Genomic DNA, 144,179 nt, shown 5'->3' on the forward strand with positions numbered 1-144,179 from the left:
CATTGTAAGGGTAACGTTGGATGGTTTTCTCCTCACACTGGCCGGGTATTACGGCCCCAATCAGGATGATTCCTCCCATCTAAATACTATTCGAGACAATCTATTGGCCTTCCAGTACCCAGTTATTTGGATGGGTGACTTCAACATCGTCTTAGACCCAAAGCTAGATAAGTCTCCCAAATCCAGAGCCTGTGTTTTATCAAGATCTAGACAAGACCTCCTAATAGCAATGTCACAATTGGGGCTCGCAGATGTTTGGAGGGAAAAGGCTGGGGACACACTGGGGGTCTCTTTTCGGAATTTTAAATACAATCACGTGTCTAGGATAGACTATGCTTTCTTTAGTTTTAGTTTGAAAGAGCTATTGGTAGACATTTCCTACCTTCCCTCACATCTTTCCGACCATTCGGCCATCTCTTTTGTATTGAAGCTTGAGCACAAACAGTGCTATACTTCCTGGTCATTTGACCGCACTATTCTGTTAGAAAATGAGGAAGTCAACTTTTTACGATCAGAGACACTTCATTTTATGGAGGCAAATATAGGCTCAACAGATCTGCATATTATGTGGGATGCCTTAAAAGCTTTTTGGAGGGGGAGTATCACGCATAGAGCCTCCTATAGAAGGAAGAAATATAGGGAAGGTATTGACAATCTGGAGAGGGAAATGAAGAGCATTGAAAACATCCTGGACCCCCAAATTAGATCAGGGGCACTATACGAAAGACATAGAGAGCTAAAGTTGGACCTAGAAAATGTATTACAAACTAGGGTCTCTAGAAGGTGGGAGGCGAGTAAAATCTCTCATTTTGAGTTTGGTGAGGCTGCTGGAAAAATACTAGCTTGGAAAACCAAATCCGACCAAGCTCGAAACTATATCAGAGAGATTAAGGTGGAGGGGGAAGCTGTTACCCGTATTAATAAGGATGAAATAGGCGGGGCTTTCTGGGACTTCTTTCAGAAAATCTATAAGGAAGATATCCGGGAAGACAAGGCAGAGAGGGAGGCCTGGTTAGATCAAATTTCCCTGCCAAAGTTATCCCCAGAGCATAGTAAGATGTTGAAGAATGAGATCTCCGTTGAAGAAATCAGGAAGGCTTTGGGGCAGGTAAAGCGGGGAAAGGCAGCAGGCCCTGATGGGTTACCAGGGGAATTCTATAAGGCCCTCATAGACGAGATCACCCCGGTTTTGGCCTCTGTTTTTAATAACATCCTCTTGAAGGGCCGGGACCTTCCAAAATCCTGGAATGATGCCACGGTGGTCTTAATACCTAAACCAGGGAAAGACTTGAAGGATTGTGGGTCATATCGCCCGATCTCGCTTCTCAACAACGACTATAAAATCTTTGCGGCTATAATGACAACTAGGTTGGGGAAGGCGATAAGCTCTTTAGTTCATGAAGACCAAAAGGGCTTTATAAAGGGCAGACACTTAGCTGACCTCACACACGACCTGGTAGGGGCAATTGATATCGCCACCACTTTTTCTCTGCCTCTGGCTGCCTTTACGTTGGATGCGACTAAGGCCTTTGATAGAGTAAACTGGTCCTATCTGGCTGCAGTTTTGAAGAAATTCAATTTGCCCGAAAATTTCTGCCGCATGATTTCACTTATATACAAGGCCCCGACGGCAAGACTCAATGTAAACAATTCTCTAACAGAGTCTTTTGGAATTTCGAGAGGTACAAGGCAGGGCTGCCCACTTTCCCCTCTCCTTTTTAACCTCTATATTGAACCTTTTGCACAGATTCTTAGAGAGGAGGCTAGTATTCCATCATTTAGCTTTGGAGGGTGGGAAAGGCGGGTTGCCCTATATGCCGATGACATACTCATTATGACATCAAACCTCGACTTGGCTCTCCCCTCTGTGATTAGAAAAGCTGAGGAGTTTGGTAAAATCTCTGGGTACCACATAAATTCAGAGAAAACAGAAATTATGGCCTGGAATTCCCCCAACACACAGGTGGAGGTAGTGCCCTCCATGCGGTATCTTGGAATTAGAATTACCCAAGATATAAGCAAAATCACCACCTCTAATCTTGACCGAGTATATAAGCAATGTCAGAAACAACTAAAGGCATGGAATCACCTCCCTTTATCCATCTTTGGGAGGACAAACCTTATAAAAATGTCTATCCTACCCAAATATACCTTTTTGTTTAACTCTATCCCTATGGCTTTTGACATTAAACAAATATCTAAATGTCAACAAGGTATTAACTCTTTTTTTTGGATGAATCGAGCTTCGAGATTGGCCTGGAAAAATCTGAGGAGAAGGAGAGAGAAAGGAGGCCTTACGTCACCAGACATCCAATACTATGCCTGGGCGTTCCAACTATCCTACTCTAGAATGCTCCTAAAAACATCAGAGGACAACTCTAGAGGGAGGATGTTCCGAGCTATGTTGGAGGGGTCTGATCTTCCATCTGACTGCTTTCTTTTTAAGTTTGGAGACCAGAAATTCTTTAAAAAAATAAAATTAAAAACTCTACAATCTTTGGCTAGGAGTTGGTCCACAATCAGAAATAGAACAGGGTTGTGTTATTTTTCCAACTTAGCACCTATATGGGATTCACCAGGTACTCCCTTATGTCTTAAAGACAGACTGGCAGGTCCAATAAAGGAAGCCGGTTTTTTGAACTGGGGAGAGCTGATAGCTGGTGGTTCAATGCTACCTTGGGAGGCTTTGCGGGAGAAAGTCGGGCCAGGTCTATCTTACTTCAAGTATGTACAGCTGACTAGCTGGGCTCAGGCCTTGAAAAGAAAGGGAGTCTCCTTGGGAAAATACAGCATCTTAGAAAACCTATTGGTGACAAGGCCAGGGGGGGGAAAGGAGGTCGCATGTTGGTATTGGGCGATCTTGGAGGAGATAGATGACGACACAACCCTCCCTGAGGTGTTATGGGGCAGTAACATCGGCGAACAGTGCCAGCAGCTGTGGTCAAACTCATTTAGTTTACTATATAAAATCGTGAAGCCAGCCTGGTTGAGGCGAAACCATCTTTTCACTTTACATCGTGCTTATCTGTCCCCCCAAAAGTTAGCCAAATTTCAACATGGAAAAAAATGCAACAAATGTGACCTAGTTGAGGCCTCGGATGTTCATATGTTTAAAGAGTGCCCAGCCATTAGTCGTTTTTTGGGAAGAGGTGATAGAAGCACTATCTTCTATGCTAAATATCACTCTTAGTAATACTCTCCCTTTGATTTTCTTTGGGCTTGACGAAAATATCCTAGGGCCTGCCAGATCCTTTCTGTTTTTTTCAATCCTGTTGGCTAGGAGACAGATTTGCAGATTTTGGGTGGACACAGCTCCTCCAACATATATGGGATGGTTATCGTCCCTATATGAAGTTTCTAAAGTAGACCTGGCTAGACCCTGTAGCATGAAAAAAAAGAAAATTGCCTTTTGGGACTATTTGATACAGTGGAAGTAGGTCTCCTGGGGTTTTTTTTTTTTTTTCTTTCCCCGGGTCCTATGATTATGCCAGCTTCCCTGCTCCATGGACCTATAACAAGGGTCTTCATTCGTCTTTCTGGTCCAAACAGGTTGAAATATGCCTAGATGGAGTTTCTGAAGGTCGTCCTTTTTTGTGTGTTGTTTGCTCCTTCTCCCGCCAATTCGTTTCTTTTGTTTTTTGTGCAATTGTCCATAGCACACTAAAGGGTTTGGTGGGCAGGACAAGATAGCACAAAATGGTGGTTGGCGGATTTCCTTCTTCACACATAAGGGTTTGGCAAATGAGGACAAAAAAAAAAAACAAAAAAAAAAAAACACGTCATACTCTGTTTTAAGAATTTGCTGCATTCTTAAATGCACAAAGGCAAGCATAAAGTTTGAAACCATGCTCACCTCATCAATAATGAGAAGTTTCATTTTATTCAGGACGCTTGAAACTTCACAACAAGCTTCTCCAGATAGCTTGTGGTATTCCAATTTGTTCTCATGCTCTACTGGCAGCATTAGTAAACAATGTAAAGTAATTCCTTTAATGTTATGTGCTGCCAACCCAGTTGGAGCAGTGACAACACAAGGCAAATGCGACTCAGTTGTTTTTTGCATATAACTTGTAATTACTTTAATTAAGAAACTCTTTCCTGTTCCAGCTTGACCACTCACATACATTCGGATAGGTTGAAATTATGTACATGAGCACACTTTCTTTTCATGAAGTAATCCACGGTCAATCTGCTCTTTCACTTGCTGATATATTTGTTTCTGTTCAACATTTAGTTGCTCTTCCAAGTTTCCTAACTGTATTGCATCTTCTTGTGCTTGATACATTGCTGTTTCCACCTCATTCATTGCAATCGCTGCTTCATTTTCAACAATTGGTTGTCCTAGTGGATCTTGACTCAGTGCAGCAGAACTTTGACTGTCTTGAGAACTGTCTCTAGCAATCTCAGCTGCAATTATAGCTTCTTGATCAATTTCATCATTCAACATTTTGACATAATTTGCGAAAGCACTGCATTGTATGCTATCTTTACAAGCATTAAATGAATCTTCATAGCTGGGAAAATCTCCAAGTAATTCCAGTTCAGAACGCCATGGTTTGAACATTTGCAAAAGGGCTAAATAGTAAAATTCCCTTTTGTCACCAGTGTCGCAACTCAGTTTTCTGTGATTAATTAAATTTCCTTTCCTTTGTTTCACCAGACATCCTTCAGAACCAATCACTCCATATTTTCCATCGTTGATGTTCTCTGTAATATTTCGTTTAAAAGTGTAGTTTTGCAGCACTTCATAGAGACACATGTTCTCAAGATGATGACTTCTATTTGGATAGTATGTGTCCAACATATTGGTTTTCAAAATATTTGTACTTTCAGGGTCATTTTTTGCTAAATATTCAATTTCTTGAACAGATTTCAGTACCCGATTTTGCATTCCTGCAAGACCTAGACTCACCCAAATGATTCTTCTACTTTTGGAATATAGACTTGCAGTTGATAACCGATCTGAACATTCATATGCTCCAATTTCACGATGCGATAACATCTTCAAACTGAAACTGTATAATTTCTTACTTAGAGTCTTCTCGTGAGAAATCTCTTCCCACATTTCTTTCAATTCAGACTTTTCTGATTTAGTAATGTAAGACGTTACATATCGAGCAACAGCAATGGAATTTTCCGCAACATACTGAATATCCATGTTAGCGTTCCACATGGATAAAATAACTGGATTGTAGTCATTTATGTATTTTGATTCTTCGCTTCTTCTTAAGTTGTAGGTGTGTTTCTGAGACTTTATTGTGATGGTATGTCGTACAGCTGACATAAAACTGCTCACTCTTCCTTTGGATAATACAGGACGTGGAAATCCAAAACAACATTTGGTATAGAACTTATCCTTTGACTTGTACTTTCGTCGACAGTATTTTCCACACCTGTGGCTTTGAAATCCTAAGACTTGTTGTTTTAAGTTTTTCTCTTCTCTGCTATTTGGAAGAGCACATGTAGCATAATCTTCAATGAAAGACAAAACAGTTTCATCTGAATCTGTTCCAAATTTGGGGGCGTCCTTGACCCATAACAACATATGTACGTGAGGAGCACCTCTTGCTTGATACTCCTTTCTCCAAAAGAAATCCACAACTTCTCCAAGAGGAGGATTCTTTTTATTGCAGATGAAAGACATCATAGCTTCAAATCTATGATTGAAATATCTGCATACATTGACAGGATCCAAAGAGCACAATTCTCCAGGTGTCTTGTATTCAATATTTTTTATATTGGAATTTGCCTCTCGAAGAAATTCAAGTATATCATCCCAAGCATACTCAGCACAGCTTAGTGTAACGAACCATGTAGGAGTTCCCAAGTTCTGTAGCATACATTTCAGTTCTCCATGTCGATGGTACCAATATTCATTAGTCCCACGCTGACATGCCATCAGATTAATCAACTGAGATTCTAAATGATCATCTCTCTGATGCACTTTATCCATAAATCCTTTGCAGTTACATTTTGAAGATACATTCCAGTTTTTAAAATGTGATTTACTGCATATGAAAGTCCAGACAAGTCACTTTCAAACAGAAGATGAAATATATAAGGGATACATTGTCGAAATCTTGGATCTTCTGCATATAATCTTGTTGTCCGATATTCAGATGCTGGAATCTGCACAGGACGTTCATCATATCGTCCACCTTTTCCTGTTGAAAACAACTGCGGGAAACAACGAGCTTCCAAGCTCTCTTCCCATACACTCATGGGACTTCCTGTTGCTTTTTTCATTTGATACAACTCAATCGTATTCCCCATCACCTCTTTGGAATGAAGTGGATGTACACTGTAATGTTCATAGATCTCTTCACATCTGGACATGTCCACTTTTTCAATTTGTCCACTTAATGTTTCACTATCTTCTGCTAAATCTATTTCTTCTTCTCCAACAAACACATTTCTATAGTACTCATTATTTTTTAACAGATACAATGATGCCTTTTGCACTTTTCTAACATCCACTAACTCTTGCCAGATTTTCTTATTCTTAGTAGGAACACCATTAACTAGAATGACTAGTGGCTCATTTTCTGCATGATCTACACCAATAGTTTCAATATTTTTCCTTAAATCTAATGGTAAATACACAACTCTTCCTTTCAATCCTCTGTGCAACTCTGATGGAGGTAATTTACTTGTTTTGGGCTCCATACGAACAATAGCCTGAAACGGGTGAACACATTGTATCAGAATAGACTCATACGTATTTAAATCTATCAGCTCTGGAGGAATAGCAACCAACTCTAGATTATTATGAACAGCTCTAGCAGGCATTTTATTCTCATCTAATTTGTTATAACAATATTTGCAAATACGCTGCTCACATCCCAAATCAAAACAATCCTCTACCAACAAATAAGTTGCAAATTCCATCCACTTATCATTATCTTCTATTTCACTTTTTAAATACAGATTGACACCCCTAGTCTGATTTTTATAGTGACTTCGCCGACAACAAATACAAGAAACATTTGGTCTTTCACCTGAAATTACCTTAAACTTTGTGATTTCATCCTCAAATTTTTCTGTAATTACAGGTTCTACATTGTCTTCAACATTTTGTTCTACTAATGTGTCAGTTTCTTCACTCTCTTGCTGAGGCCCAAAGTAACAAAACTCAATATCCTCACAGACCTGCTTCACAACTGAAACTGACCCACGTAAAAGAGCACTGTTCAACTCACTTAACTTTAGTGTTGGACTTTTTGCATAATACAACCTTCTCACTAACTTCCGCATTTGAGTATGATGTACTGCCAGCATTCTGAAATGGTGAAAAACACTTTCACAAACTTTCCTAGAAAGACAAGCCAGAGAATGACCTTGCAAACCAGTATGTTTTCTCACTCTGCAAGGGTCTAGTCCTTGCAACAGCTTAATCTTTTGTTTTACACTTTTTTTAGTATAGGCTCGTAAAAAAGGACATAATTTTTCAATAGATTCCTGTCGTACACTACAAACACTACTGCAATCCCAAGTGTACACAGCGTTCTTAGCACGTCTCCCTAAAACTTCATCAGCTATCACTTCTTCTGCATTTCTTTCAACCATTTTCTCTTTCTCCATTGGACAACCATCACTAACCTCATAACCTCTACCACTGGTGTCAACTGCATACAATAATTTTTCACTCAGTGAATAACTCTCTTCATTAAAAAAAAGGCTCTGAACTAGAACTGTGTTTCCATTCTCCCATAAAAACATCACAAAATGTTTTTTATTAATAACTCTTTTCCTCCTACTTTTGGCCTTCATTACATATATTGGTTTATCTAGTGATCGAATTCTGTTTAACACTAAAATAAACTGTTTCCTTTTTACTTCAAAAGCCTTTTCCACAATGCTTTCAATATGCTTCTTCTTTTTATAAAATAAAGCTCTCTTTTTATATTTCTTCACATCTTTCAGCAAATTATGCACGACTCTCTTGTAAAATATTTTTTTGCGTAATTTCCATACTTTATCTCCTTTGACTGAACATTTGCTTTTTTACTTTTCCTCTTATTTTGAATTTTTTTCTTACTTGAAAAATTCTGTGAAGTTGCAGCATTATCTACATTCTGTTTGCTCCTACAAACATTTTTAATAAATTGCTTTGTGATCTTACCAGAAGATTTTTTCCTTTTAGCCACATTATCTTGTTCATTCAATACTTGTGGTTGATGTTTCTTCAAATAATCCTCCTGTCTCTGTTCTTTTCTCTTTCTTTTTTTTTCTGGCATAATTTCTCTATTTTAATGTTGAAAAACAGTATCTGCAAAAAAGAATCACAAATAAATGTATATTAATAACTTTCAAATTTACAGTATTCCATTACTGTACAAACACATTTTATATAAAAACTGACTAAGAAACTATAGCCCTGAACCACATGTGTGACGATGGTTAAAACACTACATATATAGTGCATACTACTTTGAAGCAGTTCATGCCCTAAAGCCTACCTCACTAAGGGCCTCATGTAGGTAGCCAAATACCGGTCGGTAACGGCCGATTTTCGGTAATTATACCGTTACCGACCGGTATTTTGGCTATTGGTATGTAGGGGGACAAGTTTTGGTTTCGGAATTTACCGAATCGGTAAAATTACAGATTCGGTAATAATACCGAATCGGTAATGTTACCGAATCGGTAACTTTTCCGAATCGGTAATTTTACCGATTCGGTAAATTCCGAAACCAAAATCGAGATGTAGGGGGAGTGTGTGGGTGTGTTTAAGAGTCGGTATTTACCACCAACTTATAGTTGGTGGTAAATAATTAATGTATGTGTTTAAGCATTTTTACGCGCGTAGCAGTGTGCAATGTGGCATACATACATGCCCTTAGGGCATGTATGTGTGCCACATGTGCACACATGGCCGAATCAGGGGTGCAACAGGGTGTCAATGTGACACCCTGCCACCCTTGCATGTTCTCCACAATTACCGAATCGGTATTTACCGATTCGGTAATGAGGCATACCTTCCCCTCAATGGGAAAGTATGCCTCATTACCGAATCGGTAAATACCGATTCGGTAATTACCGAATTGTAACGAATCGGTAAAAATTACCGACTCATTACCTACATACGAGTTACCACTTCTTAAATACCGATTCGGTACGGCTCGGTATTTAAGAAGTGGTAACTGGTATGCTACCTACATGAGGCCCTAAAAGACTACATGCTAACTGACTGAATGATTACAGTACTAAGAGGAGACACACTGGGTGAGTAACAGGGTGTTTGCTTAGAAGTGTATGAATACTAACTGGGGAATTGAAGGTGTGAAAGACAACTGTGTAGCTGATTAGAGGACGGAATGCATACTGGATAGGCGTTTAAAGCAGTGCATGTGCTAAGGCCTGGCTCACTGCATGAGTATTTGGGTACTGACTGAATGATTAGACTACAGCAAGGAGAGTGCCTGGGTGAATTTATAAGTGGTAGGCTTGTGGCGCAGGGAATGGATTAGTACTTGGTACTGAATGGGTCACTAGAAGAGTGCAAAGGGAGTGACAGGATGTTTGCTGGACTATATGGATACTGACTAGGGAATTGAACGTGTGAAAGACAAGTGTCTAGGTGGTTAGAAGACTGCATGCATAGTGCATAGGGGTTTGAAGCAGTCCATGTGCTAAGGCCTGGCTCAGTGCATGAAAACTTAGGCAGTGACTGAATCATTAGAGTACTGGAAAGAGAGTGTCTTGGTGAATTTATAAGTGTTTGGGTTTTGGCACAGTGAATGGATTAGTACATGGTGCTGAATGGGTCACTAGAGGACTGCAAAGGGAGTGACAGGGTGTTTCCTGGAAGTGTATGGATACTGACTAGGGAATTGAAGGTGTGAAAAACAACTGTGTAGGTGGTTAGAGAACTACATGCATACTGCATAGACATTTGAAGCAGTCTATTTGGTAATGAATGGTTCACAACATAAGTACTTAGAAACTGACTAAATCATCAGACTACTTCTAGGACAGTGCCTGGGTAAAACTTTTAAATTTTCAGTTCTGGTGCAGTGAAGACAATACTACATGGTACTGCACTTTAGTGTCAAAGCATGACTCATTTTATCAATGCATAAGCAAACACTGGCTTCTAATGCTACTAAAACTTGACAACATGACAGGTTTTAAAACACTTATCTGCCACCAAATACACAATGTTACCAAATGCTTCTCTCACAGTGGTTCCCAAATGCACACAGCCTCACAGTGTGATTCTAGACAAGCACCACTATCCCTAGGAGTTTACCAAAACTCATTCACTACAGTGGAAGTGGTAAGGGAACTGCACACAATCTACATATTTCACAACTGCACTTTACTGTCAATGCCTGACTCATTTAATGAAAGCATAAGCTATAACTGTCTTCTAATGCTACTAAAACTTGACAACATGACATGTTTTAAAACAGTTATCTGTCAGCAAATACACGATGTTACCAAACACTTCTCTCACAGTGGTTCCCAAATGCACACAGACTCACAGTGTGATTCTAGACAAGCACCACTATCCCTAGGAGTTTACCAAAACTCATTCACTACAGTGGAAGTGGTAAGGGAACTGCACACAATCTACATATTTCACGACTGCACTTTAGTGTCAATGCCTGACTCATTTAATCAACGCATAAGCAATGACTGGCTTCTAATGCTACTAAAACTTGACAACCTGACAGGTTTTAAAATAGTTATCTGTCAGCAAATACACGATGTTACCAAATGCTTCTCTCACAGTGGTTCCCAAATGCACACAGACTCACAGTGTGATTCTACACAAACACCACAATCCCTAGGAGTTTACTAAAACTCATTCACTACAGTGGAAGTGGTAAGGGAACTGCACACAATCTACATATTTCATGACTACACTTTAGTGTCAATACCTGACTCATTTAATGAAAGCATAAGCCATAACTGTCTCTAATGCTACTAAAACTTGACAACATGACATGTTTTAAAACAGTTATCTGTCAGCAAATACACGATGTTACCAAACACTTCGCTCACAGTGGTTCCCAAATGCACACAGACTCACAGTGTGATTCTAGACAAGCACCACTATCCCTAGGAGTTTACCAAAACTCATTCACTACAGTGGAAGTGGTAAGGGAACTGCACACAATCTACATATTTCACGACTGCACTTTACTGTCAATGCCTGACTCATTTAATCAACGCATAAGCAAAGACTGGCTTCTAATGCTACTAAAACTTGACAACATGACAGGTTTTAAAACAGTTATCTGTCAGCAAATACACGATGTTACCAAACGCTTCTCTCACAGTGGTTCCCAAATGCACACAGACTCACAGTGTGATTCTAGACAAGCACCACTATCCCTAGGAGTTTACCAAAACTCATTCACTGCAGTGGAAGTGGTAAGGGAACTGCACACAATCTACATATTTCACAACTGCACTTTAGTGTCAATGCCTGACTCATTTAATCAACGCATAGGCAATGACTGGCTTCTAATGCTACTAAAATTTGACAACATGACATGTTTTAAAACAGTTATCTGTCAGCAAATACACGATGTTACCAAACACTTCTCTCACAGTGGTTCCCAAATGTACACAGACTCACAGTGTGATTCTAGACAAGCACCACTATCCCTAGAAGTTTACCAAAACACATTCACTACAGTGGAAGTGGTAAGGGAACTGCACACAATCTACATATTTCACGACTGCACTTTAGTGTCAATGCCTGACTCATTTAATCAACGCATAAGCAATGACTGGCTTCTAATGCTACTAAAACTTGACAACATGACAGGTTTTAAAATAGTTATCTGTCAGCAAATACACGATGTTACCAAATGCTTCTCTCACAGTGGTTCCCAAATGCACACAGACTCACGGTGTGATTCTACACAAACACCACTATCCCTAGGAGTTTACCAAAACTCATTCACTACAGTGGAAGTGGTAAGGGAACTGCACACAATCTACATATTTCACGACTACACTTTAGTGTCAATACCTGACTCATTTAATGAAAGCATAAGCCAAAACTGTCTCTAATGCTACTAAAACTTGACAACATGACATATTTTAAAACAGTTATCTGTCAGCAAATACACAATGTTACCAAACACTTCTCTCACAGTGGTTCCCAAATGCACACAGACTGACAGTGTGATTCTAGACAAGCACCACTATCCCTAGGAGTTTACCAAAACTCATTCACTACAGTGGAAGTGGTAAGGGAACTGCACACAATCTACATATTTCACGACTGCACTTTACTGTCAATGCCTGACTCATTTAATCAATGCAGAAGCAAAGACTGGCTTCTAATGCTACTAAAACTTGACAAAATGACAGGTTTTAAAACAGTTATCTGTCAGCAAATACACGATGTTTCCAAACGCTTCTCTCACAGTGGTTCCCAAATGCACACAGACTCACAGTATGATTCTAAACAAACAACACTATCCCTAGGAGTTTACCAAAACTCATTCACTACAGTGGAAGTGGTAAGGGAACTGCACTCAATCTACATATTTCACGACTACACTTTAGTGTCAATACCTGACTCATTTAATGAAAGCATAAGCCATAACTGTCTTCTAATGCTACTAAAACTTGACAACATGACATGTTTTAAAACAGTTATCTGTCAGCAAATACACGATGTTACCAAACACTTCTCTCACATTGGTTCCCAAATGCACACAGACTCACAGTGTGATTCTAGACAAGCACCACTGTCCCTAGGAGTTTACCAAAACTCATTCACTACTATGGAAGTGGTAAGGGAACTGCACACAATGTACATATTTCAAGACTGCACTTTTGTGTCAAAACCTGACTCATTTAATCAACGCATAAGCAAAGACTGGTTTCTAATACTACTGAAACTTGACAACATGACATGTTTTAAAACAGTTATCTGTCAGCAAATACACGATGTTATCAAACACTTCTCTCACATTGGTTCCCAAATGCACACAGACTCACAGTGTGATTCTAGAGAACAACCACAATCCCTAGGAGTTTACCAAAACGTATTTACTACTATGGAAGTGGTAAGGGAACTGCACACAATGTGCATATTTCAAAAGTGCACTTTTGTGCCAAAGCCTGACTCATTTAATCAACGCATAAGCAAAGACTGGCTTCTTATGCTACTAAAACTTGACAACATGACAGGTTTTAAAAGAGTTATCTGTCAGCAAATACAAGATGTTACTAAATGCTTCTCTCACAGTGGTTCCCAAATGCACACAGGCTCTCTGTGTGATACTAGACAAACAACACTATCCCTTGCACTATACCAAAACACATTTCTTCATCTACATTTCAGTGCAGAAACATAACTCATTTCACAAATTCATAAACAATGACTGGTTTCTAACTCTACCAAAATATATAAACTGCATAGTTATCTGTCTACAAACACATGAAAAAAACAAATCCTTATCACAAAGTGGTTTCTACATGCACACACACTGACAATAAGATTGTAGAGAAAAAAAGTACTCCCTACACTTTAGCAGAAGAAATACATTAGTCTGATTAAAATAAAAATAGTCTACATACATCCCCTCACAATTAAATAACTCACCTTTCAAGATGTTTTGTAGATTAAGAAGTATATCAGTCACACACCAGATATCGGTCACGCACCAGATTTTCTTATACAGAATCTCTGCACTGTGCACTTGTCAGCAGAACCAAAGAATGGCAAAGTTTCCCTCTCATTTTCCACACATATACATGTAAACATCAAATCACATTCCTTCCCACATAAATTCAAAAGCAAACACACATTTCTATTGGTTAAACATTTCAACCCTTTCCAAATGACATAAACTTCAACCCTTCCCCTAATCTGCCTTCTGCCCGTTACCATAGAAACAGGTCATGGAACACTGTACTGAGCACACAGGTCACAAGTTCAGCACACACAATGTTGCTAATCAAGACAGCAAGTGTGCTTGACTTCTCAACATATCAGCTTATCATATATAATGTTCCTTACAATCAGTTTTTGTTAACCAATTAGAATCATGCGTTTAAAAAACAGAAATATGCACCCTACCTTTCAGTGTAGAAGGTTGTCAAACAACCAATGATTTCTTGTCTTTTTTCAAAATTGCATCTTAGCCACCATTTTAGAAACATCTTACTTTCCAAACTGCCATTTCATTTACAGATACCATCTGAGTGCATCCAGACCTCCTTACAAGATGCTTAGAGTGTGGATTGTGGGACACAGCTACATTTTCTGGAGCCAAAGGTATGCAGAAAACAAAGGCATTCACAAAGACCTAGTTTTGCCAAATGTAGACATTAAATGGATTGGACAGAGAGGGTTAAAGTGGCACCAATTGATGCCATTGGTGAAATCCTTCATGCAAATCCAACACCCTGACCTCATAATAGTGCACTGTGGTGGCAATGACCTAGGCACTTTGACTGGGGTAGGTCTGGAAATGCTTATGAAGGACACCTTTGCACAACTGATTTCACTTTTCCCTAAAACTGCCTTTGTGTATTCTAACATATGCCACAGGCAGAAATGGAACTGGTCCGATCATTTTTGTCCACAGATTGAGAAAGCTAGGAAACATGTGAATAAATCTGTTTCTGCTTTTCTCCGAGACTACAGAATGGGGTCCATTTACAATAACAATCTGCGCTTTCATATGCAAGAGATGCATAGGAGAGATGGAGTACACTTTACTGATGAAGGAAACAGAGTCTTCCTCAACAACTTTAGACTCTGTATAGGTACTTACTTATAAGTACCAAAAACTCTCAATGAACACAACGGCTCTTTTTAGAGCCACTCAAGAACAAAACACTTAAGCTTAATCTTTATCTCCCAACAATTTCATTTTTTTCCCTTGAATCCGCGAACCCACCGCGAGAGAATCCGTGCATCCAACGCAATAGGATGCGCGCACCCCCTTCCACCTCCTTCTGGGACCCCCTAAGCACCTCTAGAGGGTCAGAGTATTTCCACTCTGCCCCCTTTATATGTTTTACACACTTTTTCCCCTTGCTTCTTCAGCCTCGCTTCTACTGAGGCAGAAAATGGCTGCCAACAGTTCCTGGTTTCGAATGTAGAGAGACACTCGACAGCCAATTAGCATTCAGCGCGCGATCAGGAGGGTGCGCGCTGGGTTCGGGGAGGGTGCGTGTACGGTCTGTGGATCCTCCGCGGCCATAGATATTTATGTACTTTTAACTCTAATTTTCTCAGGAACTACTGAACGGATTCACACCATTTATGCAAAAGGCACGAGTCTGAACTGAGGACTACCACTTTGCCAAATTTGGTGTCATTCCGTTCAGCGGTTCGGGCTGTAGCTGCGACAACAGATCCTATGGGAAATTGCATGGGGAAAACGCGTTTTGGGACTCCCCTTATTTCTCGGCCCCCCCTTGACGAATCACCACAAGGAGCAGAGCAGAGCTGGCAGATTGCATCGAAGTGAGGATGATGTTGAGTGCCTTCCAATGCTTACGGGCACCTTGGAATACAAAATAATTGCGGCGGCCCCTGCCACGGGAAGTGCACTATCTTGAATAAGAAGAGGCTGCGGACTGAACTGCTCAAATTCCGCCTGGCGCATCATCTTAATGCATAAGAAGCTGTATTGACACCGCATCCTACTAAGGATTTTATGAGCGCAAAAATACAAAATTGTATCGCCCTTACCAAAGGAATCAATGAACTTGCATTTGTTGGAACCACATGTCCCAGAAGGCACTATACTTGTCGAGCCCCATTGAGGGTAAGATTCGAAATAAAAGACGCCAGTGATGTAATAAATGCGAGCCAGTGATGCCATTTTGTGAGCAAAAGCCCAGGAAGAAGAGGCGAATGCCTCGAAACGCGTCGGCTAGAAATGCTGGCGATGTCAATGCAGATTGCATCGAAGTGAGGATGATGTCGAGTGCCTTCCAATGCTTACGGGCACCTTGGAATACAAAATAATCGCGGCGGCCCCTGCCGCGGGAAGTGCACCATCTTGAATAAGAAGAGGCTGCGGACTGAACTGCTCAAATTCCGCCTGGCACATCATCTTAATGCGTAAGAAACTGTATTGACACCGCATCCTACTAAGGATTTTATGAGCGTAAAAATACAAAATTGCATTGCCCTTACCAAAGGAATCAATGAACTTGCATTTGTTGGAACAAACATGTCCCAGAAGGCACTATACTTGTCGAGCTCCATTGAGGGTAAGATTCTAAATAAAAGACGCCAGTGATGTAATAAATGCGAGCCAGTGATGCCATTTTGTGAGCAAAAGCCCAGGAAGAAGAGGCGAATGCCTCGAAACGCGTCGGCTAGAAATGCTGGCGATGTCAATGCAGATTGCATCGAAGTGAGGATGATGTCGAGTGCCTTCCAATGCTTACGGGCACCTTGGAATACATATATATATATATATATATATATATATATATATATATATATATATATATATATATATATATATATATATATATATATATTCACTGAAAAAACCATGTTTCACACACGTTATAGTTAGGAATTAGCATTTAAAAAACCTTGCAAATTCACTGAAAAAACCATAGGTTTCACACATGTTATAGTTAGCGGAAATTTTACTGATAAAAAAACCAATGAAATTCCCCCGTTATAGTTAGTGCAGGCAACTATAACTCACGCGACCGCAATCCTCTGCTGATGCTAATACTGTATTTAGACACTTATTTACCCATGTCTTCTTCCATACATTTTTAGCTATACATATATTACAAATATTTTCTTTTCATAAAGACACATATGTCATCAGCAGAAGATTGCGGTCGCGTGAGTTATAGTTGCCTGCACTAACTATAACGGGGGAATTTCATTGGTTTTTTATCAGTAAAATTTCCGCTAACTATAACATGTGTGAAACCTATGGTTTTTTCAGTGAATTTGCAAGGTTTTTTAAATGCTAATTCCTAACTATAACGTGTGTGAAACCTATGGTTTTTTCAGTGAATTTGTACGTTTTTTTAAATGCTAAGTTACTTTACGGCATTCGTGGCGTGCGCGCCCACTTAACGCAGTTTGTTCCGTGCGCGCACGGTGCGCTTCGCGCACCGTGCGCGCACAGTGAGCACGCGGTGCGCTTCGCGCACCGCGCGCCCACTTTACGCAGTTAGTGCTGTGCACGCACGGTGGGCACGCGGTGCGCTATGCGCACCGCGTGCCCACGTTACGCTAGATGGGCCATGTACGCACGATGCGCTTCGCGCACCGTGCGCTCATGGAGGACATATGATGCACTTCGTTTTTAAAGGTAATATTTTAATTTTTCGTAAGTAGTTATAAGCCATGCACAAATGGTGCCCTTCGGGCACCATTTGCACACGGGGTGGAGAGAGTGTGGATAATTTTTTTTTTTTATATATATTTTTTTAATATTTTCGTTTTTTACTTAAAGTATAAGACATGCACAATTAGTGACCTTCGGTCACCAATTGCACACGGGGTGGGGTTAGTGTGGATATTTTATTTTTTAAAATATTTTTTTACCGTACGCGTACGGTAAGCGTAATCGGCGAAATTAGCGAAAAAATAAAAATTCCGTTTTTGGCCTTGGGGGATCTTTGGGGATTCCCTGTACATGGCTATGTGTGTGGGAGCCGTCAAAACAGCCCCTTTAAATGTTTTTGTTCTTTGTTTGTTAATCATCTCTCTCAGTGCGAGAGAGAAAATGGCGGCCGCCGCTTCCTGGTTTCGGCCGATTCGAATGGTTACTAAGATCTAAGAGCCAATCATAATCGCCCTCGCGCACGCCACCGTACGCGTACGGTAAGCGTACTGTAAGCGCACCGTAAGCTGGCTCAGATATATATATTGATTTAAAGGCTATTTTCTCAGAATCTACTGAACAGATTTACACCAAACCTACAAAAGGCATTTCCTTGACCTGAGGACTACCTCTCTGCCAAATGTCTAGTAATTCTGTTCAGCCGTTCGGGCTGTAGCCCTGTCTAAAGGTCCTATGGAAAAATGCATGGGAAAAACGCGTTTTGGGACCCCCCTTTTATCTCAGCCCCCGCTTGACGAATCCCCCCGAGACTTTCAGGGTAGGAGCGGAGCGTAGCGCCCCACCTATTTTGAAAGATTCGCGAGGATTCGTCAACCGGCGCCAAAGTTATTCAAAATAGAATGTTGCGGATTTCCTATGGAAACGTGGTCCTAACTATAACTACCTACTGGCGACCGCCAGTAGGTAATATATATATATATATATATATATACATATATATATACACAAACGCCTGCACTATAAGTAGCCACTGATTCATACTTGCTGTTATGGGTGCCCACCATCTCTCTCACCGGTTCCATACCTAGCTTAGAGACAAACTTAAATTACGCTGCAATCACTCTTTGAAAGTGCGTTTTCCTCAAATTAAGCAAACGTGTGCAATTGCATGCTGAGTCCAAAGGTAGACATAGATAGAAAAACGTTTTCACCTTGGTAATTCTTACTTAAATAATGAAGTGGGCTCTGGTTTTTGTTGCCTGTGGGCCACAAATCATTTGTGTTTTCGACAGATTGTTTTTTTAGATCTAAATCGTCCATAAAGGATAACAAACCATGCAGTATTTTTTTAGCCCATTAACTGACCTAGCCTTAAGCACAGCGTCATTGGCACATAATAATACAGCAATCTGTCAGGCACCTGTCTGAGGCATTTTACACCCACTGGCCATCAAACACTTTTCTAACTCAAATATATATGGCATAAAATGGAAGGGTACCAACACACCACCCTGAAGAGCCTCATTTTCAATCTTAAAAGAATCGAACAGTCCCCATTCGGCCCAAATCTTACATTATCAGACTGAAGTTACCCCAAAAAGCATACTATCAATTCATCAACTCCCAAGGAGTGCATCATTGTCCAAAGCTTTTATCGAATGACACAATCAAATGCGCAGCTCAAGTCCATAAAAGCTACAAGCATAATAACTTACATAACCGAGGGTTATTTATTTACTATCCTATACAAATGTAAGCACTGATCAATTGTGCCCAATCCTCTATGAAAACCATATTGAATGTCTGAGATAGTAGAATTGTGCTCCCTCCAGGTCTCTAATTTATCCATCAGAATCCAGCCCATTATCTTAACAGTAAAGTCTAAAAGGAGGATTAGGTGGTTACACTTAAGATCACTCCTGTCTCCTTTTTAAAATATAAGGACTATCGTAGAAGGTGCCCACGACTGAGTTGATCCTCTCTTCATTGCACGATGTAATACATTTACCAGAACTGAAGCCTACAGTTCATTCAACGGAAACTCGTCAAGTCTTAAGGCTCCTATTGGTAGGAGAGCTCACATCAGTCATCCCTATACTCATAAAAGACATAGTAGCGAATAAGTGGCTGCCCAAAGGTTGATCTGTATGTAATGCAGACTGTGGCAGAGAATAGATATTACTCTAATGTGTTACCCATCTTCTCCGGAATCGTGGTCACCAAACCAGGAACACCATCGCCTTTAAAAAGTGAGTTTATTATGTTCCAAAAGTTTGATCAGTGGCACTAGCTATCCATAAGATTTCCCACGCTTGTTTCTTCATACTTTTTTTTTTCACTTGTTCCCGCCTTTTTATAATGTAATCTGCTGGTTTGTAACTCAGCGACATTACGTGGTTTATTTTTCAAGGCTCATTTCATTTTTGTGAGCCTGAGAACAATACTTAAATCGTTTAACTTGCTTTTCCTTTATTTAATCTGTAGGTACTGCTGTTGTGTCACACAGAGAATCAAGCGAGTCCTGTACTGCTTGAGTAGCAGCTGAAATGTCTACTCTAAGCAGCACTGAAAATCAGCTGAAATTAATACTAAGGGGCCGATTGCGATGTCATAGTTCAGATTCATTTTCGACCAACCAATGTGGATGGAGTCGGGCAGAAAGGAATCCGAACTGGATTTCGGAATGGCTTCCGACAGGTTCGGAGAGCCCGTCTGCCATTTGGAAACCCTCCAGTAATCCCAAGGGCGGCTCTTTCTGCTCGAGGGATTACAATGTTGGATTCAGACAGCCTTTCTGTGCTGGCCTTATCGACACAGAAAGGCTGTCGAAAGTCGACTTTGGGGGCCCCTAGCAAGGCCCACATGGGTGCACGGCCTCTGGTTGGATGCCGAGGGGGCACCTATTGTGCCCCCCTGTTGATCCCTGCACCCTGTGGCAGGCACTTTGAGGTGCCTGCCAATGAGTGCAGAGATGAACTGCACCGCTTCTCTTTACAATGAGAGCACGCATTCTGCTCGGAATGCATGCTCCCATTGTAAAGAATAGGAGTGCAATCGAACAGTGTTTTCTGTCACCTCCTAATTGCTGCGTTGGGACCGCTGATAGGAGGTCAGTCGGTCCCAGTACTAAATCAATGTTGGATGGACTCAGGTCTGTTTCACATCGAAAATGGGGCCTTAGTCGTGTAACAAGCGTGTTGCTGGGGCAGCTGCGCGCTATAGAAGAACGGATAACATAACATAACATAACATTGTGTTAACAGAGTCCAACTTGAGCTAGAAATACCTGTACTCTTGTTAAGTTTAACTTGTGGAGACCTAATCATAGGCATTGAGGAATGTTTGCATGCATAGACAGACACTGAGAGAGCATTGTGGTCACTAAAATAATTTTCCCACATTATAAATTTAGATGTTAAGAAACTAATATCTGTGGATAGCACATTGTAGTTAATTGTGCTAGCTGGCCTCCTCCTACCTGTAAGACAGGCAAAGAAAAGTAATCAACATATTAGCTTCAATGCAATTCTCTATTGATTTTTTAAAACTATTTTTGACTTCTGAATTGTCGTACATACAATTTTTATAACATTTTCCTACCAATACTTTCTGCTTACCATCATCCTTCATGTTGCAAAGGACAGAGTGGTTCCATCGGAGGAAGCATATGCTTAAATTTCCTTGGCTATAAGATAATGGCAAAAATTGAATTGTGAATATATAGTCAATTTTATTCACTATATAAACATTTCATTAGAATGCAAAAGTCACTTTGTATAATATTTTGGGTGCTCCAACATGACGGCTCAGTGAACGTGACTAGTGACACATGTTAAAAGATGTGTGCTGGTGCTGGAGCAGAGTTTTCTGATGAAAATCTATTGGGTTTTTAAGCTCTGGTTTGTCTATTTGTCATAATTAAAATTATTAATTATTAATTACTAATTATTTGTTTTGTGTAAATGTTTTAAACTTACCAACACGTACTAATGAGAAGAAAACCGACACGTGGGAATGCTTTCGTTTGCTTATTGATAATGTGCATGTTTTATTAAATAAACGTTGCTGAGTGCTGTTTATTTTAAAGCACGAAACGCTTTTGAATTAATGCTTTTCTGTGTTGCAAAGGCTAGATAATTACATACACATAAGGGTATTAGTGGGGTTAACACTTTTTAATCACTATGCTGTGGTAACGTTGTTTTTGTCTCTTTTAATTAAGATGGTCTATTTTGGCCTAGAATAAAATGGCCGCCGTTTGCAGCCTGGCCTCGAGTGAGAGATTTGTGATGAGAGGGCCTTGCTGAATATGGTCGAAGTCATCTGACCACAGTCTTCGCCTGGTTAAAATTTTCCGTGAGGACAGCAGCAGTGCTGGGCGAGTCTCCAAGAAACATCCGAATAGCCTTGGAGGACAAAGGAGCCATAATGAATGAACTGAATGGACTCTGAAGTCATCATGTTAGTTCCGAGGAAATGTGGATGTCAAAAGATACTTTTTAATTTTTAGTTCCTGTTCTGTCTTTTTATTTTTGTGATTTCTTCTGAGCGGAGATTTTCCAAATGTAGCGATGCTACATCCTTTCCTGCTCGCTCTGCTCAGCGGTTCAGCGGACGTTTAGAACATTTTATGTTTCTTTAATATTGTAAGTTTCCCTATAAATATTGTTAGCCTAGAGAGGGTCTAGGCCACTTTTGCCACTTCTTCCCAAACCTGCGTTGGTGAGGATCGATGCTGTGAGGACGGCGACTCGGGAGACTTCTACTGAGAGACTTGTCCTGATGACCCATTCTGACATTTAGCTAGAATAGGTAATTATGAGAAAATGATTTACTTGGATTGATTTCCTTTGACTAATTTTAGATAAAGTACCATAATTTTAAATACGGTGTTGGTGATTATTTCTTGTCAATTATTGAGTACTCTATTTGATTATTGTTGTATAGATTGTTTAGATTATGACTCAGGACAATTACAATAACTAGGTCTTATCGACCTCAGTGTAGATGTGGGGTGTTTAGGAGTTTTCTTTCCACAGGTCCAGTGCTGGTAGAGTATTTGAGCATATGTTAGTGAAATGGGCCCAGTGTATGATGAGTGTATGTGCGTGTAACTGTGAAATTACTCTATCCGTGGAAGTAGGGAGATTTTGTACACCTAAATCTGCATCAATTTCCTGGTAGCAGAGTGAGGATGGTTATTGATGATTGTCTTGATCTGATTAGATTGCTTGTACATTAGCTTATTGATTATTGATTATTGATTGATGTTGGTATATGTACTAATACTATATGTTGGAGTCGTCATGTTGAGTTATATGTAGTGCTTCTGGAACTTGGGAGCTAGTAGCAGTTCCGTAGTAGGGCAGAGGGAAGTATATGCTGCTCTCGGGAAAGACGGGATTGTAGGAAAACGTGTGAGAATTGAAGTTGCGCGTCACATTGTCTGGGTTCGGAATTAGTGACATTGTCGTATGTTACTATTAGAAATATTTCTGGTATATAAGGAGTGCGTATGGTAGTGAAGGTTATCAGTGAAACTCTGGTCTTAAGTCCCAGGGATCCATAAGGTTCACCATTAAAGCTTATCGCGGGAGGAGTAATAGGTATTCTCTGAGCTTGTTTGAGAAACTGGGCAGAGGTAAGCTGCTTGGTTAATGTGTGATATAATTCTGTAGTAGAGCAGATTGTTCGCTGTTCTCGGGAAAAGCAGGATTCTGTGTGTATGTACTATATATTTCCTTGTATGAATGTGCGTGAATGCTCATATATTTAGTTGATTGTAAGACTCTTTGGACAAGTCCTAGAGGAAACAATTAATGAATGTATGTTAGAAGGGCAGAGTAGAGGGATGTGCTACTGTGTCAACGGGATTCTTGTGAAATAGATTTTCTTTACTATTCTGTGGTTAGCGAAGCAGACAATGGAGATGTTTATATGTTGTAACTAATAGATTTTGTAGAAATTTGACACGGAGTCTACTGAGAAATTTTGTAAAGGAGGGGTAGACGAGTGACAAGAGACAGGAGACAGAAGCGACTGCAGCGACTGCTGACGTCAAACAGACCGCGCTCTGATTGGATATTAGATCAGAACAGTGCTCGCGCTGAGATTGGTGCGTTGGTGTGAGCCGCGCAAGGATTGGAAGAGCTATTCTAGTGACGTAGACGTTCCAGGATTGGTGCGTTAGTGTGAGTCGCGCTGTTATTGGTTGAAAAATCATATTGTGCAGTTGTAATACGGAAGGGATTAGAAAGTTTTGGTAAACGTTAAAATGTATTACCAAGAAGAGAAAAAGAAAAAAACATTGTTCGGAAAAATCAGAAAGTGGTTCGACAAGGATAAAGATGTTAAAACAAGAGAGGGTGAATTGTTACCTCCAGCGAAAACACCTGCATCCTTCATGGCTGCGAGATATGGGTATCATACCTGTATATGGTTGGAGAATTGGGTTAGGTATACAAAGGAAGATGGTGTTTTAGCATTTCCAGAACATGGTTCATTTAATCTGGCCGTGTTGAAAAATTTACGGGAAAAGATGTTATGTCTTGACCCAAGACCAAGGCCGACACAGTTTGAGGCTTTAGTGGAATGGGAAGAGGAAGTGCATGAGCGAGAAAAGCAGAGGTCTGGAGGACAGTATAGGTATATGTTTGGGAGGAGACATGATCGTGAAACTCATCATGATCGAATAAAAAGATGGCGAGATGCTAGCATGTCAGAGGGATTATATCCTATGAGAACAGTTGAAGAGGGAACAGAAAGGGTTCCTGAGACAGAAGTGAGGAGATATGGAGTTAATGAATATGAGGATGAGGTCTTGAATGACATGATTTACAAAAGACCACCTCCAGACGAGAGTACACCAATTGTTTCTCCGATAAGAGATACAGTGCGTATCATTGAAACAGAAAATGTGACACCAGAGCTAAGAAGTGGTAATCCTTTCAGGGAGAGAGAGAATCGATGTGGTGACGAGAATACAAGAGAATTAGCCAGGACTACAACAGAGCTGACTGAAAAGATTAGAGAGCTAACAAAGAATCTGGAAGCCGTTACGGTGCCTGTAACCATAGGTCCGGTTATGCCTGTGTTTGATAAGCAGAGGACAGGTGAAAATGGTTTGGTGATTCCATATGTTGGGAATAAGATAACAAGTTTAGCTGGTCCCTCAGGAGATTCAGGAAGAAGGACAGAAAGTAGTGATCTGAGGCAATCCAGACATGACACATGTAGTGAAGGATTAGAGGTACAGTCTAATTCAAGACTGGATGCTAGTGAAGCTAGTTGTTCAGGGATGCCGATTTTAGAACCGCAGAAGAAAGTGGTTCCAGTGAGAAAAACTACTGAAATAACAGCTGAAGATTTGAATGATTGGATGAAAGTTCTTCAAAAGAGGGATAAAGATTCACAAGCAAGTGATGTGGCTAGGTTACGTGTAGAATTAGAAGAGCTTGTTGTAGGGACAGTTCCTACAGAAATTCTTTAAAATCATCATGATGGTGAACTGTTGTTTATGTGTAAAAATATCACCTGGAGAGCGAGAAATACACATGAGAGGTTAAGAGTAATAGCGAATGAGCAGGGAGTTGACTTTGATAAGGTGAAAGCTCTGCAAAAATCTTACAGGATGGATTTCACAGACAAAGATATTGAAAATTTGAATGGTACTGGTAGAACAGGACAGATTAAAGGAATGGTCGCATTATTGCGAAGATGGGGTGATGTTGAGAAGTGGAAGGATAGGTGGTACAAGAAGAGAGAAGAATCGGGGATAGGACTTATTCAGCATTTCCTGTGAGAGAAAAAGAGAAACCAGTGGATACTTATCCTATGAGAGAAATACCTGGAGGAGGATATGTACATGTTCCATGGACCAGACAGGATATTTTATCATTTACGAATGATTTCCCTCGATTGAGAGAAAAGCCCGTCGAGTGGTATAGGCAGGTAGACAGGTTTGTGAAATTGTCAAAAGTGCTGTGGATTGACCTGAATAGTCTGTTTGATATAATCGTTCCAGCAGACTTGTGGGCTGAGTATAAAATAGTTGTGAGTTGGCCTACTGAGGAATATCCAAGAGATCAGAGAACAGGAGCACCAGATCCAGAAGTAATGAGAAAGTATGAGCAGGTGATCGTATACCTGAAAAATAAAGTACCTGCAAAAGAGACAGACTGGGTTAAAATAGATCGAACACAACAGGAAGCAAAAGAATCAGTTCATGCTTTTTACGAGAGGCTGATACTGGCGTTTAAACAATTCAGTGGAGATGAACACCTGGGTGACAAGGATTTGAGTCACTTTGTATACAGATTTGTATATGGCCTGAGACCTGAGATTAGTGAAAGAATTCGTGAGCATACTGTGGATTGGCAGAGTAAGAAAATAGATGAGATTCTGAGACATGCAAAATACTTCAGTGATGAAATTGAAGCAAAACAGAGAAAGCTGAAAGAAAAAGCAATGTGGGCACAAGTGAAAGTTGCGGAAAGACAGGAAGCACAGTTGGTGGAACAGGCGAATAATGCAGGAAATAATACAGGGAATAGACCCAGGTATGCAGGGAAAGGAAAGGGGAATCTTGAGGAAGCCAAAAAAAAGTTCCCATGTCACAACTGTGGCCAACTGGGACATTGGAGATCTGAGTGTACCAATCCACCATTAGTGAATAATGAGGGAAAATCCTTAAATCAACAGGTGCAGAACGAAGGGAATAATCAACAGCAGCAACAACAGAAAGTTGTGAAACAGCAGAGTCAAGAGCCAAAACCGCCCTTGCCGCAGAATAGAGGATCACAAAAGTATAATCCGGATTCGGGATTCTACAATGATGAGCAGGTAAACAAACCAAGGCGTTCTAACCAGGTACAACAGTACTTGTTAAAGAATGAAGGGAGTGAGTCTGAGGGTGATTATTGACGGTGCCGAAGAGAGGAGGAAGAGTGCATACTTGGTGCAACTCTAGAAATAGACCAGGCAGGACCATTTGTAGATGGAAAAATAAATGAAGAAGGTGTTACTTTTTTAGTAGACACAGGTGCAACAAGATCAACTGTCAGGTCAACAGATATTAGAAATCTTCCTCTCTCGGATGAAGCAATCCAAGTAGTTGGTGTAGCCAATACACAAATTAGGACACGTCTTACTGAACCAGTAAGAGTACAAATAGGGAAATTTTCAGACATGCACAGATTTATCGTCTGTGACACAAGTCCAGTGAACCTGTTAGGTAGGGATTTGTTATGTAAAATGAATTGTACAATTTTTTGTACACCGGATGGAATAGCTTTTGAAACACCAGATGAGGATGTTTTGTACCGAATGACTCTAGAAAATAGAGAGAGTGAGTTAATTGGTGCATATGCTGTGTTTGATCCGGAGGATTTGCCTCAAGAGCTGAGAGACACAGTGAAAAGGACAGTTTGGGATTTTACTGGAGAGGATGTGGGATTGATGAATAATGTAGATCCTGTGAAAATTTCAGTGAAAGAGGGAATTACTTATCCTAACATTCCTCAGTACAAAATGACACCAGAAATAATTGAGGGAATAACTCCTATAATTGAGAAAATGATTCAGCAGGGAGTTCTGAGAGAACTATTGAGTAGTCCGTGTAATTCACCGATAATGGGGCTAAAGAAGCCTAATGGGAAGTTCAGGTTTGTACAAGATTTGAGAAAAGTTAACCAAATTGTGGTGGCATGTTGTCCTATTGTGCCAAATCCATCAGTGATTTTGTATCAGATTCCACATGATGCTGAGTGGTATACAGTGATTGATTTGTGTCATGCTTTCTTTTCAATTCCATTGCATCATGACAGCCAGCCGATTTTTGCATTTAGGTTTGGCCAGCGTATTTTAGCATGGTGTCGTATCCCACAGGGGTATACAGAGAGTCCTTCGATGTTCAATCAGTTATTGAAAAAGTCATTAGAGAGTTTGATCATGCCTGAAAACTCAGTACTAGTACAATATATTGATGACCTACTAGTGGCATCAAAGACACGTGAAGCTTGTGAAGTAGATACTATAGCTTTACTGAATCATCTGGCAGATGGAGGGTTAAAAGTATCTCCAGCCAAATTGCAATTTTGCAAGAAAGAGGTGCATTATCTTGGACACAATATTGAAAAAGGTCTGAGAAAAGTGACTGATGACAGGATCAAAATCATCAGGGGAATGAAAGCCCCAAAGACCCAGAGGGAAGTGAGAATGTTCCTGGGAATGGTGGGTTATTGTCGTCAGTGGATAATTAATTTTTCGCTGATAGCAAAGCCACTGATTAAGCTGACAAAAAGTGAGATGACAGACCCATTGGAACTAGATGGAGAACAAATGGCAGCATTTGAAGAGTTGAAAATCAGAATGTGTGAAGCTCCTGCTTTGGGTATGCCAGACTATGAAAAGGAGTTTGAATTGTACTGCAGTGAAAGGAATGGATGTGCACTTTCAGTGTTAATTCAGAAGCATGGATTACTGAGAAGGCCTATTGCGTACTTCTCATCGACACTTGACCCTGTAGCTGTAGGTTTACCAGGATGTCTGAAATCTGTGGCTGCAACATGCAGAAGCCTGGAACAGAGTGAGGGAATCATAATGGGATATCCTGTAAGGGTATTCGTACCTCATAATGTGGCAATTCTTTTGACAAGAAGCAGAACTCAATACATGTCACATAGTCGGTTGACTAAATATGAGAAAGTCATTCTGGGAGCATCAAATGTGACTTTGGAGAGATGTGTGAATGTGAATCCAGCGACATTGTTGCCGGATATTGAAAATGTGGGTGTGAAAACAGAAGATGATCACAATTGTTTGGATGTGCTTGATTACTGTACAAAACCGAGACCAGACATAAGGGATCTTCCCTTGCATGAGAGTGATCATGTGTTGTTTGTGGATGGATCATGCCTGAGGAATGATGAGGGTGTGCTATGTGCAGCATATGCAGTGTGCAAGGTTTCAGAGGTTATGGAAGCATCACCATTGAAAGGAGTGAAATCTGCACAAGTTGCTGAATTAGTGGCATTGACAAAAGCTTGTGAAATTGGGAAAGATTTGAGAACGACTGTGATGACTGATAGTCAGTATGGATTTGGAGTTGTGCATGACTTTGGCCAACTTTGGCTACAAAGAGGTTTCTTGACGTCGAGTGGGACTCCAATAAAGAATGCTGAAGTGATTGGAAAATTACTTGAGGCGATACAGCTGCCTAAAGAATTAGCAGTTGTGAAATGTGCTGCTCATGGACAAGGAGATGATTTTGTGACAGTTGGCAATCGATACGCAAATGACATTGCTCAATATTGCGCTAAAAATAACCAGTCAATTAATCGGGAACGAGAAGGTGAAATGTCTTTTTGTTCTGTGATGTTTACTAATGTCTTAGAGACGTGGGATGAAGTGAAACAGTTACAGGATGAGGCAGGGGAGGAAGAAAAGAAAGATTGGATCAAGGCAGGTTGTGCCCCAAGAGAAACAGACCATGTTTGGGTCTATAGAGATGGCAGACCAGTAATGCCGAATTCCATGCTGTCAGCAATGGCAAGAATGTATCATGGCCAGGGACATTTGGGAAGGGATGCGATGATCAGGTCTTTTAAGCAAACCTGGTACAATGCAAAGTTCAGGACAATTGCAGAAAGTATCTGTCAAAGATGTTTGATTTGCCAGCAATTTAACACTGGGAAAAAGACAGTGGTGAGTCTGGGAACAATAGGCAGAGAAGGAGGTCCTTTTACAAGAATGCAGATTGATTTCATTGAAATGCCCCATGTGAACAGACTAATGTATGTACTAGTGGTAGTCTGTTTGTTTTCAAGATGGGTTGAGGCCTATCCGACTAGGAGAAATTATGGAGTAACAGTGGCAAAGTTACTGTTAAGAGAGTTGATTCCTAGGTACGGATTTCCGGTAACGATTGAGTCTGATAGAGGTGGACACGTCTATAATGAACTCATGAGTTTGATTTGTGAAGCATTAAGCATACAGCAGAAGCTACATTGTGCATACAGACCAGAGGCTTCTGGTGTTGTTGAGCAGATAAACGGCACAATCAAGAACAGGATTGGTAAGATGTGTTTAGCCACTGGTATGAAATGGCCCGATGTCTTGCCTCTAGTGCTAATGACTATTAGATCTACTCCAGATAGAACTACTGGTTTAAGTCCGCACGAAATCATAATGGGACGTGCAATGCGACATGCATATGTACCTGTCAATAAGTTGATGACAATAACTGATGACATGATTTTGGATTACTGTAAAGGCCTGGCTGACGCAGTTCATTCTGCGTTTCACCAGATTGGAGAAGAAGCTACCACACTTGAGAAGAAGCAAGCTCATGATCTGAGTCCAGGAGACTGGGTGAGGATTAAAGTACACAGAAGAAGAAATTGCTTGGTTCCAAGGTGGGGAAGACCAAGACAAGTTATTTTGACTACGACAACTGCAGTGAAGTGTGCTGGTGTGAAAAACTGGGTACATGTGAGTCATACTCTGAGAGTTCCAAACCCAAAAGATGGGACTGGCAAGGAGTATTTTGAAGAGTCAGATTCAAGTGATGATGAAGACCCAGAACCAGTGAGAAAAAATCAAAGTTCAGAAAAAGAAGCAGAAAAGACTTCAAGAGAACCATTGAGAATCTCAGAAAAGAGATCAGATTCTGTAAGAGAGCCTGAAGTTCCAAAAAGCAGTGGAGGAAAAAGAAAAGAAAAGAGCAGTTCCACAGAAATTACTCCTGAATCAGAAGAGGAGGAGATTGAAGAACCACTTGAGATTGTACCTGAAGAAGTAGGGTCAGAAGAAGATAGAGAGGGACAGATTGCGGAAGACCCCCGAGGAGGTGTAGGGAACATTCTTGACAAGCTAGGTGAAGGGACAAGTAGACAGCAAGAAGATTGCGTGTCGGAGACCCGAGGAGGGACAGAAGTAGGGAAGTCTCAAATACTGGTGAAAAAGACTGTGGAGCGAAAGAAAACTGCTGAAGAACAAGAGGCATTTGAAACAGAATCGGATGAAAGTGAGAATGAAAAATCAGAAGGTCGAATTCTGAGAAAGAGAACTTGGATTGGAGAGAGAAATAATACAGAAACGAGACCGAAAAAGGTCGTAAGAGGAGATTTTTGGCCTAACAACAGAGTAAAGAGGCTGAGATACAGACTGATAAGAGGGAATACATCGAAAGCTGAACAAGTGAATGAGGTGTCGAGTCAAAACGAAGTAAAAAGGAAGGAGCAAAAGGAGTCAAGAGAACCTGAGGAAATATAGAGAATTAGAAGACCCAACCAAAAGTACAGATCACTGGAATGGTCTTATGTGGCACTGTCTGAAGAAGGAGAAGAAGAAACAGTGAATCGAGACAATCCGGAGGGGATCTTGAGAAAAGTGGTTGAGGAAAAGGAAAAATCTGTTGGAATCTTAAAAGTTATCCTGACTGACATTGGAGAAGAGTCGGATGCACAGGATGTTGTTGATGATCTGATACAATTTGATGTTGCTGAAGAAGAAGGAGTGAAAAGTGATGAATATCCAAATTGAGTGAACTAAAGAAATCACTTGGAGAAAAGTGAAAAGGAGAAAGTCTGAAATTCAGCTGTCTGAAGTAATCCAAAGTTCGAGAAATTTCAGTAGTGGAGTAGTAGAGGCTAAGTCAAAAGACAAGGTCAAAGTAGTAAAATGGCTAACATAGAGAATAACCAAAGTAGATGTGCCTTCTTAAGAAGATGGTGTAGAATGTGCTGCTGCTGTACTGGATTATTAATGCTACTATGGGGTGTTTTAGCTTTATTAGTTACATTTAGAGTTACAATAGGTACATTTGAGATACATACAGAGAATGTGACAAATACAGAGAAGAGTTCGCAAAAAGTAGTTCCAACTAGAATTAGTAATACTTACATGCATAAAGATAGGTCAATTAATGATTTTTCTAGTAATGTTTTTTCAAAGTTGTTATACGAATATGTGAAAACAATGGAAGTTAGGGATTGCTACGTTTGTATGCAATTACCTGCATCCGTTTCAGAGGGTGTTACTTATCACCATTTACCAGCTACGTATGGAATTTCTTGTAGTGTATTAAGTAGTGTTTTTTATTTGCTAGGGAAAATAGATTATAAGATGTCTAACAAAGATAGTATTTTTGGGCAATTGCCTATGAACAAAAAGCTGAATCCAGCTAAAGAAGCTAACATTTTTGGTGAGATTTTTATTGAGAAAGAAGAATTAACATTAGATTACATTTTTAAGAATAATTTAACTTGCAGTTTGAAAGAAGAGGAGAAAGCTTTCCTAAACATGGTGGAAGAAAGGAGATTGAGTATGCATGAAAAAGCAGGGAAATATAAAGTGAGTGAGACAATTTGGGACATAGAGATGGGAAAAGAATTAAGAAATGGGGTTAGTCCAACTTTAGCTTTGATGCACCACAGAAGGGTAAGCTGTGCATTACAAGAGGGAAATCCCAATATGATACATATTTTGTTGGGACTAGTGAATGTCATGATACATACTTCATTGCAACAGGATGGGGTTTCAGAGGTGGAGAAGATACAATTTTTCCAGGAGTGTATTATGTTTGTGGGAACAAGGCTTATTACAAGTTGCCTGACCATTGGTATGGCACGTGTTATGTGGGCCTGGTCTTTCCAAAGATCTTTCATATAGATAGAATAGAAGATGTAGAACATATTAATTTACTAATGCGCTTCAAGAGGGAAACTTGGTCTGAAATAGTGGGTGACATTTTTGGAGCTTTAATTCCAGCAGTGGGAATTTCTTTGAATGCTTATGGGATTCGGAAACTGTCAACAGTGGTGGATCGCTTATCGACAAATACCGCTGGAGGGTTTCTTTTGGTGAATACGGAACTAATTGCCGTACGTGCCATGTCTATGCAAAATAGACTTGCCCTTGATATTCTATTAGCTAAGGAGGGTGGAGTTTGTGGAATGCTGAAAGTTCAACATTGTTGCACTTACATTCCAGATGAAAGCAAAGACCTGAAGGTCTATATAAAAAATATTACTGATTTGCATGAAGAATTAGTACCACTTGAAGCTGAAAGTATTTGGACTAAAATAGCTAATAAAATAGTTGCTGTTAAGAGTTTTATTGCAAAAATAGGTAGTACTATTATAGGTAAGATATTGTTTCCTTTGACTTGTATAATTGTTGCTTTATTGATACTGAGATTGGTGTGTTTGTGTTGTAAAAACAGGGGAGGGAAAAAGAAATTAATTAAAAGAAACAATGAAAAGAGAAATAAAAGGTTGAAAAGAGAACCACAAGAAATTGAATTAGAAGAATTGAGGGAGAGTGTCTACTTAGAAACAAAGAGGGATGATGAAAGGGAGTCTGGTGTCTAGTGTTGTGTATAAGAAAAAGACATTTCCAGTTTCTCCTAAAATTGGGACTAAAATTTTACTAATTTTTTTTTTGGGTTGTTTATTTGGTGATAATATCACCAAAGGGGGGATTGCTGGAGCAGAGTTTTCTGATGAAAATCTATTGGGTTTTTAAGCTCTGGTTTGTCTATTTGTCATAATTAAAATTATTAATTATTAATTACTAATTATTTGTTTTGTGTAAATGTTTTAAACTTACCAACACGTACTAATGAGAAGAAAACCGACACGTGGGAATGCTTTCGTTTGCTTATTGATAATGTGCATGTTTTATTAAATAAACGTTGCTGAGTGCTGTTTATTTTAAAGCACGAAACGCTTTTGAATTAATGCTTTTCTGTGTTGCAAAGGCTAGATAATTACATACACATAAGGGTATTAGTGGGGTTAACACTGTTTAATCACTATGCTGTGGTAACGTTGTTTTTGTCTCTTTTAATTAAGATGGTCTATTTTGGCCTAGAATAAAATGGCCGCCGTTTGCAGCCTGGCCTCGAGTGAGAGATTTGTGATGAGAGGGCCTTGCTGAATATGGTCGAAGTCATCTGACCACAGTCTTCGCCTGGTTAAAATTTTCCGTGAGGACAGCAGCAGTGCTGGGCGAGTCTCCAAGAAACATCCGAATAGCCTTGGAGGACAAAGGAGCCATAATGAATGAACTGAATGGACTCTGAAGTCATCATGTTAGTTCCGAGGAAATGTGGATGTCAAAAGATACTTTTTAATTTTTAGTTCCTGTTCTGTCTTTTTATTTTTGTGATTTCTTCTGAGCGGAGATTTTCCAAATGTAGCGATGCTACATCCTTTCCTGCTCGCTCTGCTCAGCGGTTCAGCGGACGTTTAGAACATTTTATGTTTCTTTAATATTGTAAGTTTCCCTATAAATATTGTTAGCCTAGAGAGGGTCTAGGCCACTTTTGCCACTTCTTCCCAAACCTGCGTTGGTGAGGATCGATGCTGTGAGGACGGCGACTCGGGAGACTTCTACTGAGAGACTTGTCCTGATGACCCATTCTGACATTTAGCTAGAATAGGTAATTATGAGAAAATGATTTACTCTGATTGATTTCCTTTGACTAATTTTAGATAAAGTACCATAATTTTAAATACGGTGTTGGTGATTATTTCTTGTCAATTATTGAGTACTCTATTTGATTATTGTTGTATAGATTGTTTAGATTATGACTCAGGACAATTACAATAACTAGGTCTTATCGACCTCAGTGTAGATGTGGGGTGTTTAGGAGTTTTCTTTCCACAGGTCCAGTGCTGGTAGAGTATTTGAGCGTATGTTAGTGAAATGGGCCCAGTGTATGATGAGTGTATGTGCGTGTAACTGTGAAATTACTCTATCCGTGGAAGTAGGGAGATTTTGTACACCTAAATCTGCATCACTGGTGCTATATGCAAAGGATATGTACGATACTAGTGACTGATGCAAATGTTGATTTTCACAGCACGACTTAGATTAGGAGTACATTGTGTATATTATTATAATTATTATCAGTCCACTAGCTCAATTGTCGACGTTTTGACCCTACAAAAATTATTTTAACCCAGGGTCATCATCAGGACAAACACGTAGTAGCAACCAGTATTGGACGATGAATCATAGTTGAATATGATTTTATTATAGGTTCCTGTTGAGTCAGGACACTATAAGGTAGTATTCACCGGATAAAAATAAGATACTCCCAGGGGTTGGTTGGTATCAAGCACAGATTGGTGTTAAGCAGCCTGCACTAATTGAGGGCCGCCCAGCAGACGTTGGCTGAGTGAAATGTGTATGTGTAGTAAAAGGGTAATTTTGGTAGAAAGATGTCGGCCTTCTTAATAGATAATCTTAGCAGAAACATGACGACCTCTGCGAGTGAATAGAATTAACCCCCAGGTAACTTTTAACTCTATCCCTGGGAGACATAATACAACACAACACATCCACCCAGAGGGCCGTTTTACACATACAAAGTCTCCTATCTGCTCTTTCCACTTACACCCAAAGCCACTTTTTGCTAGGTGAGCATACATTCATGTCTCATTAAATGGAAAATACACCCACCTTATGCTCCCCACCATCAAAGTGGGTAGTAGCTTGCACCTAGACCTAGACCTTTTGGGCTTGAGCTAGGAGGGGTATGAGGATGAAGCTTCGTTCCTAAACAGTGAAGTACTTCTCACTACAATCGTATCTTGGCTTCAGAGCAGTCTGTCTATGTGCTTACTCTTATGAACATGCCAGACCCTAATGCAGGGGTCTTCAAACTGGGGGGAAAGTGGCGTAGCTTTGGGGGGGCAGACCGCCCCAGGCAGCACGAGTTTTGGGGCCAGCGGTTGGCCCCGCTCTTACCTACGGCTGCCGCGGCAGCATGAATCACCATCACCCCCCTCCCCGCTCTTCGATCCGGCCACCGCTGGCAGCAAACGCAGGGGCCGCCACGGGTGCCCTAAATCCTAGCTACGCCACTGTGGGGGCGGGCGGCGGGCCTACCTAGCGGTGGCCTTAACTGCATACATGCCAACATTTCAGAAGAGCAAAGTGGGAGATTAAAAAAAATAATCGGGAGAATGGGGCCTTGAATCGGGTTACTGTCATGTAGGGGCTTTGGAAGTGTGCTGCTGCAGGATTGGACATTTGAAACGCAAATGCACGTTGTTTTCTTACCTTTCAGAAGCATGGAGCGCAATGACAGGCAGAGAGAGGATGATGCAAGAGTTGTGCACTGGCCTTGCAGGTTGCTGGCAGTGCATACCACCCCCCCCTTTGAGGCAGCCCGGGCTGAAACTGCCTACACACAGCCGCCCCGAGCTCTTCACAGGTCTTTAAAAGACCATACGCTTGTTAATGGGGCTTTGTTGGTTTTTCACCCCTTCTAGAGCCCCTGCATCGCCACTCAGACCATTGCTGGAAGAATTAGCACGTTACACAATACCAAGCCCTGTCACCTGAAACCCCGAGGAGTCGGGTTTTTGCTTGCAGGAATGGGGAGGCGGGAGACTAGCCTTGAAATCGGTAGTCTCCCGCCTGAATCGGGAGTGTTGGCATGTCTGTAACTGATCCCAGGGGGATGTCAGGCTCTGGGTAAAAGAAGAATCATGCTCATAACACTGCTTTGTTTTAAGCTGAAAAAAACATGAGTGGAAGTAAGCCACTCTGTAATGGGCTGCCACTAACATATTTTATCATTTATATCTGGCTGGGAGTATTATCAAAAGGGAAGGGACTCCAAATATTCTTCAAACCTACCCATGCCCATTTCTGATAATCACGCTGTGAATACGTTTACACGTTAGTAAGGCCTAGCTAACCAGAATAGTATGTTTGACAGTCATGTATTTGATTGTATTTTTAAAAGGGGTAACAGAACTTAAATGCAATGTTTAAATAAGTCTAGACTTATTTAAACATTGCCAATTTATTAGAACAATTGTAAAAATTCGGAGGGGGGCCCATTGATTTTTGGGGGTTTTTTTGCACTGGGGTGCAGCATTAACAAGTTTGAAGACCACTGCCCTAATGTGTTATGATGATGCAATTTAACCATTTTGAAAATTCTCCTATAGATAAGTCTTAAGTATTTCCTTCTCAGTTAAACAATAAGTGTGTCCAATTTGAAGAGTACGCAAGGTTCGGTTTGTATGGCACAATCATATTCATTGTGAGCGGCAAACCGTAATGTCTCAGTGCTGATCAATGGACATTCCACAGACGCCAGAATCCAACAATGCAGAAGTACTAACAGGCTTTGCTTTTTCTGTTCTCACAACAATCGGGAGAAAGAATAAATGATTGTCAGTATTATTAATAAAATTAACCCAACACACTCCTGTTTTCTTCTCTGGAAATGATTGAGGTCTTTCAGCGTTCCTCTGAGGCCGTTTAGCACAGACCTGTATCATCTGACTAGCATCATCATTATATGGACAAGGCCCAGTATTTCTCCGGCACTGATTTTCATTTTTGGTCAAAAGACCATATAGAGCTCATACTTTCATATGTTATTCTTGAGGCAACAAGTAATGTAAAACCTTTTATAAACCAGAAGAAGAAACTCAAAAAAAATTTAGCATATGTTCCTCAGGACTCCCGTCTTTCCTTTTGTCTCTTGTAATCTGTGTTCAATCAACAGCAATAAATAAGCAAGAAAATTAAGTAGTAATTTCAAACAAAGCAATTAGGGCCATGCGTGCTAATGTTTGTCTATAGAATACTATTTGCAAACTGCGCTCAGTATTTTCGTGACAAGTAAAGATTTTTAAGAACCGACTTATGTACTAATACATCGGTTCCTAAAAATCAGAATTGTAGTGGGTAGACGCTCGACAAACAGATATATTCTTGTACCTGTGACTCCAGGAGTTTGGATGGATTTTTGTCAACCTTTATTGATAGGTCATTTACTTTGAGCTGCTGTATGTGAGCACAGATATACTACTCTTCTCGGTACAACTGAAGCCCTGATGAAGTTCCTTCATAGGAACGAAACGCGTTGGCTGATGTCCATTATTTACTATGCACAATAATAAAGAACATTTTTGGATTAACTTGGAGGAAATTGACTCTACTCTTGGTGCACCTTCCCTCTCCTACAAAAGCTGTTTATCTGGTTTTCAGTAGAGTTTAACTGCGGCAAGCTCTGGAAGTGATTGCACAGGACTCTTACTATTTACAAATTGGGATTGATGTGCTGAACCTTGGGTCAGCCGCTGATCGGAGTGTTTTTTTGTTTCTACTTGAATAACTTGTGTAGGATGAAAGGCAAAATGCATAGTAAGATAATACAAAAAACAAAGTGCCCTAGAAAAGTGTGGGGCACTTAAAAAGACCACTGGGTATCTGTAGACATAACACCAAGGTTTCCTTAGTTTTAGTGCTGACTTCTAAAGAAGCAATTACTGTAACTCTTGTGCTAGGCCCCGGAATGGGTCCTTAGTGTGAGCAAATTTTAGGAGTTGTTGGCAATGTAATCTGTCAAGGATTGGATGCTGAGAAGGCCTGTTAAATCCAATTCTTGTTTATTTTATTTTTTTAATTTGTTATTAGCCATACATATAATATAATACATTACAGGCAAGCACTTAAGTAAGTAACATTTAACCAAATCCATAAAAGAACACAAAATTACAGAGGAGAGAGCTTACATTATACAATTGAAAATGGATGTTAGAATACCTTGGTAAGTATAATTAAATAGCAATAACTAATACAAACAAATTTCATGCATAACACAAATTCTTGTCCCACTGAACACTGGACCACACCCATTAAAATTTTTGCCGGGAGCGTGGGCCACTAACTTTAAAAAGCGCCAGCTCCATTTGATAGATTTCTCTAAAGAGGACACAAAATTCTTTAATACTTGGACTTGTCTTCTGGATCCAAGCTCGAGCAATACAAAGACTGGCACATACAATTGCAATAGAGACAAATAATCTCGTAAGACAACCCTGATCTTGTATTGCCCCCAAGACTATATCCTTCTCCGTCATTCGAATGTCATATCCAGCCAGCACTGACAGGGCAAGATTTACATCAGACCAAAATAAGCTCAGCCTTCGACACAAAATAAGCATGTGTCTTAAATCGGCAGCGTACTCTTGACATTTTGGACAATATGATCTAGATGAGGACGGTTGATTCACAGCCCATTTAGAAATGAGCTCAGGGGTATAGTACAGCATAAATATGACCCTGTGCTGCTGAAGTTTAAGGTTCACAGATGCTACCGCTGAGTCTATGGTTTCCAAAGATCCCTATAAATCTTCTTTCGTTCTAACTGTATTAAAAGTTCGTCTTAATTTTATTTTAATCTGTATGCCATCATCACTAACAGCAGCTAAGAATTGCTGATATACTTTACCTATTAGCCCTCGACCTGAACTCTAGTAAAATACAGATAGCACCACTGATGGACTTGGCATCTGTAGTAAACCCAAACCACAAGTACAATAGTCCCTAATTTGCAAATATTTAAAGAATGAGTTCTGCAGCAACCCGTACTCTTCTTTTAAAGCAGTAAATGACCGGAACCCTTGTCCATCATACAGCTGGCCAAGCTGTACTATCCCCTTACTTAGCCACCCTCTCCCTACAGAATTGTGAAATATGTAAGGTAATGTGGGGTTTCCCCATAATGTAGTATATGCATGTACTTTTGGAAGAGCATATGCCTTACAAATATTGTGCCTTATCCTTACAATGTCTCTAACTACCTTAAATTAAACCCTCTTGTAATAATTTGGATCAGCAGTTTTGTATAGCAAAAACCCCGTATTGGGGCCACCGGCTAGTTGGTATGAAAACCAGACTGTTCCAGTATCGGGCCCCTTAAGCAGGCTCTGAATTCAACCAGCAAATGTAGCCCAGAAGTATGATTTAAAATCTGGAAGCTTAAAGCTGCCTTGATTATATGGCAACTTAATATACCGAAGGGCTCTCCAGGCCTGCCGATAACTCCATATAAACCTACCTATTGCACTGTTGAGGCGCTTAAAAAACGCCAGCGGTACCCTTAGTGGAGTTGTACGATATAGGTCCAAATACTTCGGAAGGACATTAGTTTTTACAATATTACACCTCCCATCTATACTAAGAGTGAGCCGGTACAAGCTACGAAAGTTTGCCACTACCCTCTTAGGCAAAGGTTCATAGTTCAGTTTAATCACCTCCTCTATTTTACTACTAATACAGACTCATAAGTACGTTGCGGTTTGTGTAATCCCCAATACAGCCGGAGCCGTGTCAAATTGATAATTTAATATTGTCTGCGTCTTATCTAAATTAAGTTTGTACCCGGAAAAAGACCCAAAGCACTGAGCTTCGATTGTGGTTTCAGTTATAGCATCTTCCGGTCTAGTGCAAAAAAAAGTTATATCGTCTGCGTATGCAGATAATTTAAGTTCTAGGCCATTGAGACGTACTGGGAGGATCCTAACATTATACAACAAATGTTTTTAATAGGGCTCAATGTATAGAGCAAACAGTAGCGGGCACAAAGGGCATCCCTGTCGCGTACCCCTTTGAACAGAAAAATAAGATGAGGAGAGACCGTTAAGCTTAACAGATGCCGTCGGGTTAGTGTACAGTTTCTGGACTGCCGATATAAACCTACGACCGAGACCAAGTGCAATCATTTTTGACCATAAAGATCCGCAAACCACCTGGCCGAAGGCCTTCTCGGCGTCCAGCATCAGCATCCCAACGTGCTGATTAAGTTGGCCAGAAACATCAAATGCGGCAATAGCTGTATTTATGTGGGCCGCCGTGTCTCTCCCAGGGACAAAACCATGCTGTTGCTCAGAAACTAAAACATGAATAACTGAAGCCAAGCGGGAGGCAAGAATTTGAGAATATTTTAGCATTAGCATTAATCAATGATTTTGGCCGATATGAACTAATTTCCTCTACTGACTTTCCCTTTTTTTGGAAACACTATAATATTCGTAATATTCCAGGAGAGTGGAGCATCATCCCCCTGCATAATTTTATTACAAAGTACGTGGAAGACCGGCGCTAACAATTCTTTAAAGTTCTTATAAAATTCCAATGGAATTGTATCTTCTCCAACAGCTTTGCCAATAGGAAAAGCATTAATAGCCTCCTCAATTTCCCCAATATCAACGTCTCTTTGAAGAGGCTCAGAAAGAAATGTATTCAGAACAGGCATTGCCCTTTCTTGAATGTAATCAATAGCAGCTTGCTGATTAAAAAGGAGTTATATTGCCATACAGATCAGCATAATATAGCTTAAATTGATCCACTATATCTTCAGATCTGGTAAACGCTAAACCACCTGCCTCTTTAATTAATTTAACACTTGATCTAACCCTTAGATCAGCAATCTGGTGAGCCAACAGTTGCCCAACCCTTTCCCCATACTCATACTTTTTTGATTTAAACTTGTGACAATTATTGGCTACCTTGTCCCATAGCCTTCTCTTAAGTTTGGCTCTTACTTCAATGACCTGCTGATAGACCTGATGTTCACAGGGGTCCTTTGTAACAATAGCTCTAGTGTGCATTTGCTCCAAATCTAAGTAAAGCTTATGTTCCTGTTCCATCAAATGTACCCCCTGCCGGTTCTGTTTAACAATATTTTGTAGTGTGGCCCCTCTGACAAAAGCCTTCAAACAATCCCAAACAATTGCAATAGAGGCCGTGCCCCTATTTTTCTCAATATACTCCCCAAAGTTCCTTGCATAAATTTCACATAATCTGGGTTGCTAAGAAGATGTCTAGGAAAAGAAAATCGCCTCCCTGACCGCTTGTCCCCCGGCTGAAACCGTACTGTCAGCATCACAGGATTGTGATCGTAGGTAATTTTAGGACATACCTTAATAGATGCATTCTCTAAAATCGCATTATGGATGAAAATCATACTAGGATTTAGTTTTCTCCAAGCATCCTCCAATTGATGTATGTGGAGAAATTCCACAATAGCTGCCCTGGTCCTGCCCACTCTGGCACGAGTTGAGGTATTAGTAGTATCTATCTTGCTATCTAGAATACAATTAAAGTATCCAATGACAATCAGCTCCCCTGCCCATTCCAATAGTTCAGAGCACAGAAATAAAAAAACATCTGGACAATCAATATTGGGACCATATACCATACAAACCGTAACCTTGCAACAGTAAATCAATAACTGAGCAATTGCCCATCTCCCTTTAGAGTCAGCCAGTGTACGGAGCACGGTAACCTGGCAATTCTTAGGTTACAAAATAGCCAGCCCTCAAATAGAAATTGATTCGGTGGTGCTAACAAGCGTTTCGTATCTAAGCTGCTTTAAGTATGCTCTATCTTTAAAAGCCAAATGTGTTTCAGAGAGCCCAAGTATATGAGGTTTGAAAGCCTGAAGTTCCTCCATTACAAGGCGGCGCTTTCCATTATTATTGAGCCCGGCTACATTCCAACACATACACTTAAGGTCCAGCATTTTGTCCACATTTGTACAGCCAGTCCATTAACTCTCCCCTCATTACGTCTCTTTCCCTTTTGCTTTACCAGTGCTGCTTTAACTAAACTATGGCTACTTAAACCCCCCTCCCCAACTGCCGCTCAAAAAGTTTGACCATTGACGGCCAACTCCTGTCATCTTTTCCACCCCCACTCATCTAACCAACCCCCCGTGCCCGTGGAAAGGAATCACCCTCTTCTCTGCTGTCCCAGAATGACAGCATAAAGAAAATGCAACCTCCACTCCACCCACAGACCCTGGGGCTCTGCCCTGCCCCACCCGCTCCTCCCAAAGTGCACATACAATACCAACCAAAAAAATCAAAAAGCCATGAAAAGGTTGCAAAGCAAATTTCATAAGCAATAATAAATTATTCCTCTCAGTTAGGCTATATCCCAGTCTGCCTGGTCAGGAAAGGCTTTCTGAAGGAGACTCACAATAAAGGCCCGAGGTCTGAGCCTTCCTTCCCTTCCAGGATACCTAAAACCCTTAGATTCTGACGGCGTTGCCGATTTTCAAGATCCTCGATCTTTGCTTGTATAACACCTATTAGAGAGTCTTGTAATTTTGCCATGTTAACTGTATAAGTATTAGTCTCCTCCACCGCTGCAATTCGCGCCTGTAGATCCAAGACCTCAGAGGAGAGCTGAGTGACCTTAGACGTAACATCTAGCAGAGCTTGCTTTATCTCCTTACTATCAGCTTTGGCCTGCTGATAGTACCCTTGGGCCTCTGCTCTCTGAGTTGCTAATGCTTGCATTTTTCTGAGCAATGATGGCTCCTTACCTGTTGACAGCTGCTGGCCCTTGGGAGAGGTTTCTTTCTCCAATGCTGCCATTGATGAAGATGCTAAACCAGGAGCCAAAAGTGGGAGTGTTGAAAGACTGGGAAGCACGAGGGGCACAGTCTCCACCCTCTGTGCTACGGGTTCAATTAGAAGTGCTGGAGAGCCTAAAAGGCTATTATTTAGTTCATTGGGTAACAGGCCCTGGTTATCAGAATCATCCTGAATAGTTACTGTAGTCCCGAGCGTAGCTCAATACCAGCCTCGACTCCTGCTCCAACACCTGTCCCTGATACGACCGCTGCCATGTTGCCAGAGTTGGATAGCCTTGAAACAATGTCCTTAACTTCGCCCTTTGTAGCAACCCATTTGCGCATAAGACTAATACCAGGCCCTGCCTTTGCAGTACAAACCGCTGCCTCCTTAAGCCGTCCCACTGAAGTAGCTACTTGAGGCATTATTCCACCACCTCCTTTACAAACCCTGGTGACTTTAGGGCCTTTTGCTTTAGCATTTTTCGCCCCCTCTAAGATATTAGCTTTAGGCTGCATGTGGCCCCTACATCATGAGTACGACTTCTCAAGGTATAGTTCAGGGAATACTGCTGTTTCAGAGGTTCTATCGGGGGGCTGAGCTGCCCTTGCCCCACATCCTGAATGAGGTTAGATAGCAACACATCTACAGCCCGGTCGCCACTTATTGCTTCAGCAGGATCTGTACCTGAGGAGAACTACAGGTTGAGTACCCATTCTTGACTACCCACTGAAAGGATGACTCCTCCCAGTAGCCACAGTACCACCCGACACATAACAGTAGAGGTAAAAGGTGTCATATAGCTCCTTAAGGAAAACCGCAAAGGGTAAAACAAGCACAATTGACAATCTTGTAGATCTTACTTGATAATGAAGTTTAATACTGGAGTGATCTGTAAGGCACCAAACTCTCCCTGAGGGATGAGAAAAGAGCCAAGCAAGAATGTTCAGAAGCAGGATTCAGTAGATGTTTGTGGGAGGGATGGGCGGAAACAGAATCTCGGAGGCTTGATATGTTTCTCAATTATTAGATGGGTTGGAAACACATGGGGAACTGCGTGTTCTAGAATCCTGGTTTTCTATGATTGATCATGTCTTTTCTTTTCTTCTTTCTTTCAGGACGGTCTTCTCCAGGCGGGGGTCTCCAGGAGGCTCAAAAAGAGGAGAAAATAGCAGTGAGTTTCTTTTGGGTTTTTACTTTTAGCGAGATGGAGCTGGGACAGTATCCTTCACCACACCCAGTGTGAATAGAAAAAGGAAGGGTTCACACACTCTTTGGTTTCAAGAATAGGTGAGGGGTGAACGAATAATGGTAGGGGTAAATCCTCTCTTTCCCCTTTTCATACACACTCTTCCTTCTCCTCAAGAGAACTGAGGAAAAAACTGAGGCCAACACTAGGCCAACAAGAAAATACGCATCTGAGAAGAGTGTTCTATGTATATTAGGCTTCAAAGTGTATCTCAAGGATTAGTACGAGATGGCTTTATTTGTAATGCTGTTCTATTCGATTATCACTGATCCTCAGCGCTGTTTAGGCTCAACTCATATCCCCGTGTCCATGTACAAATGTACCAAACAGTAAATACAAAAGAAAAAATAAGTTTAACACAAATGGTATTAAACCCCTCCGGTCGTGACCCTGCACAACCACAATCAGGAAAATCAATGAAGCATGATAAACAACTCTCAGTGCCTCTTTACCCCACTCCCCACAGGGTTCTGACCCTTCGCCGTTTAAAATTCCCATCCGTCTTTTGCCCTGTTTGTATTACTGCCAGTGTCGCAACTCTCCTGAGTTGGGGCGGCAATTGCGCCTATCCTGGGGGTGTCCACCACTCCTCGCTCCAGTTCTCTGGCGTCTCCTCTCCATCCGCGGTGTTTCCTTTGGTTTCCAGTTTCCTTCGGTTGGCGTTCCTCTCTGGCTTTCTTCTGCGGCGTCCTCCGGTTCTCTCCAGCTCTGCCCTTCAATTTCAGGTCTTCTGGGTGTGACGTCCTTTTTTCCTCCATGCTGGGCGACTGATTGGTTCCTCTGTTGGGTGAATACACCTTCTTCCTGTACGAGAGAGTCCAGGAGGAATGGCTTAACCCTTTTCTCTTCTTTCTTTTTCGAGCCCAGAGACCATTTCGACGTTTCCTCGCAGGAGAACGGGGTCACAAAAGGTAAGTAGTTGGATTCCGGGGTATCTGTGTTGGACTCTTCCTCACAGTGTTCCAACTGCTAGAAGAAAAAATCAAGGACAAAATAGTGGCAATGGGGCAAAGAACGTGATGAAAAATAATGAAACAAATGTGTTGTTAAGCATCTTTTACTTTGAAATGCCTACTGATGAATGATTTAAACAGGAGCTGATATCACAAGAAGAGACTTCACTTCATCTCTGATTGGCAACCTCGGATAGCATCTTACGGACAGACCATAGTTCTTGATACTAAATTGACTAACCAAGGTATGTTGACGTTCTATTCAGAGTTATCATAATTAACTCATAGTGAACGAGTACACTAAAGCATTGAATTATTCACAGAAGGACTGGATGGTTGTGTTCTCCTGTCCTCATGATTTCACCATATTGTGAGTCCACTCCCCACAGGAAGTGGTCATATAGGGGGCGTAGTGACCCAGGGGTAAGTAGCAGATTGGCTAATACCTTATGCTCCCCTAACGACCCTGAATTCAGTTTTTAGAGGGAGTCCCTGGCACCAGAAGAGCAGATCCTGATGACCTACAAAGAAGGAGAACACTGAAGTGCTGCTTTTCCCCATCAAACCGGTGTCAAAGACATCTCATCCTGCAGCTTTCGTGCCTTCCAAGCCTGGGAGGACTGCCTGCCTTCAATAAAGATTCAAGAACTCCTCTGGAGCAGCGGAACTGCTCCCCTGCATCCTGCAGGCACCCCAAGAAGAACCATGAAGACTCTGGAACCGCCAAAACCTGACGCTGCCAAGCACCACTGCACCTGAGCCCCCCACCCCAAGTCAAAGTGGGCCAATGGTGTCAGCGTGGTCCTCAAGCCCTCAAGAGACAGAGTTCATTTTGGTTTACTCCCTCGTGAACTTCTCGAAGTCGCCTGCAGCCTCTGTTTTCAGGCCCCCTCAAACGCGAGTGCTCCCGGACAAAAAAGCCTGAATACCTCAATGACCCTCTGCACCCGGCGGCCCCGGCCTGAGGAGAAGAGGACCAATGATGTCCCCTAGCTTCACAAGACTTGAGCCCTTCACATGGTTCAACCTGACTGACCTCCCAGTTGAAACCTGCAGCCTCTTTTCATGAAGACCGATCCCCATTTGACTAACATTGGGCACCCGGCGCTGTATTGCACCCTTGCACCTGCCTAGCCTAGTGCAACTGGGGGTGACCTATGGGTGCTGCCTTTGTCTTTGCCTGATACTCTCTTGTAAAACGTACTTACCTGATTATATTGATTCTGCTCCCTAAACATACATAAAGATACGTTTTAAAAAAAATAAATTGATGTGGATCTGCTTATTAAGTTGTGTGCATCATTTATTGACTATTGTGTTTATTTGTGGATGTCTGACACTCCTCTCTGATAAGCCTAAGGCAGCTCAACCACATTACTTCCTAGAAGAGCACCTTGGGATTGCTAGCGCAAGCCCCTGTCAATTCATAAGGGATCCCCCTGGACTCTTTGCAGGATATACCTCGTTTTGGGTGTATCATATAAAGAGTCAGCTTCCTACAGAAAATTTGTCTTAAGGCCAGATTCTCAAAACAAAGTTGTACTTCTCAAGACAAATCCTGAGCAGGATCCACAATAGGAAGTCTTTTGCATCACAGTCTGCCAAAGACTGAGCAAAATGAGGGACTACTTTCCTTCTTGATTCCCTGAAGAAAAGAGCGACCCCTCCTAGTAGTCATGGCGCCACTCTGTGCTCTAATATACTTATGAATGGTGTCAAATGCCTCCTTAAGAGGATCCCAGTTAAGAGAAAAAAACTCACAAGGTAAGAGAAAATCATACTTGGCAGCATTAGCAATTCTTGAAAAAAATGTTTTTATTAAACTTCCATCAGTTGCAGTTTACAGTGTCACATGTACATGAGCATTGGTGATACACAGACATTTTTTCATTTTAGATTTGCATTTTGATATTACATCGTTTACTCTGGACTTTGTCCCAATTAAACGTCTTTGTGGTTTGTATCGGCTTTGTTTCACATAATAGTTTCCTGTTTATCCTCCCTCTCTCTTCCTCACCACCTGTTCCATCAAATTCTCCTATATTCCACCCATCTGCTCCATATTTGCCCCCATTTTTGGGGGCAGCCTCTACTTCCATAGACTATCTTTTCTGCTGCGCTGCACCAGTCTAGGTCGGGCTTCCATTGCTCTACTCTCGGGGGTGACTCGCTCCCCCCAGGCCCTGGCGATGTTTCTCTTGGCCACCATTGCCTCCACCATTAACCACAGTTTCTGATAATTGTGCCATGTCTGCTCACCCGTCACGCACAAGATGTGCCATACAGCCTCCAGGGGGATTTCCTGTCCTAGGACATCGGACATGATTCGTACCACCCTTTCCCAATATTTCTGCATGCCCGGGCATCCCCACATGATATGAAAAAAGAAACCCTTTTCTCTGCAACCCCTTGCACACAGGTCTGAGGGACTACGTCCCAACTTGTGCATCAGTACCCTGGTAGCGTAGGACCTATGTAGGATCCTTAACTCGACCAGTCAAAACCTCGCTCTAACCGCAACTTCCCTTGGGCTCTGTATTGCTTCAGTCCAGCTGTCGTCCTCCAACAGTCCGATATCTGCTTCCTATGCTTCCCATAGGGCCCTCAGTGGGTCGGGTGAATTATAGATTATTTTCTTATAAATTAAGGATGTAGCCTTGTCGCAGATCTGATCCATTGCTAACCAATCCCCCAGGGGGCTGTATTTTTGTAGTTGCTCTCCTTCTCTGAGATGTCTCCGGAGTGCGTGCCCTAGTTGCATATATCTATATATTTCTCTGTCTGCTAGCTGATATTCCTTTTGCAGATCTTCAAATGAGATTATGGCTTGAACATGTCGCTATCCCGAAGTGGGGTTAGTTCCTTCAACCTATTTGCCCACCTTAGGAATTTGGTGACCCTTTCCCATGCGCTTATCACTGCTTGTGTGTGTGGGGACATTTGTTTTCCGATATTTTTCTGGTATAGTGCCCCTGGGTAGCCCCTCTGCCCCATCTCCAGGTGATCTACCCTGTACGTCGGCTTGTCTCTGTCTACGAAGTGCCAGTCGTTGATTGTTACATCTGTGATGGCCAGTAATATTTTTTAATGTCTGGAATTGCAAGACCTCCTTCGTATACACCTCTTTGGAGTTCGGTCAGCGCTATACTTGAGCCACCCCCAACCCAGAGGAGCTTCCTCAATTCGCTGTCCACTTCTCCAAAGAACCTGTCTGGTATCTTGTATGGAGTATTTTGCAGGACATATAACATGCGCGGCAGTGTCATCATTTTAAAGAGCACTGCTCTCCCCATCAAGGAGATCGGGATGGTCCTCCAAAGTGCCACATCTCTTTTCAGGTGTTCCATTTGGGACGTCAAGTTTACTTCCAGAAAGTCTGTTTATGTCTTTGTGATAGTAATGCCTAAGTATTTAAATGTATCTTTGGTTTGGAGTTTGATCTCCCTAGTCGGTGGGGGCAGAGCTCTGTCCGTAAGTCTGAAAAGGAGAGACTTGTCCCAGTTAATTTGGTAGCCTGAATAGCTGCCAAATAGTTAGAATATCTGCAGCAGTCTGTCTATTGTAAAGTGGGGCCTAGTGGCATAGAGTAAGACGTCATCTGCATATAGGGATATATGTTTCTTCCAGTTCCCGTCTTCCACTATCCCCTTCATTAGAGGATCAGCTCACACCCAGGCCGCTAGCGGCTCTAACGCAAATAACATGAGGGATAGTGGGCATCCCTGCCTCGTCTCTTTATGCAAGGCAAAGGAGCCAGAAATCAAGACCATTCACCTGCACCCGAGCCAATGGATCAGTGTAAAGTAGTCTGATCCATGACTGGTATCAGAGACCGAATCCGAGCCTCTCTAGGACTGCAAATAAATAGTGCAATTCAATACTATCAAATGCCATACGTGCATCTAATGAAAGCAACACTGCTTCTTCTTCTGGGTGGGACTTGGTCAAGTGCAGTACCCCATACAAGCACCTAAGGTTTAGTCTGGACAACCTCAACAACATCGGACTCAAACAACTCGTCACCACACCGACCCACAGAGCAGGACACACCCTCGACCCCATCTTCGCTGCAGGAAACAGCATTCACTTCAGCCACACAACACAACCGCCATGGACCAACCACCACTGCTTACACTTCACCGTCGACAAACCCAAGGCACCCAAACCGGCCCCATGCCCACCACGAAGGAACTGGAGCAAGGTCACCGACGAGCAACTTAACTTCACCCTCACCCGAAACAACCACACCTGGGCATCAGACGCAAACTTCGCAGCCAGAGGACTCCAGACTTGGGTCTCCAACTGCGCCGACGAGCTCGCCCCGCTATGCAATTCCGAGAAACAATGCCTCAGGAAAGCCGCCTGGTTCACCACCAACCTCCAAGAAGCTAGGCGCACCTGCAGACACCTGGAGAAACACCAAGACAACCAAAATCACTCCACCTGCAAGGACGCCATGACGGACTACCACAACCAAATCAGAGCCACCAAGAGGAACTTCATCCACCACAAATTCCTCGCCAACTCCACCAACTCCAAGGAACTCTTCAGTGTCATTCAGGAATTCACCGTCATCTCCAGCTGCTTCAACACCCACCGCATCCTCCGTAAGACCTTCAAATGGATCCCCCCTGAGTCAAGGAAGACAGTCACCCACGCACTTATCACCAGCCGACTGGACTATGGAAACGCACTCTACGCCGGCATCAACAAGTCCCTACTCCGAAAACTCCAGACAAGACAGAACACCGCCGCCAGACTCATCCTCGGCATCCCCTGGGACAAACACATCACCCAACACCTACGTAGCCACCACTGGCTCCCTGTGGAGAAAAGAGTCACCTTCAGAAACCTCACTCACGCCTACAAATGCCTACATAACATCGGACCCAAATACCTCGACGACAGAGTCAACTTCCACGTACCCAAAAGAAACCTCTGATCGTCCAACCTCGCACTGGCCGAAACCCAGCGCATCCACAGAGCCAGAGCAGGCAGAAGATCCTTCTCTCACATTGCAGCCAAGACCTGGAACGAGCTACTGGCAGACATCAGACGCGCACCCTCCCTGAACACCTTCAGGAAGACCGTCAAGACCTTGCTCTTCAGCTAACACCCCCATTGCCTTCCGACCCTCACAGGTGAGTAGTGCGCTTACAATTCTCCTAATTGATTGATTGATTGATTGGTACTCCGATGCAGCATGAGTCGATTCGCCAGGACATTGGCCAAAATTTAAACCTCTGTATTTAACAAAAGAGATAGGCCTAAAGGAACTGCATTCTTCCGGAGGTTTGCCCATCTTGGGGATCACCACTATGGTGGCTGTTCGTTGATCTATCGGTAGGTGTCTCCTATCACTCGCTTCTGCAAACATCTTCAACAGGTGCGGCACCACCACACTCGCTGTACCTCTATACAGTTCCGCCGGCAGGCCATTCGGTCCAGCGGTTTTACCCACCTTTAAGTCCCTTATTGCCCCTGTAATCTCTTCAACTGTGATGCCTTTTTCCATATCATCTCTGTCCTCATCAGTCAGTGTTGGGAGCATTACATCTCTTGCTCTCGACAGTCCCTTTCGATCCTAGCGGGTTTGGCGGTATATATTCCCTCATAGTAATCGGTAAAGACCTTGGCTATTGTTGTGTAGTTCCTAGGAATCCCCCGGACTTGCGCGTTTTGGATGACCTAAACTGAGGGCTTGGTGTCCCAACTGGTTCCGGACACCACCACAGGATATGTTAGCCATTAGACTAGCTAGCTTTACAGTGCCACTACCACCCCCCTGTATCTTACAGTGGTGTAGGTAGTTTCTGGCAATCACTGAACATGACAAGCCTGATTCCTCAGGGATCGTGTGAAACAGTACAGTACTCTTCGCTCAGTCACTCCTGCTTGCTTATTCTCAGAAAATACACAAGAGGGTGATTAGGACATTTCAATAAGTATTTATTGGTCCAGCGTCAGTCTAGTGTAAAACATATTTGCTGCGACAATCAGGAGACAGAAGCATACGAAAGAGATTGCTAGTACCAATATAGTAAATAGTAGATACATTTCTACCATAGTGCTAATAAGATGAACATAAGCAGTTCAGATAAAAACAGTAGCACTTGAATATTCCTAAAATGCGCGTCCTAAGTAATTTGCCTAAATGTACCTAGCCTATATCTGTATGTGTAGCATGTATATGTATGTATGTAGCCAAGAAACCCCTAGGGAAGAACCAGCCCCTTCACCTTATGGTTGAGAATGAAGGACCCCTTCACTGCTTCGAGGATGACACCCCGCAAGAGATGTCAGACTGCTTTGTGTCGAAGATTCAGCATGTAGGACCCCGTGTCAGCTTGGAAGGAATTCTCCTCTAATATGCAAGGGGGAATAAGGGTCTTAAATACTAGAGTCGTAAATCCAGGGTTTATTTTAGAATCAATATGTTTTGAAAACTGTCACAAATGTTTTGAAAACAATCATGAATGTTTTTCCAAACAAATGCGACAAGCACAGCTGGCTGTTGGCCAAGAATGAAAAAAGTTGTGACCTTATACAGAATAATTATACCGTGCCTGAGGACATGTTTATGTACGTGAGGTACAGGGATTATGATAGAATACCGAGAGCCTGATGTCGAAGAGACAGGAGCAAGCTACTATGTAAAAGGTCACCTGTTTCGAATCGTTATTGTCGTGTGGATGGGACAATGTGTGTAAAATGGGGTATACATGACAGGACTATCCTAAAGGACATGATACCCACTCCTCATCAAAAGGTCAACAGGGTCAGCTAGAAAATGATGAAGCTAACGCTAGTAAAAGGCATAAAAATAATTTATAATAAAACATACTAAAAGGGCTTTAAAAGCCTGAAAAAATGTCCATAAATGAAAAGTCATTTTTCCCTAAAAGCGTGCAGAAAGATCACCTAAGCTTGTATACGTGGTTGTTATTCCACTGAGCACCTTGAAAGCCAGTACTCTCAGTTGGAGCAGAGAAAGAGAAAAAATAAAACAAAGTCAGTTACGACCTTCAATTTTGTAAATGTTTAAAAATGCTAAATAGTTCCCAACACAGGAAAGGCCAGATAGTTTATGAATCCTGTGTCTCAACATCGCTGAATATCGTATCTGCAGGTGACAATCCTTCCAGAACTTCCAGTTTCATAACGAGGGAGCAAAGATGGCCATCTCTAGTTCCAACAGCAGCCGCTGGGGAAGAATTAGATGCCTGCATGCCTAGAACAGATGCCTGTACCTCTGGAGCAAATCCGATTTCCCTTCTAACAGGAGCGGAAGAATCCCTTGGTGGCTTCAGAAATGCTGTCATCAACATGGGAATACGCTATGGACAACTGTACACGTGGGCCTGCAGGGGCTCTAGGAGCAATTCTATGTCCGGCAGCGCAACCAATGCAAGTGTCAGACACAGGTCCAACATGCATCCAAATCCGCAGAAGAGGCAACGGAACACAGGCAGGACATAGTCTAGCCAGACCGGTTTAAAAGACGGGAACCAATGCTCACTCAGCTCTCAAAGCTGAGGCGTAGTCCGGTAGAACACCATACGCTCACAACAGCGTCGTTCTAGCAGTGTTCTCTACATGTCTTGAGGGATTATGACGTCCATTGCGAAGCAATAGGATTACAATCAGGATGCCCGCTATTGATAGCAGGACCAAAGGAAGCCCTCCAAAACCGTTTGCAAGTATGGAGTGTATGAAAGCTGGAATTACTCCGAAAATGGTCTGTAAGTTGGTTAGGAGACCTGATCCAAGGCGCTTAAATAAGTGTACGATCCCACTCCCATCAGACATGTTAAAGATACGACGAACCATTTCTTCAAAATGGATTGGGAAGTTCATACAGACAAGGGCCTGTATCTCTGTTGAAGACCATGCAACCTTGGGATCAGAAGTCTCTTGGGCTGAAGTTAAGGCCACATTTTGTTGAAACAACATGGCTTTCAGTCTGCGCAGCGAATCAAACCATATACTGGAAACATTCAATGAAGGCCACAGTGGTGCCTCCCTAACTGTTCAAGCCGGGGGAAACAATACTTGCTTATAGCAAACAACCCTAAGGCTTACTGTAACTAGATATGCGATGCCTGGCACCATCCTTCAACAGCCTTGATTATTCAGCATTAAATAACTCCCATTTGAAAGTAACTCGAAAACTGGATGAATCACTGCAGCTAGGGAGCCTTACAAGTAGCAAGATAAGTTTGCCTTCGAAGCATTACACGCTGCATGTACAATTGTTTGGATGCTATCATGTCACCCTGAACTGAACGTAGTATATCTGTGGGTTGTTGTGTCCACTAATGGTCTGTGAAATCAGGTCTGATTAAGTCGTAGAAAGCTTTTACTCTTTCTGCGTAATCTAGAATGTATGTTCTGCTAAAATTTAGAATTCCTAAAATGGATTGCAAACCTTTGAGAGTCTTTGGAGGCTGGAGCAGCGCGCCCTTTTCTAAAAAGTTGGCTGCCAAGCTCTTGCCTTCACTTGAGAGCTCATAACCCAAAAATAGGACATTGGGATGGGCAATTTTAGATTTCTTGAAATTAAATTTATAACCCAAATTGGCGAATCCCACAATTATGTTGTTCACCCTGCACAAGCGTTCAAGTAATTCATCACCTGTCAGATAGATATCATCTACATAGGTCACTGCCTCCTCGTCGCATATTTGTAATAATTCTGACACTCTTGGGAAGAATAGCCCTGGGCTGTTCTTATACCCCTGGTGGCAAACAATGGAAGTGACACTGAGTGCTGAGGGCAGAAAATGCTGTCAAGTATCTGCTTTCTGGAGCTATATTTTGGCAGAAGAATCCATTTGAGATATCTAATGTCATTTTGTATTTCTTCCGCACAATGTTATTCATTAATGCAGAACTATGTGCATTTTGAACTGCAAATGTTCATGTGCATGTGTTTAAATGTCGGTAATCTAAAACTAGACGATATGTGTTGTCAGGTTTCATTACTGGAAACGAAGGATTATTCATCGGGGAGGTGCAAGTCTCAATCACACCTTGGTATTCAAGTTGGTCTAAGATTTCTTTGACCTGTCTTTTTGCATCGTTTTGTTATAGTGTACTGTCTCTGTGGATTTGGAGTCGATTTTAATGGTATTTCGTGGTGAGTAGACGCTACATCCCACCCTACATGGTTGCGGTATAATGCCAGAGCTAGCGCTAGTGCCCACTCCTGCGCTTATGAATGTTTTAAAAATTCTGGAACAAGGTCGGAGAAAGCAGGCAAAATGACGCTTTCCCCTCTATTACAATCCATCACAAACTAAGGCGGGCAATCTGTTTCTGCTAGCAGTATGTTATATCCATATGTTAAGTTGTCCCAAAAGAGACCTTTCACCATTCTTGAGATGCCCACCTCTATTTGGAGTGTAATTTCATATAATAGATGTGGGACACTAACTTTTGTATCAGGTGTTTCCACCGTGATATGTTCATTCAATACTGCTGTCACCAGAAAATCCTTCAGGTTCTGGCGAGCTATTGTTACTGCTGCCGCGCTGTCTAGCATCGGCAAAGCCCATTCCCCGCTGAGTCCTCAGTAACCTGGACATATCTAATGTTTGAGCCAGCTACTTTCTTCTTTTTGAATTGAGGGTTTGCTTTAGGATGCTCTTCCTATTTGATAATATAATCTGAAGTGCAATGTGTTTCCCTTTTTGTCTTAAGTTGATCTTCTTGCTTTTGTTCTGATTGCCCGTCCCTCTCTGAGGTTTTTGATGAACCCTGAAAGAAACAAAATGAATGTGTATCAGTTTCCTGATACCTGTCAGGTTTCCTAATGTTATCATGATTCCTAAGGTTATACCTGTTTTCAGAGGACTCCGGTTGGGGATACACACCCCTTGATTGTGAATTCTTTTCTGTATTGTTAGTTTTTGATTGTTTATTCTGTCATTTCTTTTTAGAAGAAGCGGGTGCTTGCTTTGAGTTGTCCTTGTCAGGACTACCCGCCATTTGTGGCTTCCCTGCTTTGGTTCCCCAATTTTCTCTCCCTAATGCAGCATAGGTTTCTTCAATAGTTGTTGGTAATTCTTGCTCCTTATTTATTGGTGCTATTTCCCTTAGGCGGCTGTGTATCGCCACTGCTGCTGCCTCCCCCTTCATGTTGCTCAGCATGGTTGCAGAGACTTGGGCAAAGTTACCCGTCAGTTTCATTCACAAGTCCAGGGTAAGTCCTGCCCCGTTCCCCTTCTGTATTTGTTTCAATACCTCTGGAACGACTGCTATGGAAGGGGTACCGTGTATTCTGATGTATACGGCAGCAAAGATTGTTCCCAATGTGGTACAATCTTCAATTGAGGGAACCATCCCCATTGGCAAGAAAATTGTTAGCATTCGATGTTTTTTCTGCGGACCTGACTAGCTTTGCCTTTCAGATAATACAGAGTCTCCCACACGGTGGCTCAAAATACACGGCAAAGCAGGAGACATAAACACAGCAACACCTTTAGAAAAGGGTATTGTTTTACAAAATGCACAGACTCTCTTTTTTGAATAAGGCTTGGGATTTTATTTTACACAATGCTCTCTAACAGAAGGGTTTTCCCAGATGCCAAAATAACAACATTCAAATACACACACACACACACACACACACACACACACACACACACATATATATATATATATATATATATATATATATATATATATATATATATATATATATATATATATATATATATATATTTATATATAAATTGCCGGAATCGGGTACTTGTAACTCACTGGAGAGCTTAATTTGTGCAATATTGGTGTTCAGAACGGTGGAATCCATCCGAGGATTTTAATTACAGTGTGGTGAAAACTACGAGTCCCAGAAACTCTTCTTATTGATCACGCCCACTAGGGGGCTGTACCTACTAAAGGACTGTTAATGGAGGGCTCATTTCCCATACCAATCTGCCTTTGCACATTGCCGGGAGCCCGTGAGCAAGGAGCAGGAGCTCCGAAACGCGTAGGGCCATGTATTTAAATGAGCACCTGTGATGTCCGGTTTTCAAAGAATAAAGGAATGCTGCTTGAAGATGCAGAATCCGCTGGTTCTTTCAAGGTCGTCCTCAAAGGTGGGATACCTTTTGTTGGATATGTAACGGCCAGTCCTGGTCGTGAGGACGACCTACCACGAACAATGTGGGCTGCTGCACACAGACTGTCTGTGTTTGCTCGTGCAGGTTTGAACTGGTATCAGTAAATTGCCGGAATCGGGTACTTGTAGCTCACTGGAGAGCTTAATTTGTGCAATATTGGTGTTCAGAACGGTGGAATCCATCTGAGGATTTTAATTACAGTGTGGTGAAAACTACGAGTCCCAGAAACTCTTCTTATTGATCACGCCCACTAGGGGGCTGTACCTACTAAAGGACTGTTAATGGAGGGCTCATTTCCCATGCCAATCTGCCTTTGAACATTGCCGGGAGCCCGTGAGCAAGGAGCAGGAGCTCCGAAACGCATAGGGCCATGTATTTAAATGAGCACCTGTGATGTCCGGCTTTCAAAGAATAAAGGAATGCTGCTTGAAGATGCAGAATCCGCTGGTTCTTTCAAGGTCGTCCTCAAAGGTGGGATACCTTTTGTTGGATATGTAACGGCCAGTCCCGGTCGTGAGGACGAACTACCACGAACAATGTGGGCTGCTGCACACAGACTGTCTGTGTTTGCTCGTGCACGTTTGAACTGGTATCAGTAAATTGCCGGAATCGGGTACTTGTAGCTCACTGGAGAGCTTCATTTGTGCAATATTGGTGTTCAGAACGGTGGAATCCATCCGAGGATTTTAATTACAGTGTGGTGAAAACTACGAGTCCCAGAAACTCTTCTTATTGATCACGCCCACTAGGGAGCTGTACCTACTAAAGGACTGTTAATGGAGGGCTCATTTCCCATGCCAATCTGCCTTTGAACATTGCCGTGAGCCCGTGAGCAAGGAGCAGGAGCTCCGAAACGCGTAGGGCCATGTATTTAAATGAGCACCTGTGATGTCCGTTTTTCAAAGAATAAAGGAATGCTGCTTGAAGATGCAGAATCCGCTGGTTCTTTCAAGGTCGTCCTCAAAGGTGGGATACCTTTTGTTGGATATATATATATATATATATATATATATATATATATATATATATATATATATATATATATATATATATATATATATATATATATATATATATGCAAGAATAACACACTTGGTAAATGCAACAGTTAAATGCATGAATAATACCATGAATAAACAAGCAGCAAATTTGTTGCAACGTAACAAGGGTACCCCTAATTTAGCTTCCTATCTCAGGGTTTTAAAGTAAATATTTGTGAAAAATATATAGGAAACAATGATTAAAAGAAGTGTGGTAATGTACAAATCATTCAACAACCTTGATAAAACATGACTACCCAGAAAAAGGAATTGATTGAAAATACTTTCTTTAATATTTATTATAGTAAGTTTTTGTTTTGAAAAATTATATCATTTTTTACTTTTTTTCCTTATTTTTCCTTTCCTTTCTTTTCCCTTTTCCTCTCAAAACATTATTTATACAAAAAGACTATTATAGTGTCCTAACATATTTCTTCTAAACCTTCCTTTATCAACATATGGTTTGCCGAACACTAGATAGTTGCATATTCAATCAAACAGTTACAATACAAATTTTATCAACAAAAAGTGAATAATGAACATGGCTTAATTCAGTCTACGCGCGTTTCGGCGTTCAGCCTTCCTCAGGCGGCCATGATATTCAAAACTCCTAAGACATAATAAAGAAAAAGAAAAAGAATAGTCTATGACAATTTGTACATACCAACTGAGTCAAGTGCACATAACAATTAAAAGGCCCTACATTGACCCTATACATATATACATATATACATTTATATACAATTCATTTATACAACACCAGCTGTAAGTTAAATATTGAACAAAAGCCATCTCTAGTTAGAATCATAGGACTCAAAAGCAAAATAAGATTTTTATCCATTGTGATGACTAATACATTTGATACTTCACATCGCTTTATTGTTTCTCATCCTATTTTACCTAGTTTCCCATGTATGTAAACATCGTTCTCTTGTACTTAATAATGGGTCAAGGGATATTCCAATGCCTCTCTATGGCCACATGCCCCATTCACCGTAATTTAGAAACAAAGAAACTTAGTCAGCATGAACAATATAACTAACTTCTTATATTTACTAATGGGTCAGGGAATCCCCTGCTACATTCACGGTTACAGTATCAAGCTGTTAATGTTACCTTGTCTATTCTCACGTCCCCGACTTCAGAAAAAGTCTACGTCCACGGTTCCCTCTGTTTAGTAGGTGTTCTATCCCGTTATATCTTATCTGATCGGGGTGTTTTTGTTGGCGAATTAAACACCAGCCTATCCATCAAGCAGTCACCGTGTTAGTGACCATGGATGTACTAAAGTAACACCAAATGAAACAAAACAATGTATTAAAATTTCGATCATAATGCGAACTTCTATAGCTATTTCTAACTGTTGTGGTGCCAATTGCACTTACTAGAGAAGCGGCAATCCCGTACTTGTCCTGTAGCTCTTCTCGGATATCTGGGAAAAACCGTGCTTTAAGGGGACCGCGTGTGTTCCTTCAGTGTTTTACCATGAGCTCTAAATTGAAACGCATAAAGTTAATTGGTCCTATTGCGGTGCACAGGTGAGCCTAAGCATAGTATTAGTATAAATCAATTCATTGGGGATCCATCAAACTCACCCGGTCACACTTGTGCATTCCGACTACCCGTCGTCTCGATTTTATCCAACCGCTTTACAGGCGTGTTTTGGAATATTTTAAATATGCAGCCGTATCGTCTGGACCTAAGAGCATATAATTAGTTAAATAATGCTGCTGGGTAATAACGTGTGCCAAAAACTACAATCAGAACTCCGGTTCGTTAAAGAATCACGGAGCTCTTTTGCCGGTGCGATCCCATAGAACTCACCTCGTAGTATAAGTCCTCTCTCCCTTTTGCAGCACGTCACCGAGGTAGAAACGGGACTAGGCGTAGGAACGCTCTATTTATACCCAGGACTCCTCGGTGATTGGTCAGATCCTGTTAGCGTTGCTTTTCAGCTTCAAATGGCGCTAGTTATTCCCCTAAAGTGATAAAGATTATTCCAAGGGGGATCCTAGCAATATGAGGGGCAACCATGATCATAAGGAGAAATAGCAAGCTGCTGATAGACCCATACACCCAACTTGCTTGCGAGGTGTTAATACTGAAAAATTCAACCCTATAGATGCAACGATATGTTGTTCCTTGTTGCTCATCAAGCTATATTTTAAGCTAAAATCTCTGATTATTAGCTTTGAAGTGTGACTTTAATTATTATACCGGATAGCTTGACTCCATGGAATTTCACTATTTAATCCCCTCTTATAAGTGTCCAGAGAGAATATCCAATAGACTTCTCTCCTTTTTCGAATTTCAGTTCCTTGTATTCCACTAACATTAATTTTCTCTAGGATCAGCCATCGAATATCTTCAATGGTGTGGCTGCACTCAATGAAATGTTGGACTAATGGTGCTTGTAGCTTCTTAGTCCTGATCGCTGACCTATGTTCCGTTAAGCGGGTTGCCATTGATCTCGATGTCTCCCCTACATAGGTTCTATTGCAGGGACATAAAATGGCATATATGATGTTAGTGGATTTACAATTAGTCAGTCATTGTAGGTCTATTTTAACTCCATTGATGGAGTATTGTCTCACTTCTAGTGCAGAATTGCAAGCCAGGCATGACATACATTTGTAATTCCCTTTTAGGGTAGGTAAACCTCCAATAGTGGTCTGTATGGATGTAGATGTATTCTTTGGCATCCGTGATCTTGTCACTAAATCTTTGAGGTTCTTGTTCTTACGATACGCAAACATAGGCTTAGCTAGATGGTCTGGTTCTGCTCTTGTTGCATTCAGAATGTGCCAGTTAGCATTAATAATCTGGCAGATGGTACCATTCATTGTTGTGTGTCGCGTTATCATCACAAGCCGATCTTGCTGTTTTGGTTTTTTTTTATCCAATAAACATTGGCGATCGTAGTATCGTGCTCTCTTGTATGAGTCACGTACCAATCTTTTAGGATACCATCTGGCTACGAATTTCGCTCTCATAACCTCCGACTGCTGATCATAATCCAAAATATTGGTACAGTTCCTCCGAAGACGGAGGAACTGTCCAAAAGGAATAGTTGTTTTCTGCATTCTTGGGTGGTAACTGGAAAAGTGTAACAATGTGTTACGGGCTGTGGGTTTCGTAAACAAATCCACAGACAACTGGTGCCCTTCAGATTTAATTGTGACATCCAGAAATTCGATATTATGTTTGTCACTCTTAGCTACAAACCGAATGTTCGTATCACAAAGGTTCAGCCATGATACGAATTGCGCTATATCTTCCTCCGTGCCATTCCAGATGTAAAAGACATCATCAATGAATCTGGACCAACTAGTGGTCGATTCACTGAATGGGGCCACCTCGTTATAGATAAACCTGTGTTCATAGTGCGCCATGAAGATGTTAGCCACCGTTGGCGCACATGAAGCCCCCATACTTACTCCTTGGGTCTGCTGGAATAACGACCCATTGAATTCAAAAGTATTTTCTCGGAGCACAATGCCCAGACATTCCATTATGAATTGGGCCGGGCATTCTATGTCATAGGTCTCAATGAACCACCTCACGGCTTCCAATGCTGCCGCCTGAGGGATGTTACTGTACAAGGCCTCAATATCCATCGTAACCAAAAATTGTGTGACCTGGTTGAAGTGAATTTGTTCAACTTTGTTGATAATGTCCGTCGTGTCCCTTATATAAGATCTTATTTTAGGGACATGTGGGCGCAACAGAGCATCAACATATTTAGATAATGCTTCTCTTGCCGACCCAATAGTGGTCACAATAGGCCTATAAGGCGGGTCCGTGGTGCTTTTATATATTTTAGGTATTCCATATATTGAGGCCATCTTGGGTTTAGCCACATTCAAAAAAGTAAACTCTTTTTCGCAAATGACCCCATCTTCCAGAGCATGATTTGTTAGATCTTTGATCATTTTGGATACCCTTTTAGTAGGATCATTCCGCACAGGTGTATAATGATCTTTGTTGGATAGCATAGCGGTCATGTTTGTTACATATTGGTCAGTGTCCATTAACACTATGCCTCCACCTTTATCACAACCCTTAATAGTTACATCCTTATTGTTCTTAAGGGTGGACAGGGCTTGATATTCCTCCTGGGAGAGGTTGTATTTAGGCGCCGGGATGAATTTGGTAGCTGCCATCAATTTATTGAACACCACGTGCTCAAAGATGGCAATCTCAGGTCCTACCTGGTCTAGTGTCGGGACAAAAGTGGACGGGGGGGCCAAGCCTGATTTATTTGGCATGAGGGGTTCTTGATGGTCCCGTCCTTCAAAGAAGGCACGTAATCTGATCTTCCGGAAAAAAGAGATTAGATCCTGAAACAATTCAAATCTGTTAGCTTTTGCATGTGGGACAAAGGAAAGACCTTTCGTCAGCAGAGACTCTGTCTGGTGATCAATCTCATAAGTGCTGAGATTAAAGATGGGTATCTGATTCACTCGCGCCAATAATGGGCATGCCTCGTTGTTAGGACCTGGGGATCGTCCTGATAAACATTCTGCCCTTGTGGGTAATTGTATGCTTGCTGGTAACTGCCCCGTTGACGCCGTTGGTATCTGGGCCGCCACCTGGATCTTTGTGCCCCTCGCCTGGCTAAAAAACCAGGACGTTCACCTCTGCTGTTACCTGCGATTTGGCGGCCTGAATTGCCAGCTTGGTATTGATTATAGCTTTCCCCTTCAGAGTCCGTCGTGTCCGAAAAGGTGACTACTTTTTTGGTGAATCTATCAGCTCAGGGTTGGAATTGGTCTTCGTCTATTGGTTGTTGCTGGTAAAAGTTGTCCGCCAAATATGGGTACATTCTCTCCTGGCTGGTATATCTCACATCTTTTTTAAGCTTTTCTGTCTTTCGTTTCATCAGGTAGTCATGATAAGATGACATTTCAATTTCCACCTCCTCTAACTTCTTTTTAGCCTCTTCAATTGCTTGATTACTCTTAATTTTATTCTCCAATTCTTGGATTTCCTCCATTAATGTTTGAATCATCTCCTTTGATGTCTCAACTATAAGGATCATGAGATCCCGGGAGCACCTATTGGCTATGTGTGACCAACGTTCAAGAAATTTCCTAATTTTGACAAATAGACCTGGAATGTTTTTTACTCCTAAACCTTGTGGGATAATTCCTGCTTTGAGATATTCTAACATAAAATGACCATGCATTTCAATTCGTTTGGCTTTCTTCTTTAGCGAGGTTAATTTATTAAAGTCGTCATTGCCTAGGGAGCTGGTTGTATGTACTGTTTGGCCACCTAAGGCGAAATCCCCTAGTAATGAAGCTAGATCTTCATCTGTAAACCCAAATGTTTGAAGCTTATCCATTTTATACAGAGTGACAATGTGGAGCAAAACCAAATACAACAACTGGATTTGCCTAGAGGGGCAAAAATAAGGTTATATCTGCCTAAGTCAAAATAAACCCCAATGGAAAAAATGATCGTTTTTTTCTCAATATGTTTGAGATGGCTGTGTCATATGTATCAATAAAATGCACTTATAAACGACTAAACAACAACACTAACACTACCCCACATGGACCGGCCATGGAGAAATATGTTGCAACGTAACAAGGGTACCCCTAATTTAGCTTCCTATCTCAGGGTTTTAAAGTAAATATTTGTGAAAAATATATAGGAAACAATGATTAAAAGAAGTGTGGTAATGTACAAATCATTCAACAACCTTGATAAAACATGACTACCCAGAAAAAGGAATTGATTGAAAATACTTTCTTTAATATTTATTATAGTAAGTTTTTGTTTTGAAAAATTATATCATTTTTTACTTTTTTTCCTTATTTTTCCTTTCCTTTCTTTTCCCTTTTCCTCTCAAAACATTATTTATACAAAAAGACTATTATAGTGTCCTAACATATTTCTTCTAAACCTTCCTTTATCAACATATGGTTTGCCGAACACTAGATAGTTGCATATTCAATCAAACAGTTACAATACAAATTTTATCAACAAAAAGTGAATAATGAACATGGCTTAATTCAGTCTACGCGCGTTTCGGCGTTCAGCCTTCCTCAGGCGGCCATGATATTCAAAACTCCTAAGACATAATAAAGAAAAAGAAAAAGAATAGTCTATGACAATTTGTACATACCAACTGAGTCAAGTGCACATAACAATTAAAAGGCCCTACATTGACCCTATACATATATACATATATACATTTATATACAATTCATTTATACAACACCAGCTGTAAGTTAAATATTGAACAAAAGCCATCTCTAGTTAGAATCATAGGACTCAAAAGCAAAATAAGATTTTTATCCATTGTGATGACTAATACATTTGATACTTCACATCGCTTTATTGTTTCTCATCCTATTTCACCTAGTTTCCCATGTATGTAAACATCGTTCTCTTGTACTTAATAATGGGTCAAGGGATATTCCAATGCCTCTCTATGGCCACATGCCCCATTCACGGTAATTTAGAAACAAAGAAACTTAGTCAGCATGAACAATATAACTAACTTCTTATATTTACTAATGGGTCAGGGAATCCCCTGCTACATTCACGGTTACAGTATCAAGCTGTTAATGTTACCTTGTCTATTCTCACGTCCCCGACTTCAGAAAAAGTCTACGTCCACGGTTCCCTCTGTTTAGTAGGTGTTCTATCCCGTTATATCTTATCTGATCGGGGTGTTTTTGTTGGCGAATTAAACACCAGCCTATCCATCAAGCAGTCACCGTGTTAGTGACCATGGATGTACTAAAGTAACACCAAATGAAACAAAACAATGTATTAAAATTTCGATCATAATGCGAACTTCTATAGCTATTTCTAACTGTTGTGGTGCCAATTGCACTTACTAGAGAAGCGGCAATCCCGTACTTGTCCTGTAGCTCTTCTCGGATATCTGGGAAAAACCGTGCTTTAAGGGGACCGCGTGTGTTCCTTCAGTGTTTTACCATGAGCTCTAAATTGAAACGCATAAAGTTAATTGGTCCTATTGCGGTGCACAGGTGAGCCTAAGCATAGTATTAGTATAAATCAATTCATTGGGGATCCATCAAACTCACCCGGTCACACTTGTGCATTCCGACTACCCGTCGTCTCGATTTTATCCAACCGCTTTACAGGCGTGTTTTGGAATATTTTAAATATGCAGCCGTATCGTCTGGACCTAAGAGCATATAATTAGTTAAATAATGCTGCTGGGTAATAACGTGTGCCAAAAACTACAATCAGAACTCCGGTTCGTTAAAGAATCACGGAGCTCTTTTGCCGGTGCGATCCCATAGAACTCACTTCGTAGTATAAGTCCTCTCTCCCTTTTGCAGCACGTCACCGAGGTAGAAACGGGACTAGGCGTAGGAACGCTCTATTTATACCCAGGACTCCTCGGTGATTGGTCAGATCCTGTTAGCGTTGCTTTTCAGCTTCAAATGGCGCTAGTTATTCCACTAAAGTGATAAAGATTATTCCAAGGGGGATCCTAGCAATATGAGGGGCAACCATGATCATAAGGAGAAATAGCAAGCTGCTGATAGACCCATACACCCAACTTGCTTGCGAGGTGTTAATACTGAAAAATTCAACCCTATAGATGCAACGATATGTTGTTCCTTGTTGCTCATCAAGCTATATTTTAAGCTAAAATCTCTGATTATTAGCTTTGAAGTGTGACTTTAATTATTATACCGGATAGCTTGACTCCATGGAATTTCACTATTTAATCCCCTCTTATAAGTGTCCAGAGAGAATATCCAATAGACTTCTGTCCTTTTTCGAATTTCAGTTCCTTGTATTCCACTAACATTAATTTTCTCTAGGATCAGCCATCGAATATCTTCAATGGTGTGGCTGCACTCAATGAAATGTTGGACTAATGGTGCTTGTAGCTTCTTAGTCCTGATCGCTGACCTATGTTCTGTTAAGCGGGTTGCCATTGATCTCGATGTCTCCCCTACATAGGTTCTATTGCAGGGACATAAAATGGCATATATGATGTTAGTGGATTTACAATTAGTCAGGCATTGTAGGTCTATTTTAACTCCATTGATGGAGTATTGTCTCACTTCTAGTGCAGAATTGCAAGCCAGGCATGACATACATTTGTAATTCCCTTTTAGGGTAGGTAAACCTCCAATAGTGGTCTGTATGGATGTAGATGTATTCTTTGGCATCCGTGATCTTGTCACTAAATCTTTGAGGTTCTTGTTCTTACGATACGCAAACATAGGCTTAGCTAGATGGTCTGGTTCTGCTCTTGTTGCATTCAGAATGTGCCAGTTAGCATTAATAATCTGGCAGATGGTACCATTCATTGTTGTGTGTCGCGTTATCATCACAGTACCATTCATTGTTGTGTGTCGCGTTATCATCACAAGCCGATCTTGCTGTTTTGGTGTTTTTTTGTCCAATAAACATTGGCGATCGTAGTATCGTGCTCTCTTGTATGAGTCACGTACCAATCTTTTAGGATACCCTCTGGCTACGAATTTTGCTCTCATAACCTCCGACTGCTGATCATAATCCAAAATATTGGTACAGTTCCTCCGAAGACGGAGGAACTGTCCAAAAGGAATAGTTGTTTTCTGCATTCTTGGGTGGTAACTGGAAAAGTGTAACAATGTGTTACGGGCTGTGGGTTTCGTAAACAAATCCACAGACAACTGGTGCCCTTCAGATTTAATTGTGACATCCAGAAATTCGATATTATGTTTGTCACTCTTAGCTACAAACCGAATGTTCGTATCACAAAGGTTCAGCCATGATACGAATTGCGCTAGATCTTCCTCCGTGCCATTCCAGATGTAAAAGACATCATCAATGAATCTAGACCAACTAGTGGTCGATTCACTGAATGGGGCCACCTCGTTATAGATAAACCTGTGTTCATAGTGCGCCATGAAGATGTTAGCCACCGTTGGCGCACATGAAGCCCCCATACTTACTCCTTGGGTCTGCTGGAATAACGACCCATTGAATTCAAACGTATTTTCTCGGAGCACAATGCCCAGACATTCCAGTATGAATTGGGCCGGGCATTCTATGTCATAGGTCTCAATGAACCACCTCACGGCTTCCAATGCTGCCGCCTGAGGGATGTTACTGTACAAGGCCTCAATATCCATCGTAACCAAAAATTGTGTGACCTGGTTGAAGTGAATTTGTTCAACTTTGTTGATAATGTCCGTCGTGTCCCTTATATAAGATCTTATTTTAGGGACATGTGGGCGCAACAGAGCATCAACATATTTAGATAATGCTTCTGTTGCCGACCCAATAGTGGTCACAATAGGCCTATAAGGCGGGTCCGTGGTGCTTTTATGTATTTTAGGTATTCCATATATTGAGGCCATCTTGGGTTTAGCCACATTCAAAAAAGTAAACTCTTTTTCGCAAATGACCCCATCTTCCAGATCATGATTTGTTAGATCTTTGATCATTTTGGATACCCTTTTAGTAGGATCATTCCGCACAGGTGTATAATGATCTTTGTTGGATAGCATAGCGGTCATGTTTGTTACATATTGGTCAGTGTCCATTAACACTATGCCTCCACCTTTATCACAACCCTTAATAGTTACATCCTTATTGTTCTTAAGGGTGGACAGGGCTTGATATTCCTCCTGGGAGAGGTTGTATTTAGGCGCCGGGATGAATTTGGTAGCTGCCATCAATTTATTGAACACCACGTGCTCAAAGATGGCAATCTCAGGTCCTACCTGGTCTAGTGTCGAGACAAAAGTGGACGGGGGGGCCAAGCCTGATTTATTTGGCATGAGGGGTTCTTGATGGTCCCGTCCTTCAAAGAAGGCACGTAATCCGATCTTCCGGAAAAAAGAGATTAGATCCTGAAACAATTCAAATCTGTTAGCTTTTGCATGTGGGACAAAGGAAAGACCTTTCGTCAGCAGAGACTCTGTCTGGTGATCAATCTCATAAGTGCTGAGATTAAAGATGGGTATCTGATTCACTCGCGCCAATAATGGGCATGCCTCGTTGTTAGGACCTGGGGATCGTCCTGATAAACATTCTGCCCTTGTGGGTAATTGTATGCTTGCTGGTAACTGCCCCGTTGACGCCGTTGGTATCTGGGCCGCCACCTGGATCTTTGTGCCCCTCGCCTCGCTAAAAAACCAGGACGTTCACCTCTGCTGTTACCTGCGATTTGGCGGCCTGAATTGCCAGCTTGGTATTGATTATAGCTTTCCCCTTCAGAGTCCGTCGTGTCCGAAAAGGTGACTACTTTTTTGGTGAATCTATCAGCTGAGGGTTGGAATTGGTCTTCGTCTATTGGTTGTTGCTGGTAAAAGTTGTCCGCCAAATATGGGTACATTCTCTCCTGGCTCGTATATCTCACATCTTTTTTAAGCTTTTCTGTCTTTCGTTTCATCAGGTAGTCATGATAAGATGACATTTCAATTTCCACCTCCTCTAACTTCTTTTTAGCCTCTTCAATTGCTTGATTACTCTTAATTTTATTCTCCAATTCTTGGATTTCCTCCATTAATGTTTGAATCATCTCCTTTGATGTCTCAACTATAAGGATCATGAGATCCCGGGAGCACCTATTGGCTATGTGTGACCAACGTTCAAGAAATTTCCTAATTTTGACAAATAGACCTGGAATGTTTTTTACTCTTAAACCTTGTGGGATAATTCCTGCTTTGAGATATTCTAACATAAAATGACCATGCATTTCAATTCGTTTGGCTTTCTTCTTTAGCGAGGTTAATTTATTAAAGTCTTCATTGCCTAGGGAGCTGGTTGTATGTACTGTTTGGCCACCTAAGGCGAAATCCCCTAGTAATGAAGCTAGATCTTCATCTGTAAACCCAAATGTTTGAAGCTTATCCATTTTATACAGAGTGACAATGTGGAGCAAAACCAAATACAACAACTTGATTTGCCTAGAGGGGCAAAAATAAGGTTATATCTGCCTAAGTCAAAATAAACCCCAATGGAAAAAATGATCGTTTTTTTCTCAATATGTTTGAGATGGCTGTGTCATATGTATCAATAAAATGCACTTATAAACGACTAAACAACAACACTAACACTACCCCACATGGACCGGCCATGGAGAAATATGTTGCAACGTAACAAGGGTACCCCTAATTTAGCTTCCTATCTCAGGGTTTTAAAGTAAATATTTGTGAAAAATATATAGGAAACAATGATTAAAAGAAGTGTGGTAATGTACAAATCATTCAACAACCTTGATAAAACACGACTACCCAGAAAAAGGAATTGATTGAAAATACTTTCTTTAATATTTATTATAGTAAGTTTTTGTTTTGAAAAATTATATCATTTTTTACTTTTTTTCCTTATTTTTCCTTTCCTTTCTTTTCCCTTTTCCTCTCAAAACATTATTTATACAAAAAGACTATTATAGTGTCCTAACATATTTCTTCTAAACCTTCCTTTATCAACATATGGTTTGCCGAACACTAGATAGTTGCATGTTCAATCAAACAGTTACAATACAAATTTTATCAACAAAAAGTGAATAATGAACATGGCTTAATTCAGTCTACGCGCGTTTCGGCGTTCAGCCTTCCTCAGGCGGCCATGATATTCAAAACTCCTAAGACATAATAAAGAAAAAGAAAAAGAATAGTCTATGACAATTTGTACATACCAACTGAGTCAAGTGCACATAACAATTAAAAGGCCCTACATTGACCCTATACATATATACATATATACATTTATATACAATTCATTTATACAACACCAGCTGTAAGTTAAATATTGAACAAAAGCCATCTCTAGTTAGAATCATAGGACTCAAAAGCAAAATAAGATTTTTATCCATTGTGATGACTAATACATTTGATACTTCACATCGCTTTATTGTTTCTCATCCTATTTCACCTAGTTTCCCATGTATGTAAACATCGTTCTCTTGTACTTAATAATGGGTCAAGGGATATTCCAATGCCTCTCTATGGCCACATGCCCCATTCACCGTAATTTAGAAACAAAGAAACTTAGTCAGCATGAACAATATAACTAACTTCTTATATTTACTAATGGGTCAGGGAATCCCCTGCTACATTCACGGTTACAGTATCAAGCTGTTAATGTTACCTTGTCTATTCTCACGTCCCCGACTTCAGAAAAAGTCTACGTCCACGGTTCCCTCTGTTTAGTAGGTGTTCTATCCCGTTATATCTTATCTGATCGGGGTGTTTTTGTTGGCGAATTAAACACCAGCCTATCCATCAAGCAGTCACCGTGTTAGTGACCATGGATGTACTAAAGTAACACCAAATGAAACAAAACAATGTATTAAAATTTCGATCATAATGCGAACTTCTATAGCTATTTCTAACTGTTGTGGTGCCAATTGCACTTACTAGAGAAGCGGCAATCCCGTACTTGTCCTGTAGCTCTTCTCGGATATCTGGGAAAAACCGTGCTTTAAGGGGACCGCGTGTGTTCCTTCAGTGTTTTACCATGAGCTCTAAATTGAAATGCATAAAGTTAATTGGTCCTATTGCGGTGCACAGGTGAGCCTAAGCATAGTATTAGTATAAATCAATTCATTGGGGATCCATCAAACTCACCCGGTCACACTTGTGCATTCCGACTACCCGTCGTCTCGATTTTATCCAACCGCTTTACAGGCGTGTTTTGGAATATTTTAAATATGCAGCCGTATCGTCTGGACCTAAGAGCATATAATTAGTTAAATAATGCTGCTGGGTAATAACGTGTGCCAAAAACTACAATCAGAACTCCGGTTCGTTAAAGAATCACGGAGCTCTTTTGCCGGTGCGATCCCATAGAACTCACCCCGTAGTATAAGTCCTCTCTCCCTTTTGCAGCACGTCACCGAGGTAGAAACGGGACTAGGCGTAGGAACGCTCTACTTATACCCAGGACTCCTCGGTGATTGGTCAGATCCTGTTAGCGTTGCTTTTCAGCTTCAAATGGCGCTAGTTATTCCACTAAAGTGATAAAGATTATTCCAAGGGGGATCCTAGCAATATGAGGGGCAACCATGATCATAAGGAGAAATAGCAAGCTGCTGATAGACCCATACACCCAACTTGCTTGCGAGGTGTTATCAAGGTTGTTGAATGATTTGTACATTACCACACTTCTTTTAATCATTGTTTCCTATATATTTTTCACAAATATAAACAAGCAGCAAATAACATGAGATGACACTCAAGAAAATATATTATGGGACGTCCTGCAAGATATATATATATATATATATATATATATATATATATATATATATATATCACTGAAAAAACCATAGGTTTCACACATGTTATAGTTAGCGGAAATTTTACTGATAAAAAACCAATGAAATTCCCCCGTTATAGTTAGTGCAGGCAACTATAACTCACGCGACCGCAATCCTCTGCTGATGCTAATACTGTATTTAGACACTTATTTGCCCATGTCTTCTTCCATAAATTTTTAGCTATACATACATTACAAATATTTTTTTTTCATAAAGACACATATGTCATCAGCAGAAGATTGCGGTCGCGTGAGTTATAGTTGCCTGCACTAACTATAACGGGGGAATTTCATTGTTTTTTTATCAGTAAAATTTCCGCTAACTATAACATGTGTGAAACCTATGGTTTTTTCAGTGAATTTGCAAGGTTTTTTAAATGCTAATTCCTAACTATAACGTGTGTGAAACCTATGGTTTTTTCAGTGAATTTGTACGTTTTTTTAAATGCTAAGTTACTTTACGCCATTCGTGGCGTGCGCGCCCACTTAACGCAATTCGTTCCGTGCGCGCACGGTGCGCGCACAGTGAACACGCGGTGCGCTTCGCGCACCGCGTGCCCACTTTACGCAGTTAGTGCCGTGCACGCATGGTGGGCACGTGGTGCGCTACGCGCACCGCGTGCCCACGTTACGCTAGATGGGCCACGTACGCACGATGCGCTTCGCGCACCGTGCGCACATGGAGGACATATGATGCGCTTCGTTGTGAAAGGTAATATTTTAATTTTTCACATCTGTAATATGCCATGCACAAATGGTGCCCTTCGGGCACCATTTGCACATGGGGTAGGGAGAGTATGGATAATTTTGTTTCAAACATTTTTTTTACCATACGCGTACGGTAAGCGTAATCGGCGAATTTATCGAAAAAATTAAAATTCCGTTTTTGGCCTTGGGGGATCTTTGGGGACTCCCCCAACATGGCTAGGTGCTTAGGAGCTGTCTAAACAGCCCCTTTACATGTTTTTGTCCTTTGTGTTTTAATCCCCACTGAGAGTGCGAGAGAGAAAATGGCGGCCGCCGCTTCCTGGTTTCGACCGATTCGAATGTTTACTAAGATCTATCAGCCAATCAGAATCACGCTCGTGCACGTCACCGTACGCGTACGGTAAGCGCACCGTAAGCGCACCGTAAGCTGGCTCAGATATATATATTGATTTAAAGGCTATTTTCTCAGAATCTACTGAACAGATTTACACCAAACCTACAAAAGGCACTTCCTTGACCTGAGGACTACCTCTCTGCCAAATTTCAAGGAACTCTGTTCAGCCGTTCGGGCTGTAGCTGTGTCTAAAGGTCCTATGGAAAAATGCATGGGAAAAACCTGTTTTGGGACCCCCCTTTTATCTCAGCCCCCGCTTGACGAATCCCCCCGAGACTTTCAGGGTAGGAGCGCAGCGCAGCGCCCCACCTATTTTGAAAATTTGGCGAGGATTCGTCGACCGGCGCCAAAGTTATTCAAAATAGAATGTTGCGGATTTTCTATGGTAAGAGGGTCCTAACTATAACTACCTACTGGCGACCGCCAGTAGGTAATATATATATGTATATATATATATATATATATATATATATATATATATATATATATATATATATATATATATATATATATATATATATATATATACACACTGAATCACAAAGAAAGCACCTCAAATGATCTAAGCCACTGGCCACACATCACAATGGCAATAATGAAAACTCAAACACCTCAAATGACCACAGCCACTGGAACCAAGCATCACAATGGCACTCATCAGAAACAAGTCACCTCATCCGATCGTTCACTCGACATCCTTGCCAATTCTCTCTGGGTGGGGCCCGTTCACAGCTGGCTTGGAATCTCGATCGGGACTCAAGTTCCGTTTGTCTTACAGCAGTATGTCTACTCTGTAAGTGAGCTGTCAACAAACCTCAGCTTTATAGTCTCGAAACACACACTAGAAGGTTCGAGAGTTTTCCTCCCCACCCCAAAGGAATCTTACTGGGACTGGCCAGCTTCCAAGCAAGCATTCCATGGCCAGAAAGGAGTTCCCATGTCCCCTCTACATTCTGTCATGTTCCAACCTTATATCTTGACGAAGGTCACCAAAGACTTCCAGGGTACATTAAACAATCTCTCACAAAACAGTCCTTGAACGTGATTAACCAAAACAACTTGCAAGCATGTCTGTGCGCGCAGATAAAACTCAGGCCAGGCAGAGTCAGAAATCAGGATGGCATGAGGCCATGTCAAAGCCAATAGTAAGACATTAATAATACTACCAATGTACAACACAATGCACATTTGTGCACCACTGCTAATAGCAGCACACACTTCATCTCTCAATGTACAACACAGTGCGCATTTGTGCACCACTGCTCATAACACAGCACTTTGAGACCAAAAAGTACATTCTACACCTCTCTCTCTCTCTCTCTCTCTCTCTCTCTCTCTCTCTCTCTCTCTCTCTCTCTCTCTCATGCTTTCAAATGCACATCCCACACTTTCTGTTTTTGGGAAGGCTGTCCTATTCCGTGACAGCTCCCACTGAAAGACTTGAAGATTATATGAAAGAAACCTTTAAGAGAAATAAGGCATATGCAGGACGTCGTACATTCAGGCCTAGTTTAAAATAACACACCAAAGTCGATTAAAATAATGGTAGTCAAAGGTCTTCACAGGATGTCAGACCACAAGAGTGCCTCTAGCACTACAGGACCCGTATGAGGAAATACTGATTCCAGCTGTGCAATTTTTTGTGCAATCCAGAACGGAATTTGCTCCCGTTTGGAAGGAATTGTCCCTATTACTGATTTCAGTGGGTTCATTGTAGGTGTGGTCTGATGTGTACCAGCTGGAGCATTTCTCACAGGTTGGACTGTCAATGTTTGCATGACAAACTGGACAATGTGTCTGTACAGCCTTACTATGTCTTTGTATAGTGTACGAACTTCATCCACTGGTAGTGTATCTATCTTGGGATGTGAAGTGTTTGTTGCTAAGACTGGCCAGGTATCTCCTTCTCTGCTAAGTGTACTGAGTCTCACGTCAGACCAGTTTCTGCTGGTAAGTTAACGGGATTTCAATGTCTTCGTATAGAATGTATTTTTCCGGTGGTTCAACTACAATGTATGTGTGAAACAATTTAGTCACTGGATCTGCAGGTGGGAACTGAACCCAAGAACAGAATACCTCTAATCCGAACACCTCGTGTGCCTCAATCACGAAGGTAACACAGCCATCTGTTGCTGGTACGCCGTGTTCTAACAATCTCATAGTTACAGCATGTCTGAAGTTCTCTGTAATGTTGAGAGCATTTGCAAATTCTTCTTCCCCCGAGCTACTCGCGAGGTCAGTCATTTTTAAGAGAGAAGAAAAAAAGTTAAGAGGTAGGGTTTTGCACAGTGTGGGAACCTTTTATCCTTACAAGCTTGCTAAACCTCCAGCCAATAGACAGAGTATATCTCCTCAGCTGAGGCGGATTTCCCTTCCCACTTCAGACGTCTCTGAAAAGTGTGAGTAGGGGTTTCTGAAAAAGCATGACTTAACTCAGATTTTAACTTTTTAGTATAAGAACCAAACCAACGTTGGCAGCACCATGTTGTGTAGTTCCTAGGAAACCCCAGGACCTGTGCATTTTGGATGACCTAAACTGAGGGCTTGGTGTCCCAACCGCTTCCGGACACTCCCAGAGGATATGTCAGCTGTTGGACCAGCTAGCTCTACAGTGCCACTACCACCCTCCTGTATCTTACAGTGGTGTAGGTAGTTTCTGGCAACCACTGAACATGGCAACCCTGATTCCTCAGGGATCGTGGAACATAGTACAGTACTTTTCGCTCAGTCACTTGTGCTTGCTTATTCTCAGAAAATACACAGGAGGGTGATTATGACATTTCAATAAGTATTTATTGGTTCAGCGTCAGTCTTGCGTAAAACAAATTTGCGGCGACAATCGGGAGACAGAGGCATACGAAAGATTGCTAGTACCAATATAGTAAATAGTAGATACATTTCTACCATCGTGCTAATAAGATGAACATAAGCAGTTCAGATAAAAATAGTAGCACTTGCTTATTCCTAAAATGCGTGCCCTAAGTAATTTGCCTAAGTGTACTTAGCTTAGATCTGTATGTGAAGCATGCATATGAGTATATGTATGTATGTAGCCAAGAAAACCCCTAGGGAAGAACCAGCCCTGCTTCGAGGATGACACCCCACAAGGTATGTCAGACCGCTGCATGTCGAAGATTCAGCATGCAGGACCCCGTGATAGCTTGAAAGGAAGTCTCCTGTAATATGCAGGGGATAATAAGGGTCTTATATATTAGAGTGGTCACTCCAGGGTTCCTTCTAGAATCGATATGTTTTGAAACCAATCATGAATGTGTTTCTAAATAAATGTGATCATGCACAGCTGGCTGTTGGCTTAGGATGAAAAACGTTGTGACCCTTATACAAAAAAATTATACCCTGCCTGAGGACATGTTTATGTACGTCAGGTACAGGGATTATGATAAAATACAGAGAGCCTGGTGTCGAAGAGACAGGAGCAAGCTACTAGGTAAAAGGTAATCTGTTTAGAATCCTTATTGTCGTATGGATGGGACAATGCGTGTACAATGGGGTATATATAACAGGACTATCCTAAAGGACATGGCACTATCTCTTCTCCGGTTACCTGTATGTTTCCCCATGAATCTCGTATTTCTGCCATACAGCTTCTCTCCCTGTCCCTCTTTCCAGCCATGCTATCATTTTATTGGCTTTATCACCCAAGTCATAATGCCTCCTTTGTGTTGCTGACGCAAGGACCTTGCTGCGTTGTCTGCTAGGTCTCTCATTTCTTGCTGCTTAAGACAATGCAATGTCTGATTAAGGGATAAGAGTCTTCCCCTGCTAGCGCTTTTGCTTGCAACCTAACTAGTTCTCCCTCCAGGGTGTCCCACTGGATTTCCTTCTCTTTCCTACGGCCCCGAGTAATGCTTGTACATATCCTCATATTACAGTTTTAAATACTTCCCAGAGGGTGCATGCTGAGTCCACCGACCCATCATTGTCTAAGAAGTAAAGTTACACCCTTTCCTTAATCTGGTCTGCCGGTTCTTTGTTCTTAAAGACTCAGGGCTCTAGTCTAGGTGGTAGTACTGTTGTTCTCAATGGGCCCTGAAGGACCCCTTCCACTGGTGAGTGATCTGATATGCCTCGTGCTTTAGGTGTCGTATTTCAGAACTGCCCAGCGCTTTCAGTGTGTGCCAGAATATGGTCTAGACGGCAGTAACTGCCATGTACTGCGGAATAGTACATGTATTGTCTTTCCCAGGGGTTATGTAAATGCCAACGGTCTGTCAGCCCCATGGGCTCTACGAATTCCTTCAGCAGCTCCATCCCATTTCCCCTATTTGCTTTGGATCCCCTATCTCTCTCTGGCTCCATGGTTGAATTCATGCCCCCCCCTAAAATTAGCGTCCCCCGTGGAAGGTCGACCCATAGTGCACCCAATGCCGGAGGTGTGTCTGCATGCAGGGTTGGTGGTATATATAATGAGGCTATATTCAGAGCCCACCCTTCCCACGACCTGGACAAAGCCATGTAACTTCCGAGTGGGTCATGCCAAATTGTCCTCACTTCCAACGGAAGAGCGATCTTAACTAGTATCCCCACCCCTCTCGACCCCGTCGTGTATCCTGCGTGTGCTATAAGTTTATATCCATGTCTATCCAGTGCCTTATATCTCTTGCCTTTCAGGTGAGTAACACTAAGTCAGTGGTGTGTCTATGCAGATATTGCAGCACAATTGTGCCCTTTATTCGGTTACCCAATCCATTCACGTTCCAAGACAGGATTTTCAGACTATTGATTTCCTTACCTCCTTGGCTCTGAGTGCTTAGGTTGAGAACTTCTGTCTGAAAGTCGAAGTTTCTCTTTTTAGCTAGTTGACTGTCATAATTACCACCTCATGCACTGGACACATCAGTTGTTCTGCAATTTAATGTTTCTGTAACAACCTATACACAGTCCTGGTATATCGGGAAGAGTGGTGTTTCCCCCAACTGTGTAACATCCCCCTCCCTGCTACCCTGCTAGGTGGGTTAACAAACCACCCACCTCCCTAACTTGCAGAGGGCCTATCCCCCCTTTAACCTTAGTAACTAAAACGGGGTAGACAGGTGCCTCGTAGTGTATAGAATCATCCTTGTACACCTGAACAATCCGCAAATGTATCTTTCACAGTACTGAGCGGACAACATTCAGACTTGTTGAGTAAGTATTCTGCCTTGGGCACGCTTTAACCACCAGTCGCTTGTCCCCCCTCCCCCCTACTGTTCATTAAAGGATATAGACTGGGTTTTGGCAACCTTGCCCAGGAGCGCCGGTGATCACATTATTTATTGGTAGTAGGCTCATTTATATACAGTTCCTTTACGTCTGAATCCCCTAATCCAGTTGTGTCTTAGTCAGCGTTGTGTCTTGTTCCTTCCGTATTTTCTTCTTGTTGGCCCTTCTGTATTCCCCGTCTTCCATCTCGTTGGGGATTTAGTCCGATGTGCTGAAGTGCCAGGTTTTCCCTTCTGCCACAACTTTCAGTTTTGCTGGGAATAACATCATGTATTTGATATCTGTGCTGCGTAGTTCCCTCTTGACTGCCTCGAAGGTTCTTCTCTGCCATTGGACCTGTAGTGTAAAGTTCTGAAAGAACTGAATTACTGTGTTATCATATTTAAGGTCCCGGTTCATACGTGCTGCCTGTAGTGTAGCATCCCTATCCCGGAAATTCAGGATCTGTGCTATAATCGTTCTCGGTGGTACTCCCGGTTTTGGCTTAGGAAGTGAGTCTCTGTGTGCGTGTTCTATTGTGAAGTAATTGGAAAGTCGTTTCGGTCTAAGGTGATTAAGAATCACATCCTCTAGGAATAGAACAACACCCGGTCCTTCCACTCCTTACGGAACTCCCACCACTCTGATATTGTTTCATCATGCTCTCTCTTCCTGATCTTCCAGTCTTGCCTCCATGGCTTCCTGTTGTTGAGAGGTTCTGTACCTGCTCCTCTAAGCGTCTCAGATTAGTTTTCAGCTGTGCCACATCGGTTTAAGCCGTGGCAACTTTGTCAGAGATTTTGTGGAAGTTTGCTCACAGAAGGTTCACATCCAGGGTCACTGCATCAAGTTTAGGTTCTATTGTCCCTTTTAGATCCGCAATCGCTGCCATGATAGCGCTTAGGGAGGGTTCCGCCTATTCCTCTGGCTGTTGTTCCGGGGCTCCCAATGCCTGTCTAAGGACCGCGTACTTGTCCATTTTATTAGTCTGTGCCCCTGATTGTCCTTTGGGCCTCATCGGCGAATGATCCGCTTTAGTATTTCCTTGAAATCCTGTGTGTCCTTGTCCTGGGATCAGGTGGTGCCCCCTCTGTCTCAGCTGCCTGCTCCAGCCTTCTCTGTATTAACTGGTATGGTGGGGCGAGTCCCAACTATTTGTTCACTGTCTCTCCTTCTTCATCCTTCTCTGGGACCGTTACGGCAGCCTCGTTTTTGTCGGGCACTGCTTGCCCTTTAAGGGTCAGGGAATCACGACAATCATCCGTTAATACGTCTAGGATATTCAGGTATAGGCCAGTCCTCTTTCACAAGCCTGCAGCCTTCCCTCTATATTGGAACTTGTATTTCACGTTCACCGCACCCATGCCAGGACCTTCCCTCCTCTCAGGACCCAGTTGCTGTGTCAAGCAGACCCGGATTATGGTCGATCTTGTGTGCATTGGATTTTTAATCTCTGTTCTTCCTCTTTTGGCCTTTTAGTGCTACATTTCATGCATCCGTGCTTCTCGCTGCGGCCAGTTCGCTAGCTCATTCAGATAGGCCGCCTCGTTCCTGCATAGGCCGAGGATCAGTGCCCCGCATCACGGCATCTGCGACTGCTTACCGTGCCATCACTCCCCCCTGCTCAGCCCCTCACCGTCCCAGTGTCACCCCTGCTCCTCTCTCACTCCGAGCTGTCTTACTCCACCCCCAGGAGAATCTTCTTTGATTCCCGGGGAGTGGCCCTCTCACTGCCAACCTCCATAGGCCTTCTCCGGATCTCTTGGTGGATAGCCTCACTCCCACAGGTTTGCGTTGGGGGGGAGGACACAGGGGGTGGGGGGGCTCCGCAACCGACACTTCGCAGACCGCTTACCCCTACCGTCGCGTGACAGGTGATGGTTGATTCAGTCTTGGGTTGCTGCTGTTGTTCTCTGCCCCGCTTCTCAGTCTCTGTGCCCATTCCTGTACGCTGCACTTTCACTCCCCCTGCTCAGCTCTTCACACTTCAGGTGTCAGGAGGTGAGGGGTTCTGCAGCCGGCACTCCTCAGTCTGCTTTACCGCTGCCTACCGGCGATGGGGGCTTGTTGGTTCTGTCTCGGATTGCCGCTGCGAGCTGCAATAGCCAGCGCGGCGCGTCTTCCCCCACACAGCTTCCTCACGCCTTTTTCCTATCCATATTTGAAGGTTTGTTGTTGTTCCACGAGTCTTCTTTGCATATCTACGACAGTAGAAAGGTCAGCATGAACAGATATTTATGCAGATGGCGGGATATCTCGGCGAACGGAGCTCCGCCAGTGAGCTGCCATCTTGGTCGGCTCCTAAGCCACTCCCCCAGCATTAGCAATTCTTGATTGTATATAGTAGTTGAGGTAGAAGTTGAAAAGCAAGGCATCAAAACCACCCAGAAAGAGATCAGAAAAATGTCTTCCAGAAGAAAGAATCCTAAAAATATCCTGTCATTGAAAAAGGAACCAAAAATCAGGGCAAAACGTAACTGAGTGGGTGATGAGCACAAGGCAAAAGCGGGGAAACAAATGCACTACAGCACATCCTTCTGTAGCCCAAGCCCCCCTATATATAATTAAGGCAGGTAATGATATCATTGAAAAAAGGCTGACACACCATTGGCAACAAACACTGGACAGGAGACAAAATGTATAGGCATAGATGTAAGGCTAGTCACACTCACTCTTCCAGGAGAATGGTGTTTACCCATAATGGCAGGTGAAGGAAGAAGAACCCTGTGTTAGAAATCCCCCACAGCATTGCACTCTGTGATCTGTCTTCTGCACCCAGGGCTCCGCCTCACCTATGGAACACCTCTCCTAATGGCTATGACTACAGAAAGGCCAACCAAATGGAGCAAGGATAAATATCTTACCACTCACCAGTTCCCAAATCAAATACATACTACTTTCTCCTTGCATGATGTGAGGCAAATACTACCAGTGGTAAGTCCTGCGCCCAGATGTAATGTAAAGGAACTGTAGAAGCTGCTAATCTTCTTCTGGTGACTTTGGGTTATTGACTAAAATTGTTCAGTGAAAAAGAAACAAAACTAAAGAATTTTGTTATAAATCTACATCAATTGAATGCATTTTCCCTTTATCACTATTTTAAAATAGAGATTATATTTCATCTCGGGGACTTCCTGAATCATACGTCAATTAATTTTAGAACACTGGAATGTTGAGCGCTCGATTGAAAACAACGTAGTGCTGCAGGCTTCTAATGGCCGGTAGAACCCTGGAGCATCAACATTCCAATGTTTAACAAAGGCCTCACAGAGCCCGAGAGGATTTCAACCTTGTCTGGCTCCTTGAGGCCTTCGTTTTACAAATTAGATCTTTCTGCCCTCTAGGTGAAGAATGTTCTAATAGCCTTATAGCCCTCAGTAGCGGGCTCCACCGGCCATTAAAGGCCCGCTCCCTTGTTCCGAACGCTGGAGCGGGCCCTTATTGGCCATAGCTGGCTCTAAGGCAATAGTAATTTGCAGACTCCTGAGGGGAACATGGCTAAGTATTTCATGGATTCTGAAATAGAGTACTTTATGGGATGTCAAGCTTGTGCTTCAGTTATTTAGTTCCTGGAAATTATAATTCTATGTTTACTCTTAAGGCTTTGTCCGCTAATATTATTGTTATTATGCTTTGACTTTTACGTATGAAGTAACTAATGTCCGAGACTTGGATCTGAAGATAAAGCACAATAGTGACATTGCTTCAGTCATTTTTCAGGCTTTATATAGTGTTACCCGAGAGGGGGGTTCATCATACAGGACTTACTCGTCTAATTATCTCTATACAGCTGCGATAAGTACCACCTTCTCAGGAAGCAGCGGTATGCTAGAATGGAATCTTTGCCACTCTTGGGGCTGGATCATAAAACAATTTTGATGGGCACTAATAAATGTGTTTGATAATAAGTAAGGCTTTGCTTTGTGCAAACACCTTTTATCACAGTATTAAGAAATCAGCTTTGAGAAGGTGGCAATGTGTGACTACAATGTTTGCATAATTGTTATAATGTTGCATTCTGGTGGTATATCATGCTGTTAGGTTTTTGTGCTGCACTATTGTATTGTACTGTGCTGTACAATTTTTGTATTGCATTTCGTGTTGACTGCGTTGTTGTGACTTGTGCCCTCTTATGGTTTTGTTGTGTTTTATTTTTCTTTGTTATGTCGTGGTGATATGTTCTGTTGTGTGCTGCTACAATTCTAGTCAAACGTAGCACATTCCTTTAAAGTACACTGGAAAAGAACAATTTACCATTGTCTAAAGTGATAATTTACTGCTGTTCGAGCTGGGTAATTAAAAGACCAGTCAGCCCAAAACTGTGGAAAACATGTTTTGAATGAGCACTTCATGCTATAAGCCCCAAGGTGTTCTGACTGGGTTCCACACAGATCAATGACACAACAGGTGAGGTTCCTTAATTCCTGATGGCTCTCAACTCTGATAACTCCGGGAATCCACATCTGGCATTTGTCCATAGCTGTGAGTGTGCCCTCTTTCACAGTACTCATTTACATAGAGAACTATGCTGAAGCTCCCGCAGAGTTGCCAGAATCAAAGTCTCATTCCAAGAATAAATTCTTCCAGTGCAGGCCTCAGCAACCCCCTGTAGCATCGCGCTACAAGTAATCACACACACTATTGGTGGTTGTAACTGGAGCTTTATTCTGTGCCTCCATCCTCAGCCCTGTCCCTACTCTAACTGCCCTCATCCTGTCCTGACCCCTCCTCTTCCCCTCAACCCAACTCGCTCCGCCCCCAACTACTAGACTGCTAACTTCATTACATCTCCCCTTTTCTTAATAAACAAACAAACAGTGCTTCAGTCCATCTCTACAATGAGTCTCTTTGGTGGCTGGATATCACGACATGGCCGCAATGACATGTTCCCAATGGACACACTCGGCATGGGATCACTCTGCTGACCTCTGCCTTCTGTATCACCAGGGTCAGGTTCTTCAAGTGCGGGAGTGCCAGTCGGGCTCATCCCAGGTCCTTTTATGTCTCGCAGACACCTCTTGAAGTAGGAGACGTTCCGGGTGATTCTGCGTTGTTCAGATTCCGCCGTCAGCATGATGCCCTTCTGGTGGGTAACTAACAGTGGCTCGTCACGGAAGCGGGAATCAGACAGGCTGCGGCTGGCATAGGCAACGATCCGCCTCTGGTCAGAGTCATCATCATATTGAGCCAAGATGGCCCCCAATCCAACGGGGCGGCGTCAACGGTGATCTCAGTCTTCCGTTGAGGGTTGAAGTATGAGAGGCTGTCGTCCTTGAATGCCCTCTCGCACTCAGGGGTCCAGTCAAATGGTTGACCAAGCTTGGTAAGAATCCGAAGGGGGTGACTGATCGTCGCATAGTCACGGATGTAGCGGGCACAATAGCTGGCCATCCCTAAGAAGGACCTCACGTCATTGACATCCTGCGGGCTCTCGGTATTGTTCAAGGTCGCGATCTTGTCCGGGTCAGGCTTCATGCCCTCGTCGGAGAAAATGTGGCCAAAGAATTTCAAAGTGGCTGGTGAAATTCACATTTCTCCTTGTTCAGCGTCACATTCGCATCCAACAGGGCACGGCAAACGCGGTCAAGAGCGATGTCATGCTCACGAACATCAGACCCATAGACCAGGATGTCGTCGCTGTAGTTTAAGGTGTTGGGGATGTGCTGAATGATTTGACGGATGGCCTCCTGAAAGATTTCCGCGGCAGACGAGACACCAAAGCTCAGCCGCTTGTACCTAAAAAGTCCTAGGTGAGTTGCAAATGTGGTAATGTAGCGAGATTTGGTGTCCAGTTCCAGCTGGTGATAACCTTTGTTCAGGTCAAGCTTCGAGAAGACCCTTGCGCCATTCAGCGCAGCAATCATATCGCTCAGATGCGGTCCAGGGTGTCGCTCCCTCTCGATTGCGGTGTTGGGTAGGTGCATGTCAACGCACAGTCTCACCTTGTTGGGAGTCCCTTTTTTAGGTACGATGACCACCTGCGCAACGGGTTTGATCTGTTCGTTAATGTGCAGCCGAACTTGACAACCTTTCAGCTTGCCTAAGCCTTGAAATAATTTGGGAAATTTGCTGACACAGTTCTGATTGTCGTTGACTTTGAATAAGACTTCCACCAGATGAAGACGCTCTGCAGTGGGGAGGCTAAGTAGGCAGTCGGCTTCAGGCCCTTTGATGACATGTATGACCGCTTGTACGGTGATGTCGTCATGGGTGAGAGTTGTGTGGAATTTGCCCAGACAGGGGAGTGGTTTTCTGGACATCCACGTGAAGACGCGGACCGGTGCAAAAGTTAGTGGGGGTTTCGGAACCATTTTCTCGTGTTCCGTAACTGGAAGTTAGTTCAGCGAGGCTCCGCTATCCAATACAAATTTGGTGTCGTGAGTCCCCACTCTAATGTCTAGGCGTGGATACTTTTTCAGTTGATCAGGGTCCGCAATCATGTTCAAGTATTCCACCGTGTAGGTCGAGTCTTTGGAGGAAGATGATCTCGAGTCCCGAGATGGGGATCTGCGTTCCCATCGTGACCTGCGTGATTCTCGGCTGGAATCGGATGAGCCTGGGGACCGCATGGACTCTCCTTGAACAGCTCGTATGTGATGTTTCCTTGTGTCTGAGCAGGACAATCTCGTTGTTTCACTTCGCCTTTCCTTGTGATAGTCCCCGCACATTACTTCGAAGTGGTTGGATCGCCCACATTTCCTGCATCGCTGACCCATGGCCGGACAGGTGTCTATATGAGGATAATCATATCCATAGCGATAGCATCGTTTAGTCCTTTCTGGCTTTCTGTCCCTTCGCCCTGGTTCTCTTCTCCTGTGCTCCGGGCGTCGTTGGCGAGATGACAGCCTAGGTCTCCATTTGTTCTCCTGCGAATATTTCCTTCTGCTACGATGTTGTTCTTGAACGCGGTGTGCTTGCTCATGGCTGACGTTGTGTCCTGTTTCAATGGTGGCAGCGTGTTCCTCCGCTTGGTCATATATACGAGTCATTTCTTCAATCTCTTCCAATTCGTGGGGTTTCCTCAGTAGCCGTGTCCTAAGCGTTTCTGAGTGACAGCCGGCTATGATCTGCGATTTGATGGCAGCATCAGGTGAGAAGGTTTCAAACTCACAGTGTCTCGACAGCCGCCGTAACCGGGTGATAAATGCACTCATTGCTTCCTCTTTTCCTTGACGCGCTTGGTGAAACTCGTGGCGCTCATAGTCTACGTTTCTTTTATGTAGGAACTTCTTGTTTAGTGCCTCACGCACTCTGTCATAGGTTCCAGTCTCTGCAGGCGAAAGATCCTTGACTATTTTACTTATTTCCTGGCCTGCTAGGTTGCGGAGGGCAATTAACTTCTCTCTGTCTGCCGTCACTTTGGATCCCTCGATATAATCTTCGAAGTCTTCTAACCATTCTTGCCACGTGGGGCCCATACTCCCTCCCGTGGTCACGGTCAGAGGTTCTGGAGCTCGCAGGTGTGATCCTCCCGCAACAAGGGGCTTCCGCTGTGGTGAGGTGGTGGGGGTCGCCATTGTGTCGTTGTTTTCTTTTCACCCCTTTGTTGGTGCCTGTTTCTTTATTTATTCTCACCAATACTTGTTTATTTACTCTTGACGATGCTTGTTTACTTCTTTTCGCCAATGCTTGTTTATTTGCTCTTGTCAATGCTTGCTTATTTCTTCGCGCCAATGCTTGTTTATTTGCTCTTGTCAGTGCTTGTTTATTTCTTCTCGCCAATACTTGTTTATTTCTTTTCGCCAATGCTTGTTTATTTGCTCTTGTCAATGCTTGTTTATTTCTTCTCGCCAATGCTTGTTTATTTGCTCTTATCAATGCTTGTTTATTTCTTCTCGCCAATGCTTGTTTATTTGCGCTTATCAATGCTTGTTTCTGTTGCTGTATGCCTGACTTCAAAATGGCCGCTCAACAACAATCAAGGGGTCTGTCTTGAAAAATGCCTGACTCCAAGATGGCCACTGTCACTGCCTTCACACGAGGCTTTATCTCATGGCTCACTCGGTCCTCTTTCACTCTGGACTCACCGGCGGGCAACTTCAAAGGGTGGCACACATCAGGACCTGCTTCTCCCCTACGGCGGCTACTACCAGGTGAGGTTGGGGTGGGCTCCCGCCTTATTCTGCAGACTCCTGTGTTTCTTCGGGCAACAACGTGCCAAGACTCACTCATCTGGTGTGAGATCTTCCGACGTCGACGGGCACTCAAGCCCGGACTTCAATGCGCTTGGCGGCGCTCGCCAGCGGGCCTTCAGGGACAGCGTCCTCTACACTGGGCACTTCTCTTTCGCTCTCGGGGTGCAAGGCAGGGTCGGGGTGGGCTCCCGACTTCTGCGCTTACCAGCCTCACTCAAGGCACACGCTTCTGGCGTGAGTCGCGCTTCGGCGCGATCGCAGCGTTCTCCTCGACGTTGCCTGGGACAGGGTGTCTTCATGGGGTTCTATGAGCGGTGAGGCACGGTCATCCCACCTTCGTCGCCAGTTGTAGCATCGCGCTACAAGTAATCACACACACTATTGGTGGTTGTAACTGGAGCTTTATTCTGTGCCTCCATCCTCAGCCCTGTCCCTACTCTAACTGCCCTCATCCTGTCCTGACCCCTCCTCTTCCCCTCAACCCAACTCGCTCCGCCCCCAACTACTAGACTGCTAACTTCATTACACCCCCTTTGGTTGTATTATGCACCTATGTACAGTAAGCAGCTTCACTATGCTGCTTACATCTCTGAAGAGTATACTTCGTCAACAGCAGCGTCATTTTACAGCACCAATGGTGCCGAACTCATTCGTGTGTCACAGTCACCTTCTGGATCTCAGACCTCCTATCTCCCATAGGAAAGACACAGCCCTACATGGGCACTGGGTCTTGATATGCTCACTTGTATAAGGTGTTGTTCCCGAAAGTAGCCTAAAAAATGTTAGAAAAACCAGGCAGTATTTTGAAGAGTGAAAAGGGAAATCTAGAGTGAGTTCGAACAGGGTGTTTCGAATCTCATGCTAACTAAACCGCTCTAAGTTAATTGCTCCCTATTATTATGCAATGTTAAATTATTTGGTAACTGATGAAATCAAGAATGTAAATAATAATCTTGTAACGTGCAAATAGAATACATTATTTTAGGTTATTTAATTGGTGTTACTGGTCGTTGAATTATTAATGCAACGCTGTTTTTTTGTAATGCATTCTCCGAGTAAACATAATTCTTTAAAAATCTGTTCTTTCAGTCAAATGCTGAGCATTCTGTCTTCATTTGAAACTGCAAACCTGAGTACTTCTTATGTTACATCACCCTAAAAGAGTGGAGCATTATGCACTTCAGATGCGTTTGTTTGTGTATCTGTTGAATACCCACGTCACTAGTTTGCGCTGTGCACATCTACTGTACATTCACATTAAACATTATAAATATTTACAGCCAGGGCTCTTAGAGGGGCGGGTACTGCCAAGCCGAGTTTAAAACGGGTCCCTATCTGGCTCTATATTAATGTCCTTAACTTTACTGGCAATACACTGATCAATTTCTCAAAAATTGCGCTAAAAACCATTAAATTAATCCACGTCAGGGATGTCATCCCTGCTTACATTTCACTTGTTTTACCTCAACTTGGAGTTCCTGAGTATTTGCTTTTCTCAAGAGTGGTGTTTCTGTAGTTTCTTTCGTCTAATATATGACTCTTCTATGGTGCATACTTTGAGTGTTTAAAATGGCGCACGATTGAGAGTTTTGAGGTTGAGGCTGTAGGTGGGGCAAGATTCACACACTGCCTTTCAGTGGGTTATAAATGTGTGCAAACAACATGCACACCCAATCCTAGGTCGACCGCACCAATGGTCGCATCTTGTAATCGCAGGAACATGTGTGCTGGAAGTACACAGCTGTTGAAATATGGACAGTGCCAAAGGAAATGAAAATGCAGAGATTACTGAAGAGGGGTAGGCTTGATGGGGGGGGGAGTGAAGTGGAGGAGATGAAATGAAGTATGTGCAGGAGGAGAGAATGAAAAGACAGTTATCAAGAGGAAAGAAATGATGTATGAGATATGGAGATGGAAGGCATCAGAAAGATGTGGGGAGAGAAGGGGCATAAGTGCCTGAGTGGGAAACTTAAGAGCACAGTGGCGTGACGCGGAGAACAAGAGTGATTGAGATACTCAGTAGACCGCCAGACGAGGACTGGCGACACCAGGCACTGGGCATTTTCCTGGTGGGCTGGCAGTGTAGGAGCTGGCTTTATGGCTGGTGGGGGTTGGTTTTGTTGCTGGGGACGAGGCAACCCCATTTTCTTCGGCTGCGTTCCTGCACTAAAAAACATAAACGATGCAAAAGAAGTGGTTTTAAGGCATGCTCCAAAATCATTTTATTCTGCATTTGGGTTATTTTTATGTCTTACAGGATAGAGACAGGCAGCACTGATGTTCAGGACTTTTTAGTGGGGGGGGGGGGGCGGTTGAGGGATCTGCTGTTGCATTGTTCAGAGAGTCCATCCATTAAATATACGATAAAGACTCTTCAGATTTCAAAATGGTGAATTTCTTTATAATGTGATATTTGCAACACATTTCAGATTTCTATATTAAATTATACCATTCCATTCTGTACTAGTTATTAGAAGTGACAAATTCTAATCTCTAACTTAGAAAACGTCAATGCCTTCCCCCACCACCCTGATGATGATGATGCTGTTAGTGAACCAAGGTCTTTTTTCTCCTATACATGGCCTAGTGTGTTACTATAAATGGAGTGAAATTATAGTATTTTGCTTTTGTGCAGCGCACACCCAAACTAATGTATTTCTAGGTGCTCTCGTATGATGATAAAGGAAAAGGAGGCACTGTGAAAAAGTCATTATCTGGGATCATACAATGAGGTTTTTGTGCGATTCAGCCACTACATGGTTATCTCATTTTATCTCCCATTGTATATGAAAGCTTAATGTTTTGTGTTTAATTCTTTGAGGTGCTAAATCAGTGCCCTGTGTTAAATACATCCGGGTTATGCATGTCCCACAAAGATTGATGGTGGTAGGGTTTGGGGAGGATGATATTTTAATACGGAAGCTAAAATGAAAACAAGAGCAGCCTCTCTTGGCAATTGCATTAAGACCATTTGCTACACATAACTAAATATCTTTATTCGTTGTTATCCATTATTGAATTCATTCATCAACCAACTCCTCACCATCCAATTATTCATTCATTGAGCCATGCAGCCCTGTCTCTAATCTGTTCAATAATTGGACACGTTTGATAATGAGAGAACACCCCCAAGCCTCTCTTGCAGTGGTCAGGCTTGTTCGTTCACTACATTCAGTATGGGAGTTGCTCTTACAAAAACTTCCAAGGCTGCTTTGTAGTTCCCTGCCTGGCCCTATAGACCACCATCCCTTTTTCAAACCTAAGTAGTATTTAACTCAGTCCTATATTTTCAGAATTGAAATATTTACATTCTAATGACAAATCATTTGCGTCATTCATTTATCTGATACAGCTAACAAACATTGACAAAGGCAGTAGGGCTGACTTTATTTAGGTATATGTTCTGGTTGTTGTGTGATGTCTGGATGCAATAATGAAAAACCCACAGAAAAATACCCAAATAATGGTTAGACGGCATGCTTTATACAGTATTTTATGTTTCGAGCCATGCCTTTATTCAGTAGGCCATGCCTCTTGGAAAGGATTGCAACTTTTGTTTCTTTGGCCACTCCCCTTTTAGAGCCTCCCACTTTTTCATCCTAATTAAAGCAGTCTATAGTGTGATTCTGAAAAAGGTACCTTGTGAGATATAATGTTATTCAATCGTTGGTCTCTGAATTACAATCTGATGCGTCGCTCGCAAAGTTTCAGAGGCAAGACGAGACCTTTTTGGACCTGCAAATCGTTTTTCTTTATTTTTGGACGGCTGAGCAAGTTTGGGGAATTTCGTGGAATCTTAACCTCATTTTTAAAAAATAGACGTGTGACTAACCCCACTAATGGTGAGTAAATCTCTGCTAATGTTCCATGCACAGTAGGTGTAATGCCTTTTCTCCGGTAGTTACTGTGTGATCACTATGTCATATCTGTTTGACTAAAAATCAAGAAATTGTATGGATGCCTGCTGCATTTGAACATACGTGGCAGTGTAATCACCTGCGGGTTAGTGGGGTGTGAATGTGACTTGCTAAACCACTGTAAACACTGCTGCCTTGTAAATTGTATCCATCTTTGCTGCTGCCTGTCAAGTAGTTTTTTTCTGAGAGTTATTTATGGGCTCATTCTGCACAAGCTTTCTGTGTTACTTAAGTTTATTCTTATGATGTATGGAAAACGTATGACTCATACAGGTGTGAACTCACTATTTCGGTTTGCATTGCTTTAAGAATGCGTGTCTGTATGCATATGTTGTGCCTGCATACAAGTAAATATTGCCTGCCTGTATGTGTGTGTTTGCAATGGTTGTGACTGCATACACGTGTACACTGTATTTGTGTGTAAGTATGCTGAGACTGCCTACAAATGTTACAGTGACTGCATGCAAAAGTACACACATTTATACCTGTCTATACGGGAATGTACTTATGTTGTGACTGCATGTAAATGTGTGGTGCCTCGTTTGTGGGTATATGTTGTGTTTTTGTATATGCTTTTGAGTCGATGTGCATTTTTTGTGGCTGCATCTGTTAACTGCTTGTGATTGTGTAAGTTGTAACTACCTAAACACGTACTTTGCCTACATTAGTTTTGTTATGTGTGCATTTTCATACGTCATGGCTGCTTCAAGTGTATACAGTGATGAAACAGTGATTGAATGTTTGCTTGCACGAGTCTGAATTCATCCATGAGTGAACATGAGCCCTAGCAGGTGGATTTATACAGTGTCCACTAATGTATGGTCAGAACAAAAACAAAATGATTACTCAGTTAACCCATAGGAGTCTGACGTTATCACTCAAACACACAACACATACGGCCAAGGGTATTGCATTATGTATTAGCCTCATGTTATTAAGGCCTCACACATTTATGTCAATAGTTACTTACTAACCCTCATTCAGCACCGATGAAAGAATGAGCAAAATAATAAGTGAAAGGACTGGCTCATTTTGTACAAAAATATCCCAATACATTTATGTACATATTTTAAATTGTGTCAGTGCAAACAGAGTAGCATCACACACACCCTACAAAAAACACATCTGACATATACATGTACATTAGAATCACAAAACAGATCCATAGTGTCAACTAAGATGCCTGCAATCAGTTTCATGTTTAAAAGAATTATTGATTTTTTGTTTGTAATTTGTTTGTGGTGGCTGTGTTTTAATAAGCCGATTTGTTTCTTTATATAAATGAGATATCACTGAACTGAGTAAGCACAGACATCCTGGTAAATGGTCTGTGGATAGGACTGTAAGGACTGAAACACTGACAATGTGGACTGATTAGGCAAATATTGTTAGAACCCAGTTCAGAGGGTCATGGGGCAGGCAGGGTTTACTGGACAAAACCTGCCCCCATTTTTAGGTCTCGCCTAGCGTTGCAGCGCAAAGCGCTGCTCGCACGGTGAGAGATATTGTGGATGAGGGGTTTTCAGAGGGAAACAACCTTTACAACGCAGTCATTACATTGCACTACATTTACAACGCAGTCATTACATCGCAACATCCTTTACAACGCATGTCATTACAACGTATCCATTACATTGCATGTCACTACAACGCATGACACTACATTGCCTGTGACTACAACGCAGGCATTACATCGCATGTCATTACAACGCATAGTACCCCTACACTATCCAAAACTTACCAGACTGTTGCACCCCCTGAAGTTAGAATAGTAATTGTTACCCCTACATTATTCAACACTTACCCTACTGTTGCACCCCCTGGAGTTAGAATAGTAATTTTTACCCCTACACTATCCAACACTTACCCTACTGTTGCACCCCCTGGAGTTAGAATAGTAATTTTTATCCCTACACTATCCAACACTTACCTTAAATGCAATTTTGAAACAACACTCCCTTTACAACCTAATTGTGTCCTAATCTCGCCAACCATGCATCCCCGTTTCCAGTATAATCCACGGACCTACCAGCCTCCACAGTCAAACCATGCCTTAATCTATCACCAATCTAGCCCTTAACCTAATTTTTCCAAACAGGCTTTACTCGAAAAATCAACAGTGCGCCTTGATCAATCAAGCCACTGACAGGCGCCCTGTCTGCCTTACATAACTAAACCAGACCCCAAGCTCCCCACCAGCCCTCCTGCTCTCACTATAAATGATTACCCACCACTGCTTTGTGCTGCTCAGTATCCCAGCCCCAGTTAACACCCAGTGCCTCCCTCCGCTTCTTCTCCCTCCTTCCCGGCAGCCCCTGTTCACTCCCCGCACATTCCCTTCTTTTATCTTCCACTGGGACTGGCCATTATCCTCTATTTATCTCCCTCTTCTCCTTGGAAGCCGTGCCCACTGGAAGGAAAAAACAAGCATTTGCAATTTAATACGTCATACATATTAGTGACAGTTTGAGCTATTGGTGTTGCAAATCAAAATGTTTGTTACATTTATTTACTTTTTAAAATATTTCAGCAGTAGCATAGGTAATAAAATTAATGTCACGAAGCGAGGCAATGGTGCAGTACCTTATGTGCCTAATAAAAGTCCCTGTACAACTCCACAGGGTCACTTGGTAACAGCCTGTGGTACTGCACCCTTTCCTTGCTTCATGGAATTTCTTTTCTTACTTATGCTACTGCTGGTTGAACAAAAAATAAATCTAACAAACATTATCATTTGCAACACCAATAGCTCAAACCTAACCTAATGCGAGACCTATTGCATTGCAAATGCTTGTTACACCTGATGTCTGGTGGCCCAACTTACTACGGATCCTGAGCAACTGAGCCAAGTACACCTTCAACACTTGACTGTCAGTGGGAATATATCTCTTTACAACGAATGCGCTACAACACATTCCATTACAACACGGTTGTTACAACGCAATCGCAATTCGTTACAACGACTTGCTGTAGGAGGCGCGCTGGACTTAGGAATAGTATAATTTACTATTCCTACTCCAGTTTGTGCAACAAAAGGGAAGGTGTTGGATTGTAAATCCAACACCAGTCGCCCCGCTACAGCAAGTCATTAAAACGACTTGCGATGTAATGGTTTGCGTTGTAATGGAATGCGTTGTTGCACATTCGATGTACACGATGTCTCCCGTCAGTCGTAGCGCCGTTAGAGCAGTCCAAGGCTTCTTGGGTGGGGATGGGGAAAGGTAGACACAAGGGGCTGAACACTAGTTCACAACTCAAAATACACTCAGTAGCAACAATAAATTATTTTCCAGTCAAATACTCGCTTTTATGAAAAAAAGGAGTATGTAGATACAAACACAAAGAAAACTACAGCATTCACAAACAACACACACAGTCCTCAATCTGTACACAGGTTACTGCCCAATCAGCAAAGCAGCAAGGTTCACAGCTGCACCACCTGGCTTACGTGTTGGCTAACTTCGCTCCATACATGCGCAATAGCCCGATTAGCACAGCAGCAATTTTACCAGCAGCCCACCTGGCATACGGGGTCGCCGAATTCGCTCTGCACAGGGACTATGGCCCAATTGGCAAATCACAATCGCCCCACCTGCCATTCGAGGTTGCTGACTCCACTTTGCACATGGGTGACAGCCTGATTTGCATGGCAGAAATCTTCTCAGAGGTCACACATGGCATATGGGATCAATGACTTCACTCTGCACATGTGCTATGGCCAGATTGGCACAGCAGCACAGGGTTGCTAATTTTAAACCTGCTCATGGGCAATGACCTTATTGGTGCAGCAACGTTCACGGCTAACTTCACAGCGACCCTCCTCTGGAATACAGGATCATCAACGTTTCCCTGCACATGGGCAATTACCTGATTGGTGCATCAGCTGTCTCCTCACACCTCACTACGGGTATCCAATAATCAGGATTCCCCACTGGGTCTCGCTTGATCCAACATTCTCCTCTTTTTCATAGGGCACACTGGTCTTAGCAAGCATGCAGGCACTGGTGCTTCTGGCTTAAGGGGCAGGTGGTTTTGGATTCCCTGGGTGAGGTCTCCTCATCTAGCTGGGAGACTGGCAGGCCTTGGCCCCCAGTCGTGGTCACATGCAGAAGTCTTGCAGAGCTTCTCCTCCTAGCACAGCCTGGTTGCCTGCTTGACAGTGACAATTTTAGGGGCCTCAAGCTCCCCTACTTACAGTCTATTTTCTGACACTAAATATGATTTACAGTCTGAGTCCTTGAAGTTTATGTTTGTGGTCTGCTTTCTTTTGAAGTGCCCTCTCCTCTGCCCTGCCTTTCCTCCAGAAGGTCTGTCACAGCAAGAGCGATATCAAATCTGATAGCCCTACAGTACAGACCATAAGAGTGACTAGAGGTTCACAACTGGATATCAGCTATAGTAATATGGTTATCAAAGAGTTACCCCAGGGCCTCAGTCCTACTATTTTTGATTCTCTTATCAGACCCATCTCCTTCCTGAGATGTGCCCAGTCTTTTCCCAGTGACTTCTCTCTGTATCAAGGAGCACTCCTTAAAGAGTACTGAAGATCCCGGCTCTCCCTTCCTCCAGTGTGTCCCACCCAGCTCACGGGAATGCAGAAAACCACACAAATCTGTGTGTGTGGGGGAGGGGTCCTCTACCTGCTCATGTTGCTCCAGTTAGCGCTGAATCTCCCAAAATGGAACCCAGAATCTTCCATGTATTGTACCATTCACAGGCGCACATGCAGATAACATACACAGACTTAATGGGACTGCACACTCCCTGTTTTGTACCATTCACAGGCATACATACATCCAGCACATGTGTAACACTTCAGCTGGGGCACTAATTGGAGAGGTGCACGTCCATCACCATGCGAGCGACTTTTCCATCCCTACAATATATTAACTTTTTCTAGTATCTTTGTGCAGTGAGTTACTTAGGATTGCCCAGCATTTTACACTGAGGATTTGTCTATTGTTTTTGAAGTATGCACTTGTGATATATATCCTTTCATGGGGTGTGTTTACTCATTTGTTGACTTACTGCTGAATTAAAGTTATAGGTAACTGTTACCTAATTGTATGCAGCCTTTGACTGATAGATAAAGTGACACCCTTTGGGATATTTGTTGAGTAGTTAAGTCACTAATCTATAATGGCATGTGTGATTGGATAGGCAAAAACATAAGCCTTTGGTGCAGTATATGTGCTTTAGAAACATGCTCCAACAGAGCGTTTAGGCGCAAGTTAGTTTACGTGAGTCTGTGAAAGCTTGCATAGCTTTCTTCTTCCTGACACATCCTAATAGAGTCTTTCTTTGAAAATGTTGACTATTGCCCATCTCCGCTCTGGCAAGTGTTAGGGCCCATATCTGCATTCGAAAGTTGATGTTTGACATATAGTTCATAACCAGTTCAGGAAGTTTACTGTGTATTCTCTTTGCTTGATACCTGAGGGCCTTTACTGCTACTATGGCTGTATTCATGATATAACCTTATATGAGATTATCACTAATGCTGTCTGGGACCTGAGTATGTAAGATTGGTGTAACCGTTGTAACTTCAGTACTGTAAGTTCTATGTAATTGAGCAGTAGCATTACTGTATGAGCATGAATAATTTGTTTAGGGCTACTCTCTATGGCATGCCATTTTGAGAGTTTTATAAATAATTTTTATCTGCTCTGTTCCTTCCATGTAGATTCTCAGAATCTACATGGAAGGGGGCAGAGTGGAAAAATGAAACTAAGAAAGTTGCTATATACATTTTGATAAATGATAGGCCATTGGAACTTGAATGATCAGATTGTTTTAACTGCATGCAATAAATATAGCCATTTAACTACAATTTAGGAAAATTGTGCTAGAAAATCAATTGTTTTACTACCATGTTTTTTCAATATATCTTGCGAAGGGTAAGCCCTACTAACCCCTATAGGTAAGGTTTGCTTGGCACACCACAAAATCTGTGGAATATTTCATTAGTGACCCTTCATAACCTCTAGTTTTGTTTGTTTTTCTATATGAAAATTATGCTGGAAAATTCAACATTTCACACTCTCTCTTATACCTTTCAACCTGCCCACAATTTGAGGGTGTCACACTCTTTGCAATGATTTTCACCCTCTTAAAAAGTAATATGCCTCTTTAGACTTTTTAGGGTCACCGTCTTTACACACAAGCAAGACCCTCCCAAACTGCTTTATTATTCATTTACTCTAGCAGCACCACCCTCTTAATTATCGGACGTCACCCTCAGCCAACATGTTGATGTATTTGCCTCTCTCAAGGCCAGAAGCACCATGATTTACATTGTGTGCCTTGATCTTGCTGATTTGTGCTGGTCTACTGTGCTTCTTTTTGGGTTGCACTGGGTGTAGTGCATCGGAGCTGTAACATCATAACTGAGTATCCAGGACTATGATGGTGAAGAGCATTTTGTATAATGCACAGTATTTTGAACTTTGCACTCTCATGGACCAGAAGCCAAGGTAGGGATCGTATGATAGGGATCATGTGATGTTCAGATGCTATTTGTTATAGACCCAGTCTTCAATGTGTACTTTGAGGCATGTTTCCTTATTATACAGACGGTCAGCCATAAGTTCTTTTTTGACACTTTGGAGAGAGAGAAAGACCTTTTACTTAAGCTGGACCGATAAAGTCCCTCTTGAATAAGACTTTTATTTAGGCATTCAGCGTAAAGCATGTTTAAGTGTTGGATTTATCTGTGAAACTGCTGCTGCCATCTACTAAAATATATACCTGTAGACTCTTCTAATTTACTGAAGGCCCCAACATGTACATACAACCCCAACACATAATTGTTACCTAGCCCTAATACCCATATAACATATGTATGTATGTATATGGTAATTCTGCAGGACAAGCCTAGTCAAAAGGCAGCAGAATAAAGTACATTGTCAAAAGCAAGCATAAGGCAGTGGGTAATAAGAGAGCCAGCTGGGTTGTGAACAGTTAATGCACTGTGATGTAGTATTCTTAAAAGAGGTGAGTCTTCAACTCTTTCCTAAACTGAAGCAGGGTTGGGGCGGTCCTGATGGATATGGGGAATGTTGCTCCACATCATGGGTGCATAGATGGAAAAGGCCTACTGTATTGTGCTTTCCATTTTACACATCTTAGTCTGCAGTCCGATGGTGTCCTGGCTGTGGGTGCATCGAGGACCCCTAGAGTTGGTGAGCTTGTCTGCACGATAATTGGGGGTGCGGTTCGTTAATGTTTTGTAAATGATGCAATTGTATATGAAGATGGTGCGGGCCAGAAAGGGGAGCCAATGGAGTTACATTAGGATGGGGGTTATGCAAACATATTTCTTCAGGCCCTGGATGAGACATGCTGTGGTGTATAGGATACCTCTAGGAGATGCCAGTGTGGAGTCTAGGAGGCCATGGAATGGGGCATAACCACCATCCAGATGTGAGAGCTTGAACAGCAGTTATGATGTTGCTTTCAAAAAGAAAGATTTTGACTTTCTTTATAAGAGAGAACTGGTATCAGGTTGTCTGTTTTTTTGGCATTGTGTTCCTTGGAGAAGAGGTTGGTGTTCAAGATGATTCCCAGTGTCTTGGCATTCGGTGAAAGTTGGGTGTCGAAGTCATCAAGGTTCATAAGATTGAGCCAGGTTTGTACTGTACCTTGTTTGTTCTTGGCAAATAACAGTGATTCTGTCTGTCTAAAGTAACATGGTTATCAACTGCTAGGGTATAAAACACTGATGCTTGTCTCCATTTCAAAAATTCATAATTTGTTCGGTTTAAATCTCCTTGCTTTGTTTACAATGTTAGACTTGTACATGCATTCCCCATATGTTTGCACAAAACTACCTTGCATCATTTTTATTTTTGGCTTGACAGCACATCTGACCTATTGCTACCAAGACTTTAAAATGTACACACAGAGAATTTTGGCTCTGCCCGAGAGATTTAATGTCTTGCACATTATGCTATTTGCTGTTTTATGTGTCATTTCACCTCCTTTGGAGTGCTTTCATTGTGCTGCATGAGGGTCTATTTTACATCTCAAAAGTACTGTGAATCATCGTACATTAAATTCTTTATATCACAGATGCGTCGTATTCAGAAAGCAACCATTCTTTTTACTGCAGCAGGCTTTTTGTAATGTTTTAGTCGTGACTCAGAATGCAAGCCAGACATATTTGTCTTGCCCAAGCTGGTTTCTTTTGCCAGTAGGTTATCGTTCCTAAGTCAAGCCTTTGAAAGTGCATGCCATTTAGTGATAGGAGAGTAGATTGTGCTATTTGCTGATGCATATACACAAATAGAGACAGAGGAAACAGACCAGGTCATGTCCTCCACATCTAAACATAAACACTCAAAGAATGGCCAGCTCACTGAAATCTGCTATATGGGGGTTGGGCTCCATCTACGTCAAAACAGATTTTGGAGAAATAGCCATACCCACAACTTCTCGTCGCATGCTTCTTCATCAGTAATTTTCCACACCATGGTAGGTGAATATCACCATGGTGCTTGCAACCAGTGCTGGGAGTTCCTAAATAAATCAGATATTAGATAGTTGTGTCATGTAGTTCCTACAAATCTGTAGAATCTGCGAATTGTTTGGACAACATAAACTAAGGGCTTGGTGCCTAGACTGATTCCGGATACCCCCGCAGGATATGTTGGTCTATAGACCAGCTAGCTCACAGTGCCACTGCAAGCCCCCCTATCTTACCAAGGAGCGAACTGTTTCTGGCAACCACTGAACATGACAACCCGGATTCCTCAGGAATCATGGAAACAGTACACAACCTTTCGCTCAGTCACTCATGGTCTCTTGTTCTCAGAAAATATACGAGAATACACAGTGGAACGTTTTCAATAATATTTATTGAACCAACATTATTTTTGCATAAAATACATTCTGCAATGATTAGGAGACAGAAGCAAATGAAAGAGATTACAAGCACCAAACGAGTAAACAGTAGACACATTTCTACCATTGTGCTGAAGCAATGAATATATGCAGGCATATATGTAGTATTGTAATCTCACGTACTCCTACGATGTGAACCCTACTCTAAGTGTACCTAGAGTGTGTGTAGGTGTAGAGCCAAGAATTCCCCTCTAGGGATGATCCAACTCCATTACCTGATGGAAGAGAGTGAAGGACCCTGTCTTGGTCTTGAGTTGGACACCCCTCACAGAATGTCAGACCGGTGCGTGGTGATTTCTCAGCAGACGTGGACCTTCGGTGTTAGCAGAAGTGCCTCCTCTACCAATCTATCGGGATGCCTATTATTGAGCAGCCTTCACAATGTGCACGCTAGATCAGTGATGTTATGGATATGTGGATAGCGCTGTCGCCCCGTGGATGAAGATAGGACGACTTTTGTACCTAGTGCATAGAGAGGCCTAGTACATGATGTTCAGGGCATCGTGACAACGTTGTGTGAAACTGGGTGTATAAACAAAGTAGTTTTAGAGAAACTAATCCAACATTGTCATGCATGTAAATGTGTGCAAAAGGGCACCACTGAAACGTTATTTTCTAGGACAATGTAAGGAATAAGCTGCCTTGCTACTTGGGCCTAACTCAGGAATATAGTTGCAGGGATCCAAATACAAATAAAAATATATTGAGGTATACCCAGAGTATTTCCTTTATTATGAGTACCTTTCATATGATTAAAATCAAATCTTGGGTGTAAGGTGAGAAATAATGCTTCACCAACCCACGAGGATATGCCAACATGTTTTGGCCGTTCTTAAAAGCCCATTAGGTTCTCCGGCCTTTGTCAGGGCTACTCTAACCCCTGCCTAGCTACTCAAAGATCAAATGAGGCCCCGTATAGCAGATTTAAGCGACCTGGCCATTCTTTGTGTGTTTCTATCTACTGATGTTCGAGGCTGAGTCTTGTTTTTCTAAAAGACAAAATGTAATTATTAACTATATACAATAGCGAGTAATACTGAAGTTAAAAAATTGAAACTGATGTTGCATGTATGTGTTGAAAGACTATGTATGCCCTCTAGAAACAAGATAGTGTACAGCATCTTTTTTTGTAAATATCCGACTCTCTGCAAAACATTAAATGAAAACAAGAACATAAAAGCCTCATTGCCTTATAGGGCTGCTACACCATATTTCATTTTAAGTAGATAAATTCAATTGAAAGCATGTCTCATGCCATGCTGGCACTACATATATTCCTGTTTCATAGTGAGTCAGGAGGAGGCAAATCAAAGAACACAATGTTGATTTAGTTTAAAAAATGGGGGAGCACATAGATCCTTGGCGACTTCGAGATCCGACACTTAGCGATAAGCTCCGTGAGGGCTCAGAGGTGTATTTTGAAGAAAATAAAGGGACAGTAGAGTCACACATTACGATGTGGGAGGGGGCAGGGGCAGGCGCTGATTGGAGCACAGAAAAAAGAGGAGACTTTGCAGATTAGACAAATAGAACAAGAAATAAGCCAAATGGAGAGTGAAGCTGGGACCGCCTCATGCGCAGAATCGCACCATAGGTTGGCGTTGAAACAACAGGACCTTCGGGCTCTGGCGGAATGCGAGGCAAGGGCATACACGCTAGACACACAACATCGCATACACAATGTTGGGGATAAGGCTCTTAAACTCCTTGCGTGGCTAGACAGATGCAACAGAGATAGGTCTTGGGTGATAGGGGTCCGCGATGGGGAAGGGGTGCTTAAGTCCACCAGTAATGAAATAGCAGAAGCCTTTGCAGTGCACTTCGAGTGAGTATACACACCTGTGTGCACAAGGTCAGAAGAGGATTGTGCAGAGTTCCTTAAGGACTTCAACTTACCAATGGTGCCCTGGAGGCACGCGAACAATTGGAAGCAGACATCACGGTGGAGGAGCTGGGTAAAGCATTGGGCTCCCTTAAATCATGGAAGGCATCGGGTCCCAATGGGCTCCCGGTTGAGATATACAAGAAACAGGCTGCGATCATACTCCCTCCGCTCCGAGAAATGTTGCTGGAGGTGTGTGACTTGAGACACCTGCCAGCAGACCAAAGGGCAGCAACGATAGTAGTGATTCATAAAGACGGAAAGCCAGCTGATCAGTGCAGTTCATACCGTCCTATTTCTCTTATTAACGTGGAGGCCAAGGTCCTGGCAAAGACCTTGGCGGACAGGTTGGTATCCGTGATTGCGGACGTGGTGCACGTGGACCAATCGGGGTTCATGCCCAGTAGACGTACCCGGCACAACCTATGGAGACTGTATGGGGTGCTGCACATGACTAGTGGCAACGAGACTCAACAGACCGCATTGATGGCGCTGGATGCCTCAATGGCTTTTGACAGCATCGAATGGCCATACCTATTTATGGTCCTTCAGAGGCTGGTTTTTGGGGTTTTGGCCCCACTTTCTGCGGCTGGGTCAGACTCCTGTACAAGAGGCCTACGGCATGGGTGCGAGTCAACGGGGCCATGTCTAGATCCTTTCAGCTGCGGAGAGGTACGAGGCAGGGGTGCCCTCTGTCCCCGCTCCTGTTTGCTCTTGCGCTGGAACCACTGGCACACTGGGTCAGGAGAGATCCTATGATCTGGGGAATACGGGTGCCGGGGGGATGGGAGGAGCGTATCTCCCTGTATGCTGATGATATAGTTCTGTACCTGGCACGACACTACTACCCTATAGCGCGAGTGCTTCATATTTTCGAGCTCTTTCGTAGCTATTCTGGATACAATATCAACTGGTCAAAGTTGGTGAACTTTCCACTATCGGGCCCCCCCAGAGTTCCACCGCGGTACTCGGCTCCAGTGGTGTTAGAGGGCTTTAAATACTTGGGGGTGCACGTCACAAGGGATCAAAAAGAATTCCTGGATAGGAATCTTGGGCCCCAAATGAGTCGTTTGACTGCAGACGTCAGTCACTGGCGCACGCTCCCGCTCTCTCTTATGGGAAGGGCGGCTCTTTTTAAAATGATGATGCTACCATGGCTCCTTTATATTCTACAGAATACCCCCTTTCAGGTCCCTCCGACTATCTTTACGCGTGTATCGCAGGAAGTGCTGACACTGCTGTGGGAGGGAGGCTCGCCGAGAATCGCATCACATAAGTTGCATAGAGGAGTCTACGATGGGGGTATAGCTGTTCCGGACGTCAGGCTGTACTATTGGGCCTCCCAGTTGCAGGTCATCAATGACTGGGTATGCGTAGGGGGGGAGGATCTGGCTTATAGAGCGGATAAAGCAGTCATGCTAGGGGGAAATTGTGAACCCCTCCTGTACTCCCGATTGTCGCAACGGGAATGGCCGGTACACACCAAAGTGGTAATCCAGTGTTGGAGGGAGGCCAATAAACTACTGGGCTGGGCTGGGCCGGGAAACTGACAGGCAAAACCCTGTTGTGGGCGGGTGATCTCTTAAGTGAAGTAGCTGTGCTTTCTGATGGATACATCTGCCAGTGGATTCCTCACCTTGTGAATATCCCCTGTGCCAGCATTCCACTGAACATTTTTCCCCAGCTCTCTACGCCGACGTGGACGACGTCATAATGCATCGGCTCCGCTCGCGACTCCGTATGACGTCACCGGAGCTATAAGTGAGCAACGTCGGCGTGATGACGTCAGTTCCCTTTTTTCCGCGCCGTCGACGTGCAACGGTTTTCCAGCACTCTCCTGCTACTTTGTAGTCGTGTAGTGAGTTACGGTTGAAAAATTTGCCATGTCTTCGACTAGGAAGTCGGGTTTCAAACCTTGTAGGGAATGTGGGGGCCACATGTCGATGACAGACCCCCATGAAGATTGTTTGTGGTGCCTTTCTTCTGACCACGACGTGGAGGATTGTTCCAGCTGCAGAAGGATGAATCCCAAGGCCTTGAAGGAGAGAGAGGCAAAGCTCTTCATGGCCAAGGCTAAGAAGGAGAAGAGAGGTAGGAAGAAGGAGAGATCGAGACCGGAGTCATCGACTTCGCATTCTTCGAAGTCGAAGAAACACCATAAGAAAAGGAAGCATTCCTCTCAGCGCCGGTCTTCGAAGAGCAAGGCGTCGAGATCGACTTCGCCTCGACGTCGAAGTAAGGATGTGTCTCCTTCTCCATCTAAGTCTCCAGAGAGATCTCCTTCGCTGAAGCGGACTCCGGCGCGGTCCCCGGCGCGGTCCCCGGCGCAGTCCCCGGCGCAGTCACCGGCGCAGTCACCGGCGCAGTCACTGGTTCCAGTGGAGTCTTCTGCTTCTGAGGCCGAGCAAGAACAGGAAAAAGAGCCTTCTCCAGAGCCGGATGATCCTGCGGCGCCTGTTGAGGATACTACGGCTCCGGTTCCAGGTACTCCTCAGCCGGATCCGGGATCAATCCCTTATCCGCAGTTCCCGACTCCGGGTGCGGATTCGACGCATTTTCTAAATGCTATGTATGGGATTTTCCAACGGGCTGCCTTCCCATCCAGCGCACCTACTGGTCCCGTGGGTCCTATGGCATACACCCTGGGAGTGCCGCAGCATTATGCTCAGGCCCCGTTTATGCCCTTCTGCCGATGGCGCCTTCGTGGCAGTTTCCGGCGCCGTCTGGGGATCCATCTCGACTTCGATTGGATCGACCTTCTTAGGAGCCTTCCTCGACACCGTTGCCGACTCCCTCGGCTCCGCGTCCGGCGCCGTCGACTCGGACTCCGGCGCCGCCGACTCCAACACCTCCCGCTCCACGTTCAGTTCCACCGACTCCGCGTACGGCGACGCCGGCGCCGGTTCCTCGGATCCGCTCAAGGAGAGAGGCCCTGAGAGTCTTGGAAGAGGAGCGTTATAGGGAGGAGGTGGAAGAAGGTGAGGTGGATACTTCTTCTGACGACTTTGAGGGGATTCAAGAGGCTAGCGGTCTCGATACAACTCCGGAGTGGGAGCAGTCTTCCACTAGATCCTCTCCACCGCAGGAACTGGCTCCTTATCATCTTGTATTAAAGAAGGCCGCAGAGTTGCTGGACTTGCAGTTGCCCTCTGCTGAGTATAAACCTAACCTTCTGACGGAGGCTTTGTTGCCTTTTAATGAGGCTATTTTGGAGCCAGTTATGGACGTCTGGCATAAGCCACTTTCTTCGCCGGCAGTCTCCAGACAAGTGGCAAGAAGATATAGGGTGGCTCCTGGGGATCCAGGTTTTCTTTCTTCCCACCCTTCTCCAGAAAGTCTGGTGGTACAGGCGTCATGCTCGAAGCATGCTTCAGGAGTTTTTCCTCAGACTCCTGTGGATAGGGAGTCTAAGAAGGCGGATCAGGCGGCTAAAAAGACCTTTTCTTCAGGGAGTATGGCGCTTAAATCCACTAATGCCACCTGCTTACTAGGGTGCTACGTTCATGCTCTTATGGACTCAATGAAATCTTTAGCCCCTAAGTTGCCAGAAGGTGATAAGGCGTCTTTTATGGAAGTAGGCAATGACACTCAGGCTGCTGCAAGGCAGGTAATTCAGTCGGGGCTTGATACGGCTGATTCTGTGGCAAGGATAATGGGGTCATCTATAGCCACTAGGAGGCAAGCGTGGCTTCGTTCAATCGGCTTCTCTACGGATGTTCAGGCCACCTTGGTGGATTTGCCCTTTGACGGACAGAAACTTTTTGGTGAAAAGGCTGATTCCGCTTTGCAGAGATTTAAAGAGAGCAGGGCGACGGCAAAATCTTTAGGTTTGCAAGCTCCTGCTAAAGGATTTGGTCTTAGGAAGTTCAGAGGCTTTGGGAGATCTTCATTTCGCTCCTTCCGGCAGCCTCAGCAGCAGCAGCAACAGCAGCAGCAGAATCCCCTCTATAGGTCCTATAGAGGAAGACAAAGAGGACGGAGAGGTTCTGGCCGCAACCCATCTTCATCTTCTGCCTCCTCTGCTCCCAATGAAGCTTCAGGGAAGCAGTCCTAGGTCCCCTATCCTAGATCATTTAAGACCTGTGGGGGGTCGGGTGTCCCACTTTCTGCGAGGTTGGAAATCTGTTACAACCGACCTTTGGGTTTTAAACCTCGTGGAGACTGGGTACGCCCTTCCCTTTCGGGAGTTTCCTCCCCCTTGCCAGGGTTACTGCTCAGAAGACCATCTACTTCTTCTGCAGAAGGAGGTGCTAGCTTTGCTTCAAAAGGGTGCGATAGAGGTGGTTCCAGAGCAGGAAAGGGGTCAGGGATGCTACTCCTGGTTTTTCCTGATTCCCAAGGACGGCAGATTGCGTCCGATACTGGACCTCAGAGTCTTGAACTTTTACCTGAAACAGGAGAAATTCAAGATGCTGACCCTTGCGCAGGTTCTTCACGCGTTGCAGCAAGGAGACTGGATGGTGTCGATCGACTTGCAGGACGCGTACTTCCATGTCCCAATCCTGAAGTCGCACAGGAAGTATCTCCGTTTTACGGTTGGGTCGCAACATTACCAGTTTGCGGTCCTCCCGTTTGGTCTTACTACCGCACCTCAAGTCTTCACGAAGGTGATGGCGGTGGTGGCTGCTCATCTCAGGAGGTCGGGGATTCCGGTTTTCCCCTACCTGGACGACTGGCTTCTGAAGGCAGAGTCCCCAGAGATGGTGCAGCATCATCTGCAGGTAACATCTCAGCTGTTATTCGACTTGGGTTTTTCGATCAATGTGCCCAAATCTCACCTGGTGCCCTCTCAACGCAACCTGTTCATAGGGGCGGTACTGGACACTACTGTGTGTCGAGCATTTCCTCCACCTCAAAGAATTCTCGACATTTAGGAGATGGTCCCTTTATTCCACAATGGAGCGGTTGTTCCAGTTCTGAAGGTCCTTCGTCTGCTCGGTCTGTTCGCTTCCTGCATTCTGTTGGTCAGCCATGCATGCTGGCACATGAGGGCGCTCCAGTGGTGCCTCCGCAGGCAGTGGTATCAGCACAATGGAGATCTCAGGGAGTCGATCAGGATCTCCAGAGAAGCTGCAGTGGATCTATCTTGGTGGAGCGTGGGGGGCAATCTGTCTCAAGGAAAGCCCTTCCATCTGCCTCCATCGGTGGCCACAGTGATAACGGATGCCTCCACCTTAGGGTGGGGTGCTCATCTGGGGGATCTGGAGATCAAGGGTCTTTGGTCTCCAGAGGAAAGGTTGCTTCACATCAACCTTCTGGAATTGCGGGCGATTCGTTTGGCACTCAAGGCCTTCCTCCCTTCCCTTCGCGGTCAGTCTGTTCAAGTCCTGATGAAGAACACTACCGGGATGTGGTATGTCAACAAGCAGGGGGGAGTGGGGTCGCGTTGTATCTGCAGAGAGGCTCTGCGTCTCTGGTCCTGGGCTCAGGATCATCAGATTTGTCTAATGGTAAATCATTTGGCTGGGGTGCTGAACATACGTGCGGACAGTCTCAGTCGGCAGTTCTCCGCCGACCACGAGTGGAGGCTCCATCCGGAGATGGTTCGTCACGTCTTTCGGACGTGGGGGACACCTCGGGTGGACCTATTCGCCACCCGCGAGAACGCGCACTGCCCGTCACTTTGCAGTCTCCAGTATCCGATGCAGGGAGCGTTTGGGGACGCGTTTCAGTTGAGTTGGGGCTCGCAACTCCTTTACGCGTTTCCTCCCATACCCTTGATTCCTCGGGTTCTGAGGAAGATTCGCCAAGACCGGGCCCAAGTTATATTGGTCGCCCCAGATTGGCCAAGAAGGGTGTGGTACACAGATCTTCTCCACCTCTCCTCGTGCCCTCCGCTCCGTCTCCCTCTGAGGGCAGACCTCCTCTCGCAGTCGGAGGGGCAGGTTCTACACCCCCACCTCCAGAGCTTACACCTTCATGCCTGGAGATTGAACGGGGCAACCTGAGTTCTTTCTCTCTCCCACCTGATGTGGTGGACGTTATTTTATCGGCCAGGCGACACTCCACCAAGTCCGTTTATTCATATAGGTGGTCTAAGTTTGTTAAATGGTGTGGAGAGAGATCCATTGACCCTTTAAAAGCCCACCTATCTGATGTGCTTCAGTTTGCTCTTTCCTTGGCTCAGCAGGGCTGTGCTGTGGCCACGGTCAAGGGCTATCTATCGGCCTTATCGGCTTTTCTATGTCTTCCTGATCAACCGTCATTATTTAAATCTCCTATTGTACTGAGGTTTATCAAAGGCCTTACAAACAAGTTTCCTCCTACTCCTTTTGTAATGCCACAGTGGGACCTTAATCTTGTCTTAACTTTTCTGATGGGGTCTCCATTTGAGCCTCTTCATAGTTGTCATTTGAGGCTGTTGTCCTTTAAGACGGTCTTTCTTGTAGCCATAACCTCGGCAAGGAGGGTGAGTGAGCTTCAAGCTCTTAGTTCTAAACCCCCTTTTCTAACATTACATGCTGAAAGGATGGTTCTTAGGACCAGGGCTGCTTTCTTGCCTAAAGTAGTTACTCCATTTCATTTGGGGCAGTCTATTACTCTCCCTGTTTTTTATCCACCTCCTCATCCCTCCAAAGAGGAGGAAAGACTTCATCGCCTGGACCCAAAGAGAGCTGTGAGCTTTTACTTGGACAGAACGAAAGACTTTCGTCTGGACGATCAGCTCTTCATGGGTTATGTTGGTCATTCTAAAGGAAGAGCGGTGCACAAGCGCACTTTATCGAGCTGGATCATCCTTGCCATCAAGATCTGCTATGCCCTGGCTGGTAAGGTTCCTCCTGAGGGTATTAGGGCTCATTCAACTAGAGCTAAATCATCTACATCTGCTTTGGCCAGGGGTGTTCCTGTGGCAGATATTTGTAAAGCCGCGACTTGGGCCTCCCTCCATACTTTAGCAAAGCATTATTGCTTGGACTCTGAGATGAGGAGGGAGGGCCACTTTGCGCGCTCTGTCTTGCAAGACTTTCTGGTATAGGAAGGTGGACACCCTCCTCCGGGAGTGGGGACTGCTGTGGGAATCTATTCACAAGGTGAGGAATCCACTGGCAGATGTATCCATCAGAAGAACAAGTTACGGTAATGCTTTTTCTGGTGGATACAGTATCTGCCTGTGGATTCCTCACTGGCCCACCCGCCTCCCCGTTGTCCACCTTTGTATACCTTAAAAGTTGTCTTGTTTGAGATGTTGTTATGCTTTCTGGTACATTGGTAGGAAATGCTTGTTTTATTTAGCTTTCTTTTTGTATATGTTCTATGTATATTTGATGGTATATTGTATACTGTGTATACTTTGAATCTGTCGTTGGTCCACCTGTGCGCCTCGGGGGCACGGAAAAAATGGGTGGAACTGACGTCATCACGCCAACGTGGCTCTCTTATGGCTCTGGTGACGCCATACGGAGTCGCGAGCGGAGCCGATGCATTATGACGTCGTCCACGTCGGCGTAGAGAGCTGGGGAAAAAAGTTCTGTGGCATGCTGGCGCAGGGGATATTCACAAGGTGAGGAATCCACAGGCAGATACTGTATCCACCAGAAAAAGCGTTACCGAAGGTAAGTAACTTGTTCGTCAGGATTTAAAGGATGGAATTAATAGGAATAGAATATCTGGGGGATGTATGGAAGGGGGATTCCCCCCTTACGTTCGAAGATCTCCAAAAAGAGTACGACTTTAACCAATCGCAGAGTTACCCACATGTGAGACTCTTGCACGCTCTGCGCACAAATATACACAGTGGAGTTTCCATTCCAGACTACTCCCCGTTAGAAGATAGGATACTACTGGATCCTATTAAGAAAAACCAACCTCCACAATTTATCGTAAATTGATGAACAACATACCAGACTCCCTGATTGCTCTTAGAGAAGCTTGGGTAAAGGATTTAGGGACCATAGACGACGAGGACTGGCAAGAGGCGATTCAGAGCCCTAGAGAGGTTGCCATACGCTCCAGATTTCGTCTAGTACAGCTTAAGATCCTTCATCGCACATACTATCCTCGCACTCACTTATACTTCTGGGGTAAGGCACTGACAGCGCTGTGCGTACGCGGATGCGATGAGAAGGGGACCTTTATGCACATTCTGTAGGATTGTCCCGAGATGTCCCGATTCTGGCAGGGAGTCACGGACATTATGACAGAGTTGGTGGGAGAGCCTGATCCATTAGAGCCAAAATGGCTTTTATTAATGATTTGAGGTGATGCGGACTGGTCCAGATACGTGGGAATATGGCTGGCTCTGTCAGCGGGTATAGCAAAGCGCAATATTGCCAGGAGCTGGGGGGCACCTTTACCACCGCAGGTGGAGGAGTGGAAACGAGATTTGATTGGTGCCAGGGGGCCGAAGAAACAGTGTATAAAAGTAGGGCATGTGTCAAAAATGGGAAAAAGTGTGGATGCCGTGGCGAAGGTATAGAGGGCTGGGAGCAGGGGACTAGAGATGTGCAAGAAGGTAGCAAACCTGCCCGCTTTACTCATGAACATAATGTCATCGATTCTCTGTGTTCGATACCTGTTGTACTTGTGGAAATGCTTCTGTATGGTATGGTCTCTCGAGCTTTGTTAATAACAAGAGTTTTAAGAAAAAATGGGGGAGCACATTCACACCTCAGAAGTGATAATTAGATCGCTAAGAACACACATGCAAAGTGCATTATCTCATCCATTTGTTGCGCACATGGCCGATGCAAGTTGTTATGTTAAATACATTTATATAGCGCACGTTCACCCAGAGATTTCTTGGCGCTTAAGCAAATAACATCATAGAGGAACAATTGATGGAACAAAGACCACGCTTAATACAAAGCAGCCTATTTAAAAAACCAAGGGCTAGATGTACAAAAGTTCCAATTTGCGATTTCCAAATTGGGATTTTTTGTGAATCACAATTGGGAAATCGCAAATCAGTATGTACGTACGATTTACCTTCACAATTTGCGACTCGCAAAGTAGTAGCTTCTTCATTTTGGTAATCGCAATCAGCGATTACCAAAATTGCAACCCAGGTCCCAATTTGCAAACACAAGCGCAAACACAGAAAAGCACTTTCTGGTTCTCGGTAATAACCTCAAAACCAGGAAGTGCTTCTCATTTCAAGCCTCGAAAGCCACCAGAGTGGAGGTACTGAACCGCTGCCTGTGCAAATTGCGACTTGGACCACCAAGCCACATCCTTCTACCCCAGCAATCGCCAGCCAAGACCCAGAGAAGGAGGCAGGAGGAAGAAAAAGGAAACTCACGTTTTCAGAAAAAGAACTTCAGATTCTGACTGAGGAGTTCTGTAACAAATTTTGACCTCCTGTTTGGAAGGTCATCCATGTACTCCCAGATTCACAGAAAATAAATTCTGGCAGGAGATGCAGCAGAAAATCAATGTTGCAGGGGAAATCCCAGCGCTCCATCGACGAAATTAGGAAGAAGTGGCATGAGCTTAGGTCACACACCAAGGAGAAGGTTGTAACGTGGCTGAGTGAGTCCTGTGCAACAGGAGTTGGTTCCTCTACTGCTCACTTCCCCACCTACTACACTGGGATCGATGGTGAAGACTACTTTGGAGCCAGAGGCAGTTGTGGTATTTGCAAGTATTGATTTAGCAGTACTTGCAACACCTCAAAGTAAGTGTAAAACATTTTGTATTTTAACATCTGTTAACCTAAAATGATCTTCTACATGCATCAATCAAGTAACATAATACAGAGCTTTTAGTAAGGTGTCCTAAAAGGACAATCAAATTGCATTATGGGACTCGTAGTCAAAAATTCACTCACTGTAGTCAGTGTTAGAAATTTCTTAAACAAATGAGTGCAAAATATAAGAAGTGCTTTTCCCTCATGCCAAAATTTATTGTAAATCCATTTTAAACAGATGAACCGAAGGAAGACAATGGTGGCACAAATGTGGAGAGACAGGATAACACACAAGATGGTGGAAGATCCCATAGAAATAGACAGTCAGTCAATCACATCTCATGGCCAATTTAGCAGTGATTCATACTCCTCACAGGTACCATCAGTGAATGAGGATGATGGGCAACAGCCTCATAGTCAAATCCTGCAGCCGGTTGTGAAGCCACGACAGCAGCCTGTCCGAATGCGTGCTTGCAGGCGGCGCCAAAAGACGTCTTATGGCAACTAAGCATCATTGTCAGAAGTTACAGCAGAAAATCCCCGGTTGTTTGTTGGCTTTGAGGGTTCCATGTTGAAAGTTCAGCGTTTGCAACATAGGCAGATGAAAACAGTCAACAAAAAAGCTACAGAAAGTGCAGCAATGCATTTCGTTTGTCTTCAATAATATAGCCAATCAATTGGCAAAAAAACAAGCAAAGATGAACAGTAAAATGGACAGCCTCGCCAATGCGCCTTAAAATTCTGCCAACGAATGGTGGAGGATAAAACCAATCAAAGACGTAGAGTGAGCACAAATGGAGGGTTTAACACGTTCATTTGGGAGACTGGTACATGCCACTTCAACCTTATCCACGCGGACAGTAACTCTCAAGGTGGAAATACGCCATGTTAGTGGGGATGTCTCAAGGGACTAAGTGCAGGTTACCTCTGCAGTCGAGGCATTACAAACTGCCCAAATAGCTAGTGGGGTAGCTGCTAAACCTCAAGATAGTGAGGAAATCTCCAGCATCAACAGCATCTCTTCCACATATCCCCGCACTCTGTGGCACAGCAGCAGCCGAACTCCTGCTGCTCAACATGTGGACAGAACCCATGTGGGGCGCAGCCACAAGAAGCAGTGACGGGCACAGTACAGGAAGCACCCATAGAGCTGTATATTCGTGTTTTCAGTGATGTAATCAACATTGGATGTGGACATTATGTACCATTTCTATGTGACAGTTAAAAATTGGTTTCCAAAATGTAAAAAAAAACGACAATAAAGGTTGCTGTACTTTGAAGCATCAAACAAGGATTGTATATTTTATTTTTCTTGTACCTCCACATATGACTTACTTTGAACAGTAATTGTTGGCATTGTGTTCTGTCTCCGTCTTCCCTCCACTGCTCTACTCTTCTCTGTAGGCTGCTGAACAGGTGGTTCAGGATCTTCATCCTCTGACTCTGAGTCTGACACAGTGATTTGTAAGCCCGTCTAAATCATTGCCTTGGTGCGACAATGTGCTGTGTTGTATCTTCTTTCATTTTTAGCTGTGGGGGATAGGTATTGTGTAAAAATCCAGGGATGTACACCATACACACTGTCACCTGTAACAAACAAATACCTATGAGCTTTCTTTCATTTTTAATTTGATTAGCAGAAAGATATGTCATTATATTTAAAATCATTACCTAATAAATAATCATCAAACTCCCTTCTTTCCAGCAGTCTGTATATTCAACTGTGCCTAAACATGAAGGAGTCATGGGTGCTTCCTGAGTGTTGTGACACAGTATCAGTTATTACATTGTTTGCGTCACACACCACTTGAATATTGAGGGAATATGTGTTTTTCCTGTTTCTAAACAAATATTCAAAATGAGATGGATGGCAAATAGGAACTTGTGCTTCATTTATAAACCCTATAACATGGGGAAATTTAGGAACACTGTAAGATTTTAATTTTTTGCTTTAAATTTCCTTTGCATTTCTGGGTAGGTATATGAAGAGGAGGTGGCCTAACGGCTAGAGCAGTTGACCTTGAAGCTAGGAAACCGGGTTTGAGTCTCGGCAATGACACTCAGCCTCCTGTGATTCTGGGCAAATCACTTAATCTCCCCATGCCTAACAAAATTAATGTGTTAGTCTGTAACGCAACTGGTGCTCATGTAAAGCACTCTAATACCTTCGAGTCGAGTTTGCTCTATATAAAACTCCCCCCAAAAAATTATATAAAAAGAAACATGGCACCTAGAAATCTGCTGAAAATACTCACTTTGAGAAACCCCACCAGCAACAGCAATCACAACTTGGTAACTGCCAGAGGCCAAAAGGTGTAAAAGCACAATACCTGTACAGGGGTGGGGATGGAACTGCTTAGCAGAGTATTGCTTTCTAGATGTGACTTTAAAAGGGCAATAATTACCAATATTACAGTGCTACTTAGACTGTATTTATCAAAAATAGCTTCCTCAGTTGGTTGGAAAAGGGTCAACCTCACTCTAAAAATCCTCACATGTTTCCGCCTCCTCCTCTGCTGAGCTGCCAATATTCTCATCCTCCACGCAGTCACATACAATACAGCCATTGTGGAAACCCCTGATGCATTCTCAGCCAGCTTTTATAGTTTACACACAGTTACCACTTGAAATGAAGGTAAATTGCATGTACACATAGGCCTTTTTGTGACTAGGCACTAATTGCCGTGAACATATTGTTTGCATATCACAATTATGGATTCTATAATTACGATTTGCAAACCTGGGTCGCAAAAAATAGAGATTCGCATAACGGTCGCATCGCAAAAAAAATCAGTGCAAATGGCTTTTGTACATCGCAAATAGCCCCTTTTTCAGTCACAAAGCTATTTATTACTGATTTACGAACTGCAAATTCTTCATACTTCCAGTATAGTTGCCAACATTTGAAAAAAAATTCCAGGGACACTTTGCAGCACAGGGCTGCTGCAGATAGAAAGTTCTTGTTTGCGTACCTGTGTGTAATAAAGAGGAACAGCTTCTGCAACAATATTGCCCAGCCAGGCTAGGCTCCAACTTGACGGGACTATCCCTGCAAAAACGGGGCAAATGGCAACTATGATCTAGCTCCAAGTCTTAAGCTTTCTGTGGAAAAACTTGAGATCAGATTCGTGGACCAATATTGTCAGCGAAAGAGTTCCAAAAGGAAGGAGCTTTCATTGCAAAGCTGCATCCATCAGATCTGCCCTTCCTTTGTACGCAGTTGGTTTTGGACTGGTTCAGTTGGGGGTTACTCATTGATAATGAGCAAGGGACTTTATGTACAGAGTTTTGCTATTCTTTGTGTTATGTTTAGTATCATTTGTTCCTTTTAGAATGTTGTATAAATTCAAAGTAGTAGGAGCCTTCAATCAGCTCGATGGTCCCGTACCTGCACCTCAAGCTTGAAGACCACCGGTGGTATCAAAACATAGCATTTAACTTAAATGCCAGCGAGAGCATTTCATGACTATACATTAAAACAAGATTTTTGGTGCTGCAAAACAACCGTGAACACCGCACAAATTAGTGGACTAAGACAGAACACCCTTACATTAAATAACATTGTACTAAATATCACACTGATGTAAATTAGTACAACCTAGACCTTCAAAGGAGTCCTTCACAATCAGCTGACCGCCACTGACACAAACTCCTGTCTCGGTAACAAATATGCACAAAGACTACCAAAATATTAAAAATGCGCGAATAACCTCTAAGGTTAGGTGTAATGTGCTTCTGTTTTTATTGTGGTTTGTGATAGAAGGCAGTATTTAGAACAGGCACTTTGTTATAAAACTGCCTCGAAGCTCAGCACTGAGAAATGCTATATACAACCAATAAACACTTTGGGGCATATGTATTAAAGAATCGTTTTACGAGTCCTTAATAGCGAATTTTAGCGAATCGCTATTAAGTACTTGCAGAATCAAATGTATGTAGATTTCGCAATATTAATTGCGATTCCTACGTATTCCTTAATTGCAAATCTCAAGAGGCCCATAGGAATGAATGGGAAGACATTCGCAATTAGCAAGTACCCATTAGGTACTCGCAAATTGCGAATACAATTTCAAGGGTGCAAGGGTGTCAAAAGGACACCCTGTTGCACCCCTGAAAAGAGCATGGGTGCACATGTGGCGCACATACATGCCCCTAGGGCATGTATGTGCGCCACATGGCACTTTGAAAAATGCAAAAAAGTGCATTTTTCTAGGAAATTGCAAATTACTACCAACTTGAAGTTGGAGGTAATTTGCGCTTTCTTAAGGCAAATTCGCACAACTTGGGTGCTTCCAAAATTGCATTTAAGGAATTGCAATTTGCTATTCCTTAAATGCATTCACAAAATATGGAATCGCAAACTTTGCGATTCCCTATTTTGCGATGGCCTTTTGGGATGATACATCATCCCAAAAGGCTTTTTCCCGTTCGCAAATGGGAAAAAGGCTTGATACATATGCCCCTTTTGTCCCAACTTTATTAATCACATATCATTTCAAGGTAATGGCAATATAAATAATACATTGAATGTATGGATACATTCAATAAATTGGGGAGGCTTTTACTACGAGATATTCTGTTTTCATTTTGCAGTAAAGTGTGCTTTTCCATCTTGAGTTAGTGCTGTTAGGTTGCTGTAATTTCTCAATGACGATCCACTTTACGTCATTCTCATTGTAGCCTTCTTCCTGGAAAGGGTGGTTGAGTTTGTGGTTGCTCATCTGCATCGAATTTTACTATGCTGTCCTGTGATGTGTGTTCTAATATTTCTGGTATACGTCTTCTGACGGGGGCATTGTTTCGTGTATTGTACTCTCCTGCCCAGTTAATATGCTTCCTCAGCTCCGAGGGAGTAACGTTTGATGCAGCCCAATTTTTCCCTTCCTTCTCACGTCACAAATTTGTTACATTTTCATAACTTAAACATGATATGAACGTGCACTTAGCACATGTTTCTTGTGTGGTCTAACAATAAAAAATAAATGTTGCACTTAACATTATTTCTAAAGTGCATTTACTACAAGATTAGTGAACTTACTCATATTGTGTGCCTTAACCATACCAATTGATATATTCTTTGCAGTCTTTCTGAAGAAAGCTTCCTTACTTAGTAGACATGTACTCACTATCGAAACGAATTTGACTTACATGATGTGTGCCTTCATACATTAAATTAGATACTGTGGCCAGGTGTAGAGGTGACCTGGAATCAAGTGTGCACCTGCTTTATGTGTTATACTTCAATGGTATCAACCATATATGTCGAACTAGTGAATCTTCAAATCACTGTATTTATTTGGACAAGTTATTCTTGGTTGTTTTTCACACAACATATAAACAACGAATTGCGTTGATCAATAAAGTAAATGAACAGTTAAACAATCACTGCCAATATTAACAATCACTCCATCACGGTTATTCACACCCAATTGCATTTCAGGAAGGGCAGTCTCTTCCTCAGGGGAAAACCTGTTAATACAAACAAAAATAGGCAAATCATGCACTTCAATGGTTCAACATACAGCTGCGAAGATGAAGTTGTATCCAAATTCTAAAAGTACACCAGTTTAGTGAATACATGCAAAAGTGAAAACTGTGCTGTTTTCAAACTCGGCACAACAACATAGGGGTTTATTAGGATGGCGGGCGGATCGCCACCGCCCGTATGGTGGTGGCAATCCGTCCGCCATTTCCCTCCGCCCGCCTAACATTTCCCCCCACCATATTACGATGGCGGTGGGGACCCAGGCAACGACCGTCCGCCAGTTTTCCGCCGGTAGGCAATCCGCCCGATTGCCTACCGGGCTGAAAAGACCTGCAATATGGTGGCGGTGCCTCCATATTACGATGATGGCGGTCTCATGCCTTTCCATGGCAGAGACTCCGCCATGGAAAGGCATGCGGAGAATGCCTTTGGGGGCCTGTTGCGGGCCCCCAGGGGGTTGGGGGGTGGGCGGCTGCACTTGGGGGGTACCCCAGACATTTGCATGCACAAGGTGGCAGGCACCACGCAGTGCCTGTCACGTTGTGCATGCAAATACACAACATGCCCTTTTAACATTGTGGCGGGTGCTGAATACAGCACCGCCCGCCACAATGTTAAATATACAGGATGTGACTGACATGGTGGCGGTCGCAACCTAATTGGCACAGCGGGACCGCCGCACCACTGGCGGCCGGTCCCAGCACCACTAGTGTGGCGGGCGGACCGGAGTCCGCTCGCCATCCTAATAGACCCCATAGTGTTCAATGTTAATACCAGAAATGGGATCAAAGGTGCTGCCACCACCTCAAAAGACCATCACACAAAGACATCATAATATACCAGCACATGGGGGAAAGGACGCACACTTAAACATGCCAGACTTACACATGGAGTCCACCGAATGATAATCCTTGTGGGCCTGCGTAACACGCCAATATCTGAAAACAATGTGATTGACAATCGGTAAAGTAAGGACTTCATTATACTCAATATATGCCACTCAGTTCATGCGTGAACTGTTCCTCCCTGCTGCCAGTACTCAAGAGGCTTCCTGGTAATCAACGCAAGTCAAACAAAGCTTCAAACCATGGTTGCGTGTCAATCTGTCGAAAGAAGCCTCCGTTATACAGTTACACACGTATGCCAGAATATAAACATCCCCACCCCTGCAATCTGCTAAATCGTGGAGCAGTAAAATCATGTGAAAATAGGAGAAACCTAAAACCCTCAACCTATGTGAATGAACATACACATGCAGCGGTGATCAGAGTAGTGCAAAAAGAGTAATGTCACAAGATTTGTAGAATTATGCACAAAATACTGGCTGGAGAGCAGACATGCCTGAAGTTAACACCATAAGCATCACAATTTCAGATAAGATGTTCAATACATACAACATAAGATAACGTTTGAATTATAGTAAAACAGTACACATCAAATATGCTTAGGTGACAATTTATGTATAGTAACATGCTAAATTTCTAGCGCCCCTATGTATTAACATGTATCTAAGGTGCAACCATGAGGATGTAATGTCACCTACTGACTAGAGGAAGCATGCCATTTCGAATTTATCATTGAGGCCTGATGGCATAAGGGTATTTAATTTCTTGATCCAAAATGCTTCTCTCTGCCGTAATCTCTTGGAGTTGTCCGTTCCCTCATGCTTCGGTACTTGTTTGATGATTTGGAATTTTAATTGGGCGATGGTATGGCGACATTGCTCCCAGTGTGTTGCTATGCTCGAGTTAAGATTCTTTTTGCTGATCTTACTTTTGTGTTCTGTCAAGCATGTCTTGATCTTCCTTTCTGTTTTCCCCACATAGCGTAGACTGCAGGGACATTTAAGCGTGTAAACCATGTTCGTGGAATTGCAGTCAGTGGATTGACTCAATTTGATCCGTTCACCTGTTCTGGGGTGTAATAAGGCGTCTCTTAAAATAACAATATTGCAATTAATGCAATTCCAGCATTTCATAGTTCCTCCTCTTCCAGTGTGAGTTACACTCTTCTTCTTGGTCAGGATTTCCTCAAGATTCCTCGCCCTCGTGAAGGCGAATAGTGGTTTCTCTTTGAACAAATCATGGAAAGGTGGCTCTTCTTCTAGAAGTTCCCATCTTTTGCAAAGTATGTTTTTAACCATGCTAGAAACTGTTGAGTATTTTCAAACAATCAATCATTTGTAGAGCGCACTACATACCCACGAGGGTCTCAAGGCGCTGTTTTGACACAAACACTGCCCTACTGGGCTCCTTCTTAGGTTATTTTTCAAGTAGATGCTCTCTAGTGTGAGATATGGCTCGTACTTTGTGTTTCTCCAATAGTGCAATAGGGTACCCTCTTTCCAGGTAGTTCTTCTCTTGTGTTGCCATGGTTTCTTCACATGTCTCAATTTCTGAAGTTATACGTTGTGTTCTTAAAAACTAGGGGTATGGTAAATTTCTAACCAGTGTAGGAGGGTAGAAACTTTGGAAGAGTAGTGAGTTGTTCCTGTCGGTGGGTTTTTTAAACATGCGTGTGCTGATTTTATTCGAGACCACTTCTATCCAGCCATCTAAATATGCCAAACCACTCTTCTGTATGCAGTGAGTGAACTGGATCCTCGGATCTTGAGCATTAAATGTTCTGATGTTCTCAATCAAGGTGTCTTCTGTGTTATTCCAAACCAGGGAAATGTCATCTATAAAGCGCCGAAAAAAGATCAATCCAGCCTTCCAAGCTGGGTTAGTAAGGATGTGATCATGCTCAAACTTGGCCATAAACATGTTGGCGTATGCAGGTGCTCCGGGAACGCCCATGGATGTTCCATTTAATTGTAAGAAGTCATTTTTATTCCATTTGAAATAACTGTGATTTACACAGAACTCCAGTAATCCTATGACAAAGTGCTTCGAGGTGTTTGTGTCTGGTTGTCTAAGTAGAGCCCATTCAACTGCCTCCAGGCCTTGTGCATGGGGAATGGACGTGTACAGTGATACCACGTCTAAGGTGCATAAAAGCCAGTTCTCATTTCCTGATTTTGACAAGGATGTAACCTTCCTCTAGAAATCTGTGGTACCCTCTATATATGTCTCCCAGCTTTTAACAATGGGTTGAAGTTGAGTGTCTATATAGCGTCCAGGTGTTTCAAACAGCAACCCGCAACCTGATACAATGGGTCTACACAGGGTATCTGTCAAGTTTTTATGTATCTTCGGTAGCATATATATTTTGGGTCGTCTAGGAAAACGAGTGGTCAAAAACTGCTTGGTAGTCTCATCAATCCAACTGTATTCAACAGCTTTATTCAAAATGTTATCTAAATCATTGGCAATTTCTGTTGTTGTATCCGTCTCCAATCTGCTGTAAATGGCCGTGTCATTGACATGTTCATTAACTTTGGATTCATAAAAGCTTCAGTCCATCATCACGAGGCCACCTCCCTTGTCAGCTTTTTGAAAAATTATCTCATTGTTCTTGGCCAAACTATGTAATGTGCTGTATTCAGCACGACTGAGATTACTCCGAAGTTTCCCGAGGTCTTTCTTCACAAGTGTTTCAAATGTGTCCAAGGTTTTGTGGGATATTGGAGCCATAAACTTGCTTTTGGGTTTGAATGGAGTGCCTTCAGATTCCTTTGTTGTGGGTATTATTCTTGTAAAAAAAGTTCGGAGTCTTAATATTCTCATAAATTTGAAAAATGAGACCTCGTTTTCCAGAGCCCTGCTGTTGTACGCGGGTACAAAAGAAGTCCCTTTGTTCAAGATGTTTTCTTGTGCCTGAGTTAAATGTCTTGATTAAATATTTATTATGAGACTTTGTTTTGACTCCTTAATCCTTTCTTCAACTTTTTGTTTTTCTTTTTCCTCTCCGACTTTTTTTAAAGCCAGGGTTTGTCGCTCTTGAGGTGTGTCCGGAGGTTGTCCTGGGTCCCTGACCAGATCTAAAAAAGACAATGATGTTGAGGAACTTCCATGTGCTATTTCACTACTTTCAATGCTGATGGGTCCTGCTTGTGCCCTTGGAATTGTTTTCAAAGGTTCCCTGGCCGTGTCTATATCTTTCTCAAATGCCACACTCTCTTCAGAAGATGCATTGTAATTCCTTCTGGTAAATCGTTTCTGGACGTAAACTTCAGCCTATGTGTACGCCTCGTTTAACTTATAATCTATAGAATCTCGCTTGAACTTCCTCAATTTTGTTTCCTGTAACTCTTTGCCATATTTATCCAATTTTATGTTTAATTCTTCAAGGAACTGTTTCCATGGACCTTCATCCATTCTTTGGGATAAATCACTTTTGGTGTTATTAATTTCTTCTTCAAGATCATATATCGTCTTGGATAGTTCTTCAATCAAAAGCAAAATGAGATCCAGAGAGCACTTATTTAAAATCGCGTACACACTTTTCCATAAATAAGTGGTTGTGTTTGAGTCTAAACAACATTGGTTTTATCGCAAGCCGTAAACCACGAGGAATCCGCTTCACTTTGCGGTACTGGATTAAGGTTGCGGCGTGAAGTCGTTGATTGAGTTCAGGCCGAGTTAAAAATTCTAAGTGTTTAAGTTGCTGTGCAATTGAACCACTTTGGCCATTAAATGCCTTCGTTTCTTGAATGAGATTGTAATTTCCTTTGCCTGTTCAGTTGTATACGCCTTAGTTAAGGCACGATTTTCTGTGATGTTGGCTATGGATTTAAAAGACATCTTTATCTTGGGTGCTCCAATCTCAGGAGAGGCTAAATGAAAACTAAGAAGGTAGGTGGAGATTGTGCACTCCGCTTACATTTTAGAGTGAACTTGCTTACTCCTACTAAGGATAATCAGCGTGCTACTCTTGTCAATGGCCAGCCTAGCATGAGTCTGAATTAGATACTGTGGCCAGGTGTAGAGGTGACCTGAACTCAAGCGTGCGCTGCTTGTGTTATACTTCAATGGTATCAAACATATATTTCAAACTAGTGAATCTTCAAATCACTGTATTTATTTTTACAAGGTATTCTTGGATGTTTTTCACACAACATATAAACAACAAATTGTGTTGATCAATAAAGTAAATAAAAAGTTAAACAATCACTGTCAATATTAACAATCACTCCTGTTTAGATGTTCGAGTAGAAACCATCCTCACGTTATGAAATCTCATTTTTATTATAACAAATCAGGTTTAGGTAATGTGTGTATTAATGGTTCATATATTGCATTAAAAATGTAGTTCCTAGACATACTTACATGTATACATTTGAGATTTTACTGTATGCCACATGTAGAGCTACCTGATAGCTATAGAGGAGATGGGCTGTGGACTTCCCCCTCGGCTGTCACCTACCCAGCCGGACTTTGGGCAGACTCTCCTTCGTCTCTCCACCCATCCTATCTCCATCCTTTCTCTCTCCTATACCTTTACCCCACCTACTTACCCTTCTAAGCTCCATTTATTTAGTCTTCCGACGCTCTTGAAATGTTTTCTCGTAACTGATGCAACTTGTAACTGATGTAATATTGTAATCTTGTGGATCCATATGTAAAGCGCTCTGATACCTTCGGGTTTAGCCAGCGCTATATAAAACTCAAATAAAATTTAAAATTAAAATATTAATCTGATGTACTGCAAACATATTCGTTGGTGTTTAAATGTGCACATGCATATAAATGTGCACCACTGAGTTAATATTTTAAGCTGTCTTTAATAGGCTTGCTTGTCATGCTGCTTAAAATATTGTTTTTCGATTTCTGCTAACATGACATTTCTAGCAGGTATTCACATACAGTGCTAGTTTGATAATAGATACATTAATGTACTAGTGATAGAAGGTGAGAGCCTGAGACGAAGACCTTGACGAAAGAACATGGAGAGCCAGAGCGTTAACTGAGAGGCTTAATAAGCAATGTTGCAACATAGCCTGTGTGTGAGAATACAATGTCATTCCCATGTCGATACTTTGCGAATATTACAGTCTGCAACAAAGTGAGAATGGAAGAGGACAATGGACCCATGATAGGGGTGTTGCTCCCATGATTCTGATAGAAATAGCTGTTGTTCACACCGTCAGAGTTTAGACTTCTTTCCTTTGGACTCTGAGAGGTTTCGACCTCTATGCATCCTTTTTATTCTTTGCTGAGTGTGGCTTAGGCTAACACTTATCCCCACAACCTAGAAGACTATTGACCGAGCTTGTGAGATGCTTAAACCTATATAACCACTAGAGACCTCAGGTAAAGGCCTGAGGAAGGAACCAGAGGCAGTAGGGCACTAGAAGACGGCCAGCCTCCAAACTAAATTGTATAACACAGTGAAGACCGCTTCTAGAGTATGACCGAGTATATGTGAAGTGAAAAGTGCTAAAGTGGGCACATTACAAAAAGTAACGGACTGGCATCACACACCACCTGGTGTCATGCTTCATCATCTGCCAGTCCTCGCCCTCCAAAAACCACGTTTGGTGGAGGGCGGGCATACACCTAAAGATAGGGATGCACTTCTAAACTAAGTGGGGGCCCAGAGGGTAATGTGAGTTTAAAAGGCCATAATAGTGCACCTGACAACTTTTTATTCTAATGTGGTGACTAGATGGAAATAAAAAGGTAAGTGCGGTGAATAGGGACCTTAATTATCCCATCGCCGCTGTGTTAGAGGTCGACATGTTTCTGCCAGTTGTCCAAAAAGGTACGTGGCATTCATCAGGACCAAATCAATAACAATAAATAATAACATAATAATTAATTAACTATATCTTGGCACCGCCACTCGTGACACAGGAAACTGCATGTCATCACGCAGCGCCACCTCACCTGAGCATGAGTAGGTTGATTGCTGGGTCACGCCCACTGCCTAGACACTATTTCAACTCCTCTTTCCCAGTGCTAAACCATCGCCGGGGAGGATGGACGTATAATCTACAGGTGATTCCGTGGAGAGCGCACCTTAACAAAGTAAGTGTGTGAGTGTATGAAGAAAGAAGGTCTTTCCAGGACATCTTCCTGAGATGGCCCACAGTGTTTTCTGCTAGCATGCCTCTGATTAGTCACTCTCTTGTATTCCCTAGAGTTTGACTACAGGGGCTCTCCTCATTCCAACTCCCATGGGGAAAGTAGGTTGAAAGAGCAGGGTAAGACCTTATGTCTTATTATGCTATTTTTGTCAGAATGAACACAGATGTCTGACACTGTATAGCTCACCTTATAGCCACACACTACAGTTTTAAGTATGCGTATGGCTCATGATTGTTTTGACCGAGTTTATGTTTTTTGTAAAATCTACACATTTTCATTATTGTTTGTTTGTGTGTTTTCTCTCTTCACAGGTTAATGTACCCTCTTAGTGTTGAGTGACCATTGGTCACCACACGCAGTGGATAGTCGTTGATCAGACTAGGAGCCCTCCCTTTTTCTATTTGGTCCTGATGAATGCCACGTACCTTTTTGGACAACTGGCAGAAACATGTCGACCTCTAACACAGCGGCGATGGGATAATTAAGGTCCCTATTCACCGCACTTACGTTTTTATTTCCATCTAGTCACCACATTAGAATAAAAAGTTGTCAGGTGCACTATTATGGCTTTTTAAACTCACATTACCCTCTGGGCCCCCACTTAGTTTAGAAGTGCATCCCTATCTTTAGGTGTATGCCCGCCCTCCACCAAACGTGGTTTTTAGAGGGCGAGGACTGGCAGATGATGAAGCATGACACCAGGTGGTGTGTGATGCCAGTCCGTCACTTTTTGTAATGAGCCCACTTTAGCACTTTTCACTTCACATATACTCGGTCATACTCTAGAAGCGGTCTTCACTGTGTTATACAAATGCTTAAACCTCCCTACTTAATTTTCCTTGCCTTGTTCCAAATTCCTTTATGGGATATTCCCGATTTTTTTAGATTCTTTAGGTTCCAAATCCATCCTCTTAGCTTGGACTCTGAGATTAGAAAACCTGAGACTCTTCTCTGAGCATCTAATTCTTGTGTTGCTCTTTTGTATTGCTGCTACTGAACTTCTTGTTTGCCTGATATTCATCCGCCTCAATTTCTTCCGAATTATGGGCCTCCTGGTTGTTACTCTTTATCTTCATACTTCATGGCATGGTGCGTAGTCAAAATATCAACTTTTTAATATCGACCTACACTAATATGAGTTTTTAATATCGTAAGGACAGAATATCGAAGTCAAGAATATCGTTGACCAGAATATCAACTTTACAAGTAAGTAATATCTATTTTTTAATATCGAAGTAAGTAATATCGAAGTAAATAATATCGTTAGCAAAACTATAGTAGTTTTGTGTTATGTATTTTAGTATGTATTTTATATGTATGTTTAACATTTTTCTTAAAGTTTTTAAATTATTTTTAAATATATGTATTTAATGTTTAGAAAATAGTATTTATTTTTTTAAGTAAATTTTGCGTTTTAGTATCAGAGCGGGTTGTGGGTTTATAGAGGAAAAGGGTGGGAAGTAATTTGATTATAGTTAATTAATTATTATGTTATTATTTATTGTTATTGATTGTTAATTGATTAATAATTGGTGATTAATTTATATTAATTGGTTAATTTATCATTATATTAATTATAATTATTTTATTTATTTATTTTCTATTTATGGTTATTGTTAATTTATCGTAAATTAATTATTAATTGGTAATGAATTGTAATTAATTGATTAATTGGTAATTAAATTAATTATGTTATTTTTAATGTGTAGTGGGTTGTGGGTTTATAGGGGAATAGGGTGGGAAGTAATTTAAATATAATTAATTAGTTAATATGTGTTTATTTATTGTTATTGATTATTAATGTATTGTTAATTATTAATTGGTAATGTATTTTAATTAATTAGTTAATTTAGAATTATATTAATTATAATTAATAAATTATGTTTTATGTATTGTTAATGTTAATTAAATTATTGTTAATTAATTATTAATTATTTTTATTATTATATTATTTTTTACAAATTGATTAATTGATAAGTAAATTAATTGTGTTATTTTTTCTGTGTAGCGCATTGTGAGTTTATAGGGGATTACGGTGGGAAGTAATTTAATAGTATTTAAGTAAATATTTATTTATTTTAATAGGTTTTTATTCATAATTATTTTGTTAAATAATTATTAATATGTTTTAAGTATGTTAATTTAACCCCTATGCTATCCTACATTTTTCCTATTGTTGCACTCACTGGAGTTAGAATAGTACTTTTTATCCCTCCGCTATCCAACACTTTCCCTACTGTTGCACTCACTGGAGTAGGAATAGTAATTTTTACCCCTCCGCTATCCAACACTTTCCCTACTGTTGCACTCTTTGGAGTGGGAATAGTAATTTTTACCCCTATGCTATCCAACACTTTCCCTACTGTTGCACTCACTGGAGTGGGAATAGAGATTTTTACCCCTATGCTATCCAACACTTTCCCTACTGTTGCACTCACTGGAGTGGGGATAGTAATTTTTACCCCTACGCTATCCAACACTTTGCCTACTGTTGCACTCACTGAAGTGGGAATAGTAATTTTTACCCCTACACTATCCAACACTTTGCCTACTGTTGCACTCACTGGAGTGGGAATAGTAATTTTTACCCTACACTATCCAACACTTTCCCTACTGTTGCAGTTACTGGAGTGGGAATAGTAAGTTTTACCCCTACGCTATCCAACACTTTCCCTACTGTTGCACTCACTGGAGTGGGAATAGTAATTTTTACCCCTACGCTATCCAACACTTTTCCTACTGTTGCAGTAACTGGATTTGGAATAGTAATTTTATTTCCAGTGCTATCTAATATTTTTTGTATTATTTTAGCTAATGTACTGTATAATTAATTTTAAAACGATTAAAAATAATGTAATTTTTTTTAATTTGTTACATATATTTATTTAATTTTTATTTATATTATTGTTTTATGTGTATAGATGTATTTATAATTTATTTGAAAAAAAAAATCATAAGTTAGTAAAATAAATATTAAAACATATTAGTAAGTATATATAGTATATATTATGAGGTCCATTAGGATGGCAGGCGGAAAAGCAACCCGACCGCCATGAAAGCGGAAAACAACCGCCTGCAGGCACCATGGCAAAACCAGCGGCCAAATTAGGATCAACCGCCCCAAAAATCTGACCGTGGCAAAACGAAGCCAAGAAAAAATGCCCGTTGCGGGCGGAGATGGCCAGAATCCGTCCGCGGCGGTCGGAATCGCGGCGGAAAAACACCAACCCGCCGCAAGTATAGCGGAGACACCGCCCTGGAAATTTGGATATCCCCGACGGTCCCGTGGTACGTACCGCCGTTTCTGACTGCCGCGGTCGTACAATGGGATGAGCGGGAGAGCCAGCAGAAGAGCTGAAGTCCAGCCACCGCAGCGGACGAACCGTAAAAAATATGGCGGACGAAGCCAAAACCCCACAAGAAGGCCAAAAAGTGCACACAGAAAACTAGCCATGCCCCCCAAATACACAAAACACACACCAATGACACAACCACATGGCAAAACGAAAAATACAAATCCCAGGACAACACACCTGTCAGCAACACCCCAATTGGACACACCCACATAGCTGAGTATAAAACCAGCCCCTTCCCTGACCACAATCCCGTGCAAAACTCCAGGAGGGAAGGGACACATACCACAGCTGACAGGAGAGGCAAAGGACACAACATCACTAGCCACACCACACACAGCACCACCACCTCCACCAACACCTCCACATCAGCACAACTAACCCCCTGCACAACACACACCATACACAACACAACCACCACTCACACTCCTGCACCCACAATCACTTTGCACACCACACACCATGGGCACACAGAAAATGCCCAAATTCACTGAGAGTGAGTTGAAGGTCATGGTAGATGAGATAGTCATAGTGGAACCACAGCTTTTTGGTAGCCTGGTCCAACAGACACCATTAGCCACAAGGAGACAGATGTGGGGGGGGCGCTAGGTGGCGCTGGACTGACACGCTCTAGTGAGGCTCTAGCTGGTCAGGCGAATTTAAACCCTGCAGTACCATCCTCCTTGCCAGATACGGATGGTCCAACGATACCGGCGAGTAGCGCAGCACACTGGGACTGCTCGGTGAAATTCTGACGCAAATCAGTGGCCCAGCTGCCGGGAGGCGCATGGTGCGCGAGGCGGATCGGCGGAGCGGGGCCCTTGCCACTCTACACCGGGGATTTGTGAGGCCTGTCGGGTCGCGGCCGGAGCGTCGGCCCTGGGCCATTGCCGCCGTCGCCCCTGAATATTTGCTGGTGGGCGCCCCCCCCCCTCCCGGGGGTCTTGCCTGGTGCTGCTGAGGGTGATACTTGCTCTGGAGATGGGCGTTGGGGGCCTGGTCTCGGGCCTTTGCTGTGCCGGGGGGCCTGCGCACCATTTATCGGGGCTGGCGGTGAACCCGGGCCATATCAGCTTACCTTCTCTGCCTACCCTGGGACGCGGTGCGATTTACGTGTCCAGGCGACACCCGTGCGACATCGGCGGGGACACCTGGGTTCCGCACAGTGCAGTTGCTGGCAGTGACACTTCCGTCTAGCCCCCTCACTGGCGGGAGGCGCTGGGGCCGCATCGGAGAACGGATCTTCGCCCGTCTACTTGGCTTGGAACTCGGATACTCTCAGACCTGCTGCAGCGCGGAGAGCGAGAGGGGCGCCGCGGATCCTGCTGACCTTTGGATAACGTCGGGCCCCTGGTTGGTCATCTGGGCAGACTACTTTTGGAACCCACGGCATCTGGTATCTTGGATTATCTTTCCGGGGCCGGAGGTTGGAAGTGCGGAGTGCGGAGTGACACGGAAGTGTACGGGGCCCGCGGTTGGGCTTCAGGACCGGAATGTACCGCGCCGTCCGGGGGCCATAATCCATACATTTACTGGACTTTGTGATCTGGGCTAGCGCATGCTGATAGCATGGGCAAAACAGACGCAAAACAAACTACACTGCATTTTAATGCCCCTAAGAAGAAAACGCGTGCGCAATCCGCAGATGGAGCGGAGCCGGACCCTAGTGATGAAACTGATATCGACTGGAAGGCCCTCCTCGTGGGCATGCAGAGGAGCTTAACCTCCATAGATGCCAAGATCGACGGTATGAACACTCGTCTGGATGCGGTGGTGCACCGGCTGGATCAGCACGGAGAGCCCCTGAAGGAGGCGGAGGGACGGATATCAGAACTGGAGGACGGGGCCCGGACCGGCGCGACTAAACTTTCTCAGATGGACCGGCTGCTTAGGGTCATTGCGAAGAAGAGCGAGGATTTGGAGGCGCGCTCCCGAAGGAATAATGTCCGCTTGATTGGCCTTGCAGATTCCAGTGGTGGTGGCCGCATGGAGGAGTTCATAGAGCGTCTGCTGATCGACAAATTCGGGCGGGATTCTTTCTCCCACAGCTGGTGGTGGAACGTGCCCACCGCTCATTGGGGCCCCGGCCGGTCCCTGGAGCTCCACCGCGCCCTGTCATCATCAAGTTCCTAAACTACAGAGATCGCGACACCCTGCTGCGCCTGGCCCGGGAGAAACAACCGATTTTGCATGAAAATACCACTATTTCGTTCTACCCAGATTTCACCCAGATGGTACAGGAGGCCCGTCGCAAGTTCACGGGAGTGAAGAAGAAGCTACTACAGCGAGATATTCCATACTCTATGCTGTATCCTGCAAAGCTTAAGATCACGCACCATGGCAAGGCCCTCTTCTTCGGCAACCCTCAGCAGGTGGAGGACTTCCTAAAAGAACAGCAATCTCCTGCCTCTCAACGACGGAGCCCCGGGGCGGGGTCCGGATCCCGATCTCCGACATCTGCTCCGGACTGATGAGTACTAATGTCATGTTGTTTTTATTTTTTCACTCTCCTCTTTGCTCTAGCCTTATCTCAGTTGCACCTGTGGGACTGGTACAAGGAGACTTGGGCCCTATTTGTAATTCCATCTATTCCACGTTGGTATATTGGCAAGGTTGTAGACGCCACTATTCGCCATGGCACTCCCCCCCACCCCACTTATGACCCTCGCCAAGCATGGTGACGGCGCAGTGGGTGAAATATCGGGATAGGGGAGGGTAGGTCCAGCCCACTGGTGTCCCCCAGAGAGGGAATACCCCACAGCATTGGTTATGTGTTTTATGGTTGATGGGAGGGATATGGCTCCCGGCAGGTTTGGGCTGTCGTGGTGGGAGGGGGTGGGGCGAGATAGGGACTCGTTGACAGGGGAAATGTTCTTGGGGAGGGTCTCCTCCGACGAGTTGGGGCAGTCGGATGGAGGGGGAGTGGGAGGGAAATGTAAATGCAGACACGCACTTGGACATTGGAACACACACACTTACGCGCTTGGCTCCGATGCATGGCGGTCTCTGTGCTGGGCTTCGGGAGGGGAGTTGCGGCACACTAATCATGCGGATGGGAGCGGGTCGCGGGGAGTGAGGGTCTGTCATGAGACATGTCCGTGGTCACTATTCGGCGCAATTACGTGTAATGGCACAAGGGGGTGAGATTCCGCAATGCGATCCACATAGCAGGGTCAATGTTTTAACATGGAACATACGGGGGCTGGGTGATCCGCGTAAGCTCTGACAGGTCTTGGGTTACCTCGATCGTCATCAGATACACATTGCATTGCTGCAAGAAACTCATACCGACCCCCGCCGATTGCCGACATTTGCATCTAGGTGGGCGGCTTATTCCCTTTTTTCTTCATACTCGACATACTCCAGGGGAACAGCCATATTAGTTAAAAAGCATACTCCATTTGTTCCTTTGGGGGAAAAAACGGATGTGGGGGGGAGGTTTTGTGTTGTGTGGGGGCGGATGGGAGCGGCTACCATTACCATTGCATCATCCTATGGACCCAACATATATGAGCCCACACACTTGGCTAGGACTGGACTGGTCGGAGCCCCGCTCCCATGGCGCATGCAGCCTAATATCCTTTTAGATGAGCTTTTCAAGGCTGAGATGTCTCATGAGATCACAGAATTTCTGGATCGGAATAGGGTATCGGTGGACTGCGTAGCGACGGTGTGGGAGGCCTTTAAGGCCACCATGCGAGGAGTTTGCATTTCCAAGGGATCGGGGGTCTTGCGCTCGTTCCGCACCACGCTGAGCTCCCTGGAACGTGAGTTGCATGTATTAGAGACTGCCCCTCATTTTTTGAATGACCCCAAGGCACAATTAGAATACCGGACCAAACTCACTGAGTTCAAGGCTACTGCAGATAGGGAAGTTCACTTTCGCGGTAAGTACTTCATTGCACGAGCGTATAGGGAGGGCGAGTGACCTGGTAGATTTCTGGCGGGAGTGGTCCGTCCCCCGCGCTGCGCTAACCACATACTGGGGGTCAAAGCCCCTGATGGTACGCTGTTCCGTGACACACACTCCATACTTTCTACTTTCGTATCTCATTATTCCACCCTATATACGTCCAAGCGAGAGTCGCCGCTAGAGATGTCTGAATACCTGTCGGACCTCACGCTCAGATGGATTTCTGATGCTCAGCGAGAATTCCTCGCGGCTCCCATAGGACTAGCCGAAATCAAAGACGCCATAATGCAAACGACATCGGGCAAGGCGCCGGGCTTGGATGGCTTCCCTGTCGAGTACTACAACACCTTCATAGATCCAGTAGCGGCAGTTCTAAAAGAAGTGTTCGATGAGGCGAATGAGACTGGTTCCTTGCCACCCAGTATGTCTGAGACCCTAATTGTGTCGCTTCTCAAGCCTGGAAAGCCCCCGGACTGCTACGATTCCTACAGGCCCCTCTCCCTAGTCAATTGCGATGTAAAGATCCTCGCCAAAGTCTTGGCAAAACGCATTCATCTCTTGATCGGAGACTTTATTCTGCCGGACCAGGCGGGGTTTATCCCGGGCAGATCTATGTCCCATAATTTGCGGACACTTTTCTCCATCCTACAGAACGCTGATCCCTCCCTCGCCCTGGTGGCGGTGTTCCTGGATGCTACAAAGGCATTTGACTCGGTCGAGTGGGATTACCTCCACTTGATTTTGAAGAACATGGGCATGCCGTTGGCATTCTCCAGATGGATCCACATTCCTTATCGTCGCCCCATGGCACGAGTCCTCATTAACGGTCGGGTGTCTGATCCTTTTTTGGTCACCAGGGGCACCAGACAGGGGTGCCCACTGTCGCCACTCCTCTTCGCCTTGGCGATAGAACCATTGGCGTCCCGTCTCAGGCAGAATTATCTGGCGGCGTCCTTGAGGTGTCAATGGCGGCAAATTTTGCTGTCACTGTACGTGGACGATCTCACACTATACATCAAACATCCCCTGGACAATCTAAACCCCATACTTAGGGAATTTGTGAGATTTGCATTGTACTCTGGAATACACATAAATTGGGGCAAGTCCGCTGTCTTCCCTCTGACGGATGGTATCGACAGAGTCCCTCTTGACTTTCCACTGGAGTGGCGTGAGACTGACGTGAAGTACCTGGGCGTGTGGGTGTCCAGAGATCGGCAGGAGGTAATGCGCATGAATTATGGCAAGGCCCTCGAAACTATACGGTCGACTGTGACCAGGTGGTTGACCCTACCGTTGACCATGGCTGGCCAGACTTCACTTATAAAGATGACTATACTCCCCAAACTGCTCTATTTCTTCCTAAATATACCATTTCATCCGGGTGGCTATTTTTTTCGGACATTACGATCTGAACTCATCCGTTTGGTGTGGGGGGGAAAAAGGCCGAGGCTAAAATGGAGTGTGCTTACGCGCCCGTACATACAAGGCGGATTTGATATTCCTGACTTCGAGCTCTACTATAACTGCGCACAGGCACATTTTGCGTACTATTGGTACAGGCCTTCCCCTTTCATGCCGCAGATTGCGGTTGAACACTGGTTGGCAGACCCGATCCCGCTGGAGGGAGTGGTCCTGGCTGGGGTACCCTCGTCCCGAGCGGAACACAACCCCGTCCATACTACAACACAGGCCTGGATTTACATAGCTAGTCACATGGGTACAAAATTACTTTACTCCCCACTGATGCCTCTGGTGTATCACCCGACCCTCCCACTCTTAGGAGAAGGGTTGTTTCAGAAAATAAAACTAAAAATGGGGATTACTAGTTGGGGTGACCTATTTCATGAGGGTAGATTTCGCGACCTCCCGCTACTCTACGGAGACACTGTCCCCACCCCCCTGGAGGTCTTCGCATTTGTACGGCTCCGCAGTGGGTTACAAAAAATACTGCCGGCATATCCGCAGGAACCTACTGTTCTGGGCCCTTTCCACTACATGCTTGACTCCCCCTCCCCATCGCACATTGTTTCCTCTCTTTATCGGCAACTATACAATCATATCGAGGGAGGGGTGGTGGGGTCCCGGGCCTGCTGGGAGGCTGAGATCGGTATTGCCCTCACGGACGACCAGTGGCAGTATTGTTGTTTACAAACTGAAATGATTTCCTCTAGCAGTAGGTTTCGAGTTATCCATTATAAGTTTCTGCATCGCCTATACTGTACCCCGGTACGGATGCGCAGGTTCAATCTCCGTGATGATGATCGCTGTGACAGGTGCCGCTCCCCCTGGTCGGACTTCCTACATCTGGCCTGGACGTGCCCGAGCATAGATGAGTATTGGAGCCAAGTCTACACGGCCCTGGGGGAAATGCTGGGATCCCCACTACAACCTTCTCCTTTACAGGCACTATTGGGCTACACTCTCGACATACCTAGGCCAGATCGCCGATTTGTCACTTGTGCACTATTGCTTGCCAAGCACCGTATAGCGTGTAGGTGGGGAAGGGGGAGAAGTCCCAAATTTAAGGAATGGCTGCGAGATATGCTCACTTGTCAGGAAAATGTTCTTCTGTACTCGGAGCTGCTCCCGTCCGCCTCCCGACCCTCTGACATATGGGGGCCCCTGACGCGGTACCTCGCCGCACACGGCGATCAGATATCCCCCCTGCCGTCACTGAGGGGTAGTTCCCCATGGGCCGGGCCGCTGGGGGAGGGTATCCCATGGGCACCCTTCACGGATAGTATGACGTACTGGTTGCTCAACCTTGCAATGCTTCTCCTGGGACAGATCCTGTCATTTGGGGTCCTCTGCCGCGGCCTGCGATGTCCCCCTTTCTGCCCCATTTCCCTTGCACTAACATAAAACTGTAGCTTTGTCGCTCTTGGGGAGGGTTGGATTGTGACCTCCCTTGAGGGGATGATGCCGGGGGGAGGGCAAGGAGGGGGGATGGATTCGATCAACAATGGACTTTGGAGAACTGTGCTACTAAACATGGCCGGAGACCCTCTGCCACCTGATTGGGGCATCAAGGGGGACTGATTGATCGGATGGCACTCTCAGATCACTTGACTGCCGCTCTGGGGGCCTAGCGCGGGGACGGGCTAATATGACTGTGTTGTTGTACCTGATGTAAGATGTCACGGATAATGGTGATATTAAGTCTGATTTGCATATGATCAAGTGTGTGATTGTACTGGTTTTTGTCGAATAAAGAATAAATAAAGAGTTAAAAAAAAAAAAAAAAAGGACACAGATGTGGGCAAGGATAGTCCAAAGGGTCAATGCAGTAGGGACCACCCCAAGATCAAACAAGCATTAGCATAGCCAATAGGTCTCGCCTTTGGGACCTTATAAGTGTTTAGCCATGCAACAGTTAATGTTACTGCACCAAGGATATTGTGCTGGATAACTAAACACTTAAACGGCCTCAAAGGCAAGACCTATTGGCTATGCCAATGCTTGTTAGCATTTGAGTGTGATTATAGAGGTATGGGCGAAACCGTTTAGGGCCATTCCGTCCAGAATTTGATGGCCTATGGTGTTGAAAGCACTGCTAGATAACAAGGGTATAAGAAGTCGGGAATGGGCACAAGTGAAGGGTATGACATGAAATTCCAAATGTCAAAATCATAAAATGTGTGATTTAAGATATGGATGTCGTTTAAGAACAAATGTGTTATTTTCTTGAAAGTTAAAAACAACCAATAACTGCATTGTAAATAGAGACACGAGTTTTCCATCTTTACTGTAAATGCTTCCCTCTCTTTATTTTAAAAATCACAAAGAAGTAGAGGTTAAGGGTCTGATTTGCAAAGGGACTTACGTGTAGTAAAGGTACAAGTGTGGAGTCTCTGCACTCTGGGCAGCCTCTCTGTCCAGCGCACTGCAGTGAGTGCAGTGCGGAGATTCTGCCATGAGTGAAGAGACACGTAACTTTATTGCATATTAGTCCCTTTGTGATTTGAGCCCTAAGCCTTCATTTAAGGGTCTCACCATATGTTCAATCATGTCTGTTAGATCAAACGTTATGCATATAATCAGAAGCCCTAGTATTAAAACATGCCATCTTGTAATGTGCCATACATTGTCATTACCTTTTCTGTTTGCGAAAGGCACCAGTTATCGAAAGTAGTAAAATAAACTTTTACTAAACTCACCTTGGTGAAACTGCAACGATTGCTGCTGCTTATTGAGGAGCATAAGGGCTGGTACCCAGCTAATGCCCCGTGCGCTCATTGAGAAAAGTGTGGGGTGACCAGCAATATCAAAGGAGAGGCAGAACGATCTAAGAGTATGAGCATAGACAAGAACAGAGGAGAGGATAGGATAGTGGAATGAAGGGTCCCGAACACAGGAGAGGGTTGAGTAGTCGGTTACAGGACAGGCAGTCAGTGCGAAGGGAAACGCAGGGGAAACTGTTGGATGAAAGAGGCAAAGATTTGATGAAGGGAGGACGAAATGGTTACAGGGGGGGGCACAGGGTGGATTAGCTACTTTCATAAGAGGAAACATTTGTTAGGAGGATGTTGTGTTAAATCGTAATAATGTAACTGCGCAGGGTTGAGGCGAGTGAGGACTTGAGCACTGTGGACTAATTATAGTGTTAATCTTGGAGCAGATGTAGCAGGGTGAAGTCATGAGCAGGTAAGGATGAACAATAGAATACTGATAATTGAAGATGATGGAGAGAGTAAAGAGCTGAAGGTTTGCACAGAGCGCTTCTGGATGGTGAGGTAATGAGGTCCTGGAAATAGATAGATTTGACACCTCCTAGATCATTATGCAGTGTATGAAGGGCTTGCTTATTAACCAAGAAGTTAGCAGTGAATATGTGCTTTCGCCATTTATGTACTGCTGCCCTCATTTACTGTTATGCGCTCTTATTTCAAGTGTAATTCATGGCTGAGGCCTATCTTTGGTACAAGGTGGATAATGAAGCAGTTGTATGAGCTGTAGTGCAAGACTGAAGTGAGGTCTTTATGAAGATCACGTGGAAAGCAGTGAGAGCAGTGGGGTCCTGTTTTCTACAGCAGATGGGTACATGAGAGAGCGCTCTACAAGGAGGCGAACTGATTTGCATGTGAAATGTGTGATGTCAGATGGAGCGATGATGGGTTTAGATTTGGATAAAGTGTTTGAAATTAGCATAAAATTGAGTGGCTTACCTTGCTTGTGGGTGGGATTAAGGAAGGTGTCATTTGAGGAGTGATCAGACAGAAGTAGAGACACTGCCGAAAGCATCAGTAAAATATTTTGGCAAGTTATGGTCACACCAGTGAAAGCAGAATCGTTTGGTGAAGGCAATAAATAGGTGTGTAGCATAATTTCCGCCAGCTGTAACTGAAAGCCATTACTATATAGTTACAGAGACGAATGCGTTTCCAGATGTTTGGAATGAAAGAGGCTTATGGTGCGAGTCCTAATGAGAAAACATCTTGTCGTCCATAATAAAACACTGACCAAGGAGAGTAAGATCACATAGGTATGCTTTACTAAGGTAATACCTAAAACAAAACAAATGTTAGATTGGTTTTGAAATAACAGTAAAATCATGAGTCTGAGTCTTAGGACCTGGAAGGCCAGTGCAATCAGGAGTGAAATACGGACAGTATTGGAGCATGCTAGTATAAACTATGTTCATGATCCTTTGAGACACCTTTAAAAATACATTTTAATACAAGTAAAAGGGATAGCTCCTTTCCGCTCCTAAAGCGTCTTTTTTTTAACGCAGAAAATAATGCTGTATGGTGCTCTGTAAAACACGTTAGCGCCACCTGGTGTATTTCATGCAATACGGCCCCAGAAATGTTCTGCCAAATGCAATGGATCTCCGTCACATAAACAAAGGCAATAAAAATCAAACATCAAAGCGGCGAAAGTGAAAGTAATCGAGCAGAGCATCAAAGGGCTGGGTGAGAAGGGAGGGGGGAGTGGGAGCAGCTATGCACGTGCATGTGATCGTGCACTCAAGGTTTAGGCCAGCCAAAAGACTGTGGGTAGCACTTTGAAAATCCCACATACAAAATTTCTCTTCGAGCCTTTGGCTCAGCGAGACCTAAAAAGGAGATCATGAAGTGGTGGCATGATCTGAAGAGGGTGGTCAAGGAGAGGAGGAGCAAGAACCATGAGCTGGCTCAGAGGACTGGCGGTGGCCCTCCTATTCCACAAAAACCATTCACACCATGGGAGGAGAAGGGGCTTGCCATACTGCATCCAGAGAGTCTAACAGGAGTAGTCGGGGGAGTGGAGGCTGGTAAGTACAAACAAATGACTACCGCCACTCTGCTATGTACTTGCTTGCACAACTACAAAGCTACACCACCTAGGACACATACCATCCATCTGCACCACACACTCAGAAAAACATGGCTCACAGATCCAACATTCACCCACTCCCATTCACCCCAAACGTAGCTACCAACATTACCATGGGGGCATGTGTACAGACAGACAGCACTACAACTCCCACCAGGCCCCCTGGCACACAGCATCAGCAAGATGGATCCCTCCCCCCACCCCATCCAGAAGTATGTGTCAGCGATTACACAACCCACATCAAACTTACAGGTAGGTAGCCCTCTTTACACTGAGGCTGTTTGTGGGATAGAGGCCTGCACCACAACTCCCACCATGCCCCCTGTCCCACACCTGAGCAGGATGGAGCCCCCCCCCACCCAGGAGCATTTAGAAGCCATTGCAGTACACCAAACAAACTTACAGGTATGTAGCCATCTTCACAATGAGGGTGTCTGGGGGTGGGGGGCCTGCACCACTACTCCCAGCATCCCCTCTGTCCCACACCCGAGCAGGATGGAGCCCTCCCCCACCCAGGAGCATCTGGAAGCCATTGCAGTACACCCAACAAACTTACAGGTAGGTAGCCATCTTCACAATGAGGGTGTCTGGGGGCCTGCACCACTACTCCCACCATCCCCTCTGTCCCACACCTGAGCAGGATGGAGCCCTCTCCCACCCAGGAGCATTTGGAAGCCATTGCAGTACACCAAACAAACTTACAGGTAGGTAGCCATCTTTACAATGAGGGTGTCTGGGGGTGGGGGGCCTGCGCCACTACTCCCAACATACCCCCTGTCCCACAGCCTACCATGATTGATCCCTCCCCCCCGAAGCATGTGTCAGCCATTACACAACCCACATCAAACTCGCCGGTAGGTAGCCATCTTTTCTGGGAGGGTGTCTGGGGGTGGGAGGCCTGCACCACATCCCCTCTGTCCCACACCTGATCAGGATGGAGCCCTCCCCCACCCAGGAGCATTTGGAAGCCATTGCAGTACACCAAACAAACTTACAGGTAGGTAGCCATCTTCGCAATGAGGGTGTCTGGGGGTGGGGGGCCTGCACCACTACTCCCAACATCCCCTCTGTCCCACACCTGAGCAGGATGGAGCCCTCCCCCACCCAGGAGCATTTGGAAGCCATTGCAGTACACCAAACAAACGTACATGTAGGCAGCCATCTTCGCAATGAGGGTGTCTGGGGGTGGGGGGCCTGCACCACTACTCCCAACATCCCCTCTGTCCCACACCTGAGCAGGATGGAGCACTCCCCCACCCAGGAGCATTTGGAAACCATTGCAGTACACCAAACAAACTTACAGGTAGGTAGACATCTTCACAATGAGGGTGTCTGGGGGTGGGGGGCCTGCACCACTACTCCCAACATACCCCCTGTCCCGCAGCCTACCATGATGGATCCCCCCGAAGCATGTGTGAGCCATTACACAACCCACATCAAACTCACAGGTAGGTAGCCATCTTCTCTGGGAGGGTGTCTGGGGGTGGGGGGCATGCACCACTACTCTGTCCCACACCTGAGCAGGATGCAGCACTCCCCCATCCAGGAGCGTTTGGAAGCCATTGCATTACACCAAACAAACTTACAGGTAGGTAGCTAGTACGTGCACCCACCCATTTTAAAATAATCAAATGGTGCCATATGACAACACCAGCCCTCTTATTGCACAAAGAGGCATACCTACCCCATTGCCAAGCACAGTGTGCATACAGGTAAGCTAGGGAAACTAGCACAGCTACCAAAGTGTGACACACTAATGCACAACTAGAAGAAAGTCAGGGCACAATCATGCACAGCACCTATTGACAGGTGCATCGCCATGAGGCCAGAGCACCATGGATCATTAGAAAAATAAGACTGCATGTGTGGTGGTAGGAATCAAGATATGTACATGACAGGACAAAGGTATGCAGGAGATGACAGTGGCCAGTCCATGGCCAGATGTGACGTGTGCCAGGTCAGACAAATAAACAATGAGTCCTCAATTAAACACATGTTGTGCCAGGCCCTAGATGGCAACAAGTCCCTGTAAACCTCAATTGTGCACGGGTCGCATGGTATGCCTTGACGCCTCACACCATAGACAAGTAATGCCTGTACCACTGCATCATGTCAGGAAGCACAGTCCTGCACATAGTCAACAATGTGATGATATGTCAAGTGTGCAGTGTACAAAAAGTGAATGACACACAGCTAATACAAAGCTTGCCGGATGCACTGCAATGACCATTTCACATCTGACCCACAGGTGACCAAGAACTCACTGCAGAGGACAACACCAGCAACCTGCAGAGCCAGTCTCCACCCCCGGTACAAGGACTCTCGGATGTTGACTCCCAGGATTCCATGGACGATGAGCTAGAGGCCGGCCCATCTAGTGTGCCAGGGAGCAACAGGCCCCAGGACCCCATCGTCTCTCCCACCACATCTGCGCCAACAACAACTCCACAGCAGACCCCTGCTGTCACGGCCTGTGCGGCCACCGCCACCACCACCTGCGCTGCCTGCAACACCCTCCCAGTTTCAGAGGAGGACCACCACACACCACCAACGGAGGAGGGCAGGGAGAGGATGCGGGTGCCCACAGTGGTGAGGCAACAAGTCCGTGGCAGCAGGGCAGGTGGAAGGGGCAGGGTCACCCAAGGACACCAGGAGGCTGGGACCCACTCCCTGGAACACATCACCAGAGTCCTGGGTGCATACAAACAGGCCCAGGGACAAACAGGCCGGTCGGACCAACTGTTGCACGAGCTCATCCTGCTGATGAGGTCAATTGACACCCGCATGGGACAAATCGTGGACCTCTTGGGCCAGCAAGTGGCGGTACTGAGGGACAGGCATGCGCCACAGACAACACCTTCACCTCCCTCTGGTGGGCTGCACAATGACAGTTCACCATCCTCCCCTGCGCCCACTGAGAGGGGTGAGTCCTCAGACCCCACTGGCCCTGCAGCAGGGCCCCCCCTGCCAAACGACGAAGGGGCCGTCCTAAGAAGACCCTGGGAGTATCTGGAGGCAAGCACCTGCCAGACGCCAGTCACGGAGCCAGCCATGATGACAACCCTCTCCACCATTGCATTGACTTTTTGGACTGTCCTTCCCCACACTGCCTTGTGAATGGCATCTGTCTGTTGGACTGGGTCACCACAGCAATGTGGTGACTACTCGACTATCTCATCTACCATAACTGTCAACTCACTGCTCCACCCCACCCCCCAATGGAAATGTACACCCCTCTTGCATCTCACCATTGTAAATAAAATATCCTCACACACATGTTGGCGTGTCTGCTCCGTCTTTATTGCAGGATGTACAGTCTACAACATGATCACAATGTACCAGGAGCATGGGCTGTATGTAGGCAAGGATAAGTCGAAGGCACCTAGGGAAACACAACAGAACAACTGTCACTGGTCTGGGTGTGGCATCACAGACATCACACAACACCTACCATCAGGATAACCCAACATGCACATGTCACAATGGCCAACAAGTTTCAACATACACGTCCTGTAGATGTCCCCGAATGACATGTCCCAGAAACATTTCCAACCACCACTGAGTCTACAACTGGCTGATGCTACAATTCTCACATGCCCCTTCATGACAACAGCAATATAATCGGACAATGGTTATGTTGCACATTGATACCCACCGTCAAGTGAAGTAGCGGGTGATGAGCTGTTCACGCAGGTCAACACCTTCCTCCTCTCCACTGTCCTCATCACTGGACACGGCTTGGTTTGCAGGCTGGGGCCTTGGGTCCTCACCATCATCCAGGAGCAGAGGAATCTCCTTGCGAATGGCTAGGTTGTGGAGCATGCAGCATGCCACAACAATCTGACACACCTTCCCGGGCGAGTATGCCAGTGCACCTCCGGTCTTGTCCAGGCAGCGGAAACGTGACTTGAGCAGACCAAAAGTACGCTCCACCACACGACGTGTCCTCCCATGGGCCTCATTGTATCGAACTTCAGCCGGGGACCTGGGATTCCGCAGTGGGCTCAGCAACCAGGGACGGTTGGGATATGCAGAGTCACCTAGGTATGACAAACACAAATAGACATTGCAACCTTGCTGAGGCTGAGGGCAGCAGGTCACACACACAGCACACCACACGACTAGGCATACTCACCCACAATCCATGCACGTTTGGGAAGATGATTAGCCATCAGCTGTGGCACTATGCTGTTCCGCAGGATGTAGGAGTCATGGGCCGAGCCTGAGAATTTGGCACACACCTGCGAGATGGTCATATCTGCCAGGCACACCACCTGCACATTGATGGAGTGGTAATGCTTGCGATTGCGGTATATGTGCTCACTTGCCTGTGGTGGCACAAGACCAACATGGGTGCAATCAATGGCCCCAACAACATTGGGGATGTGTCCAAGGGGATAGAAGTCTTCCTTCACAGCTGGCAATTCAGCACCCCTGGAGAAATGGATGTATCTGTCCTTGTATAGCATCATGGCGGACAGTACATCATGCAGCACCATGCTGAACATCGGTTGTGACATCCCACCAGCGCTGGCCACAGTCTCCTGGAACGATCCAGATGCAAAAAAATGCAGGGCTGCCATCACCTTATAAGTAGGGGTGAAAGCTGTTGGATATGCCCTGCGGGGCTGCAAGTGGGGCTCCAACAGATCACTAAGGGTTTTCAGGGTGGCTCTGTGCAGGCGGCATTTCCGTATAATCGCAACATCCTCCATGTCCTCCAGCAGCGTCAAGTGACGAGTCAAATTTGGCCTCCTCCTATTTGAGATGATAGTGGACACATGTCAATGCAATACTTCATGAGATGTGCACAGCATATCACGTTCTGGATGACACAACCACAACAATGACTGACATCTACAGTGACTAACAGACCAGCTGACATGGAGTGACACCTTCAGCTACACAAAGGGCACACGTGTCAACTTACACAAGACAAGTACCTCAAACACCACCTTGGTCAATGTGAATGCACATAGGGATATGGCCACAGTTCACATGGGCACGCCTGGGAGTATAGCATCCAGCATATGTGTAACTAATCAAAACCACTGTCTCATACCTAGCTGCTGTACGTGTCACACCTTGATTCGTCATTGCAACCTGGCACACATCCACCACACAATGCCCACATTGGGCGCTGGAATGACGAATGTGTTCATGAGCAGATATGAGAAGCAATGCTAAATAGATCACCATTCATTGAGACGAGCATTGCTGTGATTGCCACTGGACCTCAACACATTGACATGTGTACATATTGTACAGTCCAGAACAACACTGTCCTGCCTACACCAACATCAAATACATAAGTGACATGTGAGTGGGTACAGGCAGATCTACGTTACACACACACAAAAACATGACATGTGTAGCCATCAGTGGACTGAATTGAGCATTGGCATTGTGTGCACAATGATGTGCCATTGAACATGTTGGCACTGTGCACTGTTGATGTTGGACAGATGGCCATCGCCATTGTATGGCTCCCAAATCGCAGTAGCTACCGCCTGGCCCCGGTGGTGTTTCACCAGCACCCCCATTTACACAAGTGCGGTAGTGAGAGGCATGGAGACATGGGGAAATGGCGGTTGGCATTCTCTGCCGCCTGAATGGCGGAGCCTCGTGTCAATGTATGGCACCCAAATCGCGGTAGCTACTGCCTGGCCCTGGCGGTTTGTCACCAGCACCCCCATTCACACAAGTGCGGTAGTGAGAGGCATGGAGACATGGGGAAATGGCAGTGGGCATGCTCCGCCGCCTGAATGGCGGAGCCTCGATTCAATGTATGGCACCCAAATCGCGGTAGCTACCGCCTGGCCCCGGCGGTGTGTCACCAGCACCCCGATTCACACAAGTGCGGTAGTGAGAGGCATGGAAACATGGGGAAATGGCGGTTGGCATGCTCCGCCGCCAAAATTGCGGTAGCGCACCCCGGGTCCCTGCGTTGTGTCACCGCCATGGAGCATGCCCATACAGCCAATGGGAACCATGATTGCAGTGGCATGATGCAATTTTGAAGATCGCGGTAGGCGTGCTCCGCCACCGCGGAGGCGGTCATCGGCTGCATTTGAAAGATGCACCATCGCGGTAGCGCACCCCGGGCCCCTGCGTTGTGTCACCGCCATGGAGCATGCCCATACAGCCAATGGGAGCCATGATTGTGGTGGCATGATGCAATTTTGAAGATCGCGGTAGGCTTGCACGCCACCGCGGAGGTGATCATTGGATGTATTTGAAAGAGGCAGACCTGGACCACCAATTGCTGCAGCTTTGCACCTTTGAAACGACCCCAGGGGGCTATATATGCGTGGGAGTGAGCCTCACATTTCCACTGCTCCCAGAGCCTGCTGCCTGAGACCCCTCACCTGCTGCTGCCTCCAGGGACTGCTGCCTGAGAACCCTCACCACCCAATTCCGCCACTGTTGTCTCACATCCACAGTGGTGGCAAGGACTGAGAAGATCCTTGCCAGTCCCTTCACGAGCGCGGAGCTTGAGGTCCTGGTGGACGAGGTGCTCACACAGTACCCAAGGCTATATGGTGCCCCAAATGTCGTGGTAAGTCTACCAACAATGGTGTGCTTGGGCAGGGGGGCCACACCTGTAGTTGGACTGATGCAGTATGTGCCTGGGACTGTGGGGTAGTGTAATGCACTGCCTGACATGCTGTCTCCAGTGGGAGGGTGTGTGTACCCAATGCCACAGCTTTCCCTCCCTGCACATGTATGTATGAGTGACCTGTGTTGTGTTGTCAGCCATACAGTGACACAGAAGGTTGTTCATGCTGTAGTAAGGACAGTGATTGCTTGGCTGGATGGCTGTGTGTGCCCCTGTAGTCTTTCTCAGAGTGAGCCCAGCTGGCCTGCACAGCCCCCGCCTACAAAGACAAGGACACCTCACTCAACTTACAGAGTATGACATCAGTCTTTTTACATTGCACTCCAGCTATGGGCCATCTCAGCACTGTATTTTGCACACAACTGACCTTGTGAATGGCATTTTGTATTTGTGTGATCATGTCCCTCAATGTGACCACCAGGACACATTCAACTATTCACAGGACAGGGACATTGGTGGCTGTGCAGTCTTGGACACAGTGAGTCCACCCCCAAACACAGGTTGACATGTGATGTATGTGTTGCTCAAGCCAAAAATGGGCTGGAGTGTGGGCAGGCTACATGGGTGTTTCAGTGTTGGCATCCGGCATGTGCGTGAGATGTGCATGGACTGTGTTCCCCCTCACACCTGCATGCTTTAACATCAGCTTTTCCCATGCAGGTGTCCCATGTGAGCTGTACTATAGTCTCTGATTGCCAATTTTGTTTGATATGTGATGATTTTGTATCTTGCTGCTATACTGATAGATGTCATTACATGGCACTGTGTCACTGATCATTTCCCACTCTTGTCTCCCATGTCTGCAGCTCAAGGTACACCAGCGTAAGGCTGTGTGGAGGGCCATAGCAGCGAAGGTGCGGGCCCTGGGGGTCTCAAACTGATGGCGCACCCACTGCCACAAGAGATAGGACGACATCAGCCGGATGGCAAAGAATGTGGCGGAGATGACTTTGGGGCTGCTTCCTCGCACTGGGCGTCTGGCACGGCGCAGTATGACACCACTAATGGGGCTCATCTTGGCGGCGACACAGCCTGAGCTGGATGCACGTTTGAAGGAGCATCAGCAGCAAGCCAGGGGTGAGCATTTGGGGAGCCTGAATTTGGCTGGGAGTGGCTACATTTGTACAGAGCCTGTGCAAGCACTTGGTAGTGTGATGCTGTGGCTGCTGGTCTGGGTGCCTGTGGCATGCATTTGCTCGACCTGTACTTACAAAGGTGATTTGGATGCTGTGCCTTCACATTACATTCTGAGTTGTGCTCTTCAGGTTTCTTCTGCATTGGGGTAGTCTTGGGAATCCCATGGGAGGGAACGGCAGTGTGCCCGATCTGACTGTGCGTACATCAATGCATCCATTGCATGCACCCATATTGGGGAGGCCTACACATCTTACAGCAATGAGCAGCATTATATTGTCCCCAAGGTATGACATGGTGGGTGGCATGGGCTCATGTCCATTGTGTGCCCAGTGGTGTATGTGTGTGGTCATCTTGTGATGGCCAGTCATCCTAGTCCCATGGCTTACTTTCCATTTTGTGCTCTTGGATGGCCAGGGAGTGTGCAGTGCAAAGGGGGGGGAGGGATGTTTGTGGAGAGTGTTGATGTGTACATGCCTCTGCAATGTCAACTACACACATGTGTCACCCAGGAGTTGTGTGCCTGTTGTTTTGATTGTTCAGCCCTGTGGATGTGGTTGTATGCACATGTGTGAGTTGTAGGTAGTGCACTGTGCTGTGTGTTGGTGTGTCCTTGCAGTTCTGCCTGACTCCTACTTGTTGTTTTTGTCACTTGTGAGTATGCAGAGTGTGTGACTGGCGAGTCAGTGTTGTGTTTTGTTGCACATCCATGTGTATGGTAGCTGTTTGTGGAGACTGTGAAGACCTGCTGCTCCACACTGCCATTGTGGTTGTGTTTTCTCATGCCTTGCTGTCACATGGTGCCTTCTTGCCTCCAGTGTGGCATGTTGTGTGTGTTGTCATACCATCCCTATCTGTGCTTCAGCTGCCTACCCATTGTGAGTCTGCACTCCCTCTCTTTGGGTATGGTACACTCCTGCAATGTCCCCTACTGACATGCAGTACACTTCACTTTGGTGTGAGCTGTCCCCTCGCTTTGTATGTGTGTGTGCCTCCCCATGACTCAATTTGTGCCACTGTGCTTTGTGGTGCAGTTCTTTGTTCAGGGTCAATGTGTCACTCAGGGCATTTCCCCAATGGGTCATGTGTGATGTTCTGGTGCTGTTTGTCAGTCATGGTTGCTCCTATGCAGTTCATCTGTGTGTGCTGCCCAGTCCTGTGGTCAAGTTGTTTGCACCTTTGTGTCCCAGACTTGTGCATCTATTGGGTATGTATGTGTGTTGTTTGTGTTTTTGCTTCACTTCCTGGGTGTGCTGTTGTCTTTGTGCTGTGCTGTGTGGTGTTGTGTGGGTTGCTATTCTGTCACTGATGTCTGTGTGTGTCTGGTATGCTTGGTGTGCACACGCCGCTTGTTGTGCATGCAGTGCTGTGTGTGTGTTTTGCCTTGTGTTTGCCTGGTGTGCATCCCGTGATGTTGTGTTGTGTTTGCTATGTGATTGTTCTGCCTGTGCATCTGTTATTTGTTTGCTGTGGCTGTGTTGTTCTGTGATGGTGCACTTCTTGTGTGTGTTGTGGTATGTTGTCTGTGCATTGTTCCTGGGTGATGGGGTTGTGCACT

Source organism: Triturus cristatus, chromosome 10 (genome assembly GCF_964204655.1).
Source record: "Triturus cristatus chromosome 10, aTriCri1.1, whole genome shotgun sequence".
NCBI lineage: Eukaryota > Metazoa > Chordata > Amphibia > Caudata > Salamandridae > Triturus > Triturus cristatus.